At 44.1% G+C, this 121,896-nt stretch overlaps 2 protein-coding genes across 4 annotated transcripts; both read right to left on the bottom strand.

Annotated features, from left to right (window-relative positions):
* Window positions 1-35,893: 35,893 nt before the first annotated feature.
* Window positions 35,894-67,009, bottom strand: BMAL2 (basic helix-loop-helix ARNT like 2). 3 transcript variants are annotated; one of them, XM_083366289.1, is made up of 17 exons: window positions 66,821-67,009; window positions 62,295-62,424; window positions 57,221-57,259; window positions 55,758-55,796; window positions 53,193-53,350; window positions 52,038-52,117; window positions 49,348-49,440; window positions 47,845-47,962; window positions 46,949-47,092; window positions 45,733-45,967; window positions 45,214-45,320; window positions 43,990-44,140; window positions 42,895-42,953; window positions 42,480-42,588; window positions 39,357-39,441; window positions 38,112-38,211; window positions 35,894-36,120 (listed from the first exon to the last, which is right to left on the bottom strand). In XM_083366289.1, exons 1-17 carry the CDS (start codon window positions 66,846-66,848, stop codon window positions 35,999-36,001), a joined length of 1,797 nt encoding a protein of 598 aa, XP_083222415.1. In that variant the 5' UTR covers window positions 66,849-67,009; the 3' UTR covers window positions 35,894-35,998. The 3 variants fall into 3 exon arrangements, with proteins under 3 accessions (XP_083222415.1, XP_083222416.1, XP_083222417.1); XM_083366290.1 differs by lacking the exon at window positions 57,221-57,259; XM_083366291.1 differs by lacking the exon at window positions 38,112-38,211 and having other exon boundaries at window positions 35,930-36,120.
* Window positions 67,010-70,479: 3,470 nt separating this feature from the next.
* Window positions 70,480-121,645, bottom strand: STK38L (serine/threonine kinase 38 like). Its single transcript, XM_083365553.1, has 14 exons — window positions 121,516-121,645; window positions 100,035-100,174; window positions 94,797-94,848; window positions 93,199-93,321; window positions 90,781-90,864; window positions 88,282-88,405; window positions 86,233-86,387; window positions 84,815-84,917; window positions 83,649-83,710; window positions 81,380-81,497; window positions 80,816-80,939; window positions 78,846-78,941; window positions 76,902-76,993; window positions 70,480-74,817 (listed from the first exon to the last, which is right to left on the bottom strand). Exons 2-14 carry the CDS (start codon window positions 100,166-100,168, stop codon window positions 74,690-74,692), a joined length of 1,395 nt encoding a protein of 464 aa, XP_083221679.1. The 5' UTR covers window positions 100,169-100,174; window positions 121,516-121,645; the 3' UTR covers window positions 70,480-74,689.
* Window positions 121,646-121,896: the final 251 nt, after the last annotated feature.

Consider the following 121,896-nt stretch of genomic DNA (forward strand, 5'->3'; position numbering starts at 1 on the left):
CTCAGAAAGGAAAAAAATCTCAAAGCTTGCACTCCAAAGTTAAAACCTTAAAATCTTTGCTCAGCAGTGAACCATCAATATTTAAAATTCTTCATTCTTGTCTGCAATAAAGATTCTAGCATACCCGAGTCACGTCTGAGAATCTTCTGCCAATCAATCCCACCGTCAAAAAAATGGGAGGAAAAAAAAGGATTTACCACATATACTGGAGCCAAAAATTGCTATATCCTTTCGGGAGGGAATTGGGAAATTGGAGGCAAAGGATTCTGTCTCATTTGGAGGATTATGACTGTCATAAAGCAGAGACACCTTCCAATTACGATCCCTAGTATCTTGTTAGCCCAGGAAGTCTGTGACTGAACCTTACGTCTAAACCTTTCCATTAAATGCACTAAAATAATCTTCTGGAATCCGCTACATTCTGATATGTTGGCTGGTCTTAGTCAACTGTTGCCCTAGTTCAGGGATAGGCAACCTTGGCTCTTTTATGACTCGTGGACTTCAACTCCCAGAATTCCTGAGCCAGCCACGCTGAGGGGAAAGGGAGAGGTTTCCAAGCTGAGTCATGCTGGCTCAGGAATTCTGGGAGTTGAAGTCCACGAGTCATAAAAGAGCCAAGGTTGCCTATTCTGACCTAGTTGGTGGGAGTTTGTAGTACAATCTATCTAGACAACAGGAGAGAGGAAAAGATCGTTGAAGGAAAATGCAAGCCTCCCCCTCCATTTCCAATTGGATTCCAGATGGAAATGGAGGAGGAGGAGGAAGAGAAAATCCTTTTCAGAACATAGAATACAGAATAAGAGTTGGAAGGGACCTGGGATGTCATCTAGTCCAACTCTTTGCTCGAGCAGGAGAGCCTATAACATTTCAGGCAAATGAAACAGGGGTCCTCAACCTGTGGGCTGCAGCCCGCTACCAATCCGTGGCCTATTCGCAACTGGGCCACATGATAGATAAGATAGTTTACAATGAAGGCCGATGAGAGTTCAGGAGATCCTATTCTATTTCTGATTCCTTCACGTACCAACACAGTAGAGTCAGTTCTGCTTGATTTAACTTCGCCTACATCTATTAAAGCTCCTCAGTGCCGAAGTGAAAAGCCACAATGGCTAAAATAGATGTGAACACAAGTAATCCACAGTGGCTTGGGAAGGAGAGGAAATTTAGAAACAGAAATTTGTGGGTGTCAACTCTACAAAAAGATACTTGCTAATAAAGATGCTCAAGAGACAATGAAAAACAGGTCAGGGTTTTAAAACTAAATAACCACCCTGCTAGTTAATAGGGAAGAATTAAGGAAATAGCAAATGGACACACAGGCACTCCTCCAGTTACAACAGCTCCCTTAGTGACTGTTCAAAGTTACAACGGCACTGGAAAAAAAGGGATTTATGACCGTTTTTCACACTTACGACCCTTGCCGCATGCCCACGGTCACGTGATCAAAACTCGGATGCTTGGCGGCTTGTTCACATTTACAACGGTCGCAGCTTCCCAGGGTCACATGATTCCAGCTTTGGCGACCTTCTGACAAGCAAAAGTCCATGGGGAAGCCAGGTTGGCTTACCAACCGTGTGACTAATTTAACAACTGCAGTGACTCATTTAACTGCGGCGAGAAAGGTCGCAAAAGGGGGCAAAACTCACTTAAGACATGTCTCGCTTAGCGAGGGAAATTTCGGGCTTGGCTGGGGTCGTACGTTGAGGACTTGTCTGCTTGGTGCAGAGAGCGAATGTCTTCCCTTATGGCTGGAGAAGACGCCAGCTTCAAGAACACAAAAATAATTCAATTCCAGGAATTTCTGCATGCCTGGACACACCCCACCCAACAAAAAAAACACCTGTTCAGGTCGTATTTCACTCAAAATCCAGGTGACAGCCACTTGTCACCCTGGAAGTAATCGTGGCTTCTTCGGGGGGGGAGAGGAGGGGGGGAAAAAGACAACCGGGTGTCCCCGTTTCATAAAACCGTAAGACAGAATGAGGTCAGCCTGTGCGACTGTCTCTCCTTAAAGCAGCCGCAAACTCTTTCGATTTCGACTCTGAAGCCTGGAAACCAGGTCAGCGCCACGGAAGCGAGGGTGGGAAGAAAAAGGGGAGATTTCTGGAAGGTCATTTGCTTATTTTGACAGACGTGTCTCCCTTTTTTGGAATGTCTGCATGGGTCTCTCCCTCGGAGGAGGAGGAAGGATAAATCAAAGCAGAGTTTGCATTACAGGTAGCCCTCGATTTGCAACAGTTCATTTTGGGACCGTCCAAAGTTACAACATCACTGAAAGAGCAACAGCACTTAAGACTTATATACCGCTTCACAGTGCTTTACCGCCCTCTCTAGGCGGTTTGTAGAGTTAGCATATGGCCCCCAAGAATCTGGATCCTCATTTTACCGACCTCCGAAGGATGGAAGGCTGAGTCAACCTTGAGCCAGTCAGGATCGAACTCCTGGCAGTGGGCATTGAGTTAGCCTGCAATCCTGCATTCTAACCACTGTGCCACCAGGGTAGACTACACTAGACTAGACTAGACTAGACTAGACTAGACTACTGTAGACTAGACTAGACTAGACTAGACTAGACTAGACTAGAAATAGACTAGACTACAGTAGACTAGACTAGGAATAGGAATAGGAATAGGAATAGAATAAGCAAGAGCACTTAGACTTATATACCGCTTCAGAGTGCTTTTACAGCCCTCTCTAAGCGGTTTACAAAGTCAACACGTTGCGCCCAACAATCTGGGTCCTCATTTCACTGACCTCAGAACAACGGAAAGCTTAGTCAACCTTGAGCCAGTGAGATTTGAACTGCCAAACTTCCGGCAGCCAGGAGTCAGCAGAAGTAGCCTGCAGTACTGCATTCTAACCACTGCACCACCTGGGCTCAGAAGAAGGACCCCAGGACGTGCATCCGTCATAAATATAAGACAGTTGCCAAGTATCCAAATTTTGATCTCATGACCATGAGGATGCTGCGACAGTTGTGCAACGGTTGTAGGTCACTTTTTTCACTTTTTTTTTTTTTTGCTGTTGTAAGTTCAAGTGAACGGTTGTAAGTCAAGGACTATCTGTTAGTCTTGTTCACTCTCAAAAGCTGATCGGAATTAGGAAGCTGATGGGAAGTAGGAAGTAAAAGGCAAACCACCTTTGATTTGGATGGCCATGATCTTCAGAAATGCATAGACAGATCTCCAAACAGATTCCAAGGCTGTGAAGTCATATAATAGGTGTCTATTTTGAGATTAGTATAAGATTAGTAAATTCAATCACTTCAGTTCTAATAATAGGTTATCAGTTATAATACATTATCTATAAATTACAGTGCAGTCTCTACCATGATGTGTTCTGTGCTACCCTTCCATCACAGTGGTAAAACTTTACACTCCAGGATGGAATACTTCAAAGTCTTCCTTTTCAATAAAAAAAATATTTTTCTAAAAAAAACACCCTCTTATGCCTTTTGAGGTTGAGATATTTAAAATTCCTACTTGAAAAAACAGCCCACTAGACTAGACTATCGTAGACTATCCTATTTGTTCCTGGGTTGTAATGTCTACACATTGCTCAATTTATACACAAGGCAGTTCGGCGAATAATCTGTTACCTCGAACATATCAGAGTATCCTGTAAAAGCAAAGTATTTAACTGAATATTGTGTCCTTGTATTTATCACATATCACGCTTTATTATTGTATTTCTTTTACCTACTTTATCCTGGAAGCAGATCTTGTATTTTATCCTTGCTTGATTCAATATGGTTGTAAGAAGAATCAATCAATACATTTTCCACTGTGAATTGTACAGCAATGGGCAGACGAGTCCCCAAACTTGAAGAAATCATGGTTCCTTCTTCTCATTAATGATAAATATTTAAAAGACGGCTTTGTAGACAATCAGCTGCAGTTTCACATTTATCAGTAACAAGACTTCGTGGAAAGACAGCAAGGAACCCAAAGAAGGGCTTATCGTAACCAGGGCTTTTTTTCTCATAGAATGCTCAGAACGGAGTTCCGGCACCTTTTTTGGATGGAACCTTGTAGGGTAGGCAAGGCGGGTTGTATGACATGTCTGAGTTCCAGCACCTTTTTCTTTTACAAAAAAAGCACTGATCGTAACATACTTTGGGATAAAGGTAAAGGTTCCCCCGCTAGTCGTTTCCGATTCTAGGGGCCGGTGCTCATCTCTGTTTCAAAGCCGAAGAGCCAGCGCTTGTCCGAGGACATCTCCGTGGTCCTGTGGCCGGCATGACTGGACACCAAAGGCGCACGGAACGCTGTTACCTTCCCACCGGAGTGGTCCCTATTTTTCTACTTGCATTTTTACGTGCTTTCGAACTGCTAGGTTGGCAGAAGCTGGGATGAGTAACAGGCGCTCACTCTGTTACTTTGGGATATACTGGACTAAATTGTTCATGGGAACTGATTAGGCAGTTAGAACCCTATCCCTTTCCTTTCAATCAACAGTCAAGTTCCTGCCAGGTTGTTATTTTGCATTTCATTAACACAATTTAATATATCCAGTAATTTATGATCCCTGTCATTCCCTTTTCCTTATATTACAAAACGCCTGCTGTAAAGCTGATCCACAATCATCGCTCAAGGCTTAAAGCTGTTAGGGATGTGGACCCAGTCCTAAGATGTTTCAAGAAGAACTTGTACATCAAATTAAGTTCTCGATCAGGTTTTCTTAAGAAGGGTAGAGTTTATCTAACCCAACACAACCACGACTATTCAAATTTTATCCTTCTCGTTCACCAAGCATGCAACACTTCTGCTATTCTCTGCTCCCCACCTTTCCAATGGCCTTTGAACTTTTTTTACTCAAGAGATCAACAATTAAGCCTTCCCGATTTTGATCATGGGTATTAGCTTTGCTTATCCTTAATGCAGTTCTTCCAGGGCTATTCTTTAGACGAGTTGTGGTCCATGCATCTGGACGTCTTCTCTGGCTTAACATGTGTAGCAAAGCAGCAATGCTTAAATGGTGTTTATGAAGCTACCACAAATAGCAGGGATTTTGTATCCAGGGGTGCAGGATGCAGAAAAACGTCTTAAGTCTTAAGCCTGATGGCCCTAGGCCCATGGTGGTGAACCTATGGCATGGGTGCCACAGGTGGCACGCAGAGCCCTCTCTGTGGGCACGCGCGCCATCACCCCAGTCCCAGGCCTTCAGCTGGATTTTATAAAACCTTTTCGCTTTAGGCCTCCACCGCCGTGTGCAAAAAAAAAAAGGTTCAATCAATTAATTTCAACTTCTCGCGGGGAAAAAAAAGATCTCGCAAAGTTGGAATCGATTGAACTTTTTAGTCCCACCCAGTCTGCCGTTACCACCGCGGCCACGCCCACCCAAAGGGCCACGCCTACCCAGCACCCGATGATACATAAGTGGGTTTTGGGCTGCAGTTTGGGCACTCGGTCACCAAAAGGTTCGCCATCCCTTCCTATTTTCGGTAGATATTTGAGCTTGCAGTCATCTTTCCCCAAAAATATTGTCTTGAATGCAGCAGCTAGAATATTCCTTGCAGAAGTTCCCCACTGCCACTTGTGCAAAGTTTAAGGAATATGGTTGTGCAAATCGCCCAGATTCAATTCCAAACAGACACAAGGGGAAGCAGATGTCTTGCACTCATTAAAACAGCCTCCTCGACAGATCCCAAGTCTGTTCTACCCAGCCACTGGTCAGTCTTGCCAAAAGACTTGTTTGCTTTCAGAAGCAATATTTGTGATCCTATTTGGCATCAAATCCAAGGCAACACACAACCACAGTAAAATATATATATATATTTACGTACCACCAGGATTCTGGAAAAAGGTAAAGATGTGTGCAGATGTCAAAGAGTGTTTGCAGCCAAGATTTGGACTCTTGCTGGAATTTTATTGGGCTTACTAGGAGTTGGAAGATGACTCTACACATGGAAAGCAATGGGACAAGCTCCCTCTGCATGGAAGCTAAACATCTGCAGGGGATGACATATGCATTAATACAGATGATATCATGCAAACCCACTCCTTTCTAGCACTGATGATGTTACCTAGTTGGGGAATGAAATGTCTGCAAGAAAACCATCAAGCTCAAAGATCACCAAGATCCCCTCAGTCTTCCTCTTCCTCTTCCACTTTGCAAAACCCACTCACATCTAGAACTGATTAAGATACCTAGTTGGGTTATGAAACGTCTACAAGAAAATGACCAAACTCAGACAGCACCAAGGACTCCACAGTTCGTGCCTTTGAAAGTCAGGCTTCATGTCCCACGGCCTTTGATCTTCCTTGGGCACACAAAGATATGGAAAACCATCGGAAAAGGGTATTTATTTATTTATTTATTCCTGTGTGGTATGTGTATAAAGGGAGAGAAAATATACACATGTACATATGTTGGTGCATATCAAAGCTCTTTGGCAAAATGTCCATAATCTCGACTATGCTCACAGTGGAGTTAAAATTTAGGGGACACGAAAATTTGCTTTATTTCTTCTTCCACCTGCTTTGCAACCAATTTACTGTCGAACTTTCCAGCAAAGCTGAAAGAAAACCCAATTCCAACAGCCCGTTTTTTTAAAAAAAAACCCTTAAAATCTCTTTTTCAATTAAAAATATAAGATTCATTCGGATTAAGTTTGCTCCCTATCCGTATTTTTACAAACTGTTTGACGTTCATCTTCAAAATCAGAAAAGCTACTTAGGGAATAGAGTGGAAACCAGGCCAAAGTATTGCAGCTTATCCAGTTTTTCAAAAAAAAAAAAAAGCACTATATTTTCAGGGTTGGTGTTTAAAAAGTCAAAGTTGAGAGTTTTTTTTCTGTTTTAGCTCTCAATGCACAGTGCTGAAAATAAATTGTAGGATGCTTTTTGTACCGTAACAGCCCCATCCTACAAGACACATTGACGTCGAAGGCTTCAAACTAATATTTTACAAAATCTGGGGCCAATCCTTGCAAACAGTTATTACTACTTACTAATCTTTAGACAATATAGGTAGCAATGCTCCCCTCCCAACAGGGTTAATCTGAGTGCTTCGTTTACTTTTTATTTCTACTTGTCAGTTTTAATTTCTTTTTCATTCTGTTTTTCACCTAGTGTCAAAAGCCTGAAGCGTGCGCACGATATTGCCACCCTTACTGCTTCTTAGCTTGCTAATGCACCACTAGGGCAAGGATCTTCAAACTTGGCAGTTTTAAGACTTGTGGACTTCATCTCCCAGAATTCCTCAGCCAGCCAGGGTCTTCAAACTTGGCAACTTTAAGACTTGTAGACTTCACTTCCCAGAATTCCTCAGCCAGCCCTGGGCTGGCTGAAGAGAGATGAAGTCCAAAAGTCTTAAAGTTACCAAGTTTGAAGACCCCTGCACCAGGAGGAAGGGCAGGGGGAAAATGGAATGCAGACTCCAGACAACAAGAATTCAAACTGTGGGAACCAAGGACGTTTCAAAAGATGTGTACCAACCCACAAAGACTTCTCATAACAAACTTTTAACACTTGATTGGACAACGTGGCATGCACTAATAGGCGGAAGGAGAATTGTATGTTTTGATTATAGCAGTTCGCACGGGAAATAATCGGAGCTGGTTTCGCTTTCACTTGTGCCGAAATGATGTACTCAATAAAGTTTTGAATAAAGAGATTGGATCCTCATCGGTGCTTACCTGGCTGGGTACGTTAGTAGGAACCTTGACACCTAGGCTTTTACTTATGTATTTATATGGCTTTTCTGTAATGTTGTAAACCAGGGGTCTTCAAACTTGGCCCTTCTATGTCTTGTGGACAACTCCCAGAATTCCTCAGCCAGGCACGCTGGCTAAGGAATTCTAGGAGCTGAAGTCCACAAGTCATAAAAGGACCAAGTTTGAAGACCCCTTGTTGTAAACTGTCCAGAGTCACATAAATGAGACGAGTAGTGTAGAAATCCTATTAAATAAACAAACCAATCTCCGGTACAGAGCGAAAATAAAAGGTTGCCTCTAAAGCCTCCAATCACAGGATTGATTACCAAATCACATGAATCTTTAAAAATTAACTTAACCCTTTTGGAAAAAGCTTCTTTGCTCATGCACACATTTATGCTTGTGGGGCCATTCAAGACAGGTGCTGGGGGGGGGGAATTCTGTGCCCAGAATATAAAAAGTTTGGGAAATGCTGATTTTGGTAATTTCCTCCCTGCTTCCCCCATTCCCACAATCCTAAATGGAATGGAACGATTGAAGGTATAATTTATATCACACACGCCTTTCACACAATGTTACGTAAATTAAATTGTACTTGTTAATTTATATCATGTATATAATGACATTCATTATATCAACTAGCAGTCAGAAGACATGACAAAAACTCCTTAGCTGCACAATGCAGGTAGTCCTCGACTTACGACCGCAATTGAACCCAACATTTCTGTTGTTAAATGAGAGATTTGTTACAGGACTTTTGCCCCATTTTTCGACTTTTCTTGCCACCGTTCTTAAGTAAATCACTGCAGTTGATCAGTTAATAACCCAGTTGTTAAATGCAGGTCTTTTCAACCAGTGGTACGGTTACCACCTGTGGTACATTGGCACCTGGCAGGTGGTACGCGATCATCCTAGAAAAGTGGTAGCAGGGGAGGGGAATGAGCTGAACCGGTGGCAGCACCGCACAAACCTGAGCGAGAGACGGCTGGAGCTGCAGGGCTGTCAGGGCTCAGCGGAAGCACCAAGATCAGCGCCAGAATCCAGCTGGAGCTCAGCACTGATCCCGGCACTTCTGAGCCCAGAAGAAGCGCCGATCAGCTGGAATGTTGCAGCATCTCCAGGGTCTTCTGATTTAGATCCAGATGCTTGGCAACCGATTCATATTTATGACGGTCACAGTGTCCCAGGGTCATGTGAAGTGACCAAAACCTGCTACAACTACCCAACAAAGAGGGGGGGGAATAAAAACCAAACACCACCCCACCCCACTGCCAATCCTCAACAGAAATGCTCACAACAAGGAAAACCTCGGACAGGAGGAAGAGCGCCGCCAGGCGGGCAGACAGGTGTCTTGCTCGGCTGTGGCTTGGGGGGCACTTTTTTCAGTGCCACTGTAACTTCAAACAGTCACTAAGCAAACTGTTGTAAGTCAAGGACTACCTGTACGTCATCACTTTTTTCCTTTATTATTTTGGGTCATCAAGTTTTTGACACCTTGCTAAGCAACCGGTGGTCCTCGGATGTTGCCATATCCTAAAAGTGGTACAAAATGGGTGAAAAGGTTGAAAAGCCCTGGTTAAATGAATCTGGCTTTCCCCAATGACTTTGCTTGTGAGAAGGTACAAAAAGGTGATGACAGGAACTTGGGACACAGCAACCGCCATGAATATGAACCAGTTGCCAAGCATCTGAATTTGGACCACGGGATCGTGGGGATGCTGCAAAGGTCATAGCTGTGAAAAACGGCTATAAGTCACATTTTTCAATACCGTTGTAACTTTGAACAATCACTAAATGAACTGTTGTAAGTAAAGGGCTACCTGTACAGGGACAGACTCCACCATAATCTCAGCTGGGAAACTATGAGCATCTCAGATCGAGCTAAGTCCCAAAAATGCTAGACGAGCAGGGGTAGGGAACTTTGGCTCTTTTATGACTGGTGGACTTCAACTTCCAGAATTCCTGGGTCAGCATGGCTGGTTCAGGAATTCTGGGTATTGAAGTCCACCTGTCATAAAAGAGCCAAGGTTCCCTACCCCTGTGCTAGAGAATTCCTGGAGGCCTGGCATGCAGATAAATCAGCCATCAACAGGCACAGAGGGACAAACAACGTCTATATACCATTCAGAAGAGACAACCGAAAGGAAACAAAAGTACTTCCTGGCCAGCAATCAATATCCCTGATAAGCAGGAGATTAAGACCAAGGTTAACTCTAGACCAGGGGTCGGCAACCTCGGCTCTTTTATGACTCGTGGACTTCAACTCCCAGAATTCCTGAGCCAGCTATGCTGGCTCAGGAATTCTGGGAGTTGAACTCCACGAGTCATAAAAGAGCCGAGGTTGCCGACCCCTGCTCTAGACCAACTAACAGGAAGTAAACAATCCCCCAATCAAAGAACTACCAACTCAGACAATCAAGCTAATTGTAAAGAGCCTAATTAAGGAACCACCAAGACCTCTTCCACCAACACTGGCAGGACAAACCATTGTATATAGAGAGCAAACCCCACTCCCTTCTAGCACTGATGATGTTACCTAGTTTGGTAATGAAATGTCTACAAGAAAACAACCAAGCTCATCAGAGAGCACCAAGGACCCCAGAATGACAACATTCAGGCACATGGAAATCTCTTTTGCAAACGATGTACAATTCACCTAACATTTAACTGCCTCAATCCAGAATATTTTTTGGATACAACGGACAAGTCTTCAAATGTCCATTAAATGCAGGTCCGTTCAATTGTGCTCTTCTTCCACTCAGTCATCACTAAGTGAGGCCTGTCCTCAATACTCTTATTTTGGCACAACAGTACAGTAATTTGGACAACTCTAGAAGATACTAAAAAAAAAAATCATTCACCGGGAAGTGACATTTAAAAAAACAACAAAAAACAAGACAGACAGGGAGCCTAAACAGGTGAGTCAGAGGTTGCTGTTGCAACAAGAATGAATTTAAATTCTAAGCTTTAGAAAGTTAAACCCCAAAAAAAAGCACAGAGCAAGCAACAACCTAAGATTCTATCTCCTCCATCTTTACTCAAGACCTTAGACCTGTCGAGTTTAATTCAACCCAATTATTTGTCTTACATTTAGGGTGGACTTTGAAAGGCGTTTGATACACAACCTCAGTATTATATTTTTATCCGTCAAGGCAAGCAGTTTTGTGATATTTGGGGGGGGGAAGGGATTAATTATTTATTACTCAAATTTATATAGGGCTGGCCATCTTATAGAAAGTGACTCTGGTGGCATATAGTAAACCAGGGGTCTTCAAACTTGGGCCTTTTATGACTTGCCGACTTCAATTCCCAGAATTCCTCAGCCAGCATGGGGGAACTATGGCCCCTTCATGACTTGCGGACTTCAACTCCCAGAATTCCTCAGCCAGCATGGGGGAACTATGGCCCCTTCATGACTTGCGGACTTCAACTCCCAGAATTCCTCAGCCAGAATGGGGGAACTATGGCCCCATCATGATTTGTGGACTTCAACTCCCAGAATTCCTCAGCCAGCATGGGGGAACTATGGCCCCTTCATGACTTGCGGACTTCAACTCCCAGAATTCCTCAGCCAGCATGGGGGAACTATGGCCCCTTCATGACTTGCGGACTTCAACTCCCAGAATTCCTCAGCCAGAATGGGGGAACTATGGCCCCTTCATGACTTGCGGACTTCAACTCCCAGAATTCCTCAGCCAGCATGGGGGAACTATGGCCCCTTCATGACTTGCGGACTTCAACTCCCAGAATTCCTCAGCCAGCCTGCCTGGCTGAAGAATTCTGGGAGTTGAAGTCCACAAGTCATAAAAGGGCCAAGTTTGAAGACCCCTGTAGTAAACCAACAAAATAATACATTTAAAAAATAATTACAGATAATCCTCGACTTACAAACAGCTCATTTGGTGACCGTTCAAAGTTACAACGGCACTGAAGAAAGTGACTTATCACCGTTTTTCACACTAATGACTGTTGCGGTGTTCCCACAGTCATTGATCAAAAGTCAGACGCTTGGGAACTGACTCATACTTATGACGGTCGCAATGTCTCGGGGTCATGCGATCAGCTTTTGCAGCCTTCTCACAAGCAAAGTCAAGGGGGAAGCCAGGTTCACTTAACGACCGTGATACTAAATTAACAAGTACAGTGATTCGCTTAACAGCAAGAAGAGGTCATAAAATGGGGCAAAACTCACTTAACAACCGTCTTAGCAACAAAACTTTGGGGCTCCATTCAAGCACAAAAGCCCTCTTCTTAAAATGTTATATGACTGAAAAAAAGCCTTAAAAACTAGAAAAGCAGTCCTGCATGTACCATAATCCCTGTCTTCCCGCCATGCTTGCTATAGCTAAGAGAGTCAACACTCTCTAAGAAGGCCGAGGGGTGACAGGATAGCAGCCTTCCAATATCTCAGGGGCTGCCCCAAAGAAGAGGGAGTCAAGCTATTCTCCAAAGCCCCTGAAGGCAGGACAAGAGCCTTGGTGGAGCAGTGGGCTAATGCCTCCTTAAGTAACACCAGCTGCCTGCAATTAGGGCAGGTTCGAGTCCCACCAGGCTCAAGGTTGACTCAGCCTTCCATCCTTCCGAGGTAGGTAAAATGAGGACCCAGATTGTTGGGGGCAATTAAGCTGACTTTGTAATAATGCCGCTTGGGGGGGACGAAAGCCCTAATAAGCAGGCATATACATAGAAGGAAGGCTATTGCTAAGCACATTGGTTTGTGCTTAAGATTGTAAGCCGCCCTGAGTCTTCGAGAAGGGCGGGATATAAATGGGATTAAATTAAAATTAATTAAAATTAAGAAGCAACAGATGGAAACTAATCAAGGAGAGAAGCAACCTAGAACTAAGGAGAAACTTCCTGACAGTTAGAACAATTAACCAGTGGAACAACCTGCCTCCAGAAGCTGTGAATGCTCCAACACTGGGAGTTTTTAAGAAGAGACTGGACAGCCATTTGTCTGAAATGGTATAGGGTTTCCTGCCTGAGCAAGGGGTTGGACTAGATCAGGGGTAGGCAACCTTGGCTCTTTTATGACTTGTGGACTTCAACTCCCAGAATTCCTGAGCCAGCCATGCTGAGGGGAAAGGGAGAGGTTTCCAAGCTGAGCCATGCTGGGTCAGGAATTCTGGGAGTTGAAGTCCACAAGTCATAAAGCGGCCTAGGCTTAGGCCAGGGGTAGGCAACCTTGGCTCTTTTGTGACTCGTGGACTTCAACTCCCAGAATTCCTGAGCCAGCCATGCTGAGGGGAAAGGGAGAGGTTTCCAAGCTGAGCCATGCTGGGTCAGGAATTCTGGGAGTTGAAGTCCACAAGTCATAAAGCGGCCTAGGCTTAGGCCAGGGGTAGGCAACCTTGGCTCTTTTATGACTTGTGGACTTCAACTCCCAGAATTCCTGAGCCAGCCATGCTGAGGGGAAAGGGAGAGGTTTCCAAGCTGAGCCATGCTGGGAGTTGAAGTCCACGAGTTATAAAAGAGCCAAGGTTGCCTACCCCTGGACTAGATGATCTCCAAGGTCCCTTCCAACATTGTTGTTGTTGTTGTTGATGATGAAGATGATAATAATGATGATGATCATGATGATGATGATGAAGAAGGGGACCTAATTGGAGCACCACTTGAACACCACTGGCATTGACAAATTCGCCATTAGTCAATTGCAAAAGGCAGCCTTACTGCTTCCATCCTGTGACAATATCTGCAATACCATCAAACATCCACATCTGCCTATCCCAGGTCCTTAGTAAGAACTCAATAGGTAGACAAAAATGTCAAATCCAGTCTGAACATCTGGCTGACTCTGCGATGATCAACAACAACAACAACAACACAACTAAGATCACAATGTTGCTGGTGGTGTGAGGCTTTCCAGCTGCTCCGGATTACAATTCCTCCTAGTCCTGGTTCATCTTAATCACTGAACGGGCATGATGGGTATTGTAATCCAAGAGAGCTGGAAACCAAAAGATAACGAGCAAAATGAAAAAAAGACTAAAACACGGCAGGGACGATAGGCACGTTAGTGAACTTATTAGACGCGTCCCCTTAGGAACCTCTTAAATACGGGATGAGGTCCACGGAAGTTACGGTAAGTTAGAATTAAAACTGTGGGAGTTAGTAGCTGAGACCACTGAATCGGGGAAGATATTCCAGACTTCAACAATTTGTGTTACAAAAATTGATAGATCAGCTCCAAATCTGATGCTTGGGCTCAATTTCATAAATAGAACACAAACCTCATCCTGATAAAGATAAAAAAAACTGCCCTTAATCCACCCAAACCCTCAGGGATGTTATCTCTACAGCCCAAGGCACCTTAATATTCATATCTTAAATGAATTAGATTTAGTTCTCCACACAAGATTAATCAGTTGACTGTCCCATCTTACAGCAGTGTGGGTTTTTTGTCCTTGTCATACTTGCTCAGATTAACAAAACAGGAAAACAAAGAATTTCTTCTTCTTCTTCTTCTTCTTCTTCTTCTTCTTCTTCTTCTTCTTCTTCTTCTTCTTCTTCTTCTTCTTCTTCTTCTTCTTCTTCTTCCTAGATTCCCCTGTTCATTTTACTAAGATGGATTCCTGGGCTTTTTAGAAGCTGGATTCTTGCACAGAAGGAAGGATGTGAATTTGCAAGCCATTTAAAATCACAAAAAGTCATGCAGTGTTTCCCTTTCAGAGGCTGGACAGTAAACTTGGATGATGGCGGATAAAGGAAGGAATTGCTTCATTCCTGTCTTTTGGATCAACCCTAGAATGTACAACCAGACTTTGTGGCAGGATAACAGAAGACAAAAAATGAACCCGTCGTAAAATCTTTTAAATCCATCTTCTCCAGACCACAGTCAAGGAATACACAACAAACTAACAGAAATACTATCTTTCTAAAGCTCTCCATAGCTAGATCACACAATGAACTAAGCCACAATTTTTGTTTCACAAGCTCGGTTGATTGACGCGACACCAAACCGTCAAATCCTGCTTGACCTACGACAACGGCCATCTTGCGTGCTGTTTTAAGTTCAAAGCAGACAAACCAACTGACACCCCTTAGAGCAGAATGGATAAACCCTTTTTCCAACGCTGGAAAAACGCAATTTGAAAACGCAATACATTGCATATTTACCAGAGCAAGCCTCCATGTACATACAGAGGCTTTTTCTTGGAAATAGCAAAGAGATTAGGGGATCCACCTCTTCTCCAAAGCACCTGAAGGCAGAACAAGAAGCAACGAATGGAAACTAAATATGAAAAAAAGGAGGAGAAATTTCCCAACAGTAAGAACAATTATATAGTATAGTCAAGGCTGTGGTCTTCCCAGTTGCAATGTATGGCTGTGAAAGCTGGACCATAAGAAAGGCTGAGCGCCAAAGCATTGAGGCCTTTGAACTCTGGTGCTGGAGAAGACTCCTGCGAGTCCCTTGGACTGCAAGGCGATCAAACCGGTCAGTCCTAGAGGAGATCCACCCCGACTGCTCTTTAGAAGGCCAGATCCTGAAGCTAAAATTCAAATACTTTGGCCACCTAATGAGAAGGAAGGACTCACTGGAGAAGAGCCTCATGCTGGGAAAGATGGAGGGCAAGAGAAGAAGGGGACGACAGAGAATGAGGTGGCTGGATGAAGTCCCTGAAGCAGGAGGCGTGAGCTTAAATGGACTCCAGAAGATGGTAGAGGACAGGAAGGCCTGAAGGAACGTTGTCCATGGGGTCGAGATGGGTCGGACAGGACTTCGCAACTAACAACAACAAAGAACAATTTGGAACAATTTGCCTCCCAGAAGTCATGGGTGGAGGTTTTTAAGAAGAGATTGGACAATCGTTTGTCTGAAATGGCCTCTAGGCCAGGTGTCCTGCTTGAGCAAGGGGGCTGGACTAGAAGACCTCCAAGGTCCCTTCCAACATTATTTATTCTGTTATTGTAATGGAGGTTTGCCTGGAGAAGAGGAAGCTCCTTAAAGTTCATAACTTCTTCCTCCATATAAGGTGCCTGGAAAAGCAACCAGGACTATTCAAACAGATATGATCCCGCTCGCTTTTCACACACACACACACACACACACACACAAACAGACCCCTCCAGGCCCTAAGCATTTTCACCCACACCCCCTGGGAACTTCAAAAGAGGCTTAAAAGACATCATGAATGAACTGACATCCCCCCCAAGAGGCAGAAGCTTCAAAGCCAGAAGTCACCCTCTCTTTACTTTACTCCCTCCCGACTCCTCTTAAGAGGAAACCGCCCCAGTATTTATTTTTTGGTGTTTTTTTTTAACTGGTTGGGGAAAAAAAGGTGGGTTTGTTTTGCTTGGGTGAATAAGCTACCAGCTGTCTTGATGAAGGACAGACTGGGGGGGGTGGGGGAAAAAGAGAAGCGATTCTGTGTCCATGGAAAAACTTCCACATTCAAGCGGGCACAGAGAGCGCGGAGATTTTGGCAGGCTTTAAAAGCCACCCAAAATATAAATAGATACTACAGGAAGAGAGGGAGGGGGGGGGGAGAAATGTATATCTACGCAGCTCATCCGAAAGACGGCAAACAAGAGAGATACATATTTATTCCATAAATCTTATTCCCAACTAAGGGCACAAGAACCAGCCTTGGCTTTGCCAATTCTGCAGTCCATAAGCCACAAAATTCATTTGGGGGATTTCTTTAAAGGAAATTTTTTTTTAAAAAAAAGTTTTTCAACAAACCTCCCTCCCCCCCCCTTTAAGAAACCTCCTCCTCTCTTTTAGAAATTCACTTTAATGGTCATTTTCCAGCAACTGTCCAAGCTGGGCTAAAAAGCGGGGGAAAAGGCTGGATAGTGTGTGTGTGTGTGTGGGGGGGAAATGCTTGATTTTAAGTTTCTGCCATTCTTGGTGGGGATTTTTGAACCAGCCTTTTCATTTTATTTTTTTTTTTAATTAGAAAGTTACCTAAAGCTCCGGAGCGGAGGGCTAATTAACCTTTCCCAGCCAGCCGCCGAGCCTTAAGGGGGGAAAACTTGAAATATTCTCGGGAAAGATTGCCAGCCTTTTGCCCCTCGCCAGCCCCGACTTCCCTTCTCAGTTAGATCAGGATTGGGCGCTAAAACGGGCAGCCGCGATGCCAAGCGCCCTTCCCAGGGTGGATTGCTCCAACGTCCGCCCTCCCTCGGCCCAGGCTTTTTGCGATCCTTTTTTTTTTCCGGGGGGGGGGAGGAAAAGGGGAGTGGGCTTTCCGAGGATGCTCTTTCCACCCGCGTCCCGCTTCCACCCCTACCCCGCGCCCAACCATCCTCCACTTACCCACCCACGCCACGCCACCCCCATTCATCGAGTCAAGCCCCGAACTTCACAGTTCCCGCGGGAAGGGGAGGAAGGAAGGAGGGGAGGGGAGGAAAGGAAGGAGGGGAGGAAGGAAGGAAGGAAGGGGAGGGGGAAGGGAAAGGAAGGAGGGGAGGAGGGGAGGAAAGGAAAGGAAAGGAAAGGAAGGGAGGGGAGGGGGAAGGGAAGGAAGGAAGGAGGGGAGGAAAGGGAAGGGAAGGAAGGAGGGGAGGAAAGGGAAGGAAGGAAGGGGAGGGGGAAGGGAAAAGAAGGAGGGGAGAAGGGGAGGAAAGGAAAGGAAAGGAAAGGAAGGGAGGGGAGGGGGAAGGGAAGGAAGGAAGGAGGGGAGGGGAGGAAGGAAGGAAGGGGAGGGGGAAGGGAGGAGGGGAGGAAAGGAAAGGGAGGAAGGAGGGGAGGGAAGGGAAGGAAAAGGAAGGAGGGGGAAGGGGAGGAAGGAAAGAGGGGAGGAGGGGAGGAAGGGAAAGGGAGGGGAGGGGGAAGGAAGGAAGGAGGGGAGGAAGGAAGGAAGGGGAGGAAGGAAGGGAAGGGAGGAGGGGAGGGGAGGAAAGGAAAGGGAGGAAGGAGGGGAGGGAAGGGAAGGAAAAGGAAGGAAGGGGAGGGGAAGGGAAGGAAGGAAGGAGGGGAGGAAGGAAGGGGAGGGAAGGGGGAAAGGAAGGAAGGAAGAAAGGAAGGAAGGAAGGAAGGGGGAGAGGAGGGGTGAAGAGGAAGGGAAAGGGAGGAAAGGAAGAGGAGGGAAGGGAGGGGAAGGGAGGAAAAGAGCCCGGGATCGGCCCGCCGCGTGGGCGCTCTCAGAGACAGTCCCACGCGGAGCCGCCCACGCCAGGCTGCGACGGCGGGCGGGGCGGCTTTCGACCCTGGTTTCCAAGCGAACTTTTGGCCCGCGAGCAGGAAACCCCCAAAGCCAGGCAGGGTTGAGAGAGGCATCCTCGCTCTCCCTGGCCGCGAAAGGACCCCCCTCCCCCCCTCCCTCCCTCCCTTTCCGCCCCCGCTTACCACCGCGGGAGGCGCCCCGAAGTTGTGGCCGCCGCTGCTCCGGGGCTCCGCCGGGCCGCCGCTTCCCCGCTCAAAGCATGCCCAGCTGCGGCTCCTTCTCCCCGGGGCAAGGCAGGCAAGGCAGGCAGGCTGAGCCAGGGCGCAGCGCTCCTCCCTTCCCCGGCTGCTCCCGCCCCCGAAAACAAGGGGGCGATCCCGGAGACCGGAGGGGAAGGTGGAGCCGCCAGCGCGGGCGGGATGGGATTGGAGCCGGGGACGGTCACTCCGCGAGGAAGAGGAGGGATGGCGCGGGGGGGTGGGGGTGGAGGGGGGCAAATCCAGGCTCCGGAGAAAAAGCCCAAGGGGGGAGGAGGAGGAGGAGGAGGAGGAGGAGGAGATGGAAGATTGCGAAACCTGGTCGGGGTAGGGGGGGGGGCGTTTGGGAGCCTCCCACGCGTGGCCAAGCCCGCGATTGCCCACTCCCCCCGCGGGGATTTTCCTCCTCCTCCTCTTCCTCCTCCTCCTCTTCCTCCTCCTCCTCTTCCCCCCCCCCCAACGTGTTCCCTCCCATCCTTGGCTCTCGCGCGAGGCTGACCCGCTTCGCCCCCCCCCACGCCCCCACTTTTAAGACAAGAGACCCCCCCCCCTTTTTTTTTTTTTTTGCTCCGTCCCGACCGGCAGCCGCCGTGGGGCGAATGTTGATTTCCCCCGCAACAAAGAAACTTTTTTGTGTTGCAGGAGTTCACTCTCGGAGGAAAAGGGTCCCGGTTTGGGGGTGCCAGTCCGGAGTCCAACTGGGGTGCTGGGCTTGGAGAGAAGGATTACGAGGGGGGATTAGGGGGGAGGGGGTGGAAACTCGGTGCGGGCCCTGCTACGTTGCCCTCCCCCCCCTCCCCAGCGATGCTCTCTCCTTGCTTGCGAGCCACTGTTCCGCAGCTTGGCAAACTTTAAAAGAGGACGGTGGACTCCCGACTCCCAGAATTCCCCAGCCAGCAGTATGAAAAGTGCAGAATTCCCGGTTTTGAAATCCAGACCTTTTAAACGTTGCAGAATTCTGGGAGTTGAAGTCCACCCCTCTTAAAGGGGCACTGTTCCGCAGCTTGGCAACTTTAAAGAGGGGTGGACTTCGACTCCCAGAATTCCCCAGCCAGCAGTATGAAAAGTGCAGAATTCCCGGTTTTGAAATCCACACCTTTTAAACGTTGCAGAATTCTGGGAGTTGCAAGTCCAACCCCTATTAAAGGGGCAGAAGTCTGGGAGTTGCAATGCACAACTCTTTAAAAAGTTGCAGAATTCCGAGAAGCTGAAGTTCACGTCTCTTCAAATTGCAGGATTCTGGGAGTTGAAGTCCACCCCTCCTAAACGTTGCAGAATTCTGGGAAGTTGAAATCTTAAAATTGCAGAATTCTGGGAGTTGAAATCCACACCCATCCTAAAAGTTGCTGAATTCTGGGAGTTGAAATCTTAAAATTGCAGAATTCTGGGAGTTGAAGCTCATGCCTCCTAAATGTTGCAGAATTCTGGGAGTTGAAGCCTACCCCCTCTTAAAGTTGCAGAATTCTGGGAGTTGAAATCCACCCCTCTTAAAGTTGCAGAATTCTGGGAGTTGAAGCCCACCCCCTCTTAAAGTTGCAGAATTCTGGGAGTTGAAATCCACCCCACTTAAGGTTGCAGAATTCTGGGAGTTGAAATCCACCCCTCTTAAAGTTGCAGAATTCTGGGAGTTGAAGCCCACCCCTCCTAAAAGTTGCTGAGGTTGAAGAAAGATTGCCTTTTCAATAACTATTGGAACCATGCAAAGAAATGGGTCAACTCTGCTTCTGCTATGGCAGTGAAAGAGTACTGTAGTTCTCCACTTATTGCAGGAACTACAATACCCAGCCTTCCCCATCCTAGCTGTGGCTGCTGATCTTTGTATCTTGAACGATCCCCATTCAAATCTAGTATACGATTTAGGAAGGACAGGACAAATTGAGTTCCTTCAACCTGTCCATTTTTCCATCCTTGTATTTACATTGACTGACAAACACATCTGGGCTAAACAAACAGACCAAAAGCTGTAACCGCATTCAGACAACTACGTTCGTCTCCCTGTTAAAACAAAGCAGGTAGGAAGTTAACCAGCTAACCCCTGCACCCCAGAAAAAGAAGACTCTCTAGCAAACCATGATAGTTTGCAAGATCATCTGACCTTGAACCAATGGTTCTGAAAGTAACTACGGGTCTGGCCAGAGGTAGGGGATTGTCCTGTGTGAATGTCACAGACTTAAGGCAGCCTTCCTTGACTCAACACGTATGTTAGGGTTCTGCACCCCATTCATCATGGGGTCCCAATCCATCGGCAGCACCACCCATCGAGCGAAGCCTGCATTAAGAAGCCGGCATGCTGGACATGCCTTCCTCGTTGGGGGGTCAACTCAACTTGATCCATCTTTCCGTTTTTTCCAAAGGAAGCTCAAGAATCAACCCCAGATCCTTTGGTCTGGGTGGTCTAAAAAAAAGAAGAGAAAGTGAATAAAGACAGTCTGTTCATAACACGGTTTGACCAAGAGGGAGCCCATTGACAAATATTTGTGAGCATAGTTGGAATTCTTCTACCCAAGAAGAGTTTCTGTACAAGTCTAAACAGAGTTTGTTATCAGAGACTTTTTCTTATTTTGAATGAATGGCATGCTAAGGTTGCAACAGTGCCTCTTTATACACCGTAATTCAGGGATTTCTAACCCTCTCCACACCCCGGTTGGCCTTCTCTGGGCTCCAGAGTTAAGGGGGATTAGGAGTAGTTAGATTGGGATAAGGTAAAACCATCTCTCTAGAATCTACCGTCAACAGAATTTCATTTTTAATGTGGACCAGTATGCTCACAGTAAAAAATGACAATAAATGTGATCTTATCTCATCTCATCCCATCCCATCTCATCATTATCTTGTCTTATCACTATCTTATCATCTTGTCTTATCTACCTTACCTTATCATCCTATCCTATCCTATCTTATCCTATCAATTTATCCTATCCTATCTTATCCTATCCTCTTACGTTATCTTATCCCTTCCCATCCTTATTTCATCTCATCTCATCTCATCTTATCCCTTCCCATCCTCTTATTTCATCTTATATTATCTTATCCCTCCCCATCATCTTATCTTATCTTATCTTATCTTATCTCATCCCATCCCATCCCATCCTATCCCATCCCACCCTCTTATCCTATCCTATCCTCTTATCTTATCCCTTCCCATCCTCTTATCTGTTTGTCTTGCCTTGTCTTGTCTTATCTTATCCCTTCCCATCCTTATCTCATCTCATCTTATCTTATCCCTTCCCATCCTGTTATCTTATTTCATCTTATATTATCTTATCCCTTCCCATCATCTTATCTTATCGTATCTTATCTTATCATCTTATCTCATCTCATCTCATCCCATCCCATCCTCTTATCCTATCCTCTTACCTTATAATTCATGTTCACCCTATACTCACACAAACAAAAAAGGAAAGTTCACTTAACCCGAACTTTCCAAGAAACAAACCCACCCACCACCCACCCCACCCCTGTCTCTTAACGACTTTTGACTCTGCCTCCAGTTGTAAATAAGGATTTCACAGACTGGGGGTTTAATCTGCCGGTGCAAAAGACTTTGAAACGCCAAAGTGCTAAGTTGTTCAGAAAGAGGGGAGGGGGGGGAAAACAAAACAAACAAAGAGAGGGAGAGAATGTTTGTTTCAGACAAATGGTCCTGTCTGTTAACCTTTTCTACTTTTATTATCTTGGAGAGGCAAGAATTGGTATGGCAGGAATGGGAACAATTGCAGGACCAGCATAGTTGAAATTCATCCAAACAGCAAAAAATCAACAAGGAAAATCCTTTGCAGAAAATGTAACACAGGTAGTCTTTGACTTACAACCACAATTGAGCCCAGGACAGGTGTTAAGTGCCCCATTTTACGACCTTTCTCGCCAGCTTTGTTAAGTGAACCACTTGCAGTTGTTAGGAACACCGTTGTTAAATGAATCTGGCTTCCCCACTGACTTTGCTCGAAAGTAAGTCACAAAAGGGGACGACGTGACCCCCGGGACACTGCGACCGTCCTAAATATGAACTAGTTGCCAAGCATCCAAATTTTGATCACAGGACCATGGGGATGAAGCGATGGTCGTTAAGTGTGAAAAATGGTCATAAGACACTTTTTTAAAGTGCCGTCGTAACTTTGAATGGTCACTAAATGAACTGTTGCAAATTGAGGAGTATCCCTCCTTCCTTTGTGCCTAAAGCAGGCCCGCTGACGTTAAGGTGAGATGGGAAAGGTCTCATCTGCTCACATTAAACCATATGAATTATTAGCATTATGAGTCCTCTGGCTGTAATAGGTCTCTCGCTTAAAGGTCCACAGTAACGTAGCTCTCCATCACTTCATCTTTGTTATTGTTGGTTGCAAAGTCTTGTCCGACCCATTGTGACCCCATGGACAATGTTCCTCCAGGCCTTCCTGTCCTCTACCATCTTCTGGAGTCCATTTAAGCTCACGCCTACTGCTTCAGGGACTCCATCCAGCCACCTCATTCTCTGTCGTCCCCTTCTTCTCTTGCCCTCAACCTTTCCCAGCATTAGGCTCTTCTCCAGTGAGTCCTTCCTTCTCATTAGGTGGCCAAAGGATTTGAGTTTCAGCTTCAGGATCTGGCCTTCTAAAGAGCAGTCAGGGTTGATCTCCTCTAGGACTGACCAGTTTGATCGCCTTGCAGCCCAAGGGACTCGCAGGAGTCTTCTCCAGCACCGTAGTTCAAAGGCCTCAATTCTGTGGTGCTCAGCCTTTGTTATGGTCCAACTTTCACAGCCATACATTGCAACTGGGAAGACCACAGCCTTGACTATACACACTTTTTTTTTGGCAGGGTGATGTCTCTGCTTTTTAGTGTGCTGTCTAGATTTGCTATGGCTCTCCTCCCCAGGAGCAAGCGTCTTTTAACAGAGTCTAAAGAAACTTTACACAAGAATTATCAGACTTTGGATCTACCTGCACGATAGGTGACAACAAAGGTCAGTTCAGATGCGAACGCACACAAATTAGAAGGGCTAGAGGCAAACATTAGGTTAGACACCTGCTTTTATTACTCAGAGGAGTTTCAGTGTAATCGGGATAACAGTTGAATCATGTGTGTCATAATTGGCTTAGACTTAGAAGGTCCACTGATTTTCTCAAGTGACACGGTGAAGGCCACCAACTTGTGTAGATTTAAAAGAGGCTTGAATAAAATAATATTAGGGGCTTTTGGTCTTGAAGTTTCCATGTCTTCAGTAAAGATGCTCCAGAGCAGCTCAGAAATATCTTCCTTTGAGAAACAAATTGATGGACTAAGATGGATATTCTTTACTGAATTATAGCAGAATAACAAGAGTTGGAAAGGACCTTGGAGGTCTTCTAGTCCAACCCCCTGCTCAGGGAGGAAAATCTATACCATTTCGGGCAAATGGCTGTCCAATCTCTTCTTAAACACCTCCAATGATGGAGCAGCCACAACTTCTAGAGGCAAGCTGTTCCACTGTTAATGGTTCTCACGGTCAGGAAGTTTCTCCTGAGTTCTAGGTTTATTTTATTTATTTTATTTTAATTCCATTTATATCCCGCCCTTCTCCGAAGACTCAGGGCGGCTTACAAGCTTAGCAGTAGCCTTCATTCTATGTATATGCTTGCTTATTAGGGCTTTCACACACACCCCAAGCGGCATTATTACAAAGTCAGCTTAATTGCCCCCAACAATCTGGGTCCTCATTTTACCTACCTCTGAAGGATGGAAGGCTGAGTCAACCTTGAGCCTGGTGGGACTCGAACCTGCACTAATTGCAGGCAGCTGGTGTTACTTAAGGAGGCATTAGCCCACTGCTCCACCAAGGCTGTTGTTGCTTCTCTCCTCGATTAATTTCCATCCATTACGATGGCATTCAAGCTGGATTGTCACCTGCCTCTTCAGATTTACTCACCTGAAACGCAGAAGCAGAGAAGCTAGTCTCGTTAAAAGAAGGACTAGAGGCGACGTGATAGCAGTGTTCCAATATTTGAGGGGCTGCCACAAAGAAGAGCGGGGTGTGGTGTCAATTTTCCAAAGCACCAGAAGGCAAGACAAGAAACAACGGATGGAAACTAAACAAGGAGAGAAGAAGCAACGTAGAACAAAGGACACATTTCCTGACATTGAGAACAATTAACCAGTGGGACGGCTTGCCTTCAGAAGCTGTGGATGTTCCAACACTGGGATTTTTTAAAGGAAAGACTGGACAGCTGTTTGCCTGAAATGTAATATAGGGTCTCTTACTTGAGCAGGGGGTTGGACTAGAAGACCTCCAAGGTCCCAACTTTGTTATCCTGTTATTCTGTAAGGCTTTCTATCCCGGCAGGGAAAGGTAGGCGAACTGCCAACCTTTGTGTCTCACGAGTTCAAAATTTCTCTGCAAGCAAACAAGTCGTGATCTCTGATAAGAAGGATCGACCAGATGCTTTCCTGTTTGACTGCAGAGAAAGCCAGAAAGAGGCAGGGAGACGGGGGGAAAAAGAGATCAGGTTGAGAAATTGCAACATACCTACTCTGAATGCCCCCAGATTTCTCCCGAAACGTGGTCCTGATAAAATAAATCTAGGAGAGCCTTGTCCTAATGTCCACTTTACCAGATTTGCTGGGGGAAAATCGCTGAAGATCTCCTTTCCGTGGTTGGGTCAAGATGGCAACAAGCCGCCGACAACAAGGCTGTGCTCACCACCGTCTTCCTCCTGACATATCACCCTATATCCTATCTTTTCAAATTGAACAGTTCTTCTTTTACCATATCAGGAAAGGAATTATTTACTCCCCTTTTAATGCCAGGTTGCGCAATCAAACTCTTCTCTGTGCACCTGAAAACAGAATATGTCGAAGGCGCTCGGGGAATTGGAAGCGAGTCCCAAAAATAAAACCTGAGATGTATCAAAACAACAAGTTGGCAAACATTCATCTCACTTCAAGTCCCACGATTAAAACAAAAACAAGAACCCGAACGTGGTGACAGATCTTCACTTCTGTTCACTGCTCATTTCCTTTCCATCTATTCATCTTTGTGTGTTTTTTCCCCCAACCTCCTACTTTTGTTAGCATTTCAGAAAGGGACAGGATGCTTGGAATCAATACAGATCTGTGTATCCCGATCTTTGAAAAAAGCAACTGGAATTTATTTAGTGCTGTAGAAATGGTGGTCCTGTAGCTCCATAAATAAAAACATCCTCACAGCCTCCGTAGGGCAGACTTCCTACATCTCGGAGTTCTCCAAATGTTTTGATCTGAATCCAGAATTCCCAGCCAGTCTTTGATTAAATTTTAGGAGTTGGGGTTCCCACACATCAGGGTGGAATAAGACTGTTTAGCCATTATTTATTGAATAACTCCACCAAGGGGATTTGAGTGGATAAATAATACACAAATAAATCCATGCGCCAAGACTTAGGGCAAGAATTAAAGGTAAAGGTAAAGGTTCCCCTGCACATGCGTGCTAGTCGTTTCCAACTCTAGGGGCCGGTGCTCATCTCCGTTTCAAAGCCGAAGAGCCAGCGCTTGTCTGAGGACGTCTCCATGGTCAGGTGGCCGGCATGACTAGACGCCAAAGGCGCACGGAACGCTGTTACCTTCCCACCGGAGTGGTCCCTATTTTTCTACTTGCATTTTTACGTGCTTTCGAACTGCTAGGTTGGCAGAAGCTGGGATGAGTAACAGGCGCTCACTCTGCTATGCGGCACTCGGCATTCAACCCGCCAAACTGCCAACCTTCTGATCGACAAGCTCAGCGTCCTAACCCACTGAGCCACCACGTCCGTCAGGGCAAGAATTAGGACCCTTGAATTAATTGAATTAAATTGAATTTAAAAGGCTGACTTGGTCGCTCAACAGCAAGACACTGGTGAAGCGGGCACAGCAGAGCCTGCATTTTCTGCGTCGCAGGAGAAAAGCACATCTTCCTTCCCTTGTCCTAACCACTTTCTGCAGAGGGACGACCGAGAGCATCCTGTCATACAGCATCACAGCCTGGTTTGGAAGCATCCCTGCTTCGGACAGGAAGGCAGTGCAGAGAGTGGTGAGGACGGCAGAAAAGATCATTGGCAGTTCCCTCCCTCCCTCCCATCCAGGACATAGCACAGAAGCGTTGCTTGAGCAGGGTCCGCAAGATTGTCTGGGACACTACACACCCTCTTCACGACTTGTTTTCCTTGTTACCATCTGGGAGGAGGGGGCTCCGTAGTATCCAAAGCAGAACATCCAGATTCAGTCACCGCTTTGTTCCATACAGTGTTAACCTTGTGAACTCTAAAGTTTCCTCCTTCCGTTATGCATTCAAGATGGACAGTGATTAATATTTGTATGTTATTTATTGTATATAGTATGTTTTAAATGTGTGTTATGTACACGTACACTTTGACAGCAAGCAACTAAAATTCATTTTTAACGTGTGCCATTGTGCCCACAGGAAAAAAAAATGACAATAATTATCTAATTTTACTTTGGGGTGGGAGGCAAATGACCTGGTTTTTTCAGGGTTGACACGGTGACGTTGTCGTAGTTGAGCCAGCATCTGGTGAAGTCCAGTCTTAATACAGATAGGCCTCGACTTACAACCGTTCATTTAGTGACCCTTCGAGATTACAACGGCAGTGGAAAAAAGCCACTTGTGAACGTTGCAGCCTCCCCACGGTCATGTGATTTACATTCTCACTTAGCAACTTCCACTGCGTGGTCGTAAGTTGAGAACTACCTGTAAATCATTTTTCTCCTGCAGGGATGGAAGACTGTGCTCCAGGGGCTTCTGTGATATTGTATGGTAGGTGTCCCTTTTTCAGAAGGCAACTGGACTTTTTGTTATTCTTTGAAGATGTTTCACTTCGAATCCAAGAAGCTTCTCCAGCTCTGACTGGATGGAGGGGAAGGGAAGGATTTATAAGCCTTGTAGACAGCTGGTCATCTGCATTGTTTTAGAGAGTTCTTGAGGCCCCTTGGTGGTTCACATATCACCCTACACCCTTTCAGATAAATGGTTGTCCAGTCTCTTTTTGAAAGCCTCCAGAGATGGAGCACCCCCAACTTCTAATGGCAAGCTGGTAAATTGTCCACACGGTTTAATTGTCCTCCACTGTTTAATTGTTCTCACTGTTAGGAAGTTTGTCCTTAATTCCAGGTTGCTCCTCTCCTTGATTAGTTTCCATCCATTGTTTCTTGTCTTGCCTTCTGGTGCTTTGGAAAATAAGTTGACCCCCTCATCTTTGTGGCAGCCCCTTAAATACTGGAATACTGCTGTCAAGTCACTCCTGATCCTTCTCTTCATTAGACTGCAAGACATACCCAGTTCCTGCAACTGTTCTTCCTATGTTCTGGTCTCCAGCCCCCTAATCATTCCCGTTGGTCTTCTCTGCACTATTTCCAGAGTCACATCTTTTATATATATATATATTGTAGTGTCCAGAACTGGATGCAGTATTCCAAGTATGGTCTTACTTTAAGGATTGCCTTAAAGGTCTGTCATGCACATAAAAGTTTGGTTTGAACAATACCTGGTTGAAGGAGTCTTTAAGCTTCTGAAAAGCCCTAAATGGGAAAACTTGGAAGGAAGGCACAACTGCTGTCTAAATTAAGATGCAGAATCTGCAATTCTCCAGGAATTAGGCCTGGAATAACTGACCCATCTAGCTAATAATTACTAGGGAGAAAAGACTATTGTCTGTTCAAGCTGAACATTTTTTTTCATGTAATTTATTTCCAATTATATGCATGGGAAATCACACCGTAATGATTAACCATTAGGCTTTTCTTTTAATATCATTTACTAAGTAAGAATCATTCAGGGAAAATGCAGTAATGTAGGACATGAATTTTATGCACACAAGCACATCCACACACATATATATATAAATGGGTAGACCTTGACTTACGATTCATTTAGTGACCATTCAAAGGTACTGAAAAAGGGACTTATGACTTTTTTTCACACTTATCACTGTTGCAGCATCCCCGTGGTCACGTGATCAAAATTCAGACACTTTGCAACGGACACATAGATATGACGGCTGCAATGGCCCAGAGTCATTTGATCGCTTTTTGTAACCTTCTGACAAGCAAAATCAATGGGGAAGCCAGATTCCTTTAACCATCGTGTTATTAAAAAATTCAGTGATTCATTTAACGACAAGAAGGGTTGTAAAATGAGGCAAAACTCACTTAACAGATTTCTCACTTTGCAACAGAATTTTTGGGCTCATCTGTGGTCGTAAATTGAGGACTACCTAGATGTTCCTGAAAAATTCCTGATGAGAATAATCAGAAAGATCTGTTTAAATTTAATTAAATATCCATGTCATGCATTTGCAGATTCAAATGATCCTATTACTCACACATTATGCAATGACCTAGCTCTTTAGAGAAGTCTAGAATTACTGGGAACAGTGGAAGGAAAGAGAAGAAGAAGGCCTACAGCCAAGTCAACGGACCCAGCTTGGAAATTGGGAAAAGTTCCTCTATCTAATAGTCTATCTATTTGATCATTAAAACTTGGCACCAACTTGATTGAATATATCAGTGATGGCGAACCTTTTAGAGACAGAGTGCCCAAACTGCAACCCAAAACCCACTTATGTATTGTTGGGTGCCGGGTGGGTATGGCCCATTGGGTGGGCGTGGCCCATTGGGTGGGCGTGGCTGCGGTGGTAATGGCAAACTGGGTGGTACTAAAAAGTTCAATCAATCAATTCCAACTTTGCAAGATCTTTTTTTTTCCCCGCCCCGCGAGAAGTTGAAATTTGATTGAACCGTTTGGGGTTTTTTTGCACATGGTGGTGGAGCCCTAAAGCGAAAAGGTTTTATAAAACCCAGCTGAAGGCCTAGGACTGGGGCAATGGCGCGCGTGCCCACAGAGAGGGCTCTGCGTGCCACCTGCGGCACCCGTGCCATAGGTTCGCCACCATGGGAATATATCAATCAATCAAATGTCACAAAATCAAATATAATGCTTGTGGGATCCTTGGTGTTCTCTAAGTTCTGTTGTTTTCTTGCAGATGTTTCGTGAACCAACTAGGTAACATCTTCAGTTCTAGAAGTTGCAAGCATCAATCCCTTCTAGCGCTGATGACGTTACCTAGTTGGGTAATGAAACGCCTGCAAGAAAACGAACAAACTCAAGAGAGCACCGAGGACCCCACAGTCATTCTCCTCCTCCTCCTCCTCCTCTTCCCTGCAAAGCGCACTCCCTTCTAGCAGTGATGATGATGATAACTTTATTGTCTCTTTGAATGTACACCATTCGGCATACATCAAAATGAAATTTCGTTGCATACAGCTCTCAAAGGGTCACCAACCTCCGATATATATTCCTTGTTCGGGGCCCGCTCAAATTTCACATTGTCCATTTTAGTCTCTAGGGAGTGAACGATGGCACACAGGACAGATGGAAATGGGGCTCCATGTGGATTAGCCCTCAAATTCGCTTGTATTCTGACAACCTCGCCTTCTTTCCTTTTTCTGATCCTGACTCTTCCACCCTTTCCTTAAAGAGGCCTTGCTTCTTTTTGCCCCTGGAGCACGCTGCTGCCGCCGCCACCAACTCCTCCAAAAGCCTCTCTCTCTTCCTCTGGGCCTGCCAACAGCCTCATCCAGTTCCTTCGCTCCATAAGCTCCAGGTCCTCTCCTCCTCTGCCTCCTCTGGAAACAGCCCTGATTTGAAATAGAATCCATCACTGGGCCAGCAGTCAGATCTTGCTGCTGGTAGAACAAATTCAAACAGCGCCAACAACTTTTAACGGTCTCACCAACAGTTCCAAAACAACTAGAAACTCGCCATGCCAGCAAAGATTGTTGGTCGTATGTCGTATGTTACCTTAGTTCCACCATGTTGCTCAAACACATTAAAATCTTCCTGATCATGTGGCCTATAGCCCTTACGATCCCTCCCAAAACTATTCGCCTTCAAGAGCCAATGCAGCCGCAGCCATTCCAGGCGCCGCCATCTTAGATCAAGCTCTAAGCTCTGCTACCAGGTTGGAGTAATGAAACATCTGCAAAAAACCCAACAAGCTCAGAGACCAGCACGGACCCCACTCCTCCTCCTCCTTTTCCCTGCAAAGCCCACTCCCTTCTAGCACTGATGATGTTACCTAGTTGGGTCATGAAACATGTGCAAAAAAACCCAACAAGCTCAGAGAGCACCAAGGACCCCACAGTTCAAACGTGAACTACATACATTCTCTTCTATTGATAATATAATGCTTCTCTCACAGCTTTTTGGGATGCCTACTCAATGGGAAAAGTTACACCTCCCTGCTTCACAAGCAAGAGAACGGGCAAGGACGACAGTGGACCAAATCTGCAAGACACAAAGGTTAGTTTTTACCTTTTGAAATCTCAGTCTGCAATGCTTCAGCAGAAAAATAGTAAAATCCTATTTCCAGGAACTTCACGACTGCTAATACTGCAATATACAGTAAGACTCGGGTTTGGGAGGACGTTTTTGCATAAATAGTTTTAATTTTATCTATCAATTAGCATAAATACAAATATATATATATATATATATATATATATATATATATATATATATATATATATATATAACATTTATAAGTAGAAACTGATAATGGTGAAAATTCAGTACGCTTTCCAACGGATACATTTAGGAAAAGCAATAATTGAGCAAATAACCACGGAATCTGTGTATGTTGCTGACAGAACTAATTATGACACTGAATAAGTCGGTATCGGAAGATGTTTGTGGAATCTACGAAGTCTTTAAAAGTGGACAGACGTGCCTTCCTCTTTTGGCCCATCCGTTAAACCAGGGGTCCCCAACCCCCTGGTCCGTGGACCGGTACCAGTCCGCAGCATCCCAGCAACCGGGCCGCACAAACAAGCAAAGCTCCATCTGCAGGATGCAGGCAGCACACATAACCACACCACCTCCGGTCCACGGAAAAACCTCTTTCCACGGAACCGGTCCCCGGTGCCCAAAAGGTTGTTGACCTCTGCGTTAAACCTTTGAAATACTTCCAAAGCCGATGCACGTTCAGAGCAGAGCAGAGATCCGTTAATAAGATTTTCCACGTTAACCTACAGCATTGAAAAATCACATCTTCCCATTTCAAGTTGTTGTTATTTAACTAAATAGTAAGGGATTACAGGGTTGTAAAAAGGGAGTTTTATTAAGAGAACAAAGCAAGCCCATTTAATTGTTTATGAGTCAAATCAGTGGCGAAGGCACCAGGCTATTCACCAGGAGATGGTGAGTTCTAGTCCTGCCTTAGGCACAAAGCCATATGGTGACTTTGAGCCAATCACCAGGAGAGTGGGAATTCTAGTCCCGCCTTACGCATGAAAGCTGCCTCGTTGACTTGGGCCAATCACCAGGAGACTGGGAGTTCTAGTCAAGCATGAAAGCTGCCTCGGTGACTTTGGACCAGGAGACTGGGATTTCTAGTCCCGCCTTAAGTATGAAAGCTGCCTGGATGACTTGGGCCAATTACCAGGAGACTGGGAGTTCTAGTCCCACCTTATGCATGAAAGCCATCTGGGTGACTGTGCCAATTAGAAAGTGAATTCTAGTCTCATCTTTGGCACAAAACAAGCTGGGTAACTCTGGGCCAGTCACTCTCTCAGCCCTTAGGAAGTAGCCAATGGCAAGCCACTTCCAAAAATACTTGCCAAGAAAATTGCTGGGAATAGTCCGGGCAGTCACACCAAGAGTCGACAAGGACTCAAAGACACATACACACACTCCTCAGTCTATATCCATTTGTATACAATTCTGATTTGGCAGGTTCACTACAGGATCAAAGCCAAGACACATTCATTACCAGGACTTTTTTGACAGACACACACACACACACACACACACACACACACACACACACACACACACACACAGGGATATCCCCATTGGTAACCATTTACTCCAGACAATAGTGGACAAAAACTTAACAAATTCATTATACCATCGTTCCTTCCTGAACCCTACTACGAGGGATATCAATACTTCACTCCTGTTTTCATTTCTAGCTTGGAAAATGGCTGATATAAGTGATAGCACACCTGTCGAAGGTAATCACCTCTTACTTACTCATTGATGAGGAGTTACACTCCTCCTTACTGTGTCAACAAGGTTTGATGTCAGCAGTACTTTATAGTATGTTTGATACATGCTATGTTTTATAGAAACTCTTAAAAGGGGAACAAGCAAAACACACACACACACACACACACACACACACACACACACACACACACACACAAGGTTCGGCTTCTGAATGTTCCCCCAAAATTCATACTTGGTTACTTCAGTATTTCTGTTCCGTAATTGCACATGACATTATAATATAGACTCTGCAATAAATCTGTTGCAAGACAATCCACATTTTGCTCTAAAATAGAAGTAATTAAGACATCTAGCAGTTGTTTGAAGTCATTAGTCTCCCCCCTCTCTCTCTCTCTCTCTCTCATGTGATTTTTTTTTGGCCTTTGCAGAGGTGCGAAGTAACACCAGTTTGGTACCTTGTAAAGCAGCGGCATCATTTTCAGGACTGACATGCAATTACAGACAAAAAAGATCCATTTGCTTTAAAATGATCCTGGCAATTGGTATTTGCACATTAGGTCCACATCTCGGTGAAACCTTGTTCTCTACAATTAGCGTAGGAACAAATCCTCTTGTCGCTTAGTTATACAAATTTACATTTGCACTGATATCAACCATGTAGAAAAAGCAAACATGCTTTTAAAAATTGCAGGTACAGGAAACACAAATGGTTCAACCATTTAACCAACACGCACGTTCTCAGTAGCTAGATCACGGACACAGAACAGTCCATATAATTATTTTATATCGTACAAAGAGAGCCTCACATACATAATTCTACATGAAACCTACAAAATTTTAAGTCTAAAACTAGTTTTTATAAACCCGGATTGTTAAATGTTAGATTCCTAGAATATCTTTCATAAAGTAGTAACCAATATTTTTAAAAGTTGCCACTTCTCGATAGGTTTTACCTGTGAGATCATGTTTAAGTAATTTACCGCTCTATGAAATGAAATCCACACATTTTGAAGGGTATTTTTATTTTTAACCAATATAAAATGTGTTGATACAGATAGTCCTCGACTTACAGTCCCAGCTGAGCCCAAAATGTATGCTGCTAAGTGAGAAGTTTGTTTAAGTGAATTTTGCTCCATTTTACAACCTTCCTCGCCACATTTCTTAAGTGAATCGCTGCGGTTCTTAAATTAATAACACAGTTGTTAAAGTGAATCTGGCTTCCCTATTGACCCCAGGACATTGCGACCGTCATAAATGTGAGTCAGTGGTCAAGCATCCAAATGTAAATCAGTGCCGTAACTTCAATGAATTGTTGTAAATCAAGGACTACCTGTGCTTATTTGTGTAATAAACTTATATTTTTCAGATGATCCAACACCACAGGCTGAAAATGCATTTTATTTATTGCAGAAGGACGTTCTAAGGCAGACATGTCAAACACAAGGCCCGGGGGCCGGATCCGGCCCGCGAAGTGGTTTCATGCGGCCCGTGAAGCCATCCTGGAAACAGTGAGGGAACGGCCCCCACTGCCTTGGCCCCGGCCCAGAGACCCTCCTTCTGCCAGAGACCCTCAGATCTGTCCCACTCCTGCCCAGGCCCCCATAGGCACCCTTGATGCCAACGATGTAGAGCTGGCCATGCCCACCCAGGCCATACGCACTCTAGCCACGCCCACCCAGTAGGCCACGCCCACCCTGGCCATACCCACCCGGCCCCTTGAAGGCAACCGCAATGCTGATGCGGCCCTCAATGAAATTGAGTTTGACACCCCTGTTCTAAGGAGTCTAGATCAGAGCTGTATGGCTGCAATCTTAAATACAATTATCTATTACATAGCCTCATTGAAGACAGTGGGACATTTGACCCATACAGACAGAATTACATCATAACAGTAATACGCCCAACGACTGCAACATTTTCGTAATTGTCTTCAACCATTCTCGTAAGGGTTGTCTCTCTCAGCAGGTATAAAATTGGTATTGCAGTTTGGGGAGAAAAGAATAAACTTACCTTCAAGATTTGAGCGACGCCAATTTAGCATGTGCAATTTTAATCATGAAGGATGTGCAAAAGAGGCTATTTGGGGCAGTCAAAACCAATGTTGCTTTTCAAGGCAAGGCATCATTAGCAGAGGTGTGTGTGTGGGGGGGGTGGAGGTACACCTCGCAGAGTGTTCAAATAAAAACTGCTCGGAAAAATTTGGCTGTATTTCCAAGTTACAATGTCTTCGTTTCATGTAGAAAACCAAGCGCTTTTTTCTATTCTATCCATTTCCACCAATTTATACCTTACGCCTCTTCCCAACAAGCTGTCAAAAAGTGTCTCACTTTTTAAGTCTGGCTTTTATTTATTCCACGATGCTATATCTCAACGGTCCAAGCTCTAGGCTAACATTTGAATCATTTTTCCTTAAAGCGACGATCAGGCTGTGATGAATTGTTAATGCACCATACACAAAGATGTTCTTGTCATATTGAGCTTAATTTTTAATTTGTGCTTCTTATATAAAAACGTGTCTCATCTTCATTTTCTGACCGAGTTCCGAGAAGGTCTTTAAAGAGGACGCAGAAGTATGAACGTAGCCACTATCTGCAGCCGTTTCTCTTTAAAGATGTAGTTGCTTTAAAGAGTCGCAAGTCCTGCATTTGTAGTTGAAAGCCCATTGCACTTCGAAATACAATATATCCCTCTTTTCCAAGTTAACTATCTTATTTATTTGTTCTTTCAGCCCTTTCTGCAGCAATTTTGCACTGGGATAGCACGGTGCTGTTTTCTGGTAAGTGCGATGAATCAATTACCAACCTTTCTATAATCAAGTTCCCGGATTATAAATTTCATGAACAGAAGCACAATATGGTATAAGCACTACAACGATCATGGGAACTAACAAAGAATCTAAACCTACTCAAGCCTAGTGCAGATAATCCTCAACTTACAACTATTCATTTAGCGACCGTTCAAAATAACAATGGCAATGAAAAAACTGACTTTCATTGGTTCTCAGACTTACGACAGTTACAGCAACCTCACGGTCATGTGATAAAAATTCTTCGTACTTGGCAACCAGCACGTATTTACAATGGTTGCTTTGTCCGGGGTTGTGTGTGATTGTCATTTGCAACCTTCCCAACCGACCTCCGACAAACTCAATGGGAAAAGCCAGTTTCACTTAATGACTTCGAGATTCATTTAACAACAGCAATAACCATGGCAAAAATGATTGTAAAATCAGATTGTGACTCAGTCACTTTGCTTAGCAATAGAAACTCTAGTCCCTATTGTGTTCGTAAGTCGAGAACTCCCTGTATTTTTCCTGAAGAAATATTAAGCAACATTGCCTATGGAGATGCTCAGTCTATCCAGGTCACGGTTGTCCCAAAGTTGCTTTTTTCAGGAGGCAACTGGACTTCCTTGTTCTTCTTTGAAGACATATCGCTTCTCATCCAAGAAGCTTCTTCTGCTCTGACGGGATGGTGGGGAGTGGAAGGAGCTGAGCTGAAGTCAGAGCTGAAGAAGCTTCTTGGATGAGAAGCGAAACGTATTCAAAGAAAAACAAGAAAGTCCAGTTGCCTCGTGAAAAAGCACGTCTTTGGGGTTAAGCAACATTAATCAACCAAACCCCACCAATAAATAATATCTCAATAACGAAGATATTTCAGAACACGATCCCTACGCTTGTTGCTTATAATAACGCCCCTTGAAAGATTTCAGTAAAAAGATACACACGTTTAAAGCTTATTTTAAAGTCTACTGACACATTGATAACAAAATTGAGGTTGTGTTGTCTTTACAAAATATTGCATCTGTTCAGTCTGGGAGCCCAAGACAAATAAGGCAAAAGTCTTTCAAAAACATTAACGCTGTAAGTATTTTTCTTGTACGTAGGAACTAAAGCTTTAAGGTATGACCAATACAGTACTTGAGGATGAGCGGTTATTTTCTGTGCATTGAAAATGCTTATCTTCTCCTCGCTGGTGTAAATTTAGAGAGTCCACTGCATGTCACTCAGCTTTGTGGGATCTCCCAGGCCTCCTTCGGCTTCCAAATAATTCATAAGAGCAGCCACGGAAGTCTCTTTTTCAAAATCTAACTGAGAAGTGCCACCTACGGATGGAAAAAATAAAATAAAATAGCATAAAGGCCATTATTTTATAGCCCACAGGAAAAACAGTAATGCCAAAACGATACTACATAATTCACTATTTATCCGGAGAGATTCCTTCCCCTTTTGGCACACAAGTAGAGTTAGTCCCCGAGTTACGACCACAACTGAGCCCCAAACTTTTGTTGCTAAGTGAGACATTTGTTAAGTGAGTTTCGCCCCATCTGACGACCTTCCTTGCCGCAGTTGTTAAGTGAATCACTGCAGTCGTAAAGTGAGTCGTGTGGTCGTTAAGGGAATCTGGCTTCCCCCATCGACTTTGCTCAGCAGAAGGTCGCAAAAAGAGGATCACGTGAGCTTGGGACACTGCGACGGTCATAAGTACATGCCAGTTGCCAAGCCTCTGAATTTGGGTCACGTGATCATTGAGATGCTCTAACGGTCGGGTGAAAAATGGCCACTTTTTTCACTGCCGTTGTAACTTCAAATGACCTGTTGTAAGTTGAGGACTACCTGTACGACCATAATTGAGTCTGGAATTAGGGTCATAAGTTGCACTGGAGAGGTTGTTAAGTAAATCACTATGGAATAGAATAGAATAGAATAGAATAGAATAGAATAGAATAGAATAGAATAGAATAGAATAGAATAGAATAGAATAGAATAGAATAGAATAGAATAGAATAGAATAGAATAGAATAGAATAGAATAGATATTGGAATATAGAATAGAATGGAATGGAATGGAATGGAATAGAATAGATATTGGAATATAGAATAGAATAGATATTGGAATATAGAATAGAATAGAATAGAATAGAATAGAATAGAATAGAATAGAATAGAATAGAATAGAATAGAATAGAATAGAATAGAATAGAATAGAATAGAATAGAATAGAATAGAATAGAATAGAATATAGGAGTAGAATAGAATATTGGAAAATAGAATAGAACAGAACAGAACAGAACAGAACAGAACAGAACAGAAGAATAGAATAGAATAGAATAGAATAGAATAGAATAGAATAGAATAGAATAGAATAGAATAGAATAGATATTGGAATATGGAATGGAATGGAATGGAATAGAATTTAGGAGTAGAATAGAATAGATATTGGAATATAGAATAATAGAATAGAATAGAATAGAATAGAATAGAATAGAATAGAATAGAATAGAATAGAATAGAATAGAATAGAATAGAAGAGTTGGAAGGGACCTTGAAGGTCTTCTAGTCCAACCCCCTGCTCAGGCAGAAAATCCTATACCATTTCAGACAAATAATTATCCAATCTCTTCTTAAAACCTCCAATGATGAAGCACCCACAACTTCTGGAGGCAGGTTGTTCCACTGGTTCATTGTTCTAACTGTCAGGAAGTTTCTCCTTAGTTCTAGGTTGCTTCTCTCTTTGATTACTTTCCATCCGTTGCTTCTTGTCCTGCCTTCGGGTGCTTTGGAGAATAGCTTGACTCCCTCTTCTTTGTGCCAGCCCCTCAAATACTGGAAAACTGCTATCATGTCACTCCATGGTCATTAACTGAATGTAACTCTCATTCAGCAAACCCATTGTCCACAATAGGTTTTTTTTTTCTGGAAACAGAAAATGCCAGTTTCCGGCAAAAAAACCCCCAAAACCACCCCATAATCATGTCATGTGACTGTGGACGCTGCCATAAATGCGGGCCAATCCCCAGGCTCCACGGTGGGTGGGGAATTCTGGGAACTGAAGTCCGCACATCTTAAAGTTGCCCAGTTTCAAAAGCAACAGATTTAAAAGCTCTGCTTCTGCCAGAATCACAAGGTGAAGGGACAGAGGCTCGGAAAACAATTTTCCAGTTCTGAGTTTCTTTTACTATTCCGTCAGTGGGTCAGACTTTAATCGCCATGTTATAAAGATGTTTTCTCTCGGCTGGAGCTCCCAGCTGGACGCAGAAGCCTAGTGTTTGTTTCCCCGTAAGCATTTCCGAATTTTCAAGGAAGACAGAACTTACTGAGATGAGGCTGATTGCTGGAGAATGAAATCACATCTTGATCTTGCCCTGGGGTCTCTAAATCTTCTATCCCTGGAGAACAAAGCTCTTTATTTGGAGCCTGAAATGACATTTTTTTTAAAAAAATGAATGAAATCAGTACACACACACACACACACACACACACACAGACAGACAGACAGACAGACAGACAGACACACACAGAGAGACAGAGTTAGTGAAAAAAATGGCTCAAAGATTACAAATAAGAGCATCTTTAATTGTCCCAAGTTACCAATATGGTCTTCATACAGATAGTCCTTGACTTACAATGATTCGTTTAGTGACTGTTCGAAGTTAACATCGGCACTGAAAAACCTATGACCGTTTTTCACACTTATATGACCATTGTGGCATCTCCACACGATCAAAATTCAGTCTTGGCAACTGACTCATAGTTAGGACGGTGGCAGCGTCCCCAGAGACACGTGATCCGTTTTTGTGACCTTCTGACAATGGGGGAAGCCAGATTCACTTAACAACGGTGTAAGTAACTTAACAAGTGCAGTGATTCACTTAACAACTGTGACAGGAAAGGTTATAAAATTGGGCAAAACTCACTTAGCCAATTTCTCACTTCGCAACTTAAATTTGGGGCTCAATTGTAGCCGTAAGCCGAGGACTACCCGTACTAGTTGTGTATTGTGATTTCAAGGCCATAATTCAAGAGCAAAATACACAGGTAGTCCTCGACTTATGACATTCTTCACCAAAATCCATGCCATAACAAGAACAATAGTTTATTCGACTTGTGTGTCACCCACCTTCCAAGGACTTTGGGCAGATCACCACACTCGTGCAAAGAATTGACATAAAACAAATAAAAGATGGAATGAAACGAAGAGTCTCACTCCCATCAAAGGCCTGGGGGAAGACTCTTCACCACTCTTCTGAGCAGCATTGAGTAGGGCCACCTGCATCTTGGAAGGAACCTCATTCCAGAGATCTGGCATCACTACAAAGAAGAGACACTTCTGGGATCCCAATAGATGACCTTGTTTAATCAAAGGGACCCAGAGTATGCCAACTCTACAAAATAAAAATGGTTGGGCAGATAATATAAGAGATAGGGACCAGGTCCGACATTGTAGCAGGGATGCAGTCAGCTGCCTTGCTTGGTCTTCCCTCAGTGCACACAATGCAAGTCACATTTGTACATCACAACTAATCCGGTTCAGAAGTCTGGATCTAGTTATGGATACTTACATCATTACAACTAACATCTAGGACAGGAGAAGACTTCCTCATAAGATCAGACGGGCATAACTCACCAAGAGGCGATCCGTGTAGTCTAGATAAAGCAAAACATACTATTTGAGCGTTGTTAAAGTACGGGGTTACAGATAATGCTTGTCATCAATGGCGCCTGTTAAAAAGCAAGAGAAATACATTCACATAAACGTATCCCAGCTATCCGGTATTTTGAAAGTACGCCTAGATCAGACATGTCAAACACAAGGCCCGGGGGCCAGATCCGGCCCATGAAGTGGTTTCATGCAGCCCACGAAGCCATCCTGGAAACAGTGAGGGAACGGCCCCCACTGCCTTGGCCCTGGCCCAGAGACCCTCCTCCTGCCAGAGACCCTCAGATCTGTCCCACTCCTGCCCAGGCTTCCATAGGCACCCTTGATGAGAACGATGTAGAGCTGGCCACGCCCACCCAGTATGCCATACACACTCTAGCCACGCCCACCCAGTAGGCCACGCCCACCCAGGCCACACCCACCCGGCCCCTGAGGGCAACCGCAATGCTGATGCGGCCCTCAATGAAATTGAGCTTGACACCCCTGGCCTAGATGACTCACAAGAAGATCTATACGAAACGTCTAAATCACAGAACAGAACAGAATAACAGAGCTGGAACGGACCTTGGAGGTCTTCTAGTCCAACCCCCTGCTCAAGCAGGAGACCCTATACAATTACAGACAAATGGTTGTCCAATTTCTTCTTAAAAACTTCCAGTGATAAAGCACCCAACAACTACTGATGGCAAGCCATTCCACTGGTTAATTGTCTTCACTGTCAGGAAGTTTCTCCTTAATTCCAGGTTGCTTGTCTCTAATGATTAGTTTCCATCCATCGTTTCTTGTCCTGCCTTCTGGTGCTTTGGAGCATAGGTGGACCCCCTCCCTTCTTTGTGGCAGCCCCTCAAATACTGGTATGCTGCTATCATGTCACCCCTGGTCCTTCTTTTCTCTAGACTGGCCATACCCAGTTCCTGCAACAGATGGTATTACCAAGTTTGGGTAATGAAATGTCTGCAAGAAAATCACCAAGCCCAGAGAGCACCAAGGACCCCACACTGTATGTTGCTTTTTTAGAGTCTTCCTTCCTTGGATGCTTGGAAGCTAATTAACAGAACGTCAGATTTGGAAGGGACCTTGGAGGTCTTCTAGTCCAACCCCCTGCTCAAAGCAGGAAAACTTGTTATCATTTCAGAGAAATGATTGTCCAATCTCTTCTTAAAAATTTCCAGTGATGGGAGCGCCTGCAACGTCTGGAGGCAAGTCGTTCCACTGGTTAACTGTTCTCCTTTTTTTTTTTTAATAAAAAGAAACTTTTTAAATTGAGATCCCTTCAAATTCTACACAGAAAACATCATTCCAGACAGGGATACAATATGATACAATTAATGTTTTTTGTGTTGATTAAAAAGAATATATTAGAGAAAAGAAGGACGTGTGTTGTGACCGTTAAGTGATTTCCTGTAAAGGAAATCAGACGCTATTCTTTTTTGTATCTTTTTGCTTTCGATTTTTTTTCTTTTCTTTTTCCTTTTTTGCACTTCTCTTTTGGTTTTCTTTTTCTCACTTTATATTAGGTTTTGTTCATTTGTATATTGTTCATTTGTATATTCATATTCACATATATGCGTGTATGTGTGTGTATATATATATATGTATATGTGTGTGTTTATATATGTACCTCCACCTATATGATTGATTGATCTGTCTGTCCGTCCATCCCTCCATCCATCCCTCTATCATCTATCTATCTATCTATCTATCTATCTATCTATCTATCTATCTATGTCTTATCTATCTATCTATCTATCTATCTATTATCTATCTATCTATCTATCTATCTATCTATCTATCTATCTATCTATCTATCTATCTATCATCTATCTATCTATCAGAATCCAATACAATGAAGGTTAGACTTCTAGTTAGAATTTGAGGTTAATGCAAAACAGCAACATAAACGATTGACCTTCTCTATGGATCTTAGGCACAAAAGTGGAGGAGATAAGCTACCAAGTGACTCGGTCAAAAGTTGCCTAGGTTTTTTAAAGCCCTCGGCCATATTTTGAACTTGGCAATTGCTTTAATTCTGGACTCTTTGACTGCCAGATTCTTCACCAGCTGCATTCTCCAGACCAAACCTTGAACTGACCCTCTAAATAAGAAGTCAGTTCTGAATTAATTTCAAGTTCAGGGCTACTCTAGAGTAAACCAGATCAAGCTCTTAATTTGATAATCAGAGCAAACCACCAGTGAAATGGCTTGATTTCAGAAGTAGTCAGTGCTCCATCACTGGAGGTTTTTAAGAAGAGACTGGACAGCCATTTGCCTGAAATGGTATAGGGTTTACTGCCTGAGCAGGGGGCTGGACTAGATGACCTCCAAGGTCCCTTCCAACTTTACTATTATGATTCTGTTCTTCTTTCAGCGGAGAAGGGAACTTTTTTTTCCCTTTTGCAACACTGGGGCAATCTGTATCGGTTCATTGTTCTGATCACTGCTCTTCCTTTTATGAGCATGAGAAACCTCTCACCAAAATAAAAAAGGGAGGTTAAGCAAGAAAAAAGGGGAAATAAGGAAGAAGTATTGAAATCTCTTTTTATATTTATGATAAGGTAAAGGTAAAGGTTCCCCCGCACATGCGTGCTAGTCGTTTCTGACTCTAGGGGCCGGTGCTCATCTCTGTTTCAAAGCCGAAGAGCCAGCGCTTGTCCGAGGACGTCTCCGTGGTCATGTGGCCAGCATGACTAGATGCCAAAGGCGCACAGAACGCTGTTACCTTCCCACCGGAGTGGTCCCCATTTTTTTCTATTTGCATTTTTACGTGCTTTCGAACTGCTAGGTTGGCAGAAGCTGGGACGAGTAACAGGCACTCACTCTGTTACGCGGCACTCGGGATTCGACCCGCCAAACTGCCGACCATTTGATCGACAAGCTCAGCGTCCTAACCCACTGAGCCACCGCGTCCCTATTTATGATACGTAGTGTTTTTTAAAAAGTTTAGGTGGCATCCATTTTCTTTTCCAAAAAGAGCCATCAATCGGTAGGAAAGGTAGAGCCAGAACTGAAGAATGATTAACTGTACCTCTGCAGATCTAACACTTCATTTGCAATTTTGGTTCCTATGCTACCAGCTCCGAGGATGGTCCCTGTAGACATTCCTGGTACATCAAGAAATTGCGGCTTTGGGTTATCTGTATTTTAAGAGAAAATTTTTATCTTTTCTAAAATGAAATGTGTTAAAAGAAGAAGAGGGTAGATTTGTTTTGATCTTACTGTACTTCATAGGTTTGTTTTGCATGGCCCTTTATGATAGGCAACCATCCATTGGAATCTTTATGAGTAATATGACATTTCCTTTCAATAAAACTGTGTTCTGATAGAATATCCTTGGCACTGTTTCAAATTACAATTATGGTTCCTCTTTCCATATATTTCTTTTCCTTTACTAAATCCAACTCGGGGGGGGGGACCACCATTCCCCCTACAGATGGACTTGCCTTCTGGAGACAAGGAACTGCAGGCTAGTAGAGTTTCTTCACCCGATTCGTTGTGACCTCTAAAAATATAAAACCAAAAATACCCAAATCAGTTTCTCTACATAGCTACAAGTCCTATGCTGCACGCACAATTAGCTGCTTCGTGTTAGAGACAAACAAACAGAAGAGAAACAGGAGTTTCACAAATTATTCTGCAGAAGTTAAAAAAATAAGACCATTTTGTCCCAGCTGATGAATTAGTCTTAGATTGAAATGGGGGTTAAATTTTTGGATCTAGCTAGGCTTATAATCTGTTTCAATTGCCACTACTTACTAGATAATCAAATGCCGGATATTCAATTTTATATCCCTTATAAAAGCACATAATGTGATCCTAGCCCCATTTTCTGCATAAACTTTTCACCTGGGTGCTAACTCAGCATCTTTGAAAGTCCTCATTCCAGGGCTAACTTCTAACATCTGTGTAAACTTCTGAATACGTAGTCTCCTCTAAGAACAACAACTATATTCTTTAATATGTCAGAGGAAAATAATTGCTAATCTTTATATCCCTTGTGAAACCATCCAAGAATGGTTGAAGCAGCCAGCTCCAAATATTTTATTTATTTGTATGTATTCCATCTAATTATTATATTTTTTTTACAAATAATAACTTATTTTCCTCCTCCTATTTTCTCCACAACGACAATCCTATGAGGTAAGTTGGGCTGAGAGAGAGTGACTGGCCCAAAGGCACCTGGCTGGCTTTTATGGCTAAGGCAGGATTAGAACTCACTGTCTCCTGGTGATTGGCCTAAAGTCACCCAATGGCCTCCATAGCTAAGGCGGGACTAGAACTCACTGTCTCCTGATGATTGGCCTAAAGTCACCCAATGGCCTTCATAGCTAAGGCGGGACTAGAACTCACTGTCTCCTGGTGATTGGCCTAAAGTCATCCAATGGCTTTCACAGCTAAGGCGGATCTAGAACTGAAAGTCTCCTAGTAATTGGCCCAAAGTCACCCAGCTGACTTCCATGCTTAATACTATATAATTAAAATATAAAATAGAGCTATGTAAAAATATGCTGTTTTATATAGAGTACCAAGAAACTTACAAAACAACGGTATTGATTGACACAATGTATTCCAGTTCTTTGGTCCATGGATTGATGAAGCTAAACCATTGACTTTTTAACGTGACAAAAGAGCCGTTTTTTGCTTTGAATTTGTAGAAATTGGTAAATATTTTTTCTTTGCTCTGTAACACTGTGGAAAAATAAATTTTACAGAAAAAAGTTATTCAATAAAACCAAAGTTAATTACTGTGGTTAACTAAATGAGGCTTACCGACATGGCAATTTCACGACTTTTAAGAGCTTTATTAATATAAGAGTTGGGAAGAAATTGACCATCAAATCCAAAATTCAGCTCCAGGTTTTTGCCAGCCAGCGGAAAGGGAGATTAACAGAGTTAAATTGTTTTGCTACGATAACTTTCTAGCGCTTAAAAATGGGTCATGATATCTGAGCAATCTGATAGTTTGATGGATTTGTGTTAAGATTCGGATCACAGCTCTATGTTCCATTCAACACACCCACAAATTTTCCTTACAAACCTATCCATTGTGGAGACCTTGTCAACCTGTCCATCTGGATATGCGCAATTGTCTTCCCTTTGCATATTTTGGAACATAATGAATAAGGCGGAGAGGAATTAAATCTAAAAGGTAGCCCTCAGTTTAAGACCACAATATCCTCTTGCTGAGAAAAGACAGCTGTTAAAATGAGTTTTGCCCCATTTTACGACGTTTCTTGCCACAGCTGTTAAGTGAATCACTGCGGTTGTTAAATTAGTATCACGGTTGTTAAGCGAATCTGGCTTCTCCACTGACTTTGCTTGTCAGAAGGTTGCAAAAGGGGATCACATGACCTGGGACAACGCAACCGTCATACGTACGTGCCAGTTGCCAAGCCTCTGAATTTTAATCATGTGACTATCGGGATGGCACGATGGTTATAAGTGTAAAAATCATAATTCACTTTTTTTCAATGCCACTGCAACTTCGGACGGTCACTAAATGAATGAGTCGAGAACTACCTGTATTTCCTTTTGATAAGCTAAACAACTGTAGAGTTTCTTTGCCTTTGTTAAGAACTATTATATGGAAGACAATTCTACCCAGAACTAAGAAATCTGATGAAATCTTTTTACAAATCCAGTGTACAAAGTGATACATGCTATTTATTAAACCAGTGCATACTAAAAGTTCAGAAGCTTCATAGCAAAATATTTATTCAAGAGTTCTACACTAGAGTTAAGGAATAGCAGCTATAGTGTACCTGTTTTGTGTTTTTCAGTTAGATGATTGTGGTCATCCTGGTGGAAATATTCATAACAAGATGTTCCTAACAGTTCTTGGGGTAAATATCCTAAAATTGCTGTTGCTCTGTATTGGGAAATGTAAACATAGTATAATCTACAAACTTCTAAAATTAACTTTCCACAGCTCAGTAGGTTTTTTTTTTTTTTGTAGTATATACAAAATAAAAAACACGTAGCAAAGAAAGATGAACTGATCTGGTGAAAGACATACACACAAACACACACAAATTTGAAATTTTTATAACGTCTAATCTTTACAATCTTATAAGAATAACTTTAGTTAACTAGCACATTTTGGTTTTCATTAATTTTTTACAAAATTTAAAACACACTGGATACAGCATTGAACTGCTAAAGAAATCTTTTATATTGCCAATACTTTACTAGAGCTATTATAGAAAATAGAATTCATATTCTAAATATTGAAAACCTTAGCCAAGTGCATTCTAACAAGGCAGTAAGGCAAAAATGCTTACCGTTGATCTACAAACACAAATTTTCCATCCATGGCAAAGCGGGTTACAAATTCTGTTGCCTTGACTTTAATCTCAATGTTTTTTTGTGGAATGGTGTAAGGGTGTAATCGGCCAATTGCCACAAGACAATTAAAACTGCCACTCTCTTTTTCCGTATCTTCTTCAATTCCCACCTCATTTGTGGGCCAGCTTTTTAGATAACCAGTGCAGTGAATGGTACGGTACTTTTTATGATCTAATGGAATCAAAGCAGAATATATTTTTTTAATTTCAATTTTTTCCCCCTGAGGGTAGCAGGAGCAGGAAATTGATGCCGAAGGCCACAATCTTTATCAGTAAGATTTGTTTTTAAGCATTATTCAATTTATATGATCTATGGAAGTGTCTTTCTAATTTTACAAAAAACCGGGGTGCACACGTACATAAGCATACATCAGCCTTCTATCCTTCCAAGGTTGGTAAAATGAGGATCCAGATTGTTGGAGGCAAAATGCTAACTCTATAAACTGCTTAGAGAGAGCTGTAAAGCACTATGAAGTGGTTTATAAGTCTAAGTTCTATTCTATTCTATTCTATTCTATTCTATTCTATTCTATTCTATTCTATTCTATTCTATTCTATTCTATTCTATTCTATTCTTACTCTACTCTACTCTATTCTTACTCTACTCTATTCTGTTCAATGCCATGATGGTGCAGTGGTTAGTATGCAGTATTGCAGTCAACCTCTGCCCACAGCCTGGAGTTCAATCTTCACCAGCTCAAGGTTGACTCAGCCTTCTATCCTTCCAAGCTTGGTAAAATGAGGATCCAGTTTGTTGGGGGGAATAGGCCCACATTGTAAACTGCTTAGAGAGGGCTGTAAAGCACTGTGAAGTGGTATACAGTATAAGTCTAAATTCTATTTTTGCTTCTACTTCTATTGCCGTGGTGGCACAGTGGTTAAAATGCAGTATTGCAGGCTAACTCTGCCCACTGCCAGGAGTTCGATCCTCAGCAGCTCAAGGTCGACTCAGCCTTCCATCCTGCTGAGGTGGGTAAAATGAGGACCGAGATTGTTGGAGGGGGGGGGGCAATAGGGTGACTCTGTAAACCACTTAGAGGGAGCTGTAAATCAGGGGTCCCCAACCTACAGTGCCACCTTCAAGCACATCATAATTCATCAGGATTGCCAGTTAACAGGTCTGAAAGAGAACCATTTTTTATTTCAACGATACCTTTCTTTTTTGAGTTCGACAGGGACTCCTTCTCTTCCTTGACTGTGTTTTTTGTGTACTTGATGCGGCAAAAAAATGAACGCCGAGCACCAGAATGCAGACAAGATGATCCCGCTTGGAAATCCATGCGAACCTGCAAACCAGCTTTTCAAGTTCCGTCAGAGCAGAATATGCAAACATACGTTTGTAACAGAGCTATGAATATTTTGCCACATTAATTCACCAAATCAAACTGTTTATTGACAGTCCCAGACCAACAAAACATAAGGACTTTTTTTTAAAAAAAAGAATGAAATAGAAAGAAACCAGACCGTAAACAGTAACAAGAGGGGGCTATTACCCAGCTTCTGCAAATTATTGCTAGAAATTTGGTACCTTTTACAGTAGTTGTCTAAGTTAAATGCAGGCCAGCTGGCAAGCATCCAAAATGTGGTCACGTGACTGGGAGGGGGACAACTGTCAGAACTTAGGAACTGGATCATAAGTAGCTTTTGGGTGGATTCGCCATAATTCAAGGACCACCTGTATATCAGGACATTTCTACTAAGCTGATACACTGGAGCAAAAGAATGTAAGAAATGGGCACGCAATTTAGAACAGGGGCCTCCAAACATGGCAACTTTTAAGACTTGCGGACTTCAACTCCCAGACTTCTCCAGCCACACCGACTGAGGAATTCTGGGAGTTGAAGTCTAGAAGACTTAAATTTGCCAAGTTTGGAGACCCCTGATTTAGAATATGCACAGTATTCATTTCCGTACTTTAAAACATGCACACGTTTCCTTTTTTCCATTTCTACCCAGAAGCAATCATATATGCGAAATATGGGTGATATACACTGGGGGGGGGGGGGAAACTGTCATGTCTTATTAATTATTTTTTAACTGCATACTTACTTTTGGTATCTATCAGTTTTTCTCTGGGTGAAGCATCTGAAGAGGACAGCTGTTCTTTTACTTTGGCAACATCCTTCGGGTGAAGATAATCAAAAAGACTTTGACCAATCAGATGTGTCTGATGGAAGACACCATGATCAGATTAGGAGCCTGCTTTGACCATCTTATTCAAGCAACCAAATAAAAACACGAGAGTCTAATGTTTGAGCGATGAAATAACTTCATCACTGTTATCATCTTTTCAATTCAGTGGAAACATTTGTTCTTCTAGGCCCTATTTTAATAGTAGTAGTAGTAGTAGTTTTATTATGGTCACAGAACAGAATAGAATGAAGAATAGAACAGAATAGAACAGAACAGAACAGAATGTAGAATAATAGAATAGAATAGAATAGAATAGAATAGAATAGAATAGAATAGAATAGAATAGAATAGAATAGAATAGAATAGAATAGAAATTAGGAATAGAATAGAATAAAGATTAGGAATAGAATAGAATAGAATAGAATAGAATAGAATAGAATAGAATAGAATAGAATAGAATAGAATAGAATAGAATAGAAATTAGGAATAGAATAGAAATTAGGAATAGAATAGAAATTAGGAATAGAATAGAATAAAGATTAGGAATAGAATAGAATAGAATAGAATAGAATAGAATAGAATAGAATAGAATAGAATAGAATAGAATAGAATAGAATAGAATAGAATAGAATAGAAATTAGGAATAGAATAGAAATTAGGAATAGAATAGAATAAAGATTAGGAATAGAATAGAATAGAATAGAATAGAATAGAATAGAATAGAATAGAATAGAATAGAATAGAATAGAATAGAATAGAATAGAATAGAATAGAGTAGAGTAGAGTAGAGTAGAGTAGAGTAGAGTAGAGTAGAATAGAATAGAATAGAATAGAATAGAATAGAATAGAATAGAAATTAGGAATAGAATAGAATAAAGATTAGGAATAGAATAGAACAGAACAGAACAGAACAGAATAGAATAGGATGCAGAGAGTAGGGTAGGGTAGGGTAGAATAGGATAGGACAGGACAGGAAGATAATATAATATTGAACAACTGGTGGTGACTGTCAATGGAGTCAAAGTCTGCTTAATTAAGTATAACAAAATCTAGCTACATTCAAAGAGACTACATCAGACTGATCTGATAACAGCAGTTGTACATAAAAAAAGATCAGTATTTCCCGGGTATTTTATCAGGAGAGGGTTGATGAGATGGGTTCGTGAGTCCTTATAGCAGTACAGTACAGTATTGTTTCAATTAAGCAGGAACATTTTTTCTAAGCCCTATTTTAAAAATCCTATTCCAATCAGTTGCACATCGGATACTTCCACGCTGTAACAATGAGTACTGAGGGCCCCTTACGCAAGTCACACCTTTCTGTTCCTGATCCTTTTGCCCACATCACGCAACCTAGGTGACATTTTACAGCAAATCCAAGGCTATTGATGGAAGGATTTGAAATACTAGGCTACCTACAGGATCATAATTCAGTGTCTTGGAAACAGATTCGGAAACAAACAGGATTTTTCCTCTGTCACATCCAACCACAAATAGGAAACCATCGGCAACCTATAAATTAAGGAGACAAATATAAGACTGTAATGGATACAGGCAGGCAGCTCTGAAGTAAGAAGTCAGGTGAGGATAGAGGAAAACAACATTAAAGCATTGACAATATTTTCATGAGTATTTAGGTGGTCAGGAAAAATCAAGAGAAATCAGCACCATGAATATCGTTTTGCCCCGAAGACAGACCCAGAAATAGTTGTGGTATTCCCTTCACCTCCTTTTAGCAAGAAGGGTTTTGCTCCACCCAGTCACAATCACAGGAATTTGTAGTAGGCTATACATTTGCAAAGGGACGCGGTGGCTCAGTGGGTTAGGACGCTGAGCTTGTCGATCAAATGGTCGCCAGTTTGGCGGGTCGAATCCCGAGTGCCGCGTAACAGAGTGAGCGCCTGTTACTCGTCCCAGCTTCTGCCAACCTAGCAGTTCGAAAGCACGTAAAAATGCAAGTAGAAAAATAGGGACCACTACGATGGGAAGGTAACAGCGTTCCGTGCGCCTTTGGCGTCTAGTCATGCCGGCCACATGACCACGGAGACATCCTCGGACAAGCGCTGGCTCTTCGGCTTTGAAACGGAGATGAGCGCCGGCCCTTAGAGTCGGAAACGACTAGCATGCATGTGCGGGGGAACCTTTACCTTTATACATTTGCACTGTAAGCTATACATTTCCAAAATTGTGGAGGTTTTTGGTGGTCTGTGAGTTTGCCCCTTTGCTTGAAGACGTTTTATTACCCAGCTAGGTAGCGTCATCAGCGCAAGCAGCAACATAGCCATTCAAATTCTCTTTTAGTAGATTCCCAACGTTTCCTTCCCTGATATGCTGGTAGTCAAGAATTAACCTTTCATTCTTTTAATCCCAACTACTTTAACGGGACCAGAGGTGGCATGATAGCCGTGTTCCAATGTTTGTGGGGCTCCTACAAAGACAAGGGGGTCAAGCTATTTTTCCTCAAGCACCTCAAGGCGGGACAAGAAGCAACGGATGAAAACTAAGCAAGGAGAGAAGCAACCTAGAACTAAGGAGAAAGTTCCTGACGGTGAGAAATATCAAACAGTGGAGCGGTTTGCTTTCAGACGAGGCGGGTGTTCCATCACTGAAGGCTTTTAAGAAGAGACTGGACTTGTCTGGAATAGCACGGGGGTCGCCTGCTTGAGCAAGGGATTGGACTAGAAGACCTCGAGATCCTTTCCAATTTTATTATTCTGCAGGCTAATTTAACACATCCTAAATTTCATGCAATGCTCTTTATCAGCTATAAATCAGCCATTTTCGTTTTGTGTCACCTTGCAGTCTTAGAAAGGGGATTGTAGCTCCTCAACTTTACAGCAGGGGTCTTCAAACTTGGCCCTTTGATGACTTGTGGACTTCAACTCCCAGAATTCCTCAGCCAGGCACGCTGGTTGAAGAATTCTGGGAGTTGAAGTCCACAAGTCATGAAGGGGCCATAGTTCCCCCACGCTGGCTGAGGAATTCTGGGAGTTGAAGTCCACAAGTCATGAAGGGGCCATAGTTCCCCCACGCTGGCTGAGGAATTCTGGGAGTTGGAAGTCCACAAGTCATAAAAGGGCCAAATTTGAAGACCCTTGCTTTACAGACTCTGGGCTAAATCAGAGTTTTAGAATTAGCCCTAGGTTGTTTATAGAATTTATTTTATCATCCTCACTTTCAGTGCTATATTTTAAGCCTCACGATCGCTACGTGTTGTGCTGGGGTGTGCTCTGCGGTTACTGAAATAAATCCTTTGGGATTCTGATTCAAGCCAATCATCTTAATTACTTACTTACTAAATAAGGATCAAGTTCTGAAAGACCAGCCAACCTCAGTCAACATTTTCACGTCTACCTTTGTTATTGGGGATTTGAATCACCTGGATTTAATAGCAAGCCTCTTTTTTATCAGTACTTGACATGGGTTTCCAATGTACCCTAGTTGAAATTTGTATCACGAAGATAATCAGTCTGATCACGTACGTACTTTAAATACCACATACGTCATCTGCCTCGTTTCCTTAATTTAATATTAAGATCATTTATTTACTCCTTAAATGGTGTTAAAATTTCAACTAAAACTAATCTGTGACTTAGTCTAGCTCATTTATTTATTCCTTAAATAGTATTAAAATTTTAACCAAAACTAATCTGTGATTTAGTGTAGCAAGCAGCTTACTAAATTCCATTCGACTTACAACATCATCTGAAAACTTCTAAAGTCCCAGTTTGATGCAACATCTATTTTAAGTCTTGTATTAGAATAGATGGGTACAAATTAAGAAATTTCAAATGTGAAAACATCCAGACTGGAGTTTAAAAAGGGGTTGTCCCAAGTTCAAAAAAATGAAGTATTGCAATATTATTCTGTCTGCAGCTGAAGTATTCTTTTAATGAAATACTTTTCATATTCAGAGTATTTCCAGATATACAATGGAGCAATCTCTAAAGCCTGTGGAGCATGTTTTGAGCTCAAAAAGGGAAATTTGCACATCTCTGTTTATAAATACTCTTAAAACTAGGATGCTGACTATGCAGACGTAAACACTATTCTATAGTACAGTTGCTGTTTACAGAAAGAGCAGGCCCCTGTGTCCAACTTTAATATACCTTAAGAATGAGCTGTTGAAGTTCATCGTCTTGTAAAAATGAAGGCTTATACCTAACTTCTGAGTAAGAACCGGTGGAACCTGCAAAATACTCATGAGAGAACATGGGAGGGAGGGAAGAAAGGAAAGAAGGAAGAAAGGAAGGAGAAAGAAGAGAGCAGGGAGGCAGGGAGGGAGGGAGGAAGGAAGGAAGGAAGGAAGGAAGGAAGGAAGGAAGGAAGGAAGGAAAGAAGGAAGGAGAAAGAAGAGAGCAGAGAGGAAGGGAGGGAGGGAGGGAGGAGAGGAAGGAAGGAAGGAAGGAAGGAAGGAAGGAAGGAAGGAAGGAAGGAAGGAAGGAAGGAAGGAAGGAGAAAGAAGAGAGCAAAGGGAGGGAGGGAGGAAGGACAGGAAGGAAGGAAGGAAGGAAGGGAGAAAGGAAGGAGAGGGAGAAAGGAAGGAGAAGGAAGACAGGAGGGAAGGAAGAAGAAAGAGAGGGAAGGGAGGAAGGGAAAGAAGAAGATGGAGAGGAAGGAAGGAGAAGAAGGAAGGAAAGAAATGGAAAGGGAGGGAGGGAGGGAGGAAGGAAGGAAGGAAGGAAGGAGAAGAAGGAAGGAAGGAAATGGAGAGGGAGGGAGAGAGGAAGGAAGGAAGGAGAGGGAGAGAGGACTCCTTAATTAACTAAAACAAATACACAACACATGTACTTAACACAACTCAGAAATAGCATTCTAAATCCCTTTTCTTGTCATGATTGCAATAAAGTTAAATTAACACAAATCACTTTTATGGAAAACCAATGTGAGATTTTACAGCAATTTATGCACCAAACCAAGAATAAAACAAGACAGGGTAATGTAGCCAAAAGATTTCCCTCCCAACAGTTGGACAAGATGAAAGCTGTCGCCGTTATTTCATTAGTAGTAGCAATGAGCCGATGCCAGGACGATTAAAAACTGAGTAACATTCACTGCAAGATGAGTTAAGTATTGATCAATTCTCCTTGGCACGATATCGGTAAGAGTACGGGAAGAATTATTTTAGCTTTCACCGTCTGAACTGGATTGACTACCCCATCAACTTTAGAACTTTTTATAAATATGGAGGAAAACAATAGTAGCTGCTAAAAGGACAGCTTTTGAAGCACCGTTCAGAATTTTTGATAAGTTTTTATTCTTGCCTTTCAGTGACTTTAAATGTTGCACAGCCATTCTTAATACTGTAAGCTTATCCAGCTTACGAGCCCCTGGACTGCATTGAGGTACCATAGCGGATAATTCTTCTATCAGGTTATTCATTTTGTCTCTTCTCCTTTTCTCTGTCTGGCTGTGAGCCTCCCTGGGGGGGGAGAAGACAAAAATAAGTATTTCCCCATTAGAAGTTTCTTTCTCCCCACACCACGAGAAAATACTGTTGACCGGTTGCTACAAAGAAACCCACGACCTCTTTCATTTTTCAGTCATTCTCAAATGTGAAACTGAAAAAAAAATCCTCCAAAACTCAAGGATCTATATATATAAAAGAAATGTTTCAAGCTATGCCAGAATAACAGAATCAATGAAGAATAAAAATAAGAGGAGGAGGAAGGGATGAGAAGGAGGAGAAAATGATGATGAGGAGGAGGAGGGGAGGAGGAGAAAGGGATGAGAAGGAGAAGGAGGAGGCGGAAGAGGATGAGGAGGGGAGGAGAAAGGGATGAGGAGGAGAAGGATGGAAGGAGGAGGAGAAAGTGATGAGGAGGAGGAGGGGGGGGGAGGAGAAAGGGATGAGAAGAAGGCGGAAGAGGATGAGGAGTGGAGGAGGAGAAAGGGATGAGGAGGATGGAAGGAGGAGGAGAAAGTGATGAGGAGGAGGAGGAAGAGGAGAAAGGGATGAGAAGGAGAAGGAGGAGGCGGAAGAGGATGAGGAGGGGAGGAGGAGAAAGGGATGAGGAGGAGGAGGAGGAGGGGAGGAGGAGAAAGTGATGAGAAGGAGAAGGAGGAGGCGGAAGAGGATGAGGAGGGGAGGAGGAGAAAGGGATGAGGAGGAGGAGGATGGAAGTAGGAGGAGGAGAAAGTGATGAGGAGGCGGAGGAGGAGTGGAGGAGGAGAAAGGGATGAGAAGGAGAAGGAGGAGGCGGAAGAGGATGAGGAGGGGAGGAGGAGAAATGGATGATGAGGATGAGGATGGAAGGAGGAGGAGGAGAAAGTGATGAGAAGGAGGAGGAAGAGGAGAAGGAGGGGAGGAGGAGAAAGGGATGAGAAGGAGAAGGAGGCGGAAGAGGAGGAGGAGGGGAGGAGGAGAAAGGGATGAGGAGAAGGAGGAGGAGGAGGATGGAAGGAGGAGGAGAAAGGGATGAGAAGGAGGAGGAGGAAGAGATGATTGGACAGTCATTTGTCTACAATGGTACAGAATTTCCTGATTGAGCAGGCGGTTGAAGACCTCCAAGGTCCCTTCCAACTCTGTTCCTTCTTTTAAAATCACAATCTCTAATCTATAAACAGCCGAACAGAGTCTCGGATGGCCTGCATCTTACGGAGAATCAGAAAAATATAGAATATTTTCAGTCTGCAACAGCTTACGCAAATCTGGGTCAGCAGTAAAAACTGGAAGTTTAAAATACAATTTACGGTAAAGAAGAAAAAAAAACCCTCAAATTACAAGCAGTCCTCGACTTACGACCACAGCTGAGCTCAAATTTTCTACTGTTAAAGCGAGACGTTTGTTAAGTGAGTTTTGCCCCATTCGATGACTTTTCTCGCCATGGGCTGTGAAGTGAATCACTGCAGTTGATAAAGTTAGCAACACGGTTGTTAAGTGAATCTGGTTTCCTTGTTGACTTTGCTGGCCAGAAGGTCGCCAAAGGGGATCACTTGACCCCAGGACACGCCGACCGTCATAAATGTGACTCAGTTGCCAAGCTTCCGAATTTTGATTGCATGACCCCCATAGGGATGCTACGACGGTTGTAACTGTGCAAAACGGTCATAAATCTTTTTTTCCAGTGCCGTTGTAACTTTGAATGGTCACTAAACAAATTGTTGTTAATTCAAGGACTATACCTGTATTCAACTCAGAATTAAGTGGAATAGAAAGGGGAACCAATAAACAATCACAAAAAGACTTAATTAGATTGCTGGAATTCCATAGTCATTTATTCATGTTTCTTTAAAAAAAAACCTGGACTACAGCTGGTCCGCAAATTACTACCTATTATAATTTATTCCCTAGAAAAGTCAACTGCCTTGCAATTTACACAATATTTACAAAAGACAGAAAACTGAAGCCACGGTTTCTGATTCTAAAAGTCAGTATCTAATGGCGCAGGCTGTGCTTTTTTGCCTGAAAATTGTAAGTGAAATTTCATTTTTCCCTAAGGATTAGCACTGATGGGAATTTCACTCAAGAATGCTCTAGAAAAAAAATTACTGCAGTCATCTATCGATTTTTTTCCAGTGAGAATCAATAAGATAGAGAGGAGTTGAGTTTGGCCCAAACTGAACTGGGTTATTTTTCTGAATGATCAAATCAAGATTCTGAACCAAATCAGGTAAAGACGGACAGATCTTGCCAAATACTTTGAAATCCAATTTTTAATAGGGCTCCACAATAAAAGTAAAGTGGAAATTACATGTGATGGTTCAGCATTTATGCCATTAAACAGATTTTTGCAAGAAGACATATCCTGTTTATACCACAATACCCAAAATTAATTTTAAGTTTTAGTTTTCTTTTGAGAAATAAATCATTGTCCAATTTGCAGTACCTGAAATACTTAATTTTCACGTGCTCCTCATCTTCACTCCTAGGAAAAGAAAGGATTAAAATTAAATACAATGCAACTGGATAAACCTGGAGATAGATTCTACAATGCTATACTGCTTATTACAAAAACGCTGCTCAAGGCAGGAGACTTGAAATAATCTGTCCACTTCAATGAAAACAGGATCATTTTTTTTCCAAAAAAAAATGTTGTTATAAGCATCTATATAAATATGTATATATAAATTTCCCCATTCTTCCGCATTGATGGAAAAAAAGGTTTCTTTATATTTGTATCAATGAAATACAAACAAGGTATTATCGATTATTGTGAATAATCATTTGAATAATCCTTAAAAATGGAAATATGATTAAAAGAATTAGGGTAGCTGAAAAGTATTTTAATTTTAGTTAGAGTTGGAGAATAACCTGAATCTTGAAATGCAGAGAAATTTCAACCATTTACAATATGGAAGTAGTCCTTACAATTGTAATTCAGCCCAGAATTATAGTCGTAAATGTGCCAATTTTATATATTTATTTTCCGCGGTGGTAGTTTTGTCTGCAATGGGTTGGGTTTTTTTTGCCAAAAAACAGAAGTAAATGCTGATTCATATATATATATATATATATATATATATATATATATATATATATATATATATATATATATATATATATATATATATATATATATATATATATATACACACACACATATATATACACACACACACATATGTGTATATATATATATATATATATATATATATATATATATATATATATATATATATATATATATATATATATATATATAATAAATCATGGTTACTAAGTGTCCAGTTGTAAGTTAAGGACTTACCTGTTTCAAAGTTTCCCATTTATAAAATTCAACTATGACTACAGTCGTTTTAGACAATCATTGTCAAATGTAACTGTAAAAAGTCTATATTTTACTTAGATTATCGTTACTTCTTCCAATTCACTAACCCCCATTTTTGTTTGTCTGAACATTGCAAATTGTTTTGAACTTGGCTTGTGTGAGCATACGCCAATTAGTTCTAAGGTTCTAAATAGTTGGACTGTCCAAACTAAAATAGCACTTTGTTGTCTAACTATGAAGGAAGAGGCTGCCTAACCATTTTAACGTGTGTTTTGAAAACTTCTAAGCATTTCCAGTTCATCTGATAGATTTTACTTAAATGTTCTGTATCCAGGGTTAGGCAACCTTGGCTCTTTTATGACTCGTGGACTTCAACTCCCAGAATTCCTGAGCCAGCCGTGCTGAGGGGAAAGGGGGAGGTTTCCAAGCTGAGCCATGCTGGCTCAGGAATTCTGGGAGTTGAAGTCCACGAGTCATAAAAGAGCCAAGGGTGCCTACCCCTAGATAGGCCTAAACATGGCCGAGAAGATAAAATTTCATCTCTCTTTTTTGTTTGTTTTATTTTTGATAAAACATTCTACCTGCTCTGGAGATCATCGGCCTCAGTATCACAGGTATATCTAGGGAAAGAGAATTTAATTTAATCGGAAGACATCCAAAGAATGTAAAATCAGTATAACAAAAAATAAATCATGAGCTGAAGATGAACTGGCAGAGACAGAGAAAAGGAAATATTGTCCTCTATTGTTGACTGGAATTACACTGATAATGTCCCAGTAAACTTAACATCCCTGATTTAAAAATAGAACTGAAAATGCAGAAATCTCCCCAAATGCCTTGAAGATGTACTCTTTTAAATAAAAGTCATATTCAGGAAGTGGAACACCACAATGATGGAATTGTAGCCCATTTTATCTAAATTGTTGGACTGGAGATACGGCAACCAAAAAAGACAATGCAGGGATTTTATGAAGATAAATATTTTCAGGAACGAAATGTCTACGGAGATTTTCAGTCATCAGGTCATGGCTATCATGCTTTTTTCAAGAGGCAACTTGGACTTCTTTGTTTTTTTTTTCCTTGAAGACATTTCGCTACTCACGCAAGAAGCTTCTTCAGTTCTGACTGAACTGGAGTCAGCACTCAACTTCAGTCAGAACTGAAGAAGCTTCTCGGATGAGAAGCGAAACGTCTTCAAGGAAAAACCAAGGAAGTCCAGTTGCCTCTTGAAAAAGTGGGATATTTTTCAGGAGCTGAGATATGAGATATTGGTTCAAAACTGGACTGCTTCTATACAAAAAAAACCCCTAGGACATATTGATTAATATTAACCATTTGGAGACTCAGCCCTGGCATTAATGATGATATTTTTTAGATTTGGAGAAAAAAAAACCCAAAACAATCCGATTTCTCCCTCAGGTGAAAAGTGGATTTCCGCTGATTGAATGCATCTGGAGATTTTACTCTTTCCAGCACTGCGGTAACATTACAATTAAAATTATGAACAGAAGGGATAGAGCAGGCGTAGGCAACCTTGGCTCTTTTATGACTTGTGGACTTCAACTCCCAGAATTCCTGATCCAGCATGGCTCATCTTGGAAATCTCTCCATTTCTCCTCAGCATGGCTGGCTCAGGAATTCTGGGAGTTGAAGTCCAGAGTCACAAAGTGGCCTAGGCCTAGGCCTAGGCCAGGGGTAGGCAACCTTGGCTCTTTTATGACTCGTGGACTTCAACTCCCAGAATTCCTGATCCAGCATGGCTCAGCTTGGAAATCTCTCCATTTCTCCTCAGCATGGCTGGCTCAGGAATTCTGGGAGTTGAAGTCCACGAGTCATATCCCTATCCCTGGGATAGAGGAAGAAAAGAAAAAAAGCAGTGATAAAAATGTAATTTTGGAATATGTCACAAAGCAGAAAACGGGGACATCTGAAGAGGCTTATATTCTTACAAGCTGCCTGCAAGGAGCAGATGAGTAAAATAATGCAGATATTTCATTCTGAGATTGCATTTCAGGTAGTCCTCGGTTTACAATGGTTTGTTTAGTGACAACTGCACTGAAAAAAGTGACACGGCCGTTTTTCACACAACCATTGGTGCATCCCCACGGTCACGTCATGCCATCCCCCGCCGCTGGGCGGCGGAACCGACCAGGTGGTTCCGCCCCAGGCGCCTAATGGACCCGGACTGGTTCCAGAGGGCGCTTGGGCCGATACCTATCACCCTTACCCACAGCCCAGTCGATGCTCTGGTGGAGGCCTGGGAAACGGCTGCCACCAGGGCACTCGACTGCGTTGTACCCATGCGACCTCTGACTCGGCGCAGATCCCGTTGGGCCCCATGGTTCTCTGTGGAGCTCCGGGAGATGAAGCGTCGGAGACGAGGTCTAGAGAGCGGTTGGAGATCCAGCCGATCCGAATCCGACCGATCGCAGTTAAGAACCTTTATAAGGTCTTATCTTGCGGCGATAAGGACGGCAAAGTCTAACTACTTTGCCGCCCTTATCGCATCCGCAGATAATCGCCCGGCCGCCCTGTTTAGGGTGACTCGCTCCCTCCTTAACCAGGAGGTGAGAGAGGATCCCTTGCAGGGACGAGCCGAGGAGTTTAGTCATCATCTGGCGGACAAAATCGCTCGGATCCAGACCGGCTTGGACTCTGACTGGGCAGAGTCTGATGTGGAGGAATCAGGCGGTCTTGAGCATGTTATCTGGACTGAGTTTGACCCTGTTTCCCCTGATGATGTGGACAGGATCATGGGGAGACTGAGCTCCACCACCTATTTGTTGGATCCGTGTCCCTCCTGGCTAGCTTATGCGGCTCAGGAGGGAACACGAGGCTGGTTCCATGCAGTAATAACTGCTTCTTTGAAGGAGGGTGTCTTCCCTGCCGTCTTGAAGGAGGCGGTGGTGAGACCCCTCCTCAAGAAGCCTGCTTTGGACCCGGCTGTTTTAAACAACTATCGTCCAGTCTCCAACCTTCGCTTTCTGGCGAAGGTTGTTGAGAGTGTGGTGGCGCATCAGCTCCCTCTGTTCCTGGAGGAAACTGATTATCTGGACCCGTACCAATCGGGCTTCAGGCCCGGACACAGCACGGAGACGGCATTGGTCGCACTGGTGAATGATCTCTGGAGGGCTAGGGACAGGGGTTGCTCCTCTGTCCTAGTCCTATTAGATCTCTCAGCGGCTTTCGATACCATCGACCATGGTATCCTGCTGCGGCGTCTCAGGATGTTGGGAGTGGGAGGCACCGTTCTACGGTGGTTCTCCTCCTACCTCCGGGGCCGCTCGCAGTCGGTGTTGACAGGAGGGCAGAGAATCGCCCCGAGGTCTCTCATTTGTGGAGTTCCTCAGGGGTCGGTTCTCTCACCTCTCCTGTTCAACATCTACATGAAGCCGCTGGGCGAGATCATTCGTGGTTTTGGGGTGGGGTATCACCAGTACGCTGATGATACCCAACTCTTTCTTTCCACCCTGAACCAACCCAGTGATGCCCTCTCCGTGATGTCCCGGTGCCTGGAGGCGGTTCAGGTCTGGATGGGGAGAAACAGGCTTCGTCTCAATCCCGCCAAGACTGAGTGGCTGTGCATATCGGCGTCTCGGGTTAACCATGTTATTCCACCTCTAATGATGGGGGGTGAGGTGTTACCCCCCGTCGATAGGGCTCGCAACTTGGGCGTCCTCCTGGATTCACGGCTCAATTTTGAAGATCACATAGGAGCCGTGACCAGGGGGGCTTTTGCACAGGTTCACCTGGTGCGCCAGTTGCGTCCCTATCTGGACCAAGACGCCCTACGCACAGTCACTCATGCGCTTGTGACCTCCCGTTTGGACTACTGTAATGCTCTCTACATGGGGCTGCCCTTGAAGACCACTCGGAGGCTTCAACTGGTGCAGAATGCGGCCGCGCGAGTTGTAATGGGGGTTTCCCGATACTCCCATGTAACACCTCTACTCCGCGAGCTGCATTGGCTTCCGGTTGCCCTCCGGGTGAAATTCAAGGTGCTGGTTATCACCTATAAAGCCCTACATGGCCTGGGTCCGGGATATTTGAGGGAATACCTGCTGCCGGCATCAAACGCCCTTCGCCCAGTGCGCTCCCACAGGGAGGGTCTGCTCAGGGTTCCGCCGGTGAGAGATTGCCGGCGGGTGACACCCAGGGATAGGGCCTTCTCAGTGGGAGCGCCTGCCCTCTGGAACCAGCTGCCGGTGGAGCTGAGGACTGCCCCTGACCTCCGATCATTCCGCCGGGGCCTGAAGACCTGGCTCTTTGAGCTCCCGGGCCCAGGCTGAGGAGAAAATTTTAACTGGGGTTTTTAAGTGTACAGGGTGAATTTAATATTTTTTAACGGGTTTTTAACTTTTGTATGTTTTGACTTTTAATTCCCTGTAAACCGCCCTGAGTCCTCAGGGAAAGGGCGGTATATAAATGTAATAAAATAAAAATAAATAATAAATAAAATTCAGCTGCTTGACCACCGACTCACAGTTATGACGGTGGCAGTGCCCTAGGATCATGTGATTCCCCCTTTTGCAACCTTCTGAGAAGCAGTCAGTGGGGAAGCCAGAATCAGTTAACAACCCTGGTTCCGACAGATGAAACTCTTCAAAAGAACTTCGAGGCATGGTTTACCTTAAAAGATCTTTATTCGAGTAGCAGAATATCAGCACTTAAGTAATCGAAGCCAAAAAAACCTGAATTCTTCTCCTATCAAAGCACAATTCCCTCCTCCAGTTAACAGTCACAAATCACATTCCCCAATTAGCTTGAAGCGTGGGCTTCCTTATCAGCTCTGGGCTCAGTAACTTTGATTCTCACACTAAGTTTAATGTTGTTATGTCTAGCTGGAGTCTCACTCATACTCCTCCCCGCTCCCAGCATCATCTAACTCTAAAAGGAAAGGAAGAAAACGGCTACATTTCCAACTATTGTCACTGCAAAAACATCCGATGTTAGCAGCGTTGACATGACTAAATTAACAACTGAAGTGACTGACTTTAAGAAATGGGGCAAAAAAGGTCGTAAAACGGGGCAAAATTCACTTAACAAATGTCTCACTTAGCAACCGAAACTTTGGGATCAGTTGTGGTCACTAAGTCAAGGACTACCAGTAACGCAAAGCTTATTTTATTCTGAGATTGCATTGTTTCATAAACTCAAGCCCAAAGATGCTTTTTCAGGAGGCAACTGGACAGACGTTTCGCTTCTCATCCAAGAAGCTTCTTCAGCTCTGACTGGATGGTTCCATTCCCCACCATCCAGTCAGAGCTGAAGAAGCTTCTTGGATAAGAAGCGAAATGTCTTCAAAAGAAAAACAAGGAAATCCAGTTGCCTCGTGAAAAAGCATCTTTGGGATAACTATGACCTGGATAGCTGAGAATCTCCATAGACATAAACTCAAGCATAAAACCGAGAATGGCACTATGAAAAAAGCAAATTCTCAATTCTCTTGTCCTCACAGATAATAGAAAAATAATAAAATCAGCACTGGGGGCCGTCCGACATCCTGCTGCTTGAAGGAAAATTTATATCCATTCCATAAAAGCAGCTGAGCTTTCCAAATCAAACACGTCGGGTGTGGAATAACAAGCACACTTCAGTGCAAAGCAAAACCAACCCAGGATATTGTTTAACAAAAAAAAGTAAATATTCACTTACTGAGTATCAGAGTCGCTCCCTTTTCGCTTTCTAGGAAATTCCGCCGTAAATGAATTTATTGAAGGGGTCACAGGAGACATGTTTGCACCTGCCAAAACAACAGCCTGGTTTCCTTCCCAGGAAAGATTATCTGAAAACAGACAGATAGCACCCAAGTTGAAAGAGGAAATTAATTTGCTGAACTACCAGGAAAAAGGAATTATCTTAGTTGTTATTACAGTATTTATTATGGGGCATCGCAAAGTCAGCCAGAGGTTGAGACTAGATTTGGCATTTATCCTATCAATTCCCAAGGATTTGGGATAGATATTGATGTCTGACAATGTTAGAGGTGTCCTTGCAGTTATTACGATTTACAGGACAATCAGCCAGATGTTCGGACTGGATTTGGCATTTTTGTCCACCGATCAAGTCTTCCCCAAGGACCTGGAATAGGCAGATGTGGAAGTTTGATAGTGTTGGTATCATCACAGGATGTAAGCCGTTCCTAGTAAAGCTGCCTTTTGCAATTGACTGATCGCAACATTGTCAATGCTGAGGATGTTCAATTGGTGCTCCAGATGTTTTTGGAATTGCACCCAAGTTCCTTATTATTATTGGCACTATCTTTGCTTTCTTTTGTTATAGCTGTTTCACTTTTACCTGCAGGTCTTTATATTTTATTATCTTCTCCAGTTCTTTCTCTTCTGTTCTGCTGTCTGCAGGCACTGCCCCATCCGCTATCCGGACCTTAATCTAATCTATTTTATCTATACATAGGTGTGATGTGTGTGTGTGTGTGTGTGTGTGTGTGTGTGTGTGTAAATTTTTTGGATTGCTAACAAAGAATTAAAGGGAGACTGATATAGCTATTTCAAACTTATTTGTTCTCATCAGTCAGCCACACCCTTCTGAGATTCGAACCTGGGCTGATTGCACATTAGGCAATTGATCTAACCCTTAGGCCACAGGCTCTTTCTCGCTTTGTTAGCTGAGAAGCAAGGGAGATATGTGTTAAGTGTTTGTTAAGTATTTAGAATACCCTGCTAGGCCCCAAACACGGGACAAATCTTATTTCCTGTTTCAGCCTAACCCAAGGCCATCAACAGGCTGTAGTCACACAGTGACAGCTCATATTTGTGTAAATTTTTTGGATTGCTAACAAAGAATTAAAGGGAGACTGATATAGCTATTTCAAACTTATTTGTTCTCATCTAAATACTTAACAAACACTATATATGTGTGTGTGTGTGTGTTTTCGTAGATTTTCACGGGTACAGGTATGTAGGTCTTTCCCGTGTAAGATTGAGGGTGTCTTGGCGATGTTTCGACGAGGTCCCACTCGTCATCTTCCGGCTGGTGTCTTCGGCTTCGTGCTTGTGAGCAAAGCGTGATCAGAGCTGTCGTCTCTCTATAAGGGGGGGGGGGTGCTGGCTTTGTTGCTGTAAGCGGGTTGGTTGGCTGTGTTGTTACCCCATCAACCAATCAACATGTAACAACACAGCCAACCAACCCGCTTACAGCGGGTTTTATATATATATAAAAGGGACGCGGTGGCTCAGTGGGTTAGGACGCTGAGCTTGTCGATCAGAAGGTCGGCAGTTTGGAGGGTCAAATCCCGAGTGCCACGTAGCAGAGTGAGCGCCTGTTACTCGTCCCAGCTTCTGCCAACCTAGCAGTTCGAAAGCACGTAAAAATGCAAGTAGAAAAGTAGGGACCACTACGGTGGGAAGGTAACAGCGTTCCGTGCGCCTTTGGTGTCTAGTCATGCCGGCCACATGACCACGGAGATGTCCTCGGACAAGCGCTGGCTCTTCGGCTTTGAAACGGAGATGAGCACCGGCCCCTAGAGTCGGAAACGACTAGCACGCATGTGCGGGGGAACCTTTACCTTTATATATATATATAAATATATAGTTCTCCACTCTTCTTATACCTATCTTGTGTTTTCGTGCAGCAGCAGCCCTGGAGAAGACAACTACTTGAGAGACTGACAATGTTGGCCATGAACCCCCTCAAGAAATTAAACCAAACACCACCTTCTCTGAAAGGCAGCACAGCCTGTTCCTTCTTTCATCCAGCCAGCTGGTGATAAAAGATATAATTCTGCTGATTATACACAGCAGGCTGATTAGATAATAATTAGCTGGGTTGGCCTCCACTGCCTTTTTGTAAATTGAAACTCCGGTGGAGTTACTCCATTCTTTAGAGAGTTGCAGGAGATTCTCAATATGGTTGAAAGGTGTCAATGGGGAAGGCCAGCCAGAGACTTCCCCCATTTTCCAACTGTGCAAATAAACTTAATATTTCCAAGTTCTAAAACCAGGAGGCAGCCAGGTAAAGAGTGTACAGGATACAGAATTACCGTATTTTCCGGCATATAAGACGACTGGGCGTATAAGACGACCCCCCAACTTTTGAGATGATTTTCAAGATTTTTCGTCTTATACGCCGGAAAATCAGCGAGCCTGGGAAGGAACGCCCTCCCCTCTCACTGTGGAGGAAGTAGGGCAGGCTGGCGTCTGGTGGGAGCCGGCAGGGCAGTCCTGTGCACGCACGCGCTCCCCAGCTGTTAAGGAGCACTCCTTAGCAGCCAGGGAGTGCGCGCGTGTGCAGGACTGCCCTGCCGGCTCCCGCCCGACGCTCTTCCCTCTTGAGGCAGCATCGCTCCCCGGCTCCTAACCCTCTTGAGGCAGCATCCCCGAGGACTCCCAGAATTCCTCAGCCAGTGTCCACAAGTCATAAAAGGGCCAAGTTTGAAGGTCCTCTAATCCATGATATATATATTTTTTGTTTTTTGTAGCTATTTCTCTTCCATTCGTGCATTGCCTGGTGCTGCAATATCAATGAACCACTTTCTTTTCCACAATAGTGATGTGGACCAGATGTTTGTCTGTTTGGATCCGAAAGCCCTACAGGTTCTTGACTCCTCCGACTCCTCCTCGTGGCCAGAAGCTGATCCTACAGCTCCAAATCAAATCTGGACCTCACAGACTTTTTCCAGTTCTGAAAGTTGTGGTATATTTTTTAAAAAAACAAAAAACTGCCCAACTCAATTCGAGGCTCAGCACCAACAACTTTTCTTGCACTTAACAACTTCTGAAATAGATTCTGAGTCGGGGTAATCAGTTTTCCGGGGTGAGGGAAGGGAGGCTCCCGAATGAAAAGGAGAGAAGTGGGGGGATCCCACGTTATTTTAGCTCTTCCCTCTTCTGAAGGAAGGAAAAGCAAAAGAGGAGGGGAAGGGCTGGGAGCTGCTGACAGTGAGTCCCCCCGCTGGAAAAAAAAATCTCCCTCTCTCTGCCTCTCTCACATACACACACAGATGGGGATATATATATATATATATATATATATATATATATATATATATATATATATATATAGAGAGAGAGAGAGAGAGAGAGAGAGAGAGAGAGAGAGAGAGAGAGAGAGGGGGGGAGGGGGGGGAGGGAGGGAGAAAGAGAGGGGGGAGGGAGAAAGAGAGAGGGAGAGGGAAGGAGGCAGGGAGAGAGAGGGGGGAAGGGAAAGAGACAGAGGGAGAGAAAGAGAGAGGGGGGAGGGAAGGAGGGAGGGAGAGAGAGAAAGAGAGGGAGAGGGGCAGAGAAGGGAGAGAGAGAAAGAGGGAGAGAGGGGGGAGGGAGAGAGGGAGAGACAGAGGGAGAGGGGGGAGGGAAGGAGACAAGAGGGAGAGAATGAGAGAGGGAGAGGGGGAGGGAGAGAAAGAGAGGGGGAGAGAGAGAAAGAGAGGGAGAGAAGGAGGCAGGGAGAAAGAGAGAGAGAGAGAAGGGGGAAGGGAAGGGAAAGAGACAGAGAGAGAAAGTGGGAGAGGGAGGGAGGGAGAGAGAAAGAGAGGGGGGAGGGAGAGAGAGGGAGGGAGAAAGAGAGAGAGGGAGAGAAAAAGAGAGGGAGAGGGGGGAGGGAAGGAGGGAGGGGGAGAGAGGAGATGGAGGGAGAGAGGGAAAGAGAGAGGGAGAGGGGCAGAGAGCGAGGGAGAGAGAGAGGGAGAGAAGGAAGGAGGGAGAGGGAGAGAGGGAGAGAGAAGGAAGGAGGCAGGGAGAGAGAGAGGGAGGGGAGGGAAGGAGACAGAGGGAGAGAAAGAGAGAGGGAGAGGGAAGGAGAGAGAGAGAGGAGGGAGAGGGAGGGAGAGAGAGAGAGGGAGGGAGAAAGAGAGAGAGGGAAGGAGGCAGGGAGGGAGAGAGAGGGGAAGGGAAGGAGACAGGGAGAGAAAGAGAGAGGGAGAGGGAAGGAGAGAGAGAGAGAGAGAAGGAGGGAGAGAGAGAAAGAGACGGAGAGAAGGAGGGAGGGAGAGAGAGAGAGAGAGAGAGAGATTGACCAAGGCATATCCGAAGCCCGGGAGGAAGCCAAGGCCCTCCAAGTGCCAGGAAATTAACGCCACTTCAAGCTCTCCCTTTCCCCCCCCCCTCTTCTTGGATCTCCCCTCCCTCCCTCCCTCCCCACCAGCAAGGGGGAGCTCCAGCGACCTGCCCCCCCCCACCCCGAGCCCTGGACGGGACGCTCCTACCTGGCGCTCCCTGCGCTCTCACCTGAGCCGGCGCCGGCCGCCTCCGCCATGGCCGAGGCTTCCCCAGCGCGGCGGCAGAGGCGGCGCTCCCGCGCCCCAGAGGCAGGGAGGGGGCCGGGGGGGTGTCTCGGTCCCCCTTTTGACTCCTCCTCCTCCTCCTCAGGCGCAGCGTGAAGGCGAGCGGGGCCCGGCCGTGCCGTCAGCGCCGCCTCTGCGCCCTGCTCAGCCTGGCCGGGGCGAAGCGCGCTGCTTCTCGCGAGAGGCGGCCGCCCGGAGCGGGCGGGCGGGGAGGGGAACCGGCGTGTGCAGGGAGAGGGAGAGGGAGAGGGTGGGAGGGGGGGCGCAGGCTGGGACCCTCCTCCTCCTCCTCCCCCAACGCACCTCTCCGCCAAGGCATTCCCCCCCCCCGCCCCAGCTGTGGAATCTACTGTCTGGCAATCCCGAACAGAACACAATAACAAGCGTTGGAAGGGACCTTGGAGGTCTTCTAGTCCAACCCCCTCCTCAGGCAGCATGGCACAGCTTGGAAACCTCCCTTTTTCCTCAGCTTGGCTGGCTCAGGAATTCTGGGAGTTGAAGTCCACGAGTCATAAAAGAGCCAAGGTTCCCTACGCCTGATCTAGGGCATTTCAGTGTATTAGTTAAGCATTACCTCAGGGATAGGCAACCTTGGCTCTTTTATGACTCGTGGACTTCAACTCCCAGAATTCCTGAGCCTGCATGGCTCAGCTTGGAAACCTCTCCCTTTACCCTCAGCGTGGCTGGCTCAGGAATTCTGGGAGTTGAAGTCCAGAAGTCATAAAGTGGCCTAGGCCAGGGGTAGGCAACCTTGGCTCTATTATGACTCGTGGACTTCAACTCCCAGAATTCCTGAGCCCGCATGGCTCAGCTTGGAAACCTCTCCCTTTCCCCTCAGCGTGGCTGGCTCAGGAATTCTGGGAGTTGAAGTCCACAAGTCATAAAGTGGCCTAGGCCTAGGCCAGGGGTAGGCAACCTTGGCTCTTTTATGACTCGTGGACTTCAACTCCCAGAATTCCTGAGCCCGCATGGCTCAGCTTGGAAACCTCTCCCTTTCCCCTCAGCGTGGCTGGCTCAGGAACTCTGGGAGTTGAAGTCCACAAGTCATAAAGTGGCCTAGGCCAGGGGTAGGCAACCTTGGCTCTTTTATGACTCGTGGACTTCAACTCCCAGAATTCCTGAGCCTGCATGGCTCAGCTTGGAAACCTCTTCCATTTCCTTCAGCGTGGCTGGCTCAGGAACTCTGGGAGTTGAAGTCCACAAGTCTTAAAAGAGCCAAGGTTGCCTACCCCTGCCCTCATTTCAGACAAATTGGGTAACTGCACAAACCCGGGAAGAGCAGCATTGCAATTAGGACACAGCTGTGGCTGGCACCCATTTGGAGCTCCCCTCATTCGCTTACCCACATCCTCTCAACTTCACAGCATTTAGGGGGTGTGGGCTGGTCCAGTCGCCCACCTGGCTCCTATTTTGCCCCCCCTGCCTGTCGGGACCCCATGCTGGCACTGCTTCTACCACCTCACCACGTGTTAACGCCCCTTTGTAGCCCCCATGGATTGGGAAAGGCTATTATGGTCCCAAACAGGGACGCGGTGGCTCAGTGGGTTAGGACGCTGAACTTGTCGATTGGAAGGTCGGCAGTTTGGCAGGTCGAATCCCGAGTGCCGCGTAGCAGAGTGAGCGCCTGTTACTCGTCCCAGCTTCTGCCCACCTAGCAGTTCGAAAGCACGTAAAAATGCAAGTAGAAAAATAGGGACCACTACGGTGGGAAGGTAACAGCGTTCCGTGCGCCTTTGGCGTCTAGTCATGCCGGCCACATGACCACGGAGACGTCCTCGGACGAGCGCTGGCTCTTCGGCTTTGAAACGGAGATGAGCACCGGCCCCTAGAGTCGGAAACGACTAGCACGCATGTGCGGGGGAACCTTTACCTTTACTTTACCTATTATGGTCCCAAGTTATGAATTGAATAAGCCGTGCCCAGACCCATTCTCAATGGCAGGAGGATTTCGCAAACCTACTACTGGTTTACTGGTTATGCCAATGGGCCACTATAGTCGGTGTAGGTAGGCTATGATCTAAGGCAGCTGCACTCAATAATAAACTTACCTCCTTTTTAAAAAAGTTAGTAGTGAGTAGTGGAAATGGGTGACTTTGACACAGATGAACCTCCAAGTGGCCTCAACGACTCTCTAAAAGAAGGCAAATGACCAGCTCTCTGCAAGGAGTATAAATCCTTCCACTCCCCACCATCCAGTCAAGAGCTGAAGAAGATCCTTGGAGGAGAAGCAAAACATCCTCAAAGAAAACCAAGAAAGTCCAGTTGCCTCCTGAAAAAGCACCTTTGGTACAACCATGACCTGGATAGACTGAGAACCTCCATAGGCATTCAGCTGATCATTGCTTGCTAACAATCAGTAAAGAAGTTAGAACAGAAAAAATAAATCTGCATGGCTGAAATAATTACATAAAAAAGCAATCTTCTGTCTCAACATGGTAGTTAAAAGAAATCAGATGGTGCTGGAACATTCTTAGGAAGAGATATTCAAAGGTTCGTGGGACGTACCTTAACTTTCCAAGTGCCATTAGTTATTTTCTTCCCTAAATACAACACTGGCCATTTGCACAGGTAGTCCTCGATGTACGACCGCAAAAGACTCCAAAATTTATGTTGCTAAGTGAAACATTTGTTAAGTGAGTTTTGCCCCCATGTTACGCAGGACTCAGGATTCAACCTGCCAAACTGCCGACCATCTGATCGACAAGCTCAGCGTCCTAACCCACTGAGCCACCGCGTCCTTTGAAAGATGGTTATTGCTTCCTAATTCAAAATGACCGGTGCCTTCAAAATTTCCCTTGTATATCTACACAATGCACTTTATTTTTCGTTCTGGAAGTCATTCTTCAGTGGTGTGGTGAAGGAAAATGACAAAAACATAGCCCTTCATAAACCACCAGCTGTGAAGACAATTTTTTTTAAAAAATGCCCAGCTAGACCACCTCCAGCTTTGACTATTTCAGAGTTTTTATTACTTTTATTATTGCTTCCTCTTTGATTGAAAATAAATGAATCTTGGCCAGCGAGAAGCGGGAGGGGGGGAACAGGTTTGGTAATAAAACGCCTATACAACTTGCCCAGATTTGTTGTGAGCACTTTTTTAAGTCACTGAACCTGGATATAATCTCTCTCTTCTCTTTATCTAATGCCATTGCTAGGCAGTCAGCATTTTATCCCCTACCTAACTTGTATAAAATATTCTGCTGATTTCTTGTGATTTGGGGATAAGCGAATTCTTCTAACTACTTTGCATTAAGAATCTGGGAAGCGTTTTGTGCTGTATTCCTACATTACAGTCATAAAGAATACCAATACAGGAATGTTTAATGGAGTGTGGTTTTTACTGTAGGATTTGATTGTTCTTGAGCCTGTAATTTATTATCACACCATTCTGCCTCTGTTTCTTCCCACAGAGTGGCTTCTTTAAATAAATGGATATAAACCAGACAGTCTTTTCCACATAATTGCTTTTTGTGGCTGGGGAATTCTGGGAGTTGAAGTTCACACCTCTTAAAGTTGCTAAAATTGAGATATATTAAAGCTTAAAATAATCAATCTGGTGCTATTTTTTTAAGAGTACAAGGTGTTCTGAAGAATCTAGAAAGAGATATACAAAAAAAGAAAAACCCACCCCTTTCAACATTTTAACATATTTGACAAAAAGACTGCTTTACAAAAAAGTGCCGTGTTTATTTAATATGCTGTAAAAAGCCTTATATAAATATTTATAATGCCTTCTATTGTAACTTTTTGCAAACCACAACTACGGAATTTATTTTTTCTTTAAAAAAAAAAAGGAAAGAAGGTACAGTGGCCATTCAAATCCCAAACCTTTGAAATGAAATCGACCTCAAACAAGTCAGATACAACCTTGTGGACATGTTCAAAGAAAATTAGAATAATCTCGAAGAACCAATTAATGCCCCAGGAATTGATGGATACACTGTTAAAAGAGGAAAACAAATCCTGCAAACAAAAATATAAACATAAAACTCATCATTAGATTTGGACACCTTTTAATGAGCTTTCCGGCCAGTAGTGGCTGCAAGGGTGCAGAATGACAAAATTAATATTGTTCTGTAAGGCCCGCCCCATTTCGGTATGTGTCATGATGTCACTCAACACGCCCAGAAGGGGTGGGGCTTTCAGGAAGCTTCTGTAGATGTGCCCCACTAATGTTGTACAACCTCATCTTGTAAATCTCCCCCAAATAATCTCAGCAAGCAATACCCTTATTAAAATTACCAGCAAATCTCTTTGAAGAACAACTGTGGTATCCAAACCTACTCTATTGGCCATCATCTATGAAAACTACTTGCTGATCTAGATTGCAAGATATAGATCCAGGCCAGTCTAGATAAAGGGCCCTTGGTCAGCCACCTTATCCATCTGAAGTAAAACTGACTTCATGAAACCAATCCTTTGGTGATCCACTAATGTTCAATGTTCCTCAGAGCTCTTCATTAGGGCGTCCCATAAGCGTGGCCTTCCTCAACCTCAAAACTTAAATTCAGATTCCTCAAATTTCAAACACGGTCTAATTCTCCAGCAAACCAGACCACCAGCGCAACTTCCCAGTCATTATTCCCAGCATAAAATTCCAAGGACTGGCGATCCCAGTTTACCTCTGGATGTCCCAAAGATGCTTTTTCCAAAAGGCCACTGGACTTTCTTGGTGTGTGTGTGTGTGTGTGTGTGTTGTTTTTTCTTTGAAAACATTTCGCTTCTCATCCCAGAAGCTTCTTCAGTTCTTCGACTGTACTGAACTTCGGGAACTGAAGAAGCTTCTTGGATGAGGAGCGTAACGTATTCAAGGAAAAACAAAGGAAGTCCAGTTACCTTTTGGGAGGGAAAAAAATCACCTTTGGCAAAACCATGACCTGGATGGTTGAGAATCTCCATAGATGTTTACTCTGGACCATCTTGACACAAACTCCTTTGCTTTTCTTGTCCTGCTGCCCTTGGAATCAATGGTTTTAAAAAGTCAGGTGGGAACATGAAAGATCCTTGCCATCAGAAAGTTAGAACCTCAGGGGTGAACCAGCTAGCCCAGGGGTAGGCAACCTTGGCTCTTTTATGACTCGTGGACTTCAACTCCCAGAATTCCTCAGCCAGCCACGCTGAGGGGAAAGGGAAAGGTTTCCAAGCTGAGCAGTGCTGGCTTAGGAATTCTGGGAGTCGAAGTCCACAAGTCATAAAAGAGCCAAGGTTGCCTACCCCTGGCCTAGGCAGCTTTATGACTTGTGGACTTCAACTCCCAGAATTCCTGAGCCAGCCACGCTGAGAGAAAAGGGAGAGGATTCCAAGCTGAGCCATGTTGGCTCAGGAATTCTGGGAGTTGAAGTCCACGAGTCAAAAAAGAACCAAGGCTGCCTACCCCTAAGCTAGCTTTTATAAAACCTTGTGCTTGTTGTGTACACGTGAGAGCTGTTCTATTTTTCCCCCCCTCCCTTTAACTTGGAAAACGCTGCACTTCTGAAGCAAATACACTTGTTAAAAAGTCTGCCTCATTTTCCTTCTGATTTCTGGATTCCTTTCTTTTTCTAGTTTAGAATGAAAAGAAGGACCAAGGGTGACCAAAGGTGGAAGATTGTATCCAGTTTTAGTCGCCACAATATAAAAAAGATTTTTTACGCTCTAGAAAGAGCACAGAGAAGAGCAACAAAGATGATCAGGGGACTGGAGGATAAAGCATATGAGGAACGGTTGCAGAAATTTGGTATGTCTAGTTTAATGAAAAGAAGGACTGCAGGGGGGGGGACACACATGATAACAGTATTCCAGTATTTCAGAGGCTGCAACAAAGAAGAGGAGGGGGTCAAACTATTCCCCAAAGCACCAGAAGGCAGGATAAGAAGTAATGGATGGAAACCCATCAAGGAAAGAAGCAACCTGGAACTAAGGAGAAATTTCCTGACAGTGAGAACAATCAAACCAGTGGAATGACTTACTTCCAGAAAACAAACTTGGAGGTTTTCAAGAAGAGACTGGACAGCCACTTATCTGGAATGTATAGGGTCTCCTGCTTGAGTGGAGGGTTGGACTAGAAGACCTCCAGGGTCCCTTCCAGCTCTGTTATTCTGTTATCCTCTTTAACTCAAACTCCCCATAGAAAAATAAATTAATCAAATACAATATCCCACACACCTTCGCTTCCCTAACCCAGCAACTGGCAAGATTTTAATTTAGAAGAACTCGACAAGTTCCAAAAAAAAAAAAAAAGAAGGTGGGGGGGAGAGGAGAAAGAAACGGTTTTGCCTTTTTTTTAGTACTCCTCATTTTTTAAAAAAAAGTAAACCACCTTATCATTTGGGGGAAAAAAGAAAAAGACAACAAAACAGAATCGGTCAAGCTATTTCAGGATCTTTGGTACTCAAGAGGAGAACAACATGGCACAAAGCATCATAGCGATATTAAATTCAGAAGGAAATGAAACAAGCAAAAAATAATAATAAGATTGAGCTAAATGCTGAATTTATGCCGGATTTTTGCTTTTTGTTTGTCCTCAATGTTTCCAGTGGTTAAGATGAAAGCTGCTGCTCACTTTTATTTGATAAAAGCGGCGTCTAAGTTCTGAAAGCAGGCAAATGCTCACTTTTCAGTTAATCCAGTTCTATACCAGTTTGACTACTAATTACAATCGGAAGTAGTAACTTCTCTTTAGTGTTAAAACTAGGAGCCCTGAGCGAGAGCAGGAAGCCAGCAAGTGTGGCAAATAACCTTTAAAAATAGCTAGTTTAAGTAACTCTACGACAGCCTTTTTAAGTCACCGTCCTTCATCTGTCGGGAACGTTACGAAACGTGGTATCTGATTCTTTTCGTTTTTTCAAACAGGTAGTCCTCGACTTACGACCACAACTGAGCCCCAAATTTCTGCTGTTGAGTGAGACAGTTGTTCAGTGTTGTCGCCCCATTTTAAAACCTTTGCCACCGTCCTTAAGGGAATCACTGCAGTTGTTAAGTTGGTAACCCGTTTGTTACGTGAATCTGGCTTCCCCATTGAGTTTGCTTGCCAGGAGGTCACAAAGGGGGAATCATGTGACCCTGGGACACTGCGACCATCATAAATACGAATTTTTTATTTTATTTTTTTTATTTTAATCCCATTTATATCCCGCCCTTCTCCGAAGACTCAGGGCAGCTTACACTCTAAGCACAAATCAATGTGCTTAGCAATCAGTTGCCAAGCATCCAAATTTTGAACACATGACCCCGGGGGATGCTGCAAGGGTCGTTAAGTGTGTAAAATAAGTTGTAAGTCATTTTTTTCCAGTGCCTTTGCAACTTGGAATGCTCTCTAAATGAACTGTTGTAAGTCGAGGACCACCTGTGCTTTCCTACCTAAAAACCTGCCCGGGTAAATAGCCAAACGCAGCTACCTTGCTGAGGAACAGACAAGGTTGCTTCTTACACTTGGGCGATTGGCACATAGTTGGAACCGTCCTTAAGAGGCAGAATTGACCGTCCTTAAGAGGCAGAATTGACCGTTTTAAACATAACATTTCGGCAGCGCAGATAACAAAGAGGATGTCGGCCGCTTGTTCTTTTCTCTCTCTCTCTCTCTCTCTCTCTTTTTGTTTCTTCTAAATTTCCAGTACCTCTGTCGTCATAAAGTTAACAAAAATATTCACTATTAAAAGAAGCCGCCAGCTGGCACTGCCAACTAATTTGTCTGTAGTAGTCTCAGAAATCCTAATCCCGTAGAATTCCTTAATTTCCGGGCTGGGTCCGCAGGCGCCGGTCGGTGGGAACGTCGGAGATCGAGCGGAGATGGACGGGGTACCTGAGTTCTTACGTTTCCTGGCTCCGCCGCAACTCACAATTTCCCGGCCTTCATGTAAGAAGGGATGGAGCCTCGCTGAGTCAGCCCTTCGAATCTCTTGTAGGTGTAATTCAGAAACACCCAGTCTTTGGACTTGAAGTCCGCTTCAGTGGTATTTGGCACTAGAACACAAAAAGATTGATTTTTATATATATATATTTTGAGGACACCGATGTGTGCAGGCTTCCCGTGAAAGGTCATTTCAAATGGCAAGAAAATGGTTTTCAACTACACATTTATTAATAAGCCGCGGGGTCCTCTCTGAGCTTGGTGGCTTTCTTGCAGACGTTTCATGACCCAACTAGGTAACATCAACAGTGCTGGAAGGGGGTAGGGCTTGTGGAGAGGAGGGGGAGGAGGAGAACTGTGGGGTCCTTGGTGCTCTCTGAGCTTAGTGGTTTTCTTGTAGACGTTTCATTACCCAATTAGCTAAGATCATCAGTGCTAGAAGGGAGAGTGATATGGGAAGAGGAGGAGGAGGAGGACGACGACGACAACTGCGGGTCCTTGGTGCTTTCTGAGCTTGGTGGTTTTCCTGTTTCATTACCCAACTGGGTAACATCATCAGTGCTGGAAAGAAGTGGGGTATGCTCTCATTTTATATACTATGGCTTGCTCTGTCCAGTGTTGTTGAGAATGTTCTTCATTTGATCAGGCTGTGCCTTATTGTTAGCTTGTTTATCTGCGTGCTCCTTGGTGTTCTCTCAGCTTGGTTGTTTTCATGCAGCTGCTTCACTGCCAAACTCGATGCCTCTGGAGATTCTCAGTCACCCAGGTCATAGTTGTCCCAAAGTTGCTTTTTCAGGAGTCAACTGGACTTTCTTGTTACTCTTTGAAGACCTTTCGCTTCTCAGCCAAGAAGCTTCTTCAGCTCCGACTGGATGGCGGGGGGAAATGGAAGGATTTTTTTCCCCTTGCAGACAGCTGGTCATTTGCCTTCTTTTAGAGAGTCGTTGATGCCACCTGGAGGTTAATCTATGTCCTCAGAGTCATCTCAGTGGTGCAAACGGGTGTGGGACCTTCTTGGAACTGCTGAAAGGATTGTGCTGTAAACTGGAGACAGATGATATCATATCCCTCCCCCTCTGTTGAGAGAGGGCTGTTCAGCTGAAACTTAAAAGAAGGCCAATGACCAGCTGTCTGCAAGGAGTATAAATGCTTCCATTCCCCACCATCCTGTCAGAGCTGAAGAAGCTTCCCTGATGAGAAGCGAAACGTCTTCAGAGAAAAACAAGAAAATCCAGTTGCCTCCTGAGAAAGCATCATCGGTGGATGTTGCCTAGTTTGGTAATGAAGCATCTGCATGAAAACCACCAAACTTTTGACAGCTCCAGGAAGACCGCAGCTCAACCCTAACTTACAAATATTCTCTTCTGTGATTTGTCTTGAGTTGGGAGTTCCGCGATTGGTGTGTTGCTTTACTTCTTGATTGTGGCAGACCACAACGCTAACAAAAAACAAACTGGAAGAGTTTATCTAAAACTAAACTCTTGGATATTATTGGGTTTTTTTTGTTTTTTTGTTTTTTTACCAGCTAGATTTCTTTTCTATGTACGTTGCTCTGAGCTTTGGGGAGTGGATGTAACCAGGGCTTTTTTTCTCATAGAACGCTCAGAACGGAGTTCCGACACCTTTTTGGGATGGAACCTTGTAGGATAGGCAAGGCGGGTTGTACGACACGTGTGAGTTCCGGCACCTTTTTCTTTTACAAAAAAAGCACTGGATGTAACTAACAACCGACCAAGATTGATCTAAAATGCTTGGGATAATACTTTTATCTACAGCGCTGTTGTTAGTCCTTTGAAATATGCCAATGCAAGTCATCTTGTTGGATCTTGGGATCTAAAAACTTACTTATTTGAGCAATCCGGCCTGGTTTGATGGGTTTGGGGTTGGGGTTTTTAACATGGTTTTAATTATTGTATATATCTGGCATAATATTTAATTGTTTTTTAACTTTTGTACTTTGTTTTTTAATATTTATTGCCCTGTACACCGCCCTGAGTCCTTCGGGAGAAGGGCGGTATAAAAATTTAATAAATATAAATATATATATATATATCTTGTTGAATTAGAACACCTTCAAGGTCCCATTCAATAATATGATTCGAAGAAGCTCGCTCGACTAAGCAACAAAAGGCACATACTGTCCGAGCTGCAAGCCAAGAAAAACGGGCAGTGTTGCCTCAATGAGTATCGCGCTCACCTGGTTGTAAAATGTCGGATTCGGGGAATTCGTCGAAATTGGAGGTGTCATCTATACTTTTGATTTCTATAGTGATCGCAGCTGGCCTTTCTCTAAAACGAAACGCAAACATCACAGAAATCAAGCCCGCAACCAAGTTTGTCCTCAGCCCAATTGAATCTTGCTTCAAAACCTTTAAAACAGGGCTCTTCCAACTTGGCCCTTTTATGATTTGTGGACTTCAACTCCCAGAATTCCTCAGCTAGTGTGCCCGGCTGAGGAATTCTGGGAGTTGAAGTCCACAAGCAGGGGTCTTCCAACTTGGCCCTTTTATGACTTGTGGACTAGAATTCCTCAGCCAGCATGGCTCAGCTTGGAAACCTCTCCCTTTTCCCTCAGCGTGGCTGGCTCAGGAATTCCGGGAGTTGAAATCCACGAGTCATAAAGCAGCCTAGGCCTAGGCCAGGGGTAGGCCACCTTGGCTCTTTTATGACTCGTGGACTTCAACTCCCAGAATTCCTGAGCCAGCATGGCTCAGCTTGGAAACCTCTCCCTTTTCCCTCAGCGTGGCTGGCTGAGGAATTCTGGGAGTTGAAGTCCATAAGTCATAAAATGGCCAACTTGGAAGACCCCTGCTTTAAAACAAACCAGTCACAAACACAAATGTATCTGCTACTTTCTTTCTGAATGCATTTAAATGCACTTCTAGGTAGATCCAGGTGATTACCTGTTAATACCTCCTTAAGGAAACATTTATCTTTAGTTGTGCAATCCCCAAGGAAATACAGGCAGTCCTCGACTTACAACAGTTCATTTAGTGACTGTTGAAAGTTACAATGACACTGAAAAAAAGGGACTTACAACCGCTTTTCACACTTCGGACCGTTGCAGCATCCCCAGGGCCACATGATCAAAATTCAGATGCTCGTATTTATGACGGTCGCAGTGTCCCAGGGTCAGGTGAGATCCCCTTTTGCAACCTTCTGGCAAACAAAGTCAATGGGGGAAGCCTGGATTCCCTTAACAACCGGATTTCCACTTTTATCATCTGCAGTGATTCATTTAATGTGGCGAGAAAGCTCGTAAAAATGGGGCAAATCTCACTTAACAAATGTCTCACTTAGCAACATAAATTTGGGGCTCAATTCTGCTTGGAAGTCCAGGACTATCTGTACACATTGACTCAAGATGTATACAAAATGCCTAGGCCTGTTCCAAAATATCTTGTTGCATCCTGGTGGTGTGTATTTTGAAGGACCAATATCTGTGGTGGTGAACCTATGGCACACGTGCCACAGGTGGCACGCAGAGATCTCTCTGTGGGCACGCGCGCCGTCGCCCCAGTCCTAGGCCTTCAGCTGGTTTTTATAAAACCTTTTTGGTTTAGGCCTTGTGCAAAAGGGAAAAAAAAGGTTCAATCAATCAATCAATTTCAACTTCTCGCGGAAAAAAAAAGATCTCGCAAAGTTGGAATTGATTGAACTTTTTAGTCCCACCCAGTCTGCCGTTACCCCCGCAGCCACGCCCACCCAATGGGCCACACCCACCCGGCACCTGACGATACATAAGTGGGTTTTGGGTTGCAGTTTGGGCACTCGGTCTCCAAAAGGTTTGCCACCGCTGACCTACATGACTGTTGACCCGGACATAGGGGACAGTAGCAATTGTGAATACGTGCACATGGCCCCCGCTATCTCTGGCCACTTGCAGAACCATGAATGCAAGGTCATAACAGGACAGCAAAGGAAACGCCCAATATCCTAACCCATCCGGGAACATATAGTGTCTTAGGGAAACATCAAAACCTATGGGGTGTTAGAGGAACACCCCAAAGGGAACATTTTTAGCAGCTTCTTTAAGGAGATACCGAGAGGTTCAAGATATGGTTCCTACTTGGGATGTAAAGGCCTGTCTATCCCTTAATTTCCCTGAATTCTTCCGCTTTTCATTTTTCACCCACTGTACCTGATATGTGCCCAGTCCACCCCTTCAAAAAATGCGTGGCTTTTTATTTCTTCTACTCCGTTGCTGCCGATTCTGTTCTCAGCATCGGTGCAAAATCTAGAAGTGGGGGAAGATATTTATTTATTTATTTATTTATTTATTTATTTATTTATTTATTTATTTATTTATTTATTCGTTTTATATACCGCCCTTCTCCCGGAGGACTCAGGGCGGTGTACAGAGCAAAGTAAGTATACAATAAACCAACAATAAAACAAATAAAACCCCAGATCTACAAATAAAACCCCAAATCTATCAGGCCAGGCCGGCTTGCTGGAATAGATAGGTTTTTAAATCTCGCCGAAAGGTGCGAAGGTCGGGGGCCATCCGGATTTCGGCTGGTAAGCGGTTCCAGAGGATTGGCGCACCCACCGAGAATGCTCTCCCCCTGGGGGTCACCAGCCGGCATTCTCTGACCGGTGGCACCCTGAGGAGGCCCTCTCTGTGGGAGCGCACAGGACGGAGGGGTGTTGACGCTGGCAGTAGGTGCTCCCATAGGTATTCCGGACCCATGCCATGTAGGGCTTTGTATGTCATCACTAGCACCTTGAATTTCACCCGGAAGGCAACTGGAAGCCAGTGCAGCTCACGAAGCAGAGGTGTAATATGGGAGTATCGGGGAGCCCCCAAAAGCGTCTGTGCAGCTGCACTCTGTACCAGCTGAAGCTTCCGAGTGATTCTCATTGGCAGCCCCATGTAAAGAGCGTTGCAGTAGTCAAGACGAGAGGTCACAAGTGCATGGGTGACTGTACGTAAGGCATCCAGGTCCAGATAGGGTCGTAGCTGGCGCACCAGACGAACCTGAGTGAAAGCCCCCCTAGTCACAGCTCCTATGTGATCTTCTAAGGAGAGCTGTGAATCTAGGAGGACACCCAGGTTGCGAGCCCTATCTACGGGGGGCAGTAACTCGCCCCCAATATTAAGGGATGGAATACTCTGAATATCCTGACATGCCGGTATGTACAGCCATTCAGTCTTGTCCGGGTTGAGTTGAAGCCTGTTCCTCCCCATCCATTCCCGGACCGCTTCCAGGCAACGGGACATCACGTCAAGGGCATCACTGATGTGGTTTGGGGTCGAGATGAAAAGCTATTTATTTTTTTAAAGTTATTACTCAGGTAGTAAATGACGCAATAAATCACAGTTTCTAGCCTGCAAATTTGCTTTGAAAAACAAGCCTGATACAAAAAGTAAGAAAGCTGAAGATTTTGGTGTCCAAGAAGACGCATTTTTGATACCTACCATCAGCCCAAAACTCTAGTTATCACAAGTTCTCTGGAAAAGATGCTAATTGTTTATCATCTTTTCCATAAGGGGAGGGGGGCTAAATAGATCTTTTCTGAAGCCTAGTTCTTCTCCTTCCTCTTCTCGCTTCTTTCTAACAGTTCTCTCTCCTTCTCCTTTCATCCACCTTTCAAGATGTGATCTACAGCTTACTTCTTGGACTCTTAGTTCTCTCGATGGCTCTTTCCCACAGTTTCAATTTCTTCTCTCCAGTCTTTGCTGAATCTGAGTTTGATGCAGATGACCGGGCTGAGCCCAAAGGAAGGGTCAAATGCATCCATGAGCCCTTTCGCACCCACAAGAAATCTAAGCCCAGCCCACCGTGAATTCCTTATCTCCCGCTGATTTCCCTTGGCTGTTAGTAGTTCAGATTCTTGTAGAGAGCTTAAGCTTAAGCTGGTTTCCGGGCCGCTTGATACCGTGCTTCATTCCCACGGTTTTGTTGGCCAAAGTGATGTTTAGGAGTCTACACTTACACAGCCCTTCGGTTGCCTTCCATCCCATAAGCTAAATTTCTCCGAGGAGTGATTCCGTCATTGTAACGTAAAGCTTCTTCAGCGTAACGGTGAAGAAAAGTAGATTATCAATATCAGGCAAACCAAGGCATACTACAATGGCTTTCCTGCACACGTAAGGGAAGGACTTACTTTAAAATTAGGTCCTTTGCCTTTTCTGAAATGGGCACCTCTGGGGGAAATACCAAAGTTTCTTTCCAGTTCATCACTTTTCTATAGGTTTCCTGGGGTGTTTCCGAGCAAAAAGGCGGGTATCCTGTAGAACGGAAGAAAAAGGAAAAGCACTGGATTAGAGGAACAATATTTAAGAACTTGCAATAAACTTGATAAGATGGCGTCACGTTAATTCTCCGTGGTTCTCCCCCCCCCCCGCAAAAAAACTAATTTCCTTTGAAACTAAGGAGGTCCAATTGGTCATTCCTAACAGGAAATCAACCCTGACCGTCGTTTGGAAGGGCAGATCCTGACGCCGAAGCTCAAATATTTTGGCCACTGAACGAGAAGATGAGAAAAGACTCCGATGTTGGGAAAAAATGATGCCTGATACCCGATGAAGGCAAAAGGAGAAGGGGGTGACAGAGGATGAGGGGGTTAGAAAAGGATCGCTGATGCAACGAATATGAGTTTGGGCAAACTTTGTCTGCATTTCCCCTCTTAGCCTCTTTTTTAAATGCAGCTCCCATCTGTTGGCCTCACCTATTAGCATTTCGTACATGATGACTCCCAAAGACCACCAATCGCACAGCTTGTTGTACCCCGTTTGCATGAAAACCTCTGGTCCAATATAATCGGGAGTCCCGACAGTAGAATAGGCCTGGGGGGAAAAAAAAGATATTTTGAAGAAAGAGAGAGATTCAGCCCACCTTTTTAAAAAATAAAATAAAATAAAATAACAACAACTTTATTGATTAGCCCTTGGGTCATATCAAAGTACAAAGTTCCATCAACAAACCGTCACCAAAACTTGATAAAAGCAATCCAAAATGGAATTTGATAAAATACAATTTAAAATGGAATTAAAATACAATTTAAGTTGAAACAGTAATAAAATACAAATTTAAGATATAGATAAAATATGATAACATTATATTTCGGAGTCGCCCTTACAATCTACCCCAATCAGTCCCACATATGCAGATCTTAACGGGATCATTTGGTTTAAATACTGTGCTACGTTGAATGTTATTTTCAAGTTCTGGCCAGACATAAGGTAAGTTATTTTGATATGGGGATCCCAATGGGTCATTCGTTTGGTATATAGACCAAGATACCTGTCTCTCACCCTCTTATACAGGCAACAGTCAAATAGGATGTGAGCCAGGTCTTCTACCTCTGCCGCTCCGCAAATGCAAAGACGCTCATTGTACGGTATAGCATGAAATCTCCCATATCTGACCATTGTATCAAGCTGTTCGAATCTCGCTCTCGTAAATATCTCCCTAAGATGTTTTGGGAGTTGTGACTTCAAATAACTGTCCACTTGAAAAGTACATTTGTATTTACTCAGCCATTTCAAGTTACCCACCTTACTAAGGATAGCTATATCAGTTTGTGCTTCTATATCCTTAATTCTTTGGGCAACTCTTTTTTTAGATTGTTCTCCTGTTACGCAAGAAACAGGAAGGCCACAGCTTCTTACAAAAAATAAAATAAAATAAAATAAAATAAAATAAAATAAAATAAAATAAAATAAAATAAAAAAATAAAATAAAATAAAATAAAATAATAAATAAAATAAAAAATAAAATAAAATAAAATAAAATAAAATAAAATAAAATAAAATAAAATAAAATAAAAAAATAAAATAAAATAAAATAAAATAAAATAAAATAAAATAATAAAATAAAATAAAATAAAATAAATAAAATAAATAAAGTAAAAATCCAGGGTGATGTCTTTCAAAGAAAACAGCGCGGGCTCTTCCATCTATTGCAGTGATGGCGAACCTTTTAGAGACCGAGTGCCCAAACCGCAACCCAAATCCCACTTATGTATTGTCGGGTGCCGGGTGGGCATGGCCCATTGGGTGGGTGTGGCTGTGGGGGTAACAGCAGACTGGATGGGACTAAAAGGTTCAATCAATAAAATTGATCTTTCCTCCCCCCACCCTGAGAAGTTGAAATTGATTGAACCTTTTTTTTTTTTTGCACATGGCGGCGGAGGCCTAAAGTGAAAAGGTTTTATAAAAGCCAGCTGAAGGCCTAGGACTGGGGCGACGGCGCACGTGCCCACTGAGAGGGCTCTGCGTGCCATCTGTAGCACCTGTGCCATAGGTTCGCCACCACGGATCTATCGTCTAGTTTGGTTTTCATGCGTTCTCTGAAAACAACATCGTTTACCATTCTGGTTTCTGGCAAAAAAAACCATTGGGGAAAATGGATTGCACAGTCCTTCTCCTCCTCCCCTCCTCCTCCCCCTCTTCCTTCTAGCACTGATGATGTTACCTAGTTGGGTAATGAAAAGTCTGCAAGAAAACCACCAAGCTCAGAGAGCCCCAAGGACCTCAGAGTCTTCCTCCTCCTTCTCCTCCTCTTCCTCCTGAAACTTGCTCCCTTCTAGCACTGATGATTTTATCTAGTTGGGTACTTCAAAGACTGCAAGAACAAATCCAACCTCAGAGAGCTACAAGGACCCCACAGCCGTCATCGTCCTCTTCCTCCCCTTCTCCTTCTCCTCTACTTCACAAACCCCTCCTAGCACGGATGATGTTACCTAGTTGAGTCATGAAAGGTTTGCAAGAATAAAACCAAGAGTGCTACAAGGACCCCGTAGTCCTCTTCCTCCTCCTCCTCCAACGCCCTTCTAGCCCTGATGATGTTACCTAGTTGGGTCACGAAAGGTCTGCAAGAACAAAACCCAGCTCAGAGAGCTACAAGGAGGACTTGAAGACCACCTGGCTTCCTCAAAACCTTTTTCCTTGGAAGAACTTTGCAGAACTCAACAAGGTCTCTGGGAAAGTACTCACCAACTGCCGCCTGTTCTTCTTCCACGTTTCTGCTTTTCTCTTGGAGTTCATATTCTGAAAGGCTGAATTCACGAAACAGAGCTAGGTGAATGCTTTCTCTTTTTAACAGCATCCTAAAGATTGTGGGTCTAATGCTTGTGGGTCTAATGCAGGAGACGAAGGGGCATCGGGTGGACAGGAATGAATGGCAGGGCCTTTTCTCATGCAAACATTTTTTTAAAAGGCCTGAAAATCCTTCCCCCCCCCTCCCTAAATGTGTCACCCCCATAGAATTACAATGCATTAAGAGCCGTTCTGCACAAAGGCTTTGGAGACACAATATCGGAAACGGTACATCTTACAAACTTCCCTGTTGTCTTGCAGATGTTTCATTACCACGCTAGGTAACGTCATCAGCGCTAGACATTTAGAGCGTTGATAATGTGATTTAATTTGGCAATGAAATGTTTGCAAGGAAACCACCAAGCTCAGAGAGCATCAAGGACCCCACAGCCCTCCTCCTTTCTGCAAACTCACTCTCTTCCAGCACTGATGATGTTACCTAGTTGGATAATGAAACGTCTGCAAGAAAATGGCCAAGCTCAGAGAGCGCCAAGGACCCCACAGGCCACCTCCTCCTCCTCCTCACACACCCCTCTCCCTTCTAGCACTGATGTCGTTACCTAGTTGGGATATGAAATGTCTGCAAGAAAACAGCCAAGCTCAGAAAGCACCAAGGATCCCACAGTCCTCCTCCTCCTCCTCCTCTTCCTCCTCACATAACCCTCTCCCTTCTAGCACTGATGTTGTTACCTAGTTGGGTAATGAAACATCTGCAAGAAAACAACCAAGCTCAGAGAGCACCAAGGACCTCACAGTCCTCCTCCTCCTCCCACACCCCACTCCCGTCTAGCACTGATGTTGTTACCTAGTTGGGTAATGAAATGTCTGCAAGAAAACCACCAAGCTGAGAAATCACAAAGGACCCCACAGTCCTCCTCCTCCCACACCCCTCTCCCTTCTATCACTGATGATGTTACCTAGTTGGGTAATGAAACGTCTGCAAGAAAACAGCCAAGCTCAGAAAGCACCAAGGACCCCACAGTTCAACCCTGAGCTACAGATATTCTCCTCTATCAATACAATAGGCAGAATATTTATCGTAAGCGGGAATTTGCAGTACTTACAGAAGTCACTTGGCGGATTATGCGTAAGGTTTCTGTAGAATTCAGTTCGGTGAGCTTTCTTTAAACCTGTGCATAGCCCAAAATCAGAGAGTTTTACATGCCCCTACAGAAAGAAAACATTACTCATATGATTAATCCAGATGACTGATGTAAATGCATACTTCTGGAGCAATTCCCTGATTCACATCTAACCATCAACCGGCAGACTGTGCCAAAGCAAAGAACCGCCTTCACCGCGCTTGAGCAATAGACAGGCAAATGGATTTCAGGCAAATTTTTATTGCTATTTTATTTGTAAAATTTATTAGCCACCCATTTATTAGGCACAGTAACTCTGGGCGGCTTACAATATTAAAAGATAAAAGCGTGTAAAGTGTAATAAAAGAAGTGCAATGTTATAAACATCAACCTAGCTAACAATATGGGGAGGGAGGGAGTATGGCGAGAAGGGGAGGGGGTGGAATATGTTCTTAATCTATCAACACATCCCCCCCACAAAGTGGAGACCCCTGAAGCAAACTGGCAGCGCCAGATCTTTAAGCTCTTATGCAGGGGTCTTCGAACCCGGCCCTTTTATGACTTGTGGACTTCAACTCCCAGAATTCCTCAGCCAGGCACGCTGGCTGAGGAATTCTGGGAGTTGAAATCCACAAGTCATAAAACGGCCGAGTTCAAAGACCCCTGCTCTTATGAATGATAAGGAGGGTTGGAGCTGACCTCACTTATTGATATCTCGTTTTGGGGAGGGTGTCATTTGAAGGGTGATTTCTACAATCAGCCCTTCAGTGGATAGGTTTTGGATGGGCAGGTTCAACCTTAGACAAGAAGATTTCTGTACTCATGAAAGGAGGGGGATGTCAAAACCAACGTCAGCCCAATCATTTCAGCCATGGTGTTGAGGATGTCACAAGTACCTACTAGAAGAGTGTTTTCTCAATTCTCAGCAACTTTAAGCTGGGTGTACTTCAACTCCAAGAAGTGTGGACTTCAACTCCCAGAAGTGTAGACTTCAACTCCCAGAAGTATGGACTTCAACTCCCAGAATTCAACTCCCAGAAGTGTGGACTTCAACTCCTAGAATTCAACTGCCAAAAGTGTGGACTTCAACTCCTAGAATTCAACTGCCAAAAGTGTGGACTTCAACTCCCAGACTTCAACTCCCAGAAACATGGACTTCAACTCCCAGACTTCAACTCCCAGAAGTATGGACTTCAACTCCCAGAACTGTGGACTACAACTCCCAGAACTGTGGACTTCAACTCCCAGAGCTGTGGACCAACTCCCAGAACTGTGGACTTCCTACTCCTGGAATTCTATTCTGGGGATTCTGGGAGTTGGAGTCCACCCAGCTTAAAGTTGCTAAGATTGAGAAATTCCATCCCAGAACCAGGACCCCAAACAGAGGACATGTATGATACCTTTGCATCCAGCAGAAGATTATCGGGTTTAATATCCCTGTGAATAAACCCTAGTTGGTGAATGGCATCGATAGCAAGCACGGTTTCAGAGATATAAAACTGTGTTTCTTCCTCGGATAGCGTATCCTTCTTCATGAGCAAAGTCATCATATCACCTGAACCAGGGAGAACAGGACATAGTACTGTATTTGGCTAGTGCCAAAAAGTGAGAAAGACACACTGGGTTACTTCTGAGCAGCTTCCTTTATTGTTCCTCACCTATAGACAGAATCTTGCCAAACTTAAAACAGACCCCTTGCATCATTAAAGGTATAGTCTGAGAATTGCTAGGGAGGAGCTGTCTTATCTCTTCTTTCTCCCAACCAAGGGATCTGAACTTCGCTGTCTCTTGGTCCTCTAGAATGCGGCCCCTCCCTTCTGGGAATCCAAACTACATTCCACCACAGCGGGTTTGGATATAGTAAAAGTGATACAATCTCCAGTATTCCAATAATTACTATGATAATATGGTCAGGATCAATAGAACAATAAGGTTGGAAGGGATCTTGGAGATCGTCTAGTCCAGGGGTCGGCAACCTCGGCTCTTTTATGACTCGTGGACTTCAACTCCCAGAATTCCTGAGCCAGCTATGCTGGCTCAGGAATTCTGGGAGTTGAAGTCCACGAGTCATAAAAGAGCCGAGGTTGCCGACCCCTGGCGTAGATTATTCTTCCAAAATCCAGTAGAGCAGCTGCACCAGGGAGACTCGGCTTATCATTTGTCGATGTTTGATAAGTCTCCTGGAGGTGACTGGCTTTAGGGCCTCGTGGAAGAAGCTGGCGTCCTATGTGTGAATCTCCAAACATAAGGAAAAAGTGTATGTGTGTGGGGGGGGGAAAGTTGAGGTTTAAAGGCTTTTAGCATGTTCTCTGAAGTGGGATGGAATGAGAATGCAAGGGAAAGGGGTTGCTCCTTGGTTTGAATCCTTGGTTTGGAAAAGGAGGGTTAGCTTGAGCATCTTGCTGAAGTTCCCTCTGTTACAAACTTGTAAGAGGTTGTCCTGCATTTGCTTGTATTGGATCATGCTAGTTACCAGAATACATTGTCCACAGTATGAGTGATCCGAATTTAAGGTGTGATTTGTATGGTTGCGGTGGAAGGTATACCTGTGAACAGGATGGTATTTGGGGAACCAACCAGCACTTCTTTTGCTACAAGAGTAAACATCCTTAAAAATATATATATATATTAGGCCATGAAGTCATTTTTAGCAGCTGAATTATTTGCTTCTTTCTTGCTCTATTTTTTATACCGTTGTCTTAAATGCTTGCAGCATGTAAGTATAGAACAGGGGTAGGCAACCTGGGCTCTTTTATGACTTGTGGACTTCAACTCCCAGAATTCCTGAGCCGCCTGGCTCAGGAATTCTGGGAGTTGAAGTCCACAAGTCATAAAAGAGCCCAGGTTGCCTACCCCTGGTCTAGTCCAACCTCCCCCCACACAGGAGATCCTATATTGTTATGGACAAAGGGCTGCCCAATCTCTTCTTGAAAACCTCCAGTTGTGGAGCACCAACAACTTCTGGAGGTAAGCCATTCCACTAATTAACTGTGGGAATTAATCACAAAGATACTTCACTAAGGCAGGGGTAGGCAACCTCGGCTCTTTTATGACTCATGGACTTCAACTCCCAGAATTCCTGAGTCAGCATAGCTGAATCAGGAATTCTGGGAGTTGAAGTCCATGAGTCATAAAAGAGCCGAGGTTGCCTTCCCCTGCACTAAGGGATAAGAAGAAGGCATTCCAGAAGCGCTATATGTCCAGCTCCATAAAAAAAAATCCATTGCTACCAAGATTCTCAGTTGATTTTTAGATTCATAGCGGATTTATCTTAATACTACTGAGGCACAGACTCCAAGTCAATGCAAACAAAATATTACCCACCATTAAGAGGGAGGAAAAATGGCTGCCAGACTGAGGATCTGACAGTCAACACAAATCCCGGCCTTGGGAGAAGGGCAGTTTTTCACTGACAATATCCACCGAAATAATTTCACTGAATCATTTACCTCCTGGAAGAAATTCCATAATCAGATAAAGGTTGCGTTTGTCCTGAAAACTATAAAACATCTTCACGACCCAGGCACCGTCAGCTTCAACCAGGATGTCTCTTTCCGCTCGTATATGAGCCACCTGCATGAGGAACAGGACAAATCAAGGCCAAGTTGAAGGTTAAAAAAACGGATCTGTCTGTCAAACAAATTGGTGCATAAACAGCTTTCAGTGCAATGAGACTTTTATTGCTGTTAGGTGCAAGGCGGCCTTTCCTAACTCACTGGTAGAGGTTGGACTACTCCAACCCTCATCAGATTTGTCTCCTATCCTCCCAAGCTGGAGATATCTGGCCTAAGCGCTAGAAGAGAATCTTTGTAGCTCAGGGTTGAACTGTGAGGTCCTTGGTGCTCTCTGAGTTTTGTTGTTTTCTTGGAAACATTTCATTGAAGTCCAAATCCCCCTCCCTTCTAGCACTGATGATGGTACCTAGTTGGGTCATGAAGTGTCTACAAGAAAACCACCAAGCTCAGAGAGCACCAAGGACCCCACAGTCCTCCTCCTCCTCCTTCTTCCTTCCTTCTTCCCTCCCTCTCTTCTAGCACTGATGATGGTACCTAGTTGGGTCATGAAACATATGCAAGAAACCCATCAAGCTCAGAGAGTACCGAGGACCCCTTGTGTAAACCATGAGCTACAAATATTCTCCACTATCAATAGGCCACCGCTCTGCAAAACCCCTCTCCCTTCTAGCACTGACAATGTTACCTAGTTGGGTCATGAAACGTCTGCAAGAAAACCACCAAGCTCAGAAAGCATCAAGGACAATGACCTCCTCCTCCTCCGCAAACCCCTCCTACTTCTAGTACTGACGATGTTACCTAGTTGGGTCATGAAACGTCTGCAAGAAAACCACCAAGCTCAGAGAGCACCAAGGACCCAACAGTCCTTCCTCCTCCTCCTCTCCACCAACCCCACTCCCTTCTAGCACTGATGATGTTACCTAGTTTGGTATTGAACCATTTGCAAAAAAACTCCCACCAGACAGCACCAAGGACCCCAAAGTTTCTGGCTATTTCGGACAATCTGGAAGGGTATTTGTGATGGTCAAAGAGATACTCTGAGCTGGATGTTCTTAGCTGATCCTTGGAGCACGGCTCTGCTGTTTTGACTCTTTCTTTTTCCCTTACTTTGACTCTCAGTGTAGTATTTTGTAAGCCTCTTAGAGCTTTGTTCGGATTAGACGGACATTTAAATGGTAGTAAACAATTTTTTTTTCCTGCCAGAAAGAGTCAGCAGGAGATGCAGCAACGTTACAATTTTCCTCCACAAATGGATGGGTTTCTTTGAAGGCATTCCAAGAAAATGATGGAAACACCAATTCTCTTTGATAACCCTGGAATTTTCGCGTCTAACCTTGTGCTTAAAGTTTACAACGTGGAGCTGGTTTGGCTCCATTTATACTGCCTGTTTCTGGATTTCCAGGAAGGAAATGGGATTGCTTTGTCTCCTAAAGGGATCCTGCTGCTTTTTGTTACCCTTCAGTTTTGAAAAACAGGAAAACTTAAAACAACCTTTCCCCAAAGGAATGGGGGTAAAAAAAATCACATCATTGATGATATGGCTTACAGAAAACAAGCTGTGTAGTCAGAATTTATTTACCATATGACACATTCACGTCTTATTTCAGTAAAAAGTTGCACAGGGGTAAAATTCTGCCCCATTTCAGTAAAAAAAGGAACACAGGGATAAAATACAAAACACAAAATGTAACACCTGAAATCTTACCAGGAAGCTTACAAATTGCAATATCTAAGTTGCAAATGTTATTTTTTTTTAATTTGATTTGTCGCAGACGGGAAATCAGCAAAATCTCTGTGATTAAGCTCTGTTTTGACCTTCTGGGACTATGTGTTAGATTCAAGGAGCTCTCGACTTATGACCACAATGGAGTTTCTGTTCCATTTTACGACCTTCTTGTTAAGTGACTCATTGCAGTTGTTAACTTAGTAACCCAGTTGTTAAGTGACCCTGGTTTCCCCCTTGACTTTGCTTGTCAGAAGGCCGCAAAAAGGGGATCACGTGACAGTTTGACCATCATAAGTACATGCCAAGCATCCAAATGTTGATCATGTGACCATGGGGACGCTGCAACAGTTGTAGGTATGAAAAACAACCATCACTCAGTTTTTCCCAGTGCTGTTGTAACTTTGAACGGTCAGTAAATGAATTTTCATAAGTCGAGGACTATCTGTGGTTCGTTTTTCGACTCCACAGCCACAATTCGATAATGGTGGTTTGCCCTACTTATAGAGGGCGTCTCCATATCTATCATAGCCAGTGCAAATTCTGTGCGGTGTTGTCCAAATCACACTGGGCTGGTCAAACCAGTCCTTGTTCAAAAACAACTAGTCCCTGTTTAACAAATACACATATAATTCACTGCAAAAATATATGTCTTTCGGACACTGGTTTGAATGCGCTTTGGCGTTATATTTGGAAACAAAAAGTCATACTTGCTCCTTTTCCAGCATGTCGGCTTTTCTCAAGATCTTCATGGCATAAATATGACCCGTATCTTTTTTCTGAACTAAGCGAACCTAAGGATTTAAAAGAAGGAAACTTTGAATCGGGGGCTTGCAAGTTTGAAGCACGAATTCAAAATGAGCCTGAAGTTGTTCCCCTCCAGTTGTTCTCAAGCTTAAAGCAAATGTTGGCATTACCAAGGCCATTTTTTTCTATCTTTAGGGCCTTCAGTTCCAGAACATCCAGATGTTTCTGTATAATTCAAGATCCCTGCAAGCTCCATCCATCAACAAAGTCACCTCTGAAGACAATTAGCCAAGCCAAATGGAAAGTAGCAGTAAAGGCACAATGCAAGCCAAGCACCAATCCTTCAGAGATAAGATCATCTTTATGGTCATTTTTTTATTGTAGGCACACTGGCCCATCTTAAAAATGAAATTCTATTGCCTGCTCTCAAAAGAAAGTATATATCTAGCTATGGATATACATAGCACACATATATGCATGCTATATACATACATACATATGTTCTGCTTCCGATATCATGAAGGAATTCACTTTATTTATTTATCCATCCAATTTTTATGGGTCTTGTTCATGTATGGAGGTTGCAGGTGATGGGTAAATCATATAATTAATGGGAAAAATAAATAAGCACACAAACAAAGAAACAACAACAAAAAGTCTGAAGTTGGCAAGTGAAGCCTACTCTGATATATGAACTTGATAGAGAAGCAAAGAGTCCCAGTTAAAAATCAGAAATCTTTAAGGCGGTGTGACAAAATAAGAGATAACAGAATAACAGAGCGGAAGGGACCTTAGAGGTCTTCTAGTCTAACCTCCTGCTAAGGCAGGAGACCCTGTACCATTTCAGACAAGTGGCTATCCAGTCTCTTAAGAAATGAAGAACAATGGGAATTAACTAATATTAATTAACTAATTAACTACAGCTCTTCGACATCTGAAGGAAAAGCCATAAAAAAATAAAAGATCTTCTATTCATCCTGATGGTTTTGTTCTCCTTGAAGAACGGTTGAGGAATTAGGTACGTCTAGTCTAGTGAACTAAAGAGCCTCTTGTTGCGAGTGAAGAAGGAGAGTGCAAAACTTGGGTTGAAACTAAACATTAAGAAAACCAAGATCATGGCATCTGGCCCTCTCGATTCCTGGCAAATAGATGGGGAAGAAATGGAGGTAGAGACAGATTTTGTTTTCCTGGGCTCCAAGATCACTGCAGATGGGGACTGTAGCCAAGAAATTAAAAGACGCTTGCTCCTGGGGAGGAAAGCCATGGCAAATCTAGACAGCACACTAAAAAGCAGAGACATCACCCTGCCAACAAAAGTGCATATAGTCACGCCCATGGTCTTCCCAGTTGCAATGTATGGCAGTGAAAGCTGGACCATAAGAAAGGTTGAGCGCCAAAGAATTGAAGCCTTTGAACTCTGGTGCTGGAGAAGACTCCTGCAAGTCCCTTGGACTGCAAGGCGATCAAACCGGTCAGTCCTAGAGGAGATCAACCCTGACTGCTCTTTAGAAGGCCAGATCCTGAAGCTAAAAGTCAAATACTTTGGCCACCTAATGAGAAGGAAGGACTCACTGGAGAAGAGCCTAATGCTGGGAAAGATTGAGGGCAATAGAAGAAGGGGACGACAGAGAATGAGGTGGCTGGATGGAGTCACTGAAGCAGTAGGCGTGAGCTTAAATGGACTCCAGAAGATGGTAGTGGACAGGAAGGCCTGGAGGAACATTGTCCATAGGGTCGCGATGGGTCGGACACGACTTCGCAACTAACAACAACAAGTCTAGTGAAAAGAAGGAGTAGGGGTGATATGAGAGCAGGCTTCCAGTATTTGAGGGGCTGACCCAAAGAAGAGGGAGTCAAGCTATTCTCCAAAGCACCTGAAGGCAGGACAAGAAGCAACGGATGGAAACTCATCAAGGAGAGAACCAAGCTAGAACTAAGGAGAAATTTCCTGACAGTTAGAACAATTAATCAGTCGAACAACCTGCCTCTAGAAGTTGTGAATGCTTCAACACTGGAGGTTTTTAAGAAGAGACTGGACAGCCATTTGCCTGAAATGGTATATAGGGTTTCCTGCCTGAGCAGGGGGTTGGACTGGAAGACCTCCAAGACAGTGGTGGGATTCAAATATGTGAACAACCGGTTCTCTGTGTGGATGCCGTTTCCAGAAGTCCATTCTGGGCCTGGGCAACAAAAAAAATTAGCTACCGGTTCTGCCGAAGTGGTGCAAAGTGGCTGAATCCCACCGCTGATCCCAGCTCTTTACTTTGTTATTCTGTTATTCCTTCAAAAGCTTCACGGAGTTGATTCCGTGATCCTGCCAAGTTGTCACGAAGATCTCCTGGAAAATAATTCTTATGAAGCCCGACGTCCGTATCACTAACCTCGCCAAAAGCGCCTCTTCCAATCACCTTCAGAGATTCAAAGTCATCTAGGCCTAGCCTTGTCCTCTTCAGCCTCAAAAACTCAGTTTCTTTGCGGGCATGCTGGGATCTCCGAAGCTTTTTCTGAGGGCAACCGGAGCAACGTTAAAGACTGCCGTGCTTTGAAATCATTTTTAAACCACCAGGTGGCACGATAGGCTAATTGAATTCAACACAAGGCTTCTGCCTTTTACATACGCCAGGGCAAAGAGACAGCTCTCTCTTGTCCCCGCGCCCTGAACAAAACAAGCCTCATTTTACATTGCTATAAAGAAGAAATAATGTCATGCGCAATCCAGCAAGTCCTAACATCGCAACTTAGGAAGAAATGTGATAGCATCGCATAACAGCAATAATTAATAACTACATATAATTTGGAAGAAATATATATATGTGTGTATACATATACAGACACACACATACACACACATACATATATACACACATACACACATACATACATGTGCGTATATATATATGAGGGATATATATATATATATGAGGGATATATATATATATATATATATATATATATATATATATATATATATATATATATATGAGGGACGTGGTGGCTCAGTGGGTTAGGACGCTGAGCTTGTCGATCAGAAGGTCGGCAGTTTGGCGGGTCGAATCCCGAGTGCCGCGTAGCAGAGTGAACGCCTGTTACTCGTCCCAGCTTCTGCCAACCTAGCAGTTCGAAAGCACATAAAAATGCAAGTAGAAAAATAGGGACCGCTACGGTGGGAAGGTAACAGCGCTCCGTGCGCCTTTGGCGTCTAGTCATGCCGGCCACATGACCACGGAGACGTCCTCGGACAAGCGCTGGCTCTTTGGCTTTGAAACGGAGTTGGAAACGACTAGCACGCATGTGCGGGGGAACCTTTACCTTTAATATATATATATATATTTCCTATTAAACATTAATATATAGAGTACATCAATAATTCATTCTGTGATATATGGCCGTAGTAGAAAGTGATGCGTCTGTAAAAGTTCCACAAATGGGTAAACTCTGAATTGTACAAAAGGAGAATCTAACTTGGTTTAATTTGACTATCATAATCACGGTTTATAGTTTGTGTTTTCCTGACAGAAGGACTGTTAATATTTTAATATTTTATTTTTTTCTGGAAAATACAGGTAGTCCTTGACTTGTGATCACTGGTCCCAATCATCGTACGTTGAGGACTATCTGTGTATATGGAATATGAGGAAGTTATTATCTTGTAAATGTTAACGTCTACCTGACATAAATGTTCTAACAGGGGGGCCCTTATCACTATTTTATTTATTTACCTACAAAATATTTATCACAGTGCAGTTCCTTTAATAGAAATCGTGTGTGTATATCTGAAAACATTCTGGGTTTTTTGTGTGTGTGTTTTTTTTGCTTGCCCTTTCTCCCATTTACTGCTTCTGATGACTTTTTCTGGCTGATATTATTAAAACAAAAGCACACACAAATTTGCCTGCAAATTATGAAATCACTAAGTATTGTACCAATCCCAAACAAACAAAAGTATAAAAACTTGCAGCTTCGTGAGTGTCTGAATTACCTCTTCATCTGCTAAGCCTTCTTTCTCCATGGCTACTTCTAGTTTCTTCTGCCTAAGTTGGAGGTACACACACAGGGGGGAAAAAAACATCACATATGATGAAACAACCCACATTTTTTTGCAAGCCATTGTTTTTTGCATGCCAAAACAACTAGACACAAAGACAGTTTTTCCCCCCTGCCATCACCCTGTTAAACATGTAATTGCCACAGTACTGTCTTATGCCTAAGGATATCTAAGCATGTAGTAGGACTGTACTACTATTATCCTTCTCATCTTTCCTATTGCCGACTCCTGTTGGTATCTTATTGGTATCCATGGAGGAACGTTGTCCATGGATTCACGATGGGTCGGACACGACTTTGCAGCTAACAACAATTGGTATCTTATGACTTTCAGTTTGTTGCTTGTATCTTACGACACATGATTGTTATCTTATGATTTATGATTTATCACTTTGTTGCTTGCATGAATACTGAAAGCTTCTGCACGGGAGACAAATTCCTTGAGTGTCCAATCAGACTTGGCCAATAAAGAATACTCTAATCTATTGTAGAATTGGAAAAAAATAACGGTCATTTCACTTCAGAGACAGAAAGCTAGGTCCAAGGTTTGAGTTACACAACACAAGCCAAGTTAATAGTTATGGAGATCAGCACTTAAGGAAAGAGAGAGTCTTTCTCATTCCAAAATTCTACTTCTGTTGCATTATTCAAGTTCTCATCCAGATCTCTTTATTTGTACTTGAGACGGGGTGGGGAGGGGTGGGGGGGCGAGGGATTTATTTATTTATAAGTACAACCTGGCCAAATTTCTCCCTCCACTTCCGGGATGCTAAACCAAAACCAAGAAAATGGGAAAGAGAGACGTTGCAGGATTCAAGCACCACGTGAAGTCACGGTCCACGTGGCCATGATGGATTGAAGGAACGCAAATGGCTGCATCCATTTGACAGTGAAGCCAAGCAAACTGTACCGTGGCTTAGTGGAACGTCTGAACCCAGGCATCATAGTCTGTACTGAAGTTTCTCAGCTTGGCAACTTTAAGACGTGTGGACTTCAACACCCAGAATTCTGGTGTCATGGTTCCGATAGATGAAACTCTTCAAAGAACTTCGAGGCATCGTTTCCCTTAATGAAACTTTATTTGAGTAGCATAGCATCGCCACTAACATAGTCGAAGCCAAAAACTAGCTTGAGTTCCCCTCCCCTGAGCACATAGTATCAAAGCACAATTCCCTCCCCCCATGAACAGTCATAAATCACATTCTCCAATTAGTTTGAAATGCAGGCTTCCCCTCCAGTTCTCCAGCCCAATTCTTTATCATCTCTTATTTCAATAACCTTGGTTCTCACACTAGGTTCAATATTGTTATGTCTAGCTAAACTCTCGTGCACATTCCTCCCCCCAGCATCATCTAACTCTAACTCTAACTCTAAGAGTAAAACATAAGAAGAGAATGGTTGCCTCTCCATCTGTTGTCAGAGCAAAAACATCCAATCTTAGCAGCGCTGACATATGGATGTTGAAGTCCACACGTCTTAAAGTTGCCATAGTTGAGAAGCACCGATCTGTACATTATGGAGGTATGTCGCCATAGTTCGTTTAGTAACTGTTCGAAGTTACAACGGCGCTGAAAAAAGTGACTTAGGACCATTTTTCACGCTTACAACCATTGCAGCGTCCCCATGGTCACGTGATTTATATTCAGATGCTTGGCAGCTGACTCACTTTTATGACGGTCGCAGTGTCCCCTTTTGGAAACCTTCCGACCAGGAAAGTCAAGGGGGAAGCCAAGTTCACTTAACTGATGTGTTATTAATTTACAACTCCACGCGATTCACTTGACAGACGGGGCAAGAGAAGTTGTAAAAGGGGGCCAAACTCACTTAACCGATGTCTCACTCAGCAACATATTTTTTGGACTCAAGAGTGGTCATAAGTTGAGGAACACCTGCAGTTAAGTGGATCTATCATACCAAGCATTTAATTTAGCTTGATACGAGACCAGAAAAAAAAATCAAGGTATCAGAAAAAATAATAATAAGTAAGGTATCTTTTATGTCTTACGGCAGTTTTCTCCCAAATTTATTTCCAATATATTTGCAAAACATTTTCATCTAGTTAATTTCTCTGCCATTCAGCAATGAAAAAGGGAACGTGCTATTTAAGGGAATAAACCAATTGCTATAACCAGATATGTTTTAAAGCTATTTTTTTCTATGAAATATTTATTTCTATAACTTGCAATCCAAGATCCTAGACAGTTTACAAATGCAGCTAGTCCTTAACATACGGTGATAACTGAGCCCAAACATTTCTGTTGCTATGTGAGACATTTGTTAAGTGAGCATTGCCTCGGTTTACGACCCCTCTTGCCGAGGATGTTAAGTGGATCACTGCAGCAATTAAGTTAATAACACAGTTTGTTAAGTGGATTTGGCCTCCCCTTTGAATTTGCTTGTCAGAAGGTGGCAAAAATGAGATCACATGATTCCGGGACCCTGCAACCGTTATAAATATGAGTCAGCTGACAAGCATCCGAATTTTGATCACGTGACCGTGGGGATGCTGCAACGGTTGTAAATGTGAAAAAACAGTCCTAAGTCGTTTTTTCCAGTGCTGTTGTAACTTGAAAGGGTCACTAAATGAACTGTTGTAAGCCGAGGACTTACCTATAGAAAGAAAGGGGCAACAATGAAAAAAAAAACGTTATGGCGTCCAACACAGATAATTGCATCTCGGACGAAAAAGTTTCCATCACTTGCAAAACCATAAGTTTTAAAGAATAAATTTAGGGGAAGAAGAACCACTGAGATGTCCATCAAGAAGACATCAGCTGAGCCTCAGGGGTCTTGATAATGCAACTTGACTGGATGTGATCACAGATTATGCTGGATCTGCCGCAGCTCCTAATCGAATTTTGAAGCCAACTTTTCAGACAAAAGGCATTGTGAAAGTCTCAACCGGAGATAGCCAAAGGTTAGGCAATTGTGGCCAAATCATCTCCACCCAGATAAGGTTTGCAGCTGGCAAACAAGGTGTGTGAGGTACGCTTTGTCAACAGAAGTGTTTGAAGAGTAACAACGGTTGTGCCCAAGAACAAAGCTTGCCTTGGTCTTCTGGTTAAGTAAGCGTTAAAAGAAAATTAACATTTGTACACGATTCTCCACAATGAAAAACAAACTGTGAGGACATTTCTCTATTTGCTGCTCCGGTAAAGTCTCTTTGGACTTGAACTTGCCTCCTCGTAGCTACGCAGACCCATTCCAAATAGGGGTAGTCCTTGACGTATGGCCACAACGGAGCCTAAAATTTCTGTTCCTAAGCAAGACAGTTGTTGGCAAGTGACTTCTGCCCCCATTTTATGACTTTTCTTGCTACAGTGATTAGGCTAGCAGCACGGGTATTGTCAGAAGGTCGCAAAAGGGGATCCACATGAACACGGGACATTGCAACCGTCATAAATATGAAACAGTTGCCAAGCGTCTGAAATTTGATCACGTGACCATGAGGAGAGTCGTAAGTATGAAAAAAAATAGTCCTAAGTCACTTTTTTTTTAGTACCAATGTAACTTTGAAGAGTCACTAAATGAAATCCAGGTCAATCTGCAGTTTTCTTGGCAACAATATGAAAATGCTCCATCTTTGGAGATTTCCTCTCCCCCCTCCCCCCCCCAGTTTCCTGGTGGTCTCTTATCCAAGCATTAACCAGGTCTAACCCAGTCCATTTATTCCTTAGATCAGGGGTAGGCAACCTTGGCTCTTTTATGACTCGTGGACTTCAACTCCCAGAATTCCTGAGCCAGCATGGCTCAGCTTGTAAACCTCTTCCTTTTCCCTCAGCAATGGCTCGCTCAGGAATTCTGGGAGTTGAAGTCCACAAGTCATAAAGCGGCCTAGGCCTAGGCCAGGGATAGGCAACCTGGGCTCTTTTATGACTCGTGGACTTCAACTCCCAGAATTCCTGAGCCAGCATGGCTCAGCTTGTAAACCTCTTCCTATTCCCTCAGCAATGGCTCGCTCAGGAATTCTGGGAATTGAAGTCCACCAGTCATAAAAGGGCCAAGGTTGCCTACTCCTACCTTTGATGTATATGCCATCCTTCTTCCAGTACTTCCTTTTAACATTTCTCCCTACAACAGGCAAATGAAATAAGAAAGAATGGCCCAAAGTCACTTAGTAGCTTTCTGTGGCTGAGGTCTCCTCAGAAGAACCTGTGTCCACCAAGCTCTTCTTGAACGTCTTAGCAATATACTAGTCAGGGTGCTACATTTTAGATGCTGCCTACTTGTTCAGCTTATTTTTGGGGTTCCAACTTTTCACACTGTGAAGTTGAGTATTCTGCGTTATTATCCACCAGGAGGAAAAAAACTGGGGTATAAATAAATAAATGATTGCTCTCGAGTCGCATGGGCAGTGGGCAACCATGGCCTTCAAGAGAACTTCCTTCCAAGTAAGGGTGGAATCCAAGGAAACCTTAGGCTGCCTCCATCTATGTGGACATCTGCAGGCAAATCAATTATGATGGAAGAGAAAATTGTAATAGTTCTCCTCCTCCTCCTCCTCTCTGCAAGCCCTTCTCCCTTCTAGCACTGATGATGTTACCTAGTTGGGTAATGAAACGTCTGCAAGAAAGCCACCAAGCTCAGAGAGCACTAAGGACCCCTCATGTAAGCTATGAGCTAGAAATATTCTCCTCTATTAACAGTCCTCCTCTCCCTTCTAATGCTGACGATGTTACCTAGTTGGGTCATGAAGCGTCTGCAAGGAAACAACCAGAGAGCACTAAGGACCCCACAGTCCTCTTCCTCTTCCTCCTTTTCTCCTTCCCTTCCTCCTCCATTCCACAAACCCCACTGTCTCCTAGCACGGATGATGTTAGCCAGTTGGGTCATGAAACATCTGCAAGAAAATAAGCCAAGCTCTGGGAGCACCAAGGACTTCGCAGTTAAACCTGAGCTACAAATATTCTCCTCTATCATAATGGATTGGCCTGGAGATGCCCACATAGATGGAGGCGGCCAAAGGCTTCCTTGGACTCCACTCTTAACTTGGAAGGAAGTTCTCTTGAAGGCCATGGTTAAGTTCAGAGAGCACCAAGGAGCCCACAACTCATTATTTTGGTTCCCGCCAGTCCGTTCTTGTCCCCAACCAAAGGGTGACCCCAGCCGGAGAACCCCATGTCTGCACCTCACCAAAGATTTGATATTAAAGCAGGATGGGTCCTCTAAATACCTGGTTTCTCTTTCTTCATGCTGCAAGATGAGGTTGCTATAAAAGTTCTCCAGCGTAAGCTTGGCCACCGTGACTCGCTCACGGGTGTGGTTGCTCATAGGAAAAGGCGTTGCAGTCCCTGCAGTCATTGCCATAGTAACCTGCAACGAAACAGGGCCCATAAAATAATAATTACTCAACGGAATAAAAATTGTTCCTTGTCTTCTCCTCCTCCCAAATCCAGGGTGGGAATGCAGAGTTCCTCCCAATGTCGTTTGGCAAGGTGACACGTTCTCTCACTCACACACCTCTGACCATCTGAAATGAATAAGCCCAGCTTGAATCATGCAGGAAGCAATGCTGTGTGTGTGTATGGTGTGTGTGTTTTTTAAGCAATTTGTGTTAATATTTTCAGCCTTGACACCAGACTGCAGCAGCCTTGGGTGTCCTGCAGAATAATGCCAAAAAGTCATCGGACGATTGCCAGATATTTAGAGATAGTCCTCGACTTTCAAGAGTTTGTTTAGCGACCGTTTGAAGTTTCAGCGGCGCTGAAAAAGTGACTTACGACCATTTTTCGCATTTGCGACCGATGCAGCCTCCCCACGGCCACGTGATCAAAATTCAGACACTTGGCAACCAACTCGTATTTACGACCGTTGCATTGTCCTGCGGATCACGTGATCGACTTTTGCAACCTGCTGAACGAGCAAAGTAAACGGGGGGGGGGGCAGATTCACTCAGCAACCGGGTTACAAATTTAGCAAGTTCGGCGATTCACTTAACAACGGTGGCGAGAAAGGTCAACGGAATAAAAATTTAACAACTGCAGTCGTTCAGTCACTAACACGGTTGTTAAGTGAATCCGGTGACTCCATGGACTTGGCTTGTCAGAAGCTCGCAAAAGGGGATCCTCGGGACACTGTGACCGTCATAAATGCGAGTCAGTTGTCAATCATCCGAACGTAAATCGCGAGACCCTGGGGGATGCTGCAACGGTCGTTAAGTGTGAAAAATGGTCGTTAAGTCACTTTTTGCAGTGCCGCTGCACCTTTGAACGGTCAGTAAGTGAACTGTTGTAAGTCAAGGACTACTTGTAAACCTCGCCCCCTCCCTTCCATCAATCAGCCCGCCTCTTGCAGCTGGTTTTGACTTGCTGCTAGCCGCCAAATAGATCTCCGAGTTGCCTGCTATTTTATTTTTATTTTTTTTTAAAAAATAAATCTTGAAACAGAAACAGAAGGGAACATTCAGCGCCCGCCCGCCCCAAAATAAAAGCAGCCTGAATATAATGGCCTTGTAGTTAAAACACCAGCCGTGTAGCTGCAGCTGGGAAGTCACGGCACACAAACAGATTAACAGCCCCACGGAGCACCAAACACATGATCCAAACAGTTGGCCCACATGAGAAAGTTGTTTTGGAAAAGTCACAAGTGGAGGACAACAAATCCTCTATTCTCTCGGTCAGTCCTAGTTGGCTTAGGGAATCCCACCATCACCACCCAAGCGTCCAGTCTGCAAAGAAGGGACTATTGATAAAGCTGACGTTGAAAATTCTTCCCAATGTGATCGGAGAGGAACGGGAAACATAATCTCGAATGAATTCAGGGACGCTTTCATTGCTGCCTGCAAGGGACTGAATTTCACAAAAGCGGGCCCTGTTTTTATTGCCAGAGAAAAGGAAGCACCCGCAAAAACATGACACAGATCTTAATTCATAAGAGAGAGAGAAAAAAAGGTGATATAAGGAGATAAGCGTGACCTGGAGAAAAGCAATTTAGGGCTCTGAAAACGTGTCCTTTAGTCACGTCCCCTGGACCCCAGTTCTCCTGCCTGTGGAGTGTGAGCAATATAAATTGTGATTTTCGTCTTAGGAAGAGGAACAAAAGGCTAATCAAAATTATGACGCTACCCAAGATGACTCACGGAGAAAGCCAATTTGTCTAGCATAAGGCCAGATCTGTTCCCTCTATCTGGGCAATAAACAAGAATGGGACAGCTCTTTCCTTACAACAGGACATAAAACCACCACCTCTTGAGGGTGGCTAAGACATAGCAAGAGCAACAGCACTTAGACTTACGTACCAACTTCACAGTACTTTACAGCCCCCTCTAAGCGGTTTACAAAGTCAGCATATTGCCATCTGGGTCCTCATTTTACCAACCTCGGAAGGAGGGAAAGCTAAGTCAACTTTCAGCCAGTCAGGATTGAACTGCTGGCAGTGAGCAGAGTTAGCCTGCAATGCTGCCTTCTAAGAACTGCGCATCATGGAAGGAAGGAAGGAAGGAAGGAAGGAAGGAAGGAAGGAAGGAAGGAAGGAAGGAAGGAAGGAGGGAGGGAGGGAGGGAGGGAGGGAGGGAGGGAGGGAGGAAGGGAGGAAGGAAGGAAGGAAGGAAGGAAGGAAGGAAGGAAGGAAGGAGGGAGGGAGGGAGGGAGGGAGGGAGGGAGGGAGGAAGGGAGGAAGGGAGGGAAGGAAGGAAGGAAGGAAGGAAGGAAGGAAGGAAGGAAGGAAGGAAGGAAGGAAGGGGGGAAAGGAATATACCACTTCATAGTGCTTTGAAGCCTTCTCTGCGCACTTTACAGAGTCAGCCTCTTGCTCCTAACAGTCTGGGTCCTCATTTTACCGGCCTCAGAAGGATGTAAGGCTGAGTCAACCTTGAGCCAGTCAGGATCGAACTGCTGGCAGTGGGCCGAATTAGCCTGCAATACTGCATTCTAACCACTGCGCTAGCACAGGTAGTCCTCAACTTACGACCACAACTGATTCCAAACTTTATACTGCTAAGCGAGACATTTCTTAAGTGAGTTTGGCCCCCTTTTACAGGAACACAGGAGGGAAAAGAATCTTTCCTTATGATAGACAAATCCGCTTTCTCTATGAGTCATCTTTTATGCCTTTTCTTGCCACAGTTGTAAACTGAATCATTGCAGCGGTTAAGTTAATCACACAGTTGTTAAGTGAATCTGGCTTCCCCCGTTGACTTTGCTCGTCCGAAGGTCGCAAAAGGGGATCGCGTGACCCCGGGTCATAAATAGGAGTCAGTTGCCAAGCATCCACATATAAATCACATGACCATGGGCAGGGGTGGGCAACCTTGGCTCTTTTATGACTCGTGGACTTCCAGAATTCCTGAGCCAGCCATGCTGAGGGAAAAGGGAGAGGTTTCCAAGCTGAGCCATGCGGGCCCTAGGAATTCTGGGAGTTGAAGTCCACGAGTCATAAAAGAGCCCAGTTTGTCTACCCCTGGCCTAGGCCTAGGCCACTTTATGACTCGTGGACTTCAACTCCCAGAATTCCTGAGCCAGCCACGCTGAGGGGAAAGGGAGAGATTTCCAAGCTGAGCCATGCTGGCTCAGGAATTTTGGGAGTTGAAGTCCATGAGTCATAAAAGAGCCAAGGTTGCCTACCCCTGACCACGGGGATGCGGCAATGGTCCTAAGTGTGAAAAACAGTCATCACTCACTTTTTCCAGTGCCGTTGTAACTTTGAATGGTCACTAAATGAACTGTTGGAAGTCAAGGACCATCTGTAAAGTTAAAAAAGGGGTAACAACGCAATCTCGCTCCTCAACTAATTTTATTAGAAGTTGATGGAGAATCCTGTTTACTTGTTTAATGTTCGGTTTTCCACAGGTGAATAAAAGACCTAAACGTTGATGTTCTCCAGAGTCCCAAACGTGCTTTTTTCAAGAGGCAACTGGACTTTCTCATTTTTTTTCTTTGAAGATGTTTCACTTCTCATCCAAGAAGCTTCTTCAGCTCTGACGGGATGGTGGGAAATGGGAGGATTTGTACTCCTTGCAGACAGCACCTTTGGGACAACCATGACCTGGATGACTGAGAATCTCCACAGACATGTTCTCCAGAGGTTTTGGACCAGAGATCATCAAGACCAAAGCCAACAGATTGTGGAATGATACATCAAAACATCTGAAGATGCCTCCCAGCTTATGGCTACCTTCTACAGTTCTCTGGTTTTGCTAACATTACGTTTTGTACACTGGAGCAGGGGTCCTCAACTCCTGGTCCATGACCAGTACCGGGCTGTGGCATGCCAGCAACCAGGCCACACAACAAGCAAAGTCCCATGCAGAAGATGCGGGCAACACACAAAACCACGCACCCTCCGGTCTGCAGAAAAACCTCTCTCCGTGGAGCCAGTCCCTGGTTCACAAAAGGTTGGGTACCTCTGAACACGAGACACTAACTCAATGCCAAAAACAGAGGTGACCAAAAAATTGTAATAATAACAACAACAACAACAACAACAACAACAATAATAATGTTGCAAGGGACCTTGGAGGTCATCTAGTCCAACCCCCTGCTCAGGTAAGAAACCCTACCATTTTAGACAAATGGCTGTCCAGTCTCTTCTTAAAAACTTCCAGTGTTGGAGCATTCACAGCTTCTGGAGGCAGGTTGTTCCACTGGTTAATTCCATTACAAAGTGCAGGTAACCCACAACTTACAACAGTTCATTAGCGACCGTTCAAAGTTACCACACCAAATGAAAAAAAAAGTGACGTATGACCGGTTTTCACACTTACGACCACTGCAGCATCACCCACGGTCAGATGATCAAAATTCAGAGGCTTGGCAACTGATTCACATTTATGACGGGTCCCGAGGTCACGTGATCCCCCTTTTGTGACCTTCTGACCAGCATAGTCAACGGGGGAAGCCAGATTCACTTCGCAACCAGGTTACTCATTTAATGAGCGCAAGGGTTCGCTTAACAACCCTGGGAGGAAAGGAAGGGCGTAAAACGGGACAAAACCCGCTTAATAAATGTCTCGCTTAGCAGCGTAAATTTGGGGGCTCTGTTCTGGTCGTAAGCCGAGGGCTGCCTGCGCCGTTCGTCACGGCGGGTGTCGCCAATAAGCCAAGTGGCTGAGTTTGCCAACGTTGGAACTTTGCAACTGCTAGGGAAAGGCTGCCAATCCCAAACTTTCGCCAGGATTCTACCTTCTCAGAGCAGCCATTTGCCACTGCATCTGTTCCAAATGCACAGGTTGTGCTTGCTAACGGAAAGACACAACACAGCTTACTGTTTGCGTTTTCCATCTGCTGTCTGTTTTCTAAAGGTCGCTATCCAAATTCCCCGAGAGGCGCACATAACACGGTCGGCTGCCAGCTCTTCCTAACGCACCAGGATGTCAAATCGAGAAGACGTTAAACCAGAACACAGGCAAGTCCTCAACTTACCACCGTTGGTTTAGTGACCGTTCAAAGTTACCACAGCCGCTGAAAAAAAAGGGACTGAGGACCGTGTTTCAGTCGCCGCCTTTGCAGCATCCCCGCAGGGTCACATGATCAAAATTCAGAGGCTTGGCAACTGCCCGTATACTTGCAATGATCCCCTTTTGCAACCTTTGGATAAGCCAAATGAAACGGGGAAGCCAGATTCACGTCACAACCGGGTTCCTAATTTAACAACTGCGGTGATTCACTTCCCAGCTGTGGCAAGAACAGTCGTAAAACGGGGCAAAACCCACTCCATAACTCTTGCTTAGTGGTGCTCAATTGTGGTCAGGAGTTGAGGGCTGCCTGTATGTGACCTGAGCACGGACAGAGATAATAATTTTGAGGATATTCAGCTGTGTAACCAAATCTTCAGAGTTGTTGCAGTAAAAATGTTATTTTGGGGTTGTGGGAATAATCCAGAGAAAGAAATATTGTGGGGAATATGAAAAAGGCAGAATATATTTCCCCAAAGGAATAATGGAGAAGATTTTTAAAAAAGGCAGAAACTTCTCCACACATCCTCCCAGCCAGACAACTCGGCAGAAACCAGCTTTTAGAAATGCAGATGTCATAATCCATTCAGGAAGGTTGGAGCTCTCCAGTTGGAAGCTGAAGAGATTAGGAAGACAAAGACCCTTAAAATCTACATACCCCACCCAAACTCTAAGACAGGACATAATAGGATTAATGCAGTGCTTTTCAACCTTTTCACCCATTTTGTACCACTTTTAGGATATGGCAACATCCAAGTACCAACAGTTGCCTAGCAAGGTGTCAAAAACTTGAGGACCAAAAAAAAAAAGGAAAAAAGTGATGAAGTACAGCTAGTCCTCAACTTACAACAGTTCAGTTAGTGACTGTTCGAAGTTACAATGACACTGAAAAAAGTGCCCCCCAAGCCACGGCCGAGCAAGACACCTGTCTGCCCGCCCAGCGGCACTCTTCCTCCTGTCCGAGGTTTTCATTGTTGTGAGCATTTCTGTTGAGAATTGGCAGCAGAGGTGGGGGGGGGGGGTGTTTGGTTTTTATTTTTTCCCCCTCTGCTGGGTGGTTGCAGCAGGTTTTGGTCACTTCACATGACCCTGGGACAATGTGGCCGTCATAAATATGAATCACTTGCCAAGCATCTGAATGTAAATCACAAGACCCTGGAGATGCTGCAACATTCCAGCTGATCGTTGCTTCTTCTGGGCTCAGCAGAAGCGCCAGGATCAGCACCGAGCTCCAGCTGGATCCTGGCGCTGATCCTGGCACTTCCGCTGAGCCCTGACAGCCCTGCAGCTCCAGCCGTCTCTCACTCAGGCTTGTGCGGTGCTGCCACCGGTTCAGCTCATTCCCCTCCCCCGCTACCACTTTTCTAGGATGGCCGCGTACCACCTGCTTGGTGCCAATGTACCACAGGTGGTACCCGTACCACTGATTGAAAAGCCCCGGATTAATCCACCACCATCAGAATACCAGAAAGGCATACTCAGACTCAGGTTAAAGTTCATGACACAGGAAGAACTCCACACAAAAACCCAAGAAGGTATAAAAACCCACTCCCTACTACATGTGTTCTCTCTCTCCCTCCCTCTCTCTCTCTCTCTCTCTCTTTATTTTTTTTCAAGAGCCATTATTCTGTCTGGCTCTCCTCTTCAATAAACTACAACCTTCTTTCTAAAGCAGTCTCCATTTTGATTATTCCTGGCTTGGGCTGGACCCCGATGAAGATTTTTTTCCTTCAACAGGGTGGGGTTTCATGCATCTGAAAAACGGAATTCCTGTTTTTCCTTTTTATATGGACCTCCCTGGACAATTAATGTCAAAGATGGTTGTCCATCTCAAAGCCAGAGAAATCTTCCACAAACGAAAGTGATCTTCAGAAACACATCCATCTTTTCCTTCTTGGGGCAATGCAGAATACGAGCCATGAATGGAAACCACACAGGCAGCTACAATGATTGAGCCAAAACAATAAATCACACGAAAGAGGTATGACTTTGAGTGACTTCATCCCATCGGTGAAGCTCTCTGCTGACAATCTCAATGAAAGGAAGCTGCGCCCAAACTTTAGAGTAATGTGAGTTGCTCCAGACAGACCTTTCATCAGCTACTAAGCCAAATAAGGAATTAATTTAGTGCAGACAACTCCTACGTAATGTTTTGGCCAGATTACTTTCCCAGCCTTTAGCCAGAAAGCAAAGTCTCTTAAAATAACCTTTCCCGTAATGATCCAATCCTGAGTGGAGTATTAGAAGAGCGTCAGAAAGGAACAATGACCGTTTTATTTGAAATTTCACTGCAGACTTAGAGGGAGACTAAAAGCAAGAGATAAATAAATGGAAGACTTCGGTTTTCTGCCGCTTCAGCTGATGAGTTTAAAAACCAAAAGTGAATCTCATATACTTTATTCTATATAGATCCTCCTGGTGCCTCTACTATAAATATACGAACATATTTGTACATTTACAGTAAATACACAAATGTACACGTTCAATGGCTGTGTGAGTGACCTAATTTGATACAAAGGCAGGGAAAGGATATATAACAAATGAAAGTAAAATTACCTAGAAAAACCTGAAGCAATCCCCACAACTAGAAAGGTGGGTCATATTCAGTGTTACAACGCTGGTGTGTGCAATAAATGTCTTATCAGAGCTTCTATCAAATCGGAGAGAAGAGAATATTTGTAGCTCGGGGTTGAGATGTGGAATCCTTGGTGCTCCCCAAGAACTTAGCAGGGGGTTGGACTAGATGACCTCCAAGGTCCCTTCCAACTTGTTATTATTATTATTATTAACACTAAGGACTTCATATTTCAAATCTCCCCCAGGTATTTTGAATCACAGCTCCCATCAGCCTCAGCAAGGATGCCCCATGTTCAGTGAGGAACAATACGGTTATAAATTATCCAAGCTGCTGGACTGGAAAATACAGCTGCCTAAACAAGCCAGTTATCCAACTCCTATTCTCTGGTCAAGGTTGTGCTCACTGAGCTTGGTTGTTTTCTTGCAGACGTTTCATTACCCAACTAGGTAACATCGTCAGTGCTAGAAGGGAGTGGGGTTTGCTCTTACGCCGACTGGGCAAGCCATACAGACATGTCAAACACAAGGCCCGGGGGCCGGATCTGGCCCGCGAAGTGGTTTCATGTGGCCCGCGAAGCCATCCTGGAAACAGGGAGGGAACGGCCCCCACTGCCTTGGCCCTGGCCCAGAGACCCTCCTCCTGCCAGAGACCCTCAGATCTGTCCCACTCCTGCCCAGGCCCCCATAGGCACCCTTGATGCGAACCATGTAGAGCTGGCCACGCCCACCCAGTAGGCCATACGCACTCTAGCCACGCCTACCCAGTAGGACACGCCCACCCTGGCCACACCCACCCGGCCCCCTGAGGGCAACCGCAATGCTGATGCGGCCCTCAATGAAATTAAGTTTGACACCCCTGCACTAATATATAAAAATAAGAGAAGACTCCACTTCCTTTTAGCACTGATGATGTTATCTAGTTTGGACAATGAAACGTCTGCAAGAAAACCACCAGGCTCAGAGAGCACCAAGGGCCCCTCTAAGATTTTGAACCAAGGATTTCCAAAATATTTTCCAAAACAGCTTTTTAAATGTTCCTTTCAACTATTGCCACGCACAAATAACAACTAAGGTTATAATCCACAGTAGGATGTTATGATGGGAAAAAAAAGGGGTGAGACTAACCACTCTTAGTTATGCTATGAGCTGACTAAAATCGTGCAAACTGCTTAGGTGAAATGAGTTATCGATGAAGTTCAGGGGGGAAAAAAATGCCTGAAAATAGTAACTAAGTTCCTGCTCCAAAGAACTGCGGATTATTTCAGAGAAGACCACAAGGGGGAAAAAAAAGTTAGCAGGGCTGCAGAATTCCGGGTGAGCAGCAGTGATCTAGATCAGGGCTTTTCAACCAGTGGTACGGGTACCACCTGTGGTACATTGGCACCTGGCAGGTGGTACGCGACCATCCTAGAAAAGTGATAGCGGGGGAGGGGAATGAGCTGAACAGCACCACACAAGCCTGAGCGAGAGACGGCTGGAGCTGCAGGGCTGTCAGGGCTCAGCAGAAGCGTCAGGATCAGCACTTCTTCAGGGCTGTCAGGGCTCAGCGGAAGAGGCAGGATCAGCACCAGGCTCCAGCTGTAGCTCGGCACTGATCCTGGCGCTTCTGCTGAACCCAGAAGAAGCAGCAATCAGCTGGAATTTTGCAGCATCTCCAGGGTCTTGTGATTTACATTCAGATGCTTGGCAACTGATTCATATTTATGACGGTCGGTGTCCAAGGGTCATGTGAAGTGACCAAAACCTGCTGCAACCACCCAGCAGAGGGGGGAAAATAAAAACCAAACACACCCCCACCCCACGCCTGCTGCCAATCTTCAACAGAAATGCTCACAACAAGGAAAATCTCGGACAGGAGGAAGAGCACCGCCGGGCAGGCAGGCAGGTGTCTTGCTCGGCTGTAGCTTGCAGGGCACTTTTTTCAGTGCCATTGTAACTTCAAACAGTCACTAAGCGAACTGTTGTAAGTCGAGAACTACCTTCATGCCTTTTTTCCTTTTTTTGGTCCTCAAGCTTTTGACACCTTGCTAGGCGACTGTTGGTACTCGGATGTTGCCATATCCTAAAAGTGGTACAATGGGTGAAAAGGGTGAAAAGCCCTGATCTATATGGCAGCAAAAGGCCTATGGAGATTCTCAATCATCCAGGTCATGGTTATATATCAAAGGCATGGTTTTCTCAAAAGGCAACTGGATTCTCTTGTGTTTTTTTCTTGAAGACGTTTTCCTTCTCATCCAAGAAAGCTTAGCACTCAGAGAGAGCACTAACAACCAGGTGACTATAAAGAATATCAGTCCTTCCATTCTCCGCCATTCCTTCAGAACTGAAGAAGCTTCTTGGAGGAGAAGAGAAACAGTTAGAACAATTAACCAGTGGAACCACCTGCCTCCAGAAGTGGTGAATGCTCCAACACTGGAAGTTTTTAAGAAGAGACTGGCCAGCCATTTGTCTGAAATGGTGTAGGGTTTCCTGCCTGAGCAGGGGGTTGGACTAGATGAACTCCAAGGTCCCTTCCATCATCGTCATCATCATCATCATCATCATCATCATCATCATCATTATTATTATTATTATTATTATTATTATTATTATTATTATTATTATTATTATTAATCTTCAAAGGAAAAAAAACAAAAAGAAAGCCCAATTGCCTTTTGCAAAAGCACCCTTGGGAACCGCAGCAAAACCGAAGGGTGCCTTGCAACATCTTACACTAACGAGTACCATTTGGCGTAGATTTTTGTAGACCACACACATGTACGGTATCATCTGAAAGCTTATGGTTTCATTTTTTTTAGCCTTTAGGGGGGGTCACTTTGAGATGACTCCAGAGAACTAAAAGAAACTAAGGGGAAGAAAGCTGTATCTGGCACTGAAGATCTAGAAGTGGATCTAGAAAATTTGGATATTAACGATGATGTCCTTGGTCTGGGTTATAGGGAGGAAGCAGAAGATCTCACACACAAAAAAGCTTCTTGATGAACAAGGTTAAAAAAAGATGTGGAAAAGTATATTGTTCTTATTAATATGCATAAATGTATCTAAACAGCATTATATCAGGTTGTGCCTGATCACTATAGTTGTTATGGGAATCAATAAATAGTTCAATAAATCCAGCTTCCCCACTGACTGGGCTTCTTGGAACCTAGCTGGGAAGATCACAAATTACAATCACATGATCCTGGGATGCTACAACAGTTGTTAAGCACACGCTGGTTGCCAAGTGCCCAAATTTTGGGCACGTGACCATGGGGATGTTGCAACAATCAAAGTCACGTTTTTTTCAGCATCGTTATAATTTTGAATGGTCACTAAATGAATGTCGTAATTCAAGGACTGCCTGTTCTTCTCAGTTTGCAGAAGGTCAAATAACTCAATGAAGTCCTGGCTATTTTTTTGAAGATCTTCTACTCAAGCAGACCAAAAGAAAAACAAAAACACCCAGTAAAATTGCAATTGTGGTATTCTTGGTAGATTTAAATCCAGTGTGTTTGTGCCCGTGGATATTTATTTCACAGGTATATCACCCAAAAAAGCTACAACAGCTGTCAACCAGCCATAATTCTAATCTCAGATATATATTCCTTAGACGCTTTCAAACAACTTGGCGGTTTATTTCTGCTATTAATTATAATTGTCCCAGGCCTTAAAAGAGATCATAAACCTCCAGTTTCTTTTTACGGCAACTCCTGTTTCCAACGATTTTCCCTTTACACTCCAAATTGTTTTCAGGGAGCTAAGATCCTTAAAAATATATTGCCTTTTAAAGTCCTTTGCTGCTTATACCCTCCTTACTTCTTAAAACAATACAGGGAGTCCTCAGATTACGACCAAAACAGAGCCAAAAATTTATGTTGCTAAGAAAGAGAAACTTAACATTTTAAGACATTTCTTGCCACAGTTATTAAGTGAACCACTGCGGTTGCCACATTAACAACACGGCTGTTAAGTGAATCTGGCTTCCCCATTGACTTTGCTTGTATGAAGGTCGCAAAAAGGGATCACGTGACCCCGGGACACTTCATCCGTCATAAATATGACCCAGTTGCCAAGCGTCCGAATTTTGATCACGTGACCACGGGGATGCTGCGAGGGTCATTAAGTGTGAAAAATAGCCCTAACTCATTTTTTTCCAGTGTTGCTGTTAACTTTTAAGTCACTAAATGAGCCGTTGTAAGACTAGCTGCACACAACTCTTTCAAACGTCATTGTGATTTAAGGGGGAAAGGGGAAAGCTGATTTTTCTTTTTTTAACCGCATCCTCCTGCTTCTCCGAAGATTAATATTCAGACTTCAAAATCCAAATTTGCCCAGGGCAAGTCCTGAAAATAAAGCTCTTAAACAAACACACAGTTGTTGGATTTGTCTTACCTCAACCTGCCTATCGTACCCACCCCTAAGGCGTTTCCTTATTAACTCATTCTACTAATCCCAAGTGGCACAAACCACCAGATGTTTTCAGACTGCTGCTTGGCATCTGCTCAGCATGCGTTATTTCCTATTTTTAGCATTGTAATATTGTTGTGTGGTTGCACCGAGACCTAGCACAGTTTTGTGTCTCGTTATTTCCAAATATTCTACTAGCAGCCGACACTGTTTTGTAGAAACCCACGCTGGATTCCAAGGGCTAGAAGTAGATTTCTTATTTTTTTTAACAATCCTCAGTGGCAAGAGCAAAAAAAAGTGTGAACACAATCACATAAACCAGGGGTCTTCAAACTTGGCCACTTTAAGACGTGTGGACTTCAACTCCCAGAATTCCCCAGCCAGCCATGGCTAGCTGGGGAATTCTGGGAGTTGAAGTCCACACGTCTTAAAGTGGCCATGTTTGAGGACCCCTGACATAAAATGTGCTAAATGGATTAGGAGAGAATAGGAGTAAAATTACTCAGCCTTTCAGGTAGAAAGAATATACAGGTAGTCCTCCATTTATAACCTCAATAGGGACCAGAAGTTCCATTTCTAGGCAAGGTGATTATGCGAGTCACACCCCATTTTTACAACCTCTTTTGCCCCGGTTGTTATGCAATTCTCCTCAGTTGTTAAGCGAGTCACATATTTGTTATGCCAATCCAGCTTTCTCCATCGACTTTGCTTCTTGTAAACTGGCTCCGAAGATTGCAAATGGCAATCAGGGGACCAACTACTATAAATACAGCTGGTCCTTGACTTACGACCAACAACGGAGCCCAAAGTTCTGTGAGACATTGCTGAAGTGAGTTTTTGCCTCCTTTTACCACCTTTCCTCACCATGGCTGCTAAGTGAAACACTGTAGTTGATAACTTCGTAAACATGGTCGTTAAGCGAATCTTGGCTGGTCGGAAAGTCGCAAAAGAGGATCACGAGATCTTGGGATACAGCAAAGGTCACAAATACGAACCAGTGGCCAAACGGCCGGATTTTGATCATGGTGATCGTGGAGATGCTGCAAAGGTCATCACTTTACAAAACGGTCGTAAGTCACTTTTTTCGAGCACTGTTGTAACTTTGAACGGTCACTAAATGAACTGTTGTAAGTTGAGGACCATCTGCACATGCCGGTTGCCCAGTGTCCAAATTCTGATCACACGAACTGACTGTCGGGATGCTACAACAGTTGCAGCAACTAAAGGATCAGCCAGGAGCCACATTTCTCAGTGTTGTTATAACCTCAAATGGTCACTAAACAAATGGCTGTTAGATGAGGACTCTCCATAATCTAGAGGTCCGATGCATTTAACAGAAGGCTAGTCCAGGTAATCCTCACGTTACGGCCACCATTGAACCCCACATGTACGTTGCTAAATGAAACATCTGTTAAGTGAGTTTTGCCCCATTTTACGACCTTTCATCAACAGTCGTTCAGTGAATCCCTGCAGTTGTGAAGTGAATCTGGCTTCCCCCATTGACTTTGCTTGTCAGAAGGTCACAAAAGGGGATCACATGACATCCCCCCCAGGATGCTGCAACCGTCGTAAGTACATGCCAGTTGCCAAGCCTCTGAATTTTGATCACGTGACCGCGGGGAGGCTGCAACGGTTGTAAGTGGGATAAGCGGTCATAAGTCGCTTTTTCAGTGCCGTTGTAACACTGAAGGGTCACTAAATGAACTGTTGTAAGTTGAGGACTACCGGTACAATCATAAGGCAAATTTGAAAGTCCCAACTATTTATGAATTAAGTTTATAAAGGAACAATGGAGGTGAAAGGACTTCAAATATGGACCAGATGGGGTAGGCAACTCATATGTCAGGGGTAGGCAACCTTGGCTCTTTTATGACTCGTGGACTTCAACTCCCAGAATTCCTGAGCCAGCATGGCTCAGCTTGGAAACCTCTCCCTTTTCCCTCAGTGTGGCTGGCTCAGGAATTCTGGGAGTTGAAGTCCACAAGTCACAAAAGAGCCAAGGTTGCCTACCCCTGGCCTAGGCCGCTTTATGACTTGTGGACTTCAACTCCCAGAATTCCTGAGGCAACCACGCTGAGGGAAAAGGGAGAGGTTTCCAAGCTGAGCCATGCTGGCTCAGGAATTCTGGGAGTTGAAGTCCACGAGTCATAAAAGAGCCAAGATTGCCTACCCCTGTCCTATATCATTTGTCCCTGACTTTACATTTCAGTTCAGCACCCAGGTCCTGCCCTGCTATCAAAATTAAATACCGGCAACCCACTTGGAAACAAACCAGTTAGATAAATAATTGGCTTATAAACTATACTAAATACTTTAAATCAACTATACGTAAAGCTGAATATCAGAACTATTAACGGCAATGTTCTTCCAAACCAATGTGTCTCACATTCTGCCATTTTGGGATGTGTGGACTTCGACTCCCAGAATTCCCCAGTCAGCCTGGGGATATCTGGGAGCTGAAGGTCCTCTCGTCTTAAAATTGCTGAGGCTGTGGAACACCCTTTTAAACTAGTAAGCTGCACTTCCCCCTTATTTTCAAATATTCCTCGATTATCAAATGGGCTGAGTGTCACCCATGGTTTAATTAAATCAAAGCCACACCATCTTTTCATACATCCTAAAAATACTTCGTCTCCCATTACTTCTGGAATGCAAACATCTAAACCTGGGTTTGACTTGGCATCGTTGCAGCTATTCAGCACTGGAAAATTAATTTGGAAGGTGCAATAATGAGAACATTGTCCCTCTCAACCACTTAGCTGTTTGCATTACCTTAGCGATGTGCTCACGTTTATCGGTAAGAAAAATCTTAATGGGAGAGCCCATGTACATTTATCTCCCTTCTCCGGCACAAAAATACCACATACACGGTGATAAAAGGGGAATCAACAAGGAAATCCGGTTTCGTATTAAAAAAAAAAATACAAGGCAGGTAGGTTTAAGCTGCTAAACATGGAGCCTGCAAATTGTAATCCACCCTCAGCCCGGAAAGCTTCCTGAGAGATTTTGGATCACTCCCTCTTTCTCAACACAACATACTGCACACAACTCCTGTTCTGTGGGAAAACACAAGGCCCCTTGTGAACGAACTGAGTTCCTAAGATGCCATCAACCATGTTTTTCGAGTGGAGAAACGTGGTAAGTTAAACACACCAAGTTATGACTTAGCTCAGTGTCTGAACTCAGCCAGTATCTCTCATAAATTCACCGGCACCAAGATAAGAGTTTCTTTTAAATCAGCCTTTATTGTTGACCTTTAAACTCACTACAGACATTTCAGATAGCTCCAGCCATTCTCATTTTCGAACAGGGAAAGAGAATTCAATATTTCTGCCAGATCCGTGGATGGGTAAGGCCTGATCCAATGAACTATTTCTTTGAAATCCGGGTCACATCCATTCTCTTAAATTTTAGTTGCACTAGTATTGCGGAAGTATTCCTTTGGAAGCAAACAGAACGGAACAACAGAGCTGAAAGGGACCTTGGAGATCTTCTAGTCCAACCCCCTGCTCAAGTAGGAGATCCTGTACCATTTCAGGCCAACGGTTGCCCAGCCTCTTCTTAAAAATTTCCAGCGATGGAGCACCCCCAACATCTGAAGGCAAAGGCGTTCCACTGGTTTATTGTTCTCTCTCTCAGGAAATTGGTCCTTAGTTCTAGGTTGCTTCTCTCCTTGGTTAGTTTCATTCCTAATTGCTTCTTTCCTGCTTTCAGGTGCTTTGGAGAATAGACTGACACCCCCCCCCCCAACACACACACACTTTGTGACAGCCCCTCAAATACCAGAACACTGCAAATGCAAGCCTAAGGTAATCTTGCAAACCAAAGTCTAAGGTCAGATCAAATGGCAAATAAACTCCATTTTAAATGAGGAGTTTCAGAAGGATTGTCTTACCAAATTGTTCTTTTCTTTTCAGCGATGTCTGCAAGAAAAGGCCTCTTTTGTTTGTCCCTGTTGGCGATCAGAAAGGCAGGGGAAAAAAATGTCCAGAGGCCTTCTTCACACATCACAACACCCTCCGCTTTCACTGGCCAAAATTCCCACTGCGTTTCGGCACCTGGTGAAATCATATCGAACTGAACGGTCCAGGATAGTGACAATCAGATCGTAGTTCCGGTATCAGATCTTCTCCTCAAATTCTATATGTTTTTTTTTATAAAAAAACCCCTGTTCTTATAAGAATGAAGGTTTGCAACTCAGCATTCAAGCATGCGCTTTTTTGCATCTAGAAGGTGCCAAGATTCAATTCACAGTATCTCCAAGAAGCGCAAGACAGACATATGGACTTTCTCGGTAAAATTATTCCTTATTCCTATCTGTAAGAAAAGGATTCTGGACGAGGGTGCTTCAGAAGATAATTCAAAATAACAATATCCATGGCAAAGGTTCCTTAACTCTTTTATTTTCTGTCGTTTATTTTCTTTATATAAAAAGGTAAAGGTTCCCCCACACATGCGTGCTAGTCATTTCTGACTTTAGGGGCCGGTGCTCATCTCCGTTTCAAAGCCGAAGAGCCAGCGCTTGTCCGAGGACGTCTCTGTGGTCATGTGGCCGGCATGACTAGACGCCAAAGGCACACGGAACGCTGTTACCTTCCCACCAGAGCGGTCCCTATTTTTCTACTTGAATTTTTACGTGCTTTCGAACTGCTAAGTTGGCAGAAGCTGGGGCAAGTAACGGGCGCTCACTCTGCTACGCGGCACTCAGGATTCGACCCGCCAAAACTGCTGACCTTCTGATCGACAAGCTCAGCGTCCTAACCCACTGAGCCACCGCGTCCCATTCCTTTATATAGCCTCTGTTTATTTATATCCCACATTTATTATTTTTACAAATAACTCAAGGCAGCGAACATATCCAACACCTATCCTCCTCATATTTTCCCTACAACAATGTCCCTGTGAGGTGAGTTGGGCTGAAAGAGGGGCAGTGACTGGCCCAAGGTCACCTAGCCAGCTTTCATGGCCACGGCAGGACTAGAACTCAGAGTCTTCTGGTGACTGGCTGAAAATCGTCCAGCTTCATGTCTAAGGTGTGGCTAGAACTCACTATCTCCTGGTGATTGGCCCAAAGTCACCCAGATGGCTTTCATGCTTAAGGCAGGACTAGAACTCACCGTCTCCTGGTGATTGGGCCAAAATCACCCAGCCAACTTTCATGCCTAAGGTAGAACTAGAACACACCATCTCCTGGTGATTGGCCCAAAGTCATCCACCTGGTTTTCATGCCTAAGGGGGGGATTTGAACTCACAGTATCTTGCTTTCTAGTCCAGTGCCTTAACCACTAGACCAAACTGGCTTATTAAAACTTTGATTGTCTTGTTTCAACCCTGAACTACACATATTTTCTTTTATTGTCTTGTTTATTTACAGAAGTCTTATTTTGAAGAAATATAATTACTCCCAATCTCTAGCCAATCTCGAAATGCATTCATACAGCATGATTAAACTGTTTTGTTTTCAATGGTTTGCTTCATTTATGCCAATCCTTATTTCCAAAGATATGTAAAATTTCCACTCAAGTCAACAAAAACCAAACAGTTTCCTAAAATAATGCCAGTTGACTCTCTCCATCTGACGGATGAATATTGCATTTAAAATACTTCTCCTGTTTCTTTTAATGCATCGGCGAGCTAAGGATCTTTGTGGATACACTGTCAAATTAAAATATTTCTCACTCTTTTGAAAAAATAAAACCAAGGGAAACAACATTGTTCCAAGTGCAAAATAAAAATGTTTACAAAACTACTTCCTACACGCACATACTCCTTAAACAACGTCCTAACCACAGCAGATAAACCCCTTGCAATTACAAAGCCCAATATAATGAGAATACAGGTAGTCCTCAACTTACAAACATAACTGAGCCTCAAATCTCCATGGCTAAACAAGACAGTTGTTGAATGAATCTTGCCCCATTTTACAGCTTTTTTTGTCACCGTTGTTAAGCGAATCCCTGCAGTTGTTAAGTTAGTCACACAGTTGTTAAGTGTATCGGGCTTCCCCCATTGACTTTGCTGGTCTGAAGGTCGCAAAAGGGGATTGCATGACCCCTGGGACGCAGCAACCGTCACAAGTACATGCCAGTTGCCAAGCCTCTGAATTTTGATCACGTGACCACGGGGAGGCTGCAACAATCGTGTGAAAAAACAGTCATAAATCCCTTTTTTCAATGTCACTGTAACTTTGAATGGTCGCTTAGGCTAACAGTTGTAAGTGAAAGACTACTTGTAAAAACCGTTCAGAATTAATGGGAAACAAAAAGTTAAAGTCCACACATTTTCAAGTGGCTGATATTGACAAAGAATGGGATGGATGGATGGATAGATGGATGGATGGAAAGAGACAAGAGAGAGGGAGAGACAATACATAGATATGGATAGGCAGGCATACAGCTGAGATAGATAGATAGATAGATAGATAGATAGATAGATAGATAGATAGATAGATAGATAGATAGACAGACAGACAGACAGACAGACAGACAGACAGACAGACAGACAGGAGGGAGAGATAATAGACATAGATAGGCAGATAAATGATAGATAGATAGATAGATAGATAGATAGATAGATAGATAGATAGATAGATAAGGATGGATAGATAGATAGATAGATAGATAGATAGATAGATAGATAGATAGATAGATAGACAGACAGACAGACAGGAGGGAAAGATAATAGACATAGATAGGCAGATAGATGATAAAGATAGATAGATAGATAGATAGATAGATAGGGATGGATAGATAGATAGATAGATAGATAGATAGATAGATAGATAGGAGAGAGATATAATAGACATAGATAGGCAGACAGATAAATGATAAAGACAGAGAGAGAGATTGAGAGATAGACATGAGACAGAGGGAGATGATAATAGACAGATAGGCAGACAGAAATGATAAAGGTATAGATAGAGATAAATATAGAGAGATAATGATAAAGATAGAGATAGATAGATAGATAGATAGATAGATAGATAGATAGATAGATAGATAGATAGATAGATAAATGATATAGGTAGAGATAGAAAAAAAGGTAGAGATACACAGATAGACAGATGGACGGATAGACAGATGGATGAATGGATGGACAGATGGATGGATATAGACAGACAGACAGACTGGTAGATACGCTTTTCATGGTTCCAACTTGGAAAGCAACTCACCTATCCGACTGGATTTAAGAAAGTCACTCAACCTTTGCTTCAGTGTCTAGAGTTGTCTCAAGGAATCAACCATGCCAGAAACTTTCAAAAGCAAAACCTGACTTATTCTGCAGCCAGGCTGCCTTTACCATTTCCAAGATGGGATTCCTAAAATGATTCCCCCCACTGAGTAGACAATTCCTATCACAGCTGCATATTATTCGGCAACCAAAGCCTGCTCTCTGGAACTTTTCCTATCCGTAGAAAATACCGGTGGGTGCTAGTGAAGAGGGAGTTTTTAAATCAAAGTTTGTTTAAATCTTTGACTATCGTGGCCAATTCAAAGCAAGCTTTGGGCAATCAGTAAGACTCACGCACCCCCAAAAGAGAATGTGGGATAAGGCAAGCATGATAGTTCAGAGTCAGATAATGTTCTGGTTGATTCTGAAAAATCATGTGAATCCAGTCCCCATGCTAGTTCATGATTCACTCACCACGATGTAAAAAAGATGTCGAGATTAGAAAAAGTGCAGAGAAGAGCAACAAAGATGATCAGGGGACTGGAGGCTAAAACACACAAAGAACGGTTGCTGGAATTGGGTATCTCTAGTTTAATGAAGAGAAGGAGGAGGGGTGACATGATAGCAGTGTTCCAATGTCTCAGGGGCTGCCCCAAAGAAGAGGGAGTCAAGCTCTTCTCCAAAGCACCTGAAGGCAGGACAAGAAGCAACGGATGGAAACTAACCAAGGAGAGAAGCAACCTAGCACTAAGGAGAAACTTCCTGGCAGTTAGAACAATTTTAACCAGTGGAACAACCTGCCCCCCCGAAGTTGTGAATGCTCCAACACTGGAAGTTTTTAAGAAGAGACTGGAATGTCTGAAATGCCATAGGGTTTCCTGCCTGAGCAGGGGGTTGGACTAGAACAGAGCCCCAGAACCTTTTGGGCACCAGTTTTGTGGAGACAGATTTTTCCGCAGACCGGAGATGCTGCGTGCATCTCTCATGGATGGGGCTTTGCTTCTTTGTGCATCTCTCATGGATGGGGCTTTGCTTCTTTGTGTGGACCGACCAGTTGCTGGCATGCCGCAGCCCACTAATGATCCACGGACCTGGGGGTGGTGGCCTTGGGGACCCCTGGACTAAAAGACCTCCAAGGCCCCTTCCATCTCTGTTATTCTATTGTATATGATTCACATCTAGAAGGCCAGACCGTTAGTTCAGTGGCCTCAAGGTCCAGTTAATTACAGGTAAGGCTTGTGAACCCAGCCACTTATTAACTCCTAAGCCTGGAAATAACCCACGCTCAGAGTCACCCCACCCCACCCCCCAAAACCTCCTCTGCAAATCCCTAGAGAGGCCAAGCAACCGCCACCGCCAACGATTCTCCTACACATCTCTGCCAGCTTGCGGGTGAAACGGGAAAGTGACTTGGCACAATCCATCTCTCTCTCTTCTCTCTCTCTCTCTCTCTCTGTGCCATTCATTTCTTTCTATATATAGTCTTGGATTTCACCAACAGCCATGTTAGCAGCTGGGGACCCCTTTCCAACAACTGGCTGCAGGAGGAGGGAAGTTCATCACCCCTACTAGCCCATTCCCCGGCCCGGTTCTCCTAACCGGACGCGAATCCGGACCGGGACCGGGTACCCGGACGCGGAGATTAAGCCAGGCACCGCGGCTTGCCCTTTCGCTGGCCCCGGGAAAGAAGGCCCGTCTGCTTCAGCCAGCCTGGAGCCCACAACCCCTCCTGGCCAGGCACCCGCCCTTTGCCCCGCCACCCCCCAAGCCCCTCCAAGCTTTCCTGCACCGGGCGCATCCTTCCTAGCTACACCAAAGGGCAGAACCAAGAAGGGCGCACGGGGCACCCCGGTTGCGGTTGGCTCTGGACAGCTTCTCCTCCTCCTCCTCTCTGGAAAGACCCATACACACACACACATAAACACACACACACACACACACACACACACATCCAGAGCTGGCCCGGCCTCAGCTCGTGCCTGGAAGCGGGCTCAGCGCTGCTGCGTGCGCCCCGTTGGAGACACGGATTGGGTACCCCTGGAGCGCGCCTCCTCCTCCTCTTCCTCCTCCTGCTCTCCTTTTGCCCTTGCCCGGCCGGCGAGTTGGCTGGGCAAACCCCGTTCGCGCTCACCTCCACGCGCCCGGCTGGCTGGCTAGCTGCGCTCCCCGCCTGCAAGCCGGCCGCTTTCCTCGCCTGCACCGCGCCGGGAAGGAAGGATGGAGCGCAGCAGCTGCACTGGCGGCGGCGGCGGAGCGAAAGCGGGCTGTTTACTAGCCGGCTCTCGCGAGAGGAAGGAGCTTTGGTCCTCAAAGTGGTGGTGGGGGGGAGGGCGGGAGGAGGGAAGGTCGGCCTCACGCCGCCGCCGCCGCCGTCGACGATTGGTTTCCCGCCGGAGCCGGAGGCTGAGCCAGGCGAGCTGCGGCAATGCCGCGGCGGGGAGATGTCGGTTGCGGGAGCCGGAGCTTGGAAGAGGAATGAAAAGCGATCCCCACGCAGTCTTGTCCCTTCCCA

The sequence above is a fragment of the Vipera ursinii genome (assembly GCF_947247035.1).
Source record: "Vipera ursinii genome assembly, chromosome: 6".
Lineage (NCBI taxonomy): Eukaryota > Metazoa > Chordata > Lepidosauria > Squamata > Viperidae > Vipera > Vipera ursinii.

Excerpts from the sequence above, each read along its gene's own strand:
- BMAL2 (XM_083366289.1), bottom strand. The coding sequence starts at position 66,848 with ATGGCGGAGGCGGCCGGCGCCGGCTCAG. Across the intron at positions 49,441-52,037 it reads TTCAACAGCTCATTCTTAAG|GTTGCCGATGGTTTCCTATT; the intron begins GTATATTAAAGT and ends CTTAATTTATAG. Across the intron at positions 47,963-49,347 it reads AGACACTGAATTATGATCCT|ACACATCTGATTGGTCAAAG; the intron begins GTAGGTAGCCTA and ends GTCTTCCATCAG.
- STK38L (XM_083365553.1), bottom strand. The coding sequence starts at position 100,168 with ATGGCAATGACTGCAGGGACTGCAACGCCTTTTCCTATGAGCAACCAC. Across the intron at positions 93,322-94,796 it reads AAGGCTTAGCAGATGAAGAG|AAAAAGCTTCGGAGATCCCA; the intron begins GTAATTCAGACA and ends GGTTGCCCTCAG. Across the intron at positions 86,388-88,281 it reads TATGGAATTTCTTCCAGGAG|GTGATATGATGACTTTGCTC; the intron begins GTAAATGATTCA and ends TCCCTGGTTCAG.